General features: G+C 38.8%; 1 protein-coding gene across 1 annotated transcript; it reads left to right on the top strand.

Moving 5' to 3' along the window:
• Positions 1–49,927: 49,927 nt before the first annotated feature.
• On the top strand, positions 49,928–118,170 carry DARS1 (aspartyl-tRNA synthetase 1; the record flags this gene model as incomplete). Its single annotated transcript, XM_079710397.1, has 16 exons — positions 49,928–49,993; positions 51,973–52,030; positions 55,781–55,873; positions 67,591–67,693; positions 87,618–87,720; positions 91,270–91,350; positions 92,364–92,423; positions 93,895–94,006; positions 94,848–94,982; positions 97,102–97,249; positions 110,398–110,544; positions 111,865–111,907; positions 113,293–113,373; positions 115,000–115,111; positions 115,300–115,371; positions 117,499–118,170. The coding sequence occupies 16 exons, from the start codon at positions 49,928–49,930 to the stop codon at positions 117,588–117,590; spliced, it is 1,506 nt and encodes a 501-aa protein (XP_079566523.1). The 3' UTR covers positions 117,591–118,170.
• Positions 118,171–144,179: the final 26,009 nt, after the last annotated feature.

Raw genomic sequence — 144,179 nt, 5'->3', positions numbered from 1 at the left:
TTGAATAATTTGAAACAGCTAGGAAACTGGATCCATTAAACCCACTTACAATAAAGCTTTTAAAATATACAATAATATATGATAATTGTAATTTTTGAAAATGTAGCTTTTATTATTTATTTAAAAATCTAACAAATCACCTATAATCCTGTCACCTATGAATTAGTACTTGGAAAATATCCTGCTAGGTCTGTTTTAAGAAGTCTTTAGCTTATCAGTTATCTATGAGAAATCTTTGAATTTACTAGCCTTAAGGATGGGACTTTGTCACCCAGCCTTAGACACAGTAGTAGAATCGAATAGAAGAAAACAATGTGGAACAGGGAGTCTTTCCAAAGAAAATTCATCATATATCTTTCTCAATGAACCTATTAAAATGGGGGACAGAAACTGTTAACAAAAGGTAACTTTATCACCGAGGCAAGATATGCTATTATTGCCTTAATAACCAAATTACTCTCTGATATTACTTTCACTCGAGAATGTTATATGCTTAATAAGAAGTGCCAGGATGGGATGTGCTCAGCATTTTCACACTCATTTACTACAGTACCTCAGAGCATTATAGAATGTTCACTTGAAATGTAATTTTCCAGCTAAGTTACAGCTTTGCAAAGAGTTAGGGAAACTCAAACTCTAGATTTTGTCCTAGAGATTTTGAAGTTTTATGTTTTTATGACTATCTCACATGCCAAGGTAAAGCCAACAGTGTTAACTTACACCCAAGAGAATAGAGTGAAACTACAATCACTGACTGGCAACTGACTTACAATAAAAAATCTCCACAGACTAAAACGGCTGCTTTAAAGGAGACATAACTAATGTCAGTACTGGAGAGATGAAAGCAACTCGATCTCTGCGTATTCATGTCAGTATGTCAATGCATATCTATCTATGATGACAGTATAAAAATGGAAGAAAGTCAGGATATCTAAGCATGGCATTAAAGTCTAGACCAAATTTGATCGAAGATCAAAGATATTGTAACTACCAGTCTTAACCGCATTCTGTTAAGTTTAATTACAGTTGAACTCATAATTTATTTCCAAGATCTCCAAGACATCCTGGCTAGTATTCTGGAATTTTTTACGTAACCATACAGGGATTGAGATATTTTAAGATTCTAAGCCTATAACAGTGTATTTGTAGATAATTATATGCTGTGGGATGTATAATATGATTCCCTGTTCTTTTGATAACACAGGCACCCGTTGAATGAGAGCCTGAGTGAAAGCAGTAATTCAAAGTTTCCTTCCTTTGTGATTTTTTGGTCTAAATCTCACCATTACTTTTTCATTGTTTGGACCTTATTGTATTAAAAGGCAGGGCAAGCCTGATAAGAGCAAAGGAAAGGCTTAACACAGTTTGGAGAAGGCAGCATGGATTTCCTCCAGAACAGGGACCCACCCTAGGGGCCTGGAACCATGGGAATTTCCTACTGAAGGATGTAGCAGTCTATAGCTTAATTTTCACCCTAAGATTAATGGGACCTGGGATATGGAACATTCTCCAGTTCTGGGTAAAATCAAATACCACAAGTTAGAAGTTCAGGTGCATTTCTCTTTTTTATGAATACCAGTATATTGTCAAAGAGACTCACAGACTACATGAAGGGAGAAAAAAAATGTTTTTCCTGCAATTCCTATGAACTGTGAAGAATTGAAATTATATGCTTGAGGACAGCAGCAGCACAGAGCCTCAGAAGAAAAAAAACAACAACTTTTAAGCTACTTCTGAAAACTGATGAATGTCACATATTATGCTCACAGGATATCCTATCCAAAAGGATTTGCTTCTTTCAACTGTCCTGCAACTCACAGCTGTGACTGTCACATTCTTGAGGTAAAGCTATGCTCCATGTCCGCTTAAGCTTGATCTGCCTATGAAAGCTGCCAACCACAAATATGCAGGCACTAGAGCATTCTGTCCTCCCATCACTACCACAAACACTTGGGATAGTGCTTGATCTATTAAAGTGATAAGTGATTCTACTACAGCAGTGGTTCTCAACCGGGGCTGGTTTTACATCCTCCGGGACGTTAGGCGATGTCTGGAAACATTTTTAAGGGTCACAACCTGGCGGGTTGGGGTGGGTGTTGCTATTGGCAACCAGTGAGTAGAGACCAGAGATGCTGCTAAACAACCTACAAGGCACAGAACAGCCCTTCCACAGCAAAGAATTATCGTGCCCAAAACGTCAATGGTACCTAAGTCAAGATACTCTGAACTAGAGTTTTCTTTTTCTCACAACTGCTCCATGGAGATGGGCATGGATGTGGGTACGTAAGGATGGTAGAGGAATGTATTTGCTCCCTTATTTCTCCATCCCTCAAAACCCTCTTCTCTACCTTTGTGTAACTGGTCACCATTCAGCTTTCACCAGAATCTATGGCTTCTAACTGAAAGACACCAAGGGTCACTTTTAGCACAAAACAAATGTTTCTCTCTTCCAGGAGCCAAATGGTCTGTGCTAACTTTTCAAGTGTCTTCAACTCTTTTGATGAATTGAGGTTCTTCTCTATCTGGTGAAGAAAAACAACATGGATAATGGTCTCTGCAGCTGTTGGGAGGTTTGTGTGTTGTGTTTTTTGTTTGTTTGGTTTTTTTTGTCTAGATTAGCTGCCCCAGCTACATTAATTCATGCACTTGACCAAGCAAAATGCCTCATTCCTAAAATAGGGTAGTCAAAGAAACCAGATCAACCTGGAAGGAAACATGAAACTGTGGGAAAGAAGATAAGGCTGACCACCCGATCACCTCATTTTCAGAAGAATCAAAGTCTTGCACTGCCAAGGACACCTGCTAAAGTCCAGAAAAAGAAACACTGGAAGAAGAAAGAAATGCTGATGAGGATGCAATGATATAGGCCAAACTAGAAATAGAGGTTGGGGGGGCCAAGGGAGAGCTCATTCTTTTCCCATAACTATTGATACTTTGTAATCATGCTCCCAAATAGAGGCATTTGCATGCTTTCTGTTAAAAGCATTAAAGAATAACCCATGTCCTCCCTTGGTTACAGAGCTCATAGCCCTGTTCTAATCAAAAGGAAGATAACTCTACTTCCAGGAATGTTTGAGTCTGGAAGCAGAGTGGTCTAAATGACCAGTAAGTCCCTAACTGTTATCACCCTTGACGTAGAACACATTTTCATTCTATGTGCCTGTGTTGCAGAGAATATAGCGTGAGGGGGAAAAAGCCAAGCCTTTACCAAAAACCATATACTCTTTTGGGGGGAATGGACTTGAACTTATATTTAGGCTGAGTGACATAAAGGTGGGTCCTGTGCTCCAATAGGTTTTCCAGTGTCTATCTCAAAGCCCACCATTAGCCATCCATCCTCCTTGCTAATTACACTCCAGCTACAGAAGGAAGTGTGGTTTTTCACACTTCGGGATTCTGTTTCCTGGCCTCTTTCCCTTTACCACGCTCTTCCTCACCATCATCCCCACTTTTGTCTTCCTTTCTTTAAGATTAGGCTCAGGTCCCATTTTTAGGGAACTTCCCTATGACCCTACTCTCACCCTTTTTCTGTGCTTCTATGATAACCAGTTAATATCAGCATCATTCTATATAGGCCATTTTCCCGTCTATTCACATTTCCAGTGGATATCAAATGTTTAGTGCGCAAAATATTCACTTGAGGAATTTGCTAAAAATAGATTCCCTTGCTCTATGCAGAGATTTTTTTTTTTTTTTTTTTTTTTTTGTGGTATGCGGGCCTCTCACTGTTGTGGCCTCTCCCGTTGCGGAGCACAGGCTCCGGATGCGCAGGCTCAGCAGCCATGGCTCACGGGCCCAGCCGCTCCGCGGCATATGGGATCCTCCCAGACCGGGGCACGAACCCGTATCCCCTGCATCGGCAGGCGGACTCTCAACCACTGCGCCACCAGGGAGGCCCTATGCAGAGATTTTTGAATCAGTAAGTGTAGGGGAGGCCCAGGAGACTGTATCTATAAATAAAAACCTTCCTTAGTGATCCTGATGCTGGTGTCTACCAACAACACTGGAGAACTCAGCCATGTCTGCACTCCAAGCCCCTTAACAATGAGGCTAGAAGCCATCTTTAATTTTTCTTCATATCCCCAGCACCAATCCAGGGCCAATCCATGGCACAGGGAAAATCCATGTTTCAAAAAGTTGTTGAGAGACTTCCCTGGTGGTCCAGTGGTAAAGAATCGCCTTACAATGCAGGGGACGTGGGTTCAATCCCTGGTCAGGGAACTAAGATCCCACATGCCGCGGGGCAACTAAGCCCACGCGCCACAACTACTGAGCTCACGCGCCTCAACTAGAGAGACTGTGTGCCACAAACTACAGAGCCCACGCACCCTGCAGCCTGCAAGCCACAACTAGAGAGAAGCCTGTGCACCTCAAGGAAGAGCCCGCACACCACAAGGAAAGATCCCGCGTGCTTCAACTAAGACCCAACACAGCCAAAAATAAATTAAATAAATAAATAAATCTTTAAAAAAAAACAACAAGTTGTTGAATAGATAAGTCCTGAAACATCTCTGGTTGAGAAAAACAAACATCAAATAAATTCTTTATATGGAGTAGTGAGTGTGAGGCCAGGAAAAGAAATTAGATGAAAGGAGTGATGGAAAATCCCTGAAGTCAAATTTCCAGTTGCTCCATATTTTGCCAAGAAACATTACTGCAAGTCTTTTCTTCACTTTTAGCTTCAATTCCCATTACTGAGCTTCCCTCTGCCCACCATGCCTGGTGTTACACCAATCAGCTACCTGTGGACTTTTATATCATCTTTATACTGCATCCCACACCCTTCTAGTACTGCAGTCAGGAAGAATGTGTGCTTTATGTTAAATGCCTTCCTGTACTTTCTGATCATCCATTCTTAATTGGTAGTGCCCAACCTGAGATAGAAAGTATTAAATCTCAATTCGAAAGAAGACAAGGAAAGGGTCTCATAATATCATACCACTTTTAGACAAAGACAAAGAATAGTCTGTAGTCGAATAACTAGTAAAATCAGGACAGAAATACAGATCTGGTTTGTAAAGCAAAGTTTTGTGTGTGCTCTATTTGGTATAGATGTTAGTTGTACTAGGAAAGAAAAAAAAAGAAGTGTGTGTGTACATACGTGGGTGTGCAGTTAAAAATGAGCTTGCCAAAAACAAAAAAAAATGAGCTTGCCAAGAATTTTCTGGTTTCGTATTAGAGCAAAATGGATTTGATTCTTTGTGCTGGTGTCTCCCATCTTGGTTCAATGGGAGTCGAAAATATTCTTCACCCAACCCTCAGGGTCAGAGTTCTCTGTTACTGGAATGCTATTTTGTTTTCAGGCTGTTTTATGTTAACGGCTTGATTGCCAATATGGTGGTGTAGCAAGGATTTTCATTTTGGAAATCTTAGTACCATATGTTAATAAATACTAAGAAAAATATTCCTTTATGTCTCCTATACACACATGCACACACACACACACACACACACACACACACACACACTACCAACTCTGGTTTATTCCCCCACCATAACAAATCCCTTTCCAAACATTCCATCTAAAAGCTTGCCATTTGGGGCTTCCCTGGTGGCGCAGTGGTTGAGAATCTGCCTGCCAATGCAGCGGACACGGGTTCGAGCCCTGGTCTGGGAAGATCCCACATGCCGCGGAGCAACTAGGCCCGTGAGCCACAACTACTGAGCCTGCGCGTCTGGAGCCTGTGCTCCGCGACAAGAGAGGCTGCGACAGTGAGAGCCCTGCGCACCGCGATGAAGAGTGGCCCCCGCTTGCCGCAACTAGAGAAAGCCCTCGCACAGAAATGAAGACCCAATACAGCCAAAAATTTAAAAAATAAATAAATTTAATTAAAAATAAATAAATAAATAATAAATAATAAAATCTTGCCATTTAAATATGTCTAAATAAACTTTTAGGGCTTCCCTGGTGGCGCAGTGGTTGAGAGGCCGCCTGCCGATGCAGGGGACACGGGTTCGTGCCCCAGTCCGGGAAGATCCCACATGCCGCGGAGCAGCTGGGCCCGTGAGCCATGGCCGCTGAGCCTGCACGTCCGGAGCCTGTGCTCCGCAACGGGAGAGGCCACAACAGTGAGAGGCCCGCATACCGCAGAAAAAAAAATAAATAAATAAACTTTTTATTTTGGAATAATCTTAGATTTATAGAAAAGTTTCAAAGAAACTCCAGAGAATTCTCATATACCCTTCATCAATTTTTCCTAATGTTAACATCTTTCATAACCTTGGTCCATTTGTCTAAACCAGGGGATGACAAACTGTAGCAGCCTGCTGGCCAAATCCAGCCTGCTGCCTGTTTTTGTAGGGCCTGCAAGCAAAGAAGAGTTTTTATATTTTTAGATGGTTGAAAAAATCAAAAGAAGAATAACATTCCATGACACATGAAAAGTATATGAAATTCAAAATTTAGTGTCCATAAATAAAATTTTATTGGAACACAGCCATGCCCATCCTTGTACGTGTTGTTTATAGATCTTTACCGCTATTAGGGCAGAGTTGAGTGGTTGCAACAGGAGACCAGAGAACCCTCAAAGCTCAAAGTTTTACTTTCTGATCTTTTACAGAAAAGTTTGCTGACTCCTGGTCAAATCTAAGAAATTAACATTGTTACATTACTATTAAATAAACCACAGACTTTTAATCACTAGTTCTTCCACTAATGTTTCACAATGCAATCCAGGATACCACACTGCATTTAGCAAACACTTTTTAATAGTGAGCGTCTATTTACCCACCAGGTGCATGATCCTACTTTGGAAAATATTCCGGCCTAACAAATGGATTTCAGCTGGCCACAGTTTGTTTTTGTTGTTTGTTTGGGATTGTCTACATGCTTTACACAATAGGCAGACAATTTAATGCAACATCTGGGCTAGGAAAGCTGTGAACTCCAAGGTGCAGGAAGAGCTATATTTGTTCACGCAGCCCATGTGCTGGGGCAAGGCAGGGTACCAACTCCGGCCCCTCAAAAAGCAGGCTCCCAGGGCTTCCCTGGTGGCGCAGTGGTTGAGAGGCCGCCTGCCGATGCAGGGGACACGTATTCGTGCCCCGGTCCGGGAAGATCCCACATGCCGCGGAGCGGCTGGGCCCGTGAGCCATGGCCGCTGAGCCTGCGCGTCCGGAGCCTGTGCTCCGCAACGGGAGAGGCCACAGCAGTGAGAGGCCCGCGTACCGCAAAAAAAAAAAAAAAGCAGGCTCCCTGTTCCCCCTCGTATGGTGTGAGGCCTTCTCCCACGCAATCCCTGCCCCAGCTCCCTATCCTTTGTTTCCTCTTCCACAAGCCTGGCCTGTGAACAGCGCGCCTCTCCCTTTCACCCGGCTGCCGGGTCTTTCAATGGGCTCCGCAGGCACAGTCGGGCGGCGTCCGGTTGCCGGGCAACGGCCAGAATGGCAGCACACGTTGCCGCCAGGCCCGAGACACATCCGCACTACCCCGTCTGCGCCGCGAGCCTGTGGCCTGATTTCTCCTTCTCCATTGTTGTAGCGAACACAAAAGACTACAACTCCAGTATAGTCACGGGGCCTGCATTAAATTACGCGCCAGGCCATTCTTTGGACCACAGCCTTTGTGGGCTGGGATGCGTCCCCTCCCGATGCCAGAACTCCACGCCTGTCACTCGCAGGCTGAAGCGCTTCGCGAGCGTGGGCGAGTTGTCTCCCTCCCTCCCTTCGCCACATCCGCCCACCGACCGCCTTTGTTCCTTTCAGCTGGCGGCCAGGCTCTCCTTTGCCTTTTGGCTGGCATGACATCACTCCAGCGGCGTTCTTGGGCATTCCTCACCACTCACTTCCTTCTCTCTCAAGTTAAGCGTCGCATATAAAAATCCCAGGCCTATTTGGTCCTCTTTTCTTATCTCTTTCTCAACCATCTCCCCCCGCCCCCACTCCTCTCTCTCAAGTTTTTGAGGCTGCTGTTGCCATGGCACTCAATTTAAGAGATGAAGGGAGCTTTTCTCTGCTGTCTGCCAAACTCTCCAAACTTCAGAGGCTGAAGTCAGTGCTGAGTCCTTGGGATTTGCCAACGCTCCCCTGTGCTACAGTCTGAAGAGAGTTACGTTTAATTCACTGCCTCTATTCCCCGATCCAAAATTCGGTGGTGAATGGGGAAGAGAAATTTTAAGTCACACTTAGAAGCAATTGCATGTAAAAGCTGGAAGGGGTCTCCTCCAAAGAAAGAACATTCCAAGATACGAATTTATTTTTCTTCAACAGTGTAAGATGGACAAAGTGCATCCCATTAGCTATTTAATACCAACTCTTAGTTGCTGAGGGAGAAGTGCGTGAAGGTAATGCTAACCTTTCCGGCTTTTTTTTATACTACTGTGTGAAACGCCTGTCGTTCAGCTAGGGCTCTCAAGTGCGGGTCCCTCCCACAGCACCTTCCCAGGCCAGGAGTGGAGGCAGGCACTTGTCCTAAATCTCAGCACACTGGTTAATGACAGTGTGGGGATCCAGATGTAGCTTGCACCTGCACCCTCCTGACATCTTCGTGTTTCTCTCATTATTCCCACTCCCTTCCCCATAATATTTTGCTAAGACCCAGGCACAACGAAATAAGGTAAGTCATGAGAGGGATTCAACCTATACAGTTACAACTTACTTTTTTTTTTTGCAGTACGCGGGCCTCTCACTGTTGTGGCCTCTCCCGTTGCGGAGCACAGGCTCTGGATGCACAGGCTCAGTGGCCATGGCTCACGGGCCCAGCCGCTCCGTGGCATGTGGGATCTTCCTGGACCAGGGCACGAACCCATGTCCCCTGCATCGGCAGGCGGACTCTCAACCACTGCGCCACCAGGGAAGCCCTACAACTTACTTTTAATACAGAATTCATATTATGGGGGTGGAAGGGAGAGAGCAAAAGCCTGTATGTCTTTAATATATTTTAACTTTTTCAGTTGGATCATGTCAAACTTCAGCTACCATTAGTTAATCAAGCAGGGATGATGTGCAACTATTTGTCAACTGATGTGGCACAAGCACTGACCCATCAGAACAGACGCCCTAGCAATGAGCATGGACCCTGGCCAGTAGCCTGCATGGGTACGAAGCCACTGAACACTACTGCTGACACCCACGAGGATCACAAATCCATGCCAACTGAGTGGGGGGTGAGGGGAGTTCCAAAAGGCAAAGCATTGTCTTTCCCTCCAGTTATTTATTATTTGGTTTGAAAAAAATGAAACTAGCATACATGAAATGATACCAATTGATAGAAGACAATAAAATTAACTATTCATAGCTTGGAATTTTTCTTAGTAATAATAATAGCTAAATTTTTACAACAGCCCTATGAAGTTATTGGTACTATTATTCTCCCCATTTTACATACATGGAAATATAAAGAATTATGAGGTACTTCTTTCTCCAGAGAAAAAAGAGGGCGACACTTATTAATTGCCTGCAGTGTTTCAGGTATGGTTCCAGGCAATACAGTCACTCATACAGATGACCACACTTTAGAAACCTGGATTTAGTAGCTATGTGCAGGACAAATAGGAGGGAGAAAATGAGGCAATCAAGGTCACTGGGTAGGAGAAGTTTGGAAGAATCTAAGTCAAAGACTGTAAGAAGGAAACCAAGGTGATGGAGTAAACTAGCTTCAGTTACCTAGCAAATTCAGGAGAACAAATATAGGATAAGCATGTTTTGAAGAAAAAAAGAATAGGGATGTCAGGGGTATGAAGGAGCTCTGGGAGGAGGGGCCTCAGGCCCAAGCCTCAACCACAGGCTAGAGGTGGCAGTTGTGTAACAGGGCCTTCAAGACAAGTAGATGAAGAAAGGAAAGAAGTGATGTAAGAGGCACTTGGGAAAGAATCTTAGCCACTGATTTATGTGGGGAATATGAGACGAAGGAGTAAAAAGTGATGGAGCTTTCAAATTTGCTGAAGTTTGTTATAATCAAGAGCTCTCGAGTGGGTTGCAAGAGTTAACTCAGCAACTCACAGTGCTGAACTCACCTCAGAGTAGTTTACTGACAGAAAATCTGAGCGAATAAATAAATATTAAATTGCTTTACATTGTGCAAAGCAGTCCTGGGCACAGAGTAGAAGCTAATTGAATATTTATTGGTTGACTGCTTAAATAAACTGAGGAACTGGGGTATGTGCAAATCCTAAACTTTTCTTCAAATCAGTGTGTCCTTGGGACTATTTTCTTCAGATCAGTGTGCCTAGGGCCTTGGGCCCTACAGTTTCTGCCCTTGGGACTATCTGAAGACACCAAGGCAGGGAGGCGCAAATGAAAGGACCAGGAGACTTGGGCTCTGCCTCTAGCTTGGATGTAACACCTTAGAAAGGTCATTTAGTTCCTCTGTACTTGGTGTCCTTGCCTGTTCAACACTGAGGCTGGATTAAGTAATCTAAGGTATAAACATTCAAATTTTACAAATGTATATCCACCCAAAGCATCTGAAAAAAACAAATGAAGCATTTGGCACTGAGCAGATCTTGACCGTTTTCTCCAAGGTTAACAGAAATGCATCTCACCAAATGGTAAAGGAGATAATCATGGTATTTCTAGGCTCTTTTCCTATAAGAATCCTGGCAATTTTCACAAGTTTGGAGGGACTTTCCCATTAATTTTGATTCCCATGATTTCACACCCATGGAAATTTCCTCAGAGAAGCAGTTTCTTTGGCAGTCCCATGCTCACAATCATCTTAGTATCAATGGGAATTCTGAGATGTCAGCAGGGGAATAGACCTCTTCTGGGCAGTGGGAAAAAAGAGCTGTCTCCTTTTATTACCAAAAATAAATACAGAAGACACAAAAGATTTTCACTACACTTGTCACATATGGTGGAGTAAGTTGAAGATGGAACTGAAGTCTCCTCCATAAAATAAAAGGCTTTGTGTGTGTTTCAAAGGCATTTTATGTTGCATAACATGGAATTAGCCCCAGCTCCAGCCCTTTGAGGTCTGCATATTTATATAAATATATTGTCTAAAACGAAGAATTTTGAATTCTTTCTTATATTTAACCCCACCCCCCGCCCCAGGAAATTAGAACACACTGGGAAAAAAAAAAAAAAAGCTGAAAGGAAACATTGTTTGGGGAGAACTTATCTGTAAACAATGAAGTGCCTTCAACAGTAAACAGTTCCAACAAATTGTACCAGTGGTCAAGCTCACTGTGTTTAGTATTTGCTGTACTTTTAAAATCTAGACTTAGCTTTGATTCCTGCCTGTTTAGCCCCATGCTCTTCACAGTGTGATCCATGGATCAGCAGCAACAGCATCACCTAAGAGCTTGATAGAAATGCAGAATCTCAAGTGCCACCCAGACCGACTGCACCAGAATCTGCATTTTATCAATAACCCAGGTGATTCTTATGACCAGTGGAGAAGCACTGCTCTAGTCTACAGCACCCATCCAGTAGAAGTGATGTTTAAAAGTGGTTTGCTTATTTTGAAAGGGCAGTTTTCTGGGAAAAAAGTTGTAGAAATTATTGGCTACATCTGTCAATAATGGGACTAGACCCTCGCTAGTGTCAGAGAACAATAAAATACAGCATGCTATCCGTAGTATAAGAAAATGCCAAGAGATCTACTATTGGTGAGGCTTGCATTTGAGGCAGTTTTAGGACTCCTCTACCCACATTCTCTTGACACAGCCTTCCTGTGACCAAATACACACTTTTGAAAGATGACTAAGGTTAAGAGTGCAATCTGGCCACAGAACGGAGAAAAGCTCACTGACCCACGCTGGCCTCTGACCTTGACCTCATTAGCTAACCAAATGAGCTAACCAGGCATGGACATCAGAGAGCATTATGTGTTGATTAAGACAAAGCATAAGAAGAACCAGCAAAAGATCAGTTACACAGATGTCTCTACCTTGATCACCCATATTTATTAACACTATATACACATATTTTTCCATCTTCTGGTATTTTTCCCACTGTATTGCAGATCAGGGACTTGAAGACAACAAAAGGTTCTTCTCTTTCATAGCTCTCTAGTTTTTTCCTTCAAAGCACTTAAGATAAATTTACAAATTTATTTTTGTGTTTATTCTTTTATGATAGTTTCTACCACTGAACTCCCCAAGGGCAGAGACCTTCCCCCCTCTGGTTCACCCAACACTTAGCAAGATCCCTGGCACCTAGTAGAAGTTCAAGAAACATTTGTTGAGTGACTAAGTGAATGAATAGTAAATATGGATCATATCTCTAAAACCAAATCTACCTAAGCTACCCTGTAACATTCAATAAACACTGAATATTCTATTATGCTAGGGGTTGGATATACAAATTTGCCCTGCCTTTTAGGACCTTATATTCTAGTAGAAAAAACAGATTTATAATAACATTAATGGCTAACATTTTAGTCAGTGTTCTAAAAAATGTTATACTACTAATTTATTGATTCCAACAATTCTAGGAGGTAGATATTATGACTGTCTCCATTCTGTATATGTGGAAACTGAGGCTCAGAGAGGTTAAGTAACTTGCACAAGGTCACACATCTAGTACAGGGTGGACCTGTATGTGAACACAGGTGGTCTATCTCCATACTCTTAATTAAGTACTTGGGTAACCACCTTCTAATAAGCCATGAGACGTGATCAGAGAGGTATGCACAGAATCTAAGGAAGAAGAGGAGGGACAACTAGTTCTAAACCCAGCCTGTGCTCTTCAAAGTAATAACCAAAAGCAAGCACTTGCTGCTGATGAAGAATTTCCTGGGAAGGTCTATGTGGCAGATGCAGCCCAGTGCTCTCCAGGGGTTAGAGTCAGCCTGAAGTCAGTCTCACCTTCCCTCAGCTTGCTCTTTTCGGCCTTGGTAGCCACACAGATCCCAATCCAATAAAAACACATATTAACCTATGCTGTGAGCTTGGTGCAGGAACTGAGCAGAGGCTTCAATGGTTTAATGGATTCAGAGGAAGCCTGAACAGGTTATCAATGACATCCAGATTCAGAATTTAGGACACAACAGGATAATCACTTCCCCAGGCACAATGCATGTAACTGTTTTCTCTCTTGGTCATCTCTCCATCTTTATTCTCCCTTTCTCCCTCCTCTGGAGAGGGACCTATCTCCTCCAGTCTTGACATGCATTAGGGTCTTTCAAGTGGAATCACTTCCTCTAATGTTATGAGTGTGACCTCAGGTTCTGCTTCGTGTGTTTCAAGCTGAGATACCATCAGAACTCACATTTCCCTTCCAGGGCTCCACAAATTACGCTGGTGTGTGGATTACATAAAAATATAACTCTCAGTTCCTCGAAGTAGTTTAACAGAATTTGGAATTTAGGGGAGTTTATGCACTCTGGAGCAATCTTTCAATAACGTGATTAGACCAGTTAAGTTCTAAAAGGGAAGATGCCCTTTACTTCAAGTCTTCTCTGAGGTAGCTATCTATAATTAGCTCCTTGGTCACTGAACTGATAAAGCAGGTATCTTTTTCAGGGGATAAGTTATAAGAAATAAAATAAAACTTCTACTACATTAAAAGTTACTCGCTACAGTTTTTACACACTTTGCCTCTTTCTACCTTCCGCCTCTGTTTTTGGATAACTGCACCTCTCAATATGTTTTTGTTTGTTTGTTTCTTTTTTCTTATTTCTTTTATACTTCAAAGGTACCTCAGTGTTTTATTCAAAGGAGAATCTCTTCTGACAGCAATTCCACTTACTCTTTGGTGTTTGGTTGTGCTTCCCTCTTCTGCTCTTTTTTACTGGCACCTCCCAAATTCTTTTCTTTCTCTACTTCTTCCTGTCTGCATGTTTTCCCACCACCACAGTTTATCTTCTTTCTCCCCCTTACATGCCTGGATCGTACAAAATCTACAGGACAAGCTGAGGGTGTTTTTCTATGTTGTTACATCTATCCATATTCTTTCATCTCTGTGGATATGTTATCACAGAACTTGGTCATTCCTTGCAAAACACTGCCAACGGCTTGCAACTCAGCATGAACCATCTCCATAATCTCCATTGTTTTCAAAAATATAGCCATATCAATTTACAGCCATATCAAATGGAACTGATGGCCAGTGTGAAGGCCAGAGAGTGGTGAGTGTGCTCTCCTCACTGTTCGGCACCCCTCCCTGCAGTGGCCTGGGTGAAGGGGGCCTATCAAATGAGGGCACACTGAGTGGGAATGGCTGGGGGGTGGCGCAGCAGTGGTAAATGTTCGTATTAGAAACTGTTCTCTTTCTCTCATTTGCTCTGCATGGCCTGTCAGCAGAACCTGACAGCCCGGCGTGAATAACTAACCACTTATCTGTGATTTTCCAGCCTTGTCTACTTTCTGTGTACCTGAAACATTTTTCTCTCCCTGATTTCAAACAAGCAGTATTTTCAAGGCACAAAAATTGAATATGTAAACCCAATGAAATTTGGTAGAAATAGTAGTGTAGTCATACAATGTTTCACTATTAACCTTCTGTGGCATGGCATGGTTCGAATATTTTTAATACTTGGATAAGTATTCAATTTAACTTCCTAATTTTAACATTCTTAAAATAATTTCTTCCTAAATCTAGCTTTTAGCTAATGCTTGCTAATAAGAGTGATCCTAAACTGCCTGGAGTTTTCATCACCTTCCTAACCAACAGTGCTATCACCGTGGTTTAACTCTTCAGCCCACCAAAGGCATAAACAAGAATATCCAGCAATTCTACTTTCATTGTGAAACACCAATTTCATTTACATCCAAAGAAAGTACGGATGAAATAAATCCAGTTGAGTGGTTGGCCGGAGGTGGTGCAGTTCTGACTAATACATCAAGTTTTCTGCTAGTAATATTTCTAAATCTATTACCTTATTAATATAAAATATAATTGATAATCTCCTATGTGTGCTGTAACAATAGAATTCAAGTTGGAAGCATGTTTCTATCGTAGGTCTTCTGCACTGTCACTGTCTCTTTCAACAAAATGCCCACATCCGACATGTGATGTTGAAATGCTAAGTGATTCGTAATTCCTAATAATAACTTTCATTTTGTTAATTCCTTTCTGCCCTTTAGCATCCTGCAAAGCTTTAATGATCCATATAATTAAATTATAACTCAGAATGAGAACTTTCTAGAAATATAATATATAATACTAGAAACACAGGTTTTGTTTAAAATCAGAGCAATGTAATTGAAAGACAAAAGGTTAGATTTGATTGAAATTAGGGGAGCCTGGGCCTGAAACAAGAAGTGCTTCTGATAAAGAAGTGAGTTGAAGATGTGTGAGAGGACAGAGAACCACACCCCAGGGGCCAAGGTCAAGATTAATTCACTTTTTAACCAAGACAGATGAGAATCACTGCACAGGAGCCCACGGAGATGAGGGCCATGCATCAAACCCTGATACCTATGGATCTCAAATGCTACAAATGGCCACTGAAAACTCATCAATTCCGTTTCAGAGGGGGCAGTCTTAATGAACAGGGAGCAGGGCTCACACAATCTCATAGTTCAGACTTGGGGGACTTTCTGTCCAAAGAGTAAATGGTGTCAGACAGACCTACAAGGGACCTACAAGGGAAAAGACCTACAAGGGAAAAGAAAAAATAAAACTGGGTTTCATCATCATAATATGTGTGGCTATTCTGTCACCTGGAAAGAAATAACAGCACAACTGCACAACTAGCACATTTGGATGAGGTTCTGCTGTCCTGGGAGGAAAGGGAATGTCTGACTAAAGAGCATGGCGAGTTTCAATCTGGATTCACCACTTTCATATTTTAGAAAAGGTGAAAAAGGTGAACGTATAAAGTGAATGTGAGTGGGCGTGTGTGTGTGTGTGTGCACGTGCATGCACCCAACTTCACAGTTGAATATGTTGTGAGGATTCTTATTTGCTAGACAAAGCAAATCAGCCATGCTGTTCCAGGTGGTCAGAGGACAAAGAGCTCATCCCCCACCCCACCCCCCTACAGGCGAGGAGAAAAAGTCTCCTAGCCATTACCGTGCAGGAGGCACTTGAGAGGATGATTAGCCTGGTCAGGTCCATTCTAGCATAGCATTTTAGTAGAGCACAGCTGTTAGAATTTCTGGACTAGTGCCTCAATGTCTTCTCCCCAGACACTTAATTTAAGAACCCTACCAGAGATCAGGATCTCTATATATTTAGTGCTATCCACAGATCAAAGTATTTGGCCATGTAACAGCTCTAGCTCCATCTAGCAGTTTTCACAACAACTCAGCTCTGACCCATTATATGCAATGCCAAGAACTCATCTGATCTTGGAATTGTGAAGAAGTAGTCAAAATTCAGATTAGACAGAGATTGCCCTTTGGGTTTCTCTTTCTACCACTTAGAGACTTTTACTGTATCTTTCTTATATCCCTTTAATCATAATTTTCTGAAATCATAACAGTTCATAGCTCTACGGCACTTTCAAAATATGAGGGAAGAGGTTTTCCTGGACAACTTTGCCAAATGTGGAGAGTCCACATAGAGGGGTAAGTAACAATTTACAAAGTACCAGCTCGCTTTGGGTTGGTTCATGCTCCCTTTGACCAGCTGCATTTAAGCCATGTGAGGCTCCCTCTCTTAGACTTGAAGCCCAGTCTGAATCATTCTGTTCTGTTCTGATAATGGCAGTGCTGCCCACATAATTGGTCTTCCAAGATGACATATATTGGACTATCTAAGAATTACTGAAAGCCAGTTCACTGAAATTCCAGTCCTGTCTGGAACCCAACCAGGGTTGGAACCCTCTGGCATCCCAACCTTGTTAGGGCCTTTTCCATACCTCCTAGATTTTCTCCCCTCCCCTCAGGAGGCAGACATTCAAAAAGAAGTGCTGGGAAACAGCCGAGACAGAGGTATGCATGTGCCTGAAGGAGCTTGAAAAAGAAGAAAAATTTCTCTGTGAAGCAGGATGCCAGTAAAGAGCTTGCACTGTGTTTGGAATGCCAACTGAACAGGGTCCTCAGGAGAGGGATTTTTAAAATAACATGTTTGTATTTATGCAACTACCATGTGATACTTAAAGTTAGTAGGGAAATGCCAAATGAAAGGCAAATATGACATACATTCCATATAGTCCAATTAAATATTCCCACTGTAACTTGTTTGTCCTATATTTTATACACAGGAATTTAGGACAATATAACCCCTTCCTTTAAAAACAAGCAGTTTTCCCTTCTGGCCACCACACCGTAATACAATTGTAACCCTGGCGTGTGGGATGGGCCCTGTGCAGCCTGCAGCCTCCCCTTCCTCATGGCTCTGGGAGCTTCCTCCGCACACCGTGCGTGCTCTAAGAGTTTGCTTCGACTTTGCCTGTTTATAGTACTGCGGGAGGAAGAAACAAAGCAATTGTGAAGCTTGTTAAGAGGCAGTTCATAGGATATTAAAGGTGACCTTGCCACTTCCAGTTCTATTTATTCCACTTCCTTCCAAACCGGGCAAATCCTTCCTTTCAGGGCAAGAGCACTGCTCTGTGGATGCAGTCTGTGGGAACGGAGAAAAGTTCAAGCCCTCAGAGGTTATTCATTACCCAAGTCTGGAAATATAGTATTTCCCATTTGCTCACATGTTAGGTCTGTAAATCACTGCTACTTGGCAGAGGGAGAGGACCTTTGTTTGGTGAAAGGTAGTTTTTGTTGTTGTTTACTGATAAAAATAATTCAGTGAGGCTTAATTTTGCCACACTAGGAAGTTAAAAAAAAAAGAGTAATGATCCCCCCCAAACTATAAATACATACATATACACATGCATGGATTCATACATACCTATACAGTAGAATCCATACTACATGGATTCTCCATATTTACAAGAATTTTTTGGGACTTCCCTGGTGGTGCAGTGGTTAAGACTCCATGCTCCCACTGCAGGGGGCCAGGGTTCGATCCCTGGTCAGGGAGCTAGATCCCACATGCATGCCGCAACTAAGAGTTCACATGCCACAACTAAGGAGCCGGCAAGCCACAACTAAGGAGCCAGTGAGCCACAACTAACGAGCCCACCTGCTGCAACTAAGGAGCCCACCTGCCACAACTAAGACCCGGTGCAACCAAATAAGTAAATAAAATAATTTTTTAAAATAGACTTTTTTTATATAAGAATTTCTTTTGTGAATTTGGCTGTAGCATAACCAGCAAATACTAATCACCCAAGTACCTAACCCTTGACACAAAGGGAACCACAGTTCACAGTTTGGTGTCAGCTGACTGCAGTGGTGTTTTGGGTTGTAGTTTGTTGCATTCTTCAGGAAGTAAAGGTATTTCCTGAAGGCCCACAAAAGCCAGCAGGTGTATTGGTAAGTATTAATACAATATAACATGTAGGTATGGGTTGTACCAGGCGGGGACAGAAAATGCCTTAGCAAGACTTAATTTTGACTATTTTGAACAGTAGTTCAGCTGCTCAGCTTATTAACTTCCTCAATGACAGTGTCAAGGCATTTTCACCATCAACATGAATGGCATTTATGCTATCTATTGAGTCTGGGAATGTATAAATAAATGTGCATCACTAAAACTCAAATTCCTTTTTCTGCCACTGAAAATATTTTATTTTTATTTTTCCCCTCAATTATCTGGATAATCCTCATCACTTCATTTTGTTGCAAATGTATTGTCTTTAAGACCTGCTGATTAAAACAGATGTTATTGGGGATGGTAAAGGAACTGATAACTGATCAGAAGTGCTTACTTTCCTTTGCAAAAGTCTTCATCGATTCCCCTTCTTCCACTAAATGGGGGGCAGGGGGGTATTGTGAGGATGGGTGGGAGATTGCAGTTTGCTTCATCATCCTTGACTCCCCTCTCAGACCTTTCCTTTCAGTCCTGGTCTTTACTATTCTCATCAACGTGGCTCAGATGGAAGACATCAGCCCCCTGCCACACAAAAGGGAGGCACCAAAGAGCATCTTTTGCACTTGCCAAGTTCATTCCATGCCTGTGGAGATCATTAGAATCAGCTCCAAGTGCACTTCTGCATTCACTCACTCACTTAGTCATTCATTCAACAACCATACCCACCATGCTTTATAACTATGGGGGATATAAATCTGAAGAAGACTGGCCCCTGTCCTCAAGCTGTTCGAAATCTAATGGGGAAAATAAAATTTATATTCAGATCATTCTAATACAGGACAGAAGGTAAGAGGGGCCACCTATAACAAGATAACCAAATTGCCATGAGGGTACAGAGAAGGGAATAAATCCTCCATCTGAGTGATGTAGGAGAACATCATTGTAACATCACGTAAGGTGGCTTACAAAACTGAGTCTTCAACATGTGAAACCTCAGAGATTAAGGAAAGGTCCTCAGACAGCATGAAAGGCATGAGCAATGGCAGGGAGGCAAGAAAGTATACAGGGTCAGTTCGGGGCACAAAAAGCAAGTGGCCCTGTTTGGCAGGTGTACAGAATATCGGAAGAGGAGGAAATGAAGGGAAAGGGATTGACCTCAGGGAGACCAACTTACACTCAGGAAGATTTTTTCCAGACCATGGCTTCTAGGTTTCCAGGTGAGTGGACCACCACTATTTCCTTCCTAATATAATGCAATATCTTTTATATATATTACCCTGTTCAGGGGCATTTATTTCTTTACTGGTTCTTTCCAATAGTAAACAAAGCACTGAGGAATATTTTGGTACATGAGTATTTGCACATATCTGTACTGTTTCCTTAGAATATATTCCTAGAAGTATTGATGAGCTGTAGCACATGGACTGTCCTCCAGCTATGATGAACCAAGAAGTACTTCACAGGCAGAAGGAAAAGGCCTGTTCCTGCCATCCTCCCCAACACTTGGGAGCCATTTAAAATCTTTATCAATTTGATAAGCCAAAAACAGTTATTATATTACTGTTCAAATTTTCATCTTTTTAATCACTAATGAGGCTAAATATTTTTACCAAATATCAGTGGCCACATAGCCAACATATAAAATCCTTTAAATTGGATTTTATTAGCAAGAAGTAAACTAAAAAGAATGCATCAGATTCATTTTCATTTTGCTTCTTAAAATGAGATTGTAAAACTTATTGATCTCGAAACTACACTGCCTGGAAAATAAGGGAGGGCGCCCTGATTTTCACATTGATTGCATCTACCCTCATCTTCTGTCTTCATCTGACTGTGAACAGCTGGCCTTTGAAAATTGGCCATGAAATAATGCACTGCACCATGGCCCCAGTTGTACGCCTTATCTTAGGCTCTTTGAACCTTGACCTCCTTTGCTTCCAGCTCTTTGAAGCCTCATTCAAATTTATTCTTCTCTAAAGGCATGTATCATATTTTGCTTCAAATAGGTACTTATCTTTCCCTTCTACTAGGTTATAAGCTTCCTTGAGAGCAAGTTACTTTGTCATATTCAGGTTCTTCCACAATGCCTAAAATCTGCCTCCACTATTTTCAAATGGAAATAAATGTAACAGCTTAAAAAGTATTTCCTTTTCTTGAAAACAATTTTCTTTTGTCATCACTGGGATCTCTTATTCTTGGAAAAACTCCTCCACACACACAAAAAATCTCAAAAAAGATATAACCAAATTAAATAGCACAATGAATTAAACAATGCCGTTAACACATAAGTAACACCTGAGGAGGATATTTTCTCCTTTCTAGAAACTTTCCCCTTTGTGGGTCAGCTGTAACTGAATCACTGAATTATTCTGTATTCCAGTGGATGTAAGTACATACATATTTTTAAGGTACTTATCTTTTGATTCACAAATAAATTCGGATTATTTTACATATTTAAGGAATCTTGAATTAGTTTCTAAACAATGTATGTTTTATTTTTCCACTGAAAAGATTCACCTCTCTTGAGCACAGGGTTTCTGAAAGGGAATCTTAATAGCATACTTAGCAAAGGAATAGTTGCCAGCTGACCAGTTATTGATTTAATGTTCCATCATTTCCATGGTTCAATCACGCCTACCATGGTGAATCAGATGGAGCATCCTCAATGAACCAGTAAATGAGCAATTTCCCCCACCAAAGGGATATGTTTCCTGGGTGGCAAAGGCATACATAACTTATCACAAACAATGTGAGGCTCCACTGCAGCACTGATTTACCTTGAATCATCCAGCCTTCTGTTTTCGGTAATGGTTTATTCTTCTAATTGGCACTCGCCACACACCAGTTTTCTGTTTAAATGTTTGGGTATGTGATCTATCTCTGCTTGATGTCAGGGACCATTTCTCTGACACTTTATCATTTTCTATGGTATATACAGGGTGGTCAATAAATATATGTCAAAAGAGAATCATATGTGAACACAGAATAGAGACAGAGTTTGCTACATGCCTGTGGTTCTCAACCCTGGATTTCCATCACGGTAACCTCGGGATCTTTTTCAAAAATACCCAGGCCCCATGCCAGAGCTGTGGATTCATTTGGTCATCCTACCAAGACCCTATGTTTTAAAGTTTTCACAGGTAATTGTAATGGACAGCTAGGGCTGAGAATCACTGCTATAAGCCATTGTGATACAAGAAGGCAGGCAGGCAGATCGGCAAGAGGTCTAATCCGTAGGACCATTTTGTTTTCTCTCAGAGCAGTGCTTCTCAAAGCTTGGTCTCAGGATGGCAGCATCAGCATCATCCTGCAACTTGTTAGAAATGCAAATTCTCAGTTCCTCCCCAGACCTAGAGAATCAGAAACTCTGTGAGTGAGGTCCAGCCCTCCAGGTGAATCTGATGCCTGTTTGGGAACCACCACAATAGAGAAATATGTTGAACTAAAAATGACAATGTCGTGAATGTCTTAGGGAAATTGACTTCAAGAATATTCAACTCAAAGCTTCAAGTTATGCTTTATGAAACAACTCTCTGGTCGACAGTTTATCTTAGTATTATTTTCGGCACATGTGAAAAACACTCTGTAAGACCTGACAGTGGAAATGACTGCAGATGACATTCCTTACAGAGAAACACTTGGCCTGAAGGAGGGAAGCAACCACATCTCATCCAGCTCCTGTCCCATTGCTCTATGCTTTGTGGTGGCCCTCAATGCTTGGGCAAGAGATCTGTTACTCAACTTCAGTTTCCACTCATTGTAAAATCAAAGGCAGAAGGAAATTCAAGCCACGGGCCCAACTTTCTAACCAGGTCTGCAGAGCTCCTCAAGAAGCCAGGGTCAGAAGTAGGTGTTCATTTGCTCCCAGACTTGGGATGTGAATGTAGAATGAGAACGTCCTCAACCTGTCTTCCAAAATGTGCTTCCCCATGTGCTTCCCCAAGGGCTCCACACTGGATCTGACTCAGCCTCGGAGGGGGAGCGGCCCGAGGGGTAGTGACAGTTGGTGATGGCTAAGGGAAGTGACAAAGGGAAACTTGGGGGTGAGTGGCAACAGCAGAAGTGGTGACTGTCAGCACATGATGTGGTGAGGGGTGATGTCTTGACTGTCACACTCCACAGCGGCAGGCACCTTCTTTGCCACACCTTTATCTGGGATCCATCAAAGGGATAGGCAGATTTGGTTTACTGGTTTTAAAATGATTACAAGCCTGGGCTTCCCTGGTGGCGCAGTGGTTGAGAGTCCACCTGCCGATGCAGGGGATGCGGGTTCGTGCCCCGGTTCGGGAAGATCCCACATGACGCGGAGCGGCTGGGCCCGTGAGCCATGGCCGCTGAGCCTGCGCGTCCGGAGCCTGTGCTCCACAACGGGAGAGGCCACAGCAGTGAGAGGCCCGCGTACCGCAAAAAAAAAAAAAAAAATGATTACAGGCCTGACATAAAATAAGATTGGTTATTTGGATCTGTGAGCAGATTTCTCCAAGTACAATCCTTGTGCTGCCCACACTGAAATCACTGGGAGGCACTTGCTGAAGTTGTAGCTTCCTGGACCCCACCCCGAACCTACTGAATCAGCATTTCTGAGGGTAGGAGGTCCAGAAACACATTAAACAAGTCTCTCAGGTGGCTCTGATACAGGAGGTCCTCAAGAGCTGAGCTTCACAAAGCTGCCCAAACATAATTTTGTTGATTTGAAATTTGAAGTTACTTAACATTCAATGATGACTCTATGCAAGGAACTGCAGAAGATACAGAAATGTCTTAAGGTACAGTCCCTTACAAAGAGGAATTAACCACAAGAGTAGTAGTGGTAACAGTGGTGGCAGTAGCAGTGGCAGTAGTAGTGATAGATAAACAAATACACATTAAATTGTAACAGGGTAGAATGAGGTAGGGAAAGTGCCAAGGCAGGCCTGTGAGCATTCAAATTAGAAAGATTAAAACTCAGAGTTCAGGAAAGGCTTTGGGAAGGAGGTGGCATTTCAGATTTGAATAACTTTTTTTCCTAAAATAGGAATACATGTCTAACGGTAGGTTGTGTTAACTTGTAGACGTCTGAGATCATTCTCAGGAAAATGGGGAAGATTTCAACAGGAAGGGGAAAGATAGGGATTCCAGGTAAAGGGAACAGCATAAGCAGTGCTGTGCATTGACCAATATTTTTGCCTTCTCTGAATTTGCTTCTAATAAGAATCCTCAAGGGCCTTGGAGTTAAGAAGCTGGGTTCCCTTTCAGGCTAGCTGATGCTAATTTACATTTATTGTGTCCAGTGATTTTTTTGGTAATTTTTTCTGGTTCCATAATGTGTATAAAATTGGGGTATCAAATAATGAGACAAATAATGATAAAGCATAATGCTGATTTAAGGGAAGAGTATAGCTGTCTGCAGTTGACTTTAAAATGCATCCAAAAAATAAGGTAGGATGATAGAGGGATGGATAGAGATACATGATAAACAAGCTTAATAAAATGGTAACGGTAGAATCTAGGTAATGGGTATACGGGCATTCCCTGTAAAAATTCTTCCAACTTTGCTGTGTGTTTGAAATTTTTCATAACAAAACTTGGGGCGGAGAGGTTGGCGTAGGGATGTTCTGCTTCCACAGGTCGTGTGACCTTGAGCTAGTTTCTACTTCACTGTCTTGGCTTCACTTTGCTCAGCTATCAAGGGGGTTGAACTACTTAATCTCCAAGTTCCCTTCTGGTTCCCAAATTCTCTCATTCCCTCTGCCTTTCTGGCAGGGAATAGAAGAGTTACTACCACAGAGAGGCAGTCATCTAACCTACTATGACTCAGCTCAACTAATAAAGGTAGTTAATCTTCCTCCTAGCATGGCAGGGCTGACCTAACTCAGACCCAGACAGAGTTACGCCGCCGTCTGTGGTTCTAGAGCAGGTGCCGAGAGAGTCGGACCTTGAAATGTGTTTTGAAACCGACCACCTGTTACTGTGATTGTGTGGCTGTTTTCCTGGCTTATGGGATTTTACTTCAGCTGTTGTTCTCAGGCGAGAGTTTATTTCCTCTAGGAATCACCTCGTTCACTGGCCCTAAACTGAGCATTTGTGCGCAAAGATCTTCCGGAGACTGATTCAACTCTGCAACACTGAGTATTCTGCCAAAGGTCCTGAAGTCACTCGCAGACTTGAGTAACAGATTTCTCAGCTGGGGGGGCGGTGTGCGGAGGTGTTGAAAGAATTCGCTTTCAAGTCTTTTGTCACAGATAATCATATTTTTGAATTTTGCTTCGGGGAGAAGGATTGAAAGGATCAGATTTATAGTAGCTCCTGACTTTTTTTTTTCCCTGCTAACAGACGGCATTGTGCTGAGTCAGTACTTCCCTGGCCTTCATTGCTTCGCTGAAAATTCTTATGCCTATAAAATTTTACTGCAAGTTAAAAACTTGTCAGATGAAGATTCGATTGTTCTCTGACAGATTGAAGGGAATGATACAGTTTTGGAACTAGAATGGACTTTAGTGATTAACTAGTCCAACCCTTCATTTTAGAACTGAGGCATGTGAAGCTCCGTGACATTACTATAAAGAGGCTTGCTCAAGGTCATAAACCTTGTTAAGAACTGAGCTAGAAATCTACTTATATTACAGAGTGTAGTCTATAAAGGAAAACAACAATAAAAAGCCGTGCTTATAAATATTAAGTTATTTTCTTTAAAAAAAAAAAAAAGGTCATGGTGTTCTAGTTTCCTATCACTGCATAACAAACCACCACAAAACTGAGTGGCTTCAAAGAACAATGTACTATTATCTGTCATGGTTCCGTGAGAGAGAACAACGCTTGACTCCTCTAGGCAGTTCCCACTTGGGGTGTTTGGTGTTGTTGTCATCAGATGGTGACCGGGGCCGGACACCTAAGAAGGCTTCTTTACTCACACGTCTGGTACCTGAACTGAGATGGCAGGGAAAGCTGGGGCTGGTCAAACATCTCTTTCTCTCCATGAGGATAGGCTGGGCTTCTCACAACCTGGTGGTTCCAGGGAGTCAGATCTCTTACATGGCAGCTGGCTTCCCCCCCGAACAAATATTTCAGGTGGACATTGTGAGGCTTCTTATGAACCAACTTCTGCTACATGTTATTGGCTACACAGGACCAGCCTAGATACATGGGAGGTGGATTATAAAAGGGCATGAATACCAGGAGGCAGGGCTCATTGGGGACCATCTTTGGAGACTACCTACCACACATGATATCACCACTACTCTTCAGAGATAAATGTTTTAATATTTTGCAAACAAAGAGTGAGAAGTCATTCTAAAACCTATGGCTTATGCTAGGGTAACTCTAGGGACCACATGGGATAGGTAGAAGAACATAGAATTTGGAGTTAGAAAAGCCTGAATTCAACTCCAAGCACTATCATTTACTAACTGAGACCTCAAGCAAGTAATTTAATTGCTTAGAGACTTGAGTTTCAACATGTACATAATTAGAATAACATTTAATTCAAAGTATTATCTTTAAAAACTAGATAGAGGGCTTCCCTGGTGGCGCAGTGGTTGAGAGTCCGCCTGCCGATGCAGGGGACACGGGTTCGTGCCCCGGTCCGGGAAGATCCCACATGCCGCGGAGCGGCTGGACCCGTGAGCCATGGCCACTGAGCCTGCATGTCCAGAGCCTGTGCTCTGCAACAGGAGAGGCCACAACAGTAAGAGGGCTGTATACCACAAAAAAAAAATAAAAATTAAAAAATAAATAAAAAATAAAAACTAGATAAATAATGGGTGTTAAAAGCTCTTTACACATAATAGTTGCTCAATACATTTTAGTTCCTCTTACCCTCAGCCATGTTTGGAATCCAGAAATCTAGCCAGGTATTCATTGAATGTATGTTTGTTTGTCTGACTGACCAGGTTCTGTGCCACAAGGTGGTGATTCAAATGTTAATAAGACATGTTCCCTTCCTTCAAGGAAGATCCAGAGGCAATGCTTAGATTTTTGGCTGGGACATAGACTGTGTCCAGGAGGAAGAATGGGTGACATGGTAATGAATTTGGTTTTGGACACTCCAAGTCTGAGGAGTCTGCAGGAGATTCAGAACAGAATTATTCCACATGCAGTTGAATTTAGGAGTCTGGAGTTTGTGGAGTTGGTTGGTCAGGAGAGAAAGATTTGGGAGTTACCTGGCAGGACATTCAGAACAGAATTATTCCACATGCAGTTGAATTTAGGAGTCTGGAGTTTGTGGAGTTGGTTGGGCAGGAGAGAAAGATTTGGGAGTTACCTGACAATTTGGAGAAGTTCATCTTTTCTAGGCTAGCCAGATAAATAAATGATGTCTGAGGTTGAAAAAGATTGCTTAAACAGCTGTAGCTTTGGGCTTGAAAATTGTTCTTTTTCTAAAATTTTCTTCTTAGTTAGAAGATGTAAGCAAAGGAAAGGAAGCAGAGCAGTTGGTAAAGGACTGCAGGAGTACACCAAATAGGTCATATATCTTACAACACCCTCAGCAGAAAAGAATTACTTTTTAATTCCTGCATCTCAAACTAAAAAAAACCCACCAAACTTTAATTGATGGTCCATTTAGCTAATTCCATAATAATCACAACTAAATCATATACCAAAAACAGCCCATTGTCATTGGATTTGATTCTCCCTAGCTTATAAGGGTAGCAAATAGAGTTAGGGTCTAATAAAAGTGACATAATTATTGAACATTGGTTTAACTATTTTCACTAAAGACTAACCATTTGTAATTACTCTTCTCAAGCCCATATAACAGCAGCACATTAGAAATGAGGGGCTGTGTTTTCTAACTCCCATTCCTCTATTCTCTAGCATAATCGGTTATCAAACTATTAGGAGTTTCAGATTCTCCTAGGAAGTTTTTTTCTTTTTTTAATTCGGGATTTCAGAGCCTCAGCCCCAGTGATTCTCATTCGGTAGGCCTGGGGTACAGCCCAGGTTATCTGCAATTTTAACAAGTTCCCCAGATGATTCTGATAAAACCATAGGCAAATGGAATCATTTCTTAGGGCTCAGTTTCCTCACCTATAAAATCTATAAAATGGCAATGACACCTGCCTTGTCTACTTCTCAGGGCTTTATTGAAGTCCAGAAATATGGTGATATATGTGAAAGGGCTTTGAACATTGCAGGTTCTCTATACAGGTAAGATGTTGGTATTTTCTGGGGCGGTGCATCAGAATCACCTGGAGGCCTTGTTAAGACAGATTGCTGGATTTAACAATTTAATTTTAAGTTGCTGAATCAGGGTTTCTGATTCAGTATGTCTGGGGTGGGGCCTTAGAATCTGTCTTTCTATCAAGTTCCCAGGGGGATGCTGATACTGCTGGTCCGGGGACCAGATTTGAGAACCAGTGATCTGGAACTCAAAAACATAGCTGTTGAGTTGGTTCGGAGGCTTCCTCCTCTTACCTTAGAATTGTCTGGGCATAGGTGCTCACTGTTCATGATCCCCAAAACTTTATTCATTAATAAATATTTAGGGGAATTCCCTGGCAGTCCAGTGGTTAGGACTCGGCACTTCCACTACCAGGGCCCGGGTTCGATCCCTGGTCGGGAAAGTAAGATCCCATAAGCCACGTGGCACAGCCAAAAAATAAGATTTAAAAAAAATAAATTAAAATAAAATAAGTAAATATTTACTGAACACCTTTGATGTGCCAGGCGTTGTTTTAGGCACTGAAAATACAACCCTCAACAAAACAGACCCAAAGATGAATTAATAAAATGATTCCAGATAACAATAAGGGCCAATAAAAATATAAAACAGGGTAATGGGATAGAGAGTGGCTGGGTTGAGGGTGGTACTTCATGTAGAGTAGCTGGGGAAGCCTCCTTTAAGGAAGTAACATTTAAGCTGACACGGCAATGAAATAAAGGAGTTAACCACATACTAAGAGGGGGCAAGAGCACTCCAGGCAGAGGGAACAGCGGGTGCCAAAGCTCGGAGGCCAGAGCTAGTGAATGATCAGTAAAGTGTGAGGAGACTGGAGAAGCAGGCGGACTAGAGAATGCAGGATCCTTCAGGCCTTGGTGGCATGAATTATGAGTCAGGTCTGTAGTGTGATACACACCAGCCCTTCCCAAATTTTAATCTGCATGCAAATCACTGAAGAGCCCCTTAAATGCAGACTCTGACTCAGTAGTCATAGGGTAGGGCCTAAGAGTCTGCATTTCTACCAAGCTAGCTGCTGCTGCTACTGCTGCTGGAATCCAGACCGCACTTTGCATAGCAAGAGCACAGAAGAAAATGTTATGAAGTAAATAGGTTCTGTCATCCTTCATTGAGGGAGAAGTGGTATTTTCCCTGGGAGTATGGATGAAAGTTAAAGGGAATGGTAGAAGATGGGGAACTGAGGAAAAATCATGATGTTGGGGAATTCCAGACACTAAAAATTATTCAGAAGGATCTACTGTGTACAGATAAAAAGTTTAAAAGACTGTCACCAAAATAAAGGATCTAGATAAAATACGGATTCTCTTGGTAGTTTATTTAGAAGCAGCTAGAATAGATTTCCAGAATGAGTTTGCCCAGGTTGAGTGCTGCTGCTCCATCCTAGGCCCCCAACAGCCCTGCTATCCCGCTGCTTGCAAAAGTAGTGATGGTTTCCACTGCCTCTGCAATGTTCTGCAGCTCCCCGTGACTACTGCCCACAGCCAGAGCTCACAGCTGCCTGCCACATTCTCTCCAACCCTGCTAACCAATGCTGCCAGCCCTTCTCCTTCCATCCGCTTGGAAAGGACCCAGGACTTGGCTTGGGTGAGAGGGGAAGCAGAGGACTAAGGACAGCAGGGATAAGAGGGCACTGAAGATGCCTGTTGCCTCTACAGGACTGCCTGCTGTGTAGCCTTGGAAATAACAGTCAGAATGCTTCCCCTCTTCCCCACCGCTCCCGCTCTCCCGCAGGCGCGGGAACTGAGTAGTTTTATGTTATAAACCATATGGCTTTTTCTTTTAAGGAATAATCTTCCTCGAATGCATACAGAAGTACAGCACAGTAAAAAAAAAAAAAAATCTTAAATAAAATCGGATGCCTCTTTGCGTAAACTTCTATACCATACGATAGATCTCTTGTTATCATAAGCACGTGTTTCCCCCAAATTTCCTGTTTTTTAGATGATTTGTGAATTGAAAATTTTGTCCATGGAAGGAAAGCCACATTATTGAAGCTGTAAACAATAGAATGACTATGGCTTTAATCCTTTGAATAAGGCTTTGTTTCCCATTGACCGAAAACTTCCTAAAGGAAGGAAAGCTAGGAACATTCAGGAAGGATTTGTATTTTATTCTACAACAGCTTTGTGAAAGGGGAAAATCATTTGGAAACCTTAGATTCCCTTTCCTGGTTGATGGGCATCAGAACACACAGCCGTACTGGGCGCTGGTTGCAGATGGTAGCTCCCTGCCCACCAAAGACTTCCTGACCCCAGTGCCAGCTTTGTTTTGTTATTGTCACACTGACACCAACAGACATTTATCCTGTGCCAGAGTTTCATATATTCCCCGGACACACTAGGAACAGGTGCACCCACTATTTATTTCAACTTATTTACACAGATCAAAAAATGTTTCCCTAACATAGTCTGTTGCATACTCCATAATTCATGGATTATCTGTTAATTAAAGAGATTTAATAATAACAATTGCAAAATTAGTCATCATCCATTGAACTCTTAAATTACTTTAAATCCCCTCCCCCAGGACTGTATTTTCATTTACTTTATACACCAACAATCATTTTCTTTAAAAACTAAAGTAGAATCAGGGAACTATACTCAATATCTTGTAATAACCTATAATAGAAAAGAATCTGAAAAAGAATATATATATATTCAGCCATATATATATACATATACATATATATATATATATATACATATATATAACTGAATCACTTTGCTGTACACCTGAAACTAACACAACATTGTAAGTCAACTCCAATAAAATTTTTTTGAAAATTAGGACATATTACAAGAAACGAGCAAACATTAAACTTAATAGTAAAATGTTGGCACTTTCTGTATTAAAAAAAAAAGTGTTATCAATTAGCAGAATCATCCTTACAGTTTAGGGGAGAGGGTCTGCACATAAGAGGAGCTGGCCTTAAATCCCAAAATGCTGATGTGGCCATCTCTGCTTTGTGTGGATTCTGTGCCGGAGGCATAAATTACAGAGCCCAGTGCACGGGCTGTCAGGCCTCATTGCAGAAGGCAAAAGTGCCTCTTGGACACCTGCCCCTTCTGAGATTCTGAGTGATATCGGGGATTTATTAATCCCCACTAAATGAAGAATACCACACACACCCCTTGTGGGCCTCAGCCCTTAGGGCTTTGCGTCAGGTATGTCTGGGGACATAATTTAGATATTCGTCATCTTGAGAATTACATTTCAGGTAGCAAATCCTCATTATAGGTCTACTCCATAAGTGACTTCCCAGAGACAGAAGGTACAGCTGAGGTTAGCCTTTGGTCTTTGTCAGCTCTAATTACAGAAGGCAACACCTCTTCATCCACATGGTCCTGTCTTTACGGCATTACCTGTGGCAGCGGGAACAGCCAGCCTCCCACTCTGTTAGGGACACACTGGGGAAAAGAGACTGGCTGAAAGACGGGATCCATTTCCAGTGCTTTCCAGAGCTGTGCCTGCTTTGTCTTAAGTCAGGGAAGGCCTCCAAGTTACTTTCAGTAAAGGAAAAGATTTAAAAGGCTGTTTCTATATTAGAGTTTTTTAGTCTTTTGTCTAAGCACGGACCCTTCTGAGAGTCTGTTGATAATTATGAATCATTTCCCCCCCAGAAGTGCACATACGTGTAGACACACAAAATGTTGCATACCATTTCAAGGGGTTCATGGACTCTTGGAGACCGGGAAACCTTAGATTAAGAACATGTGATCGAGACTGAGATACTTTTTAAACTTATAGAAGTTAGTTTCATAACCATACATTTCATAACCAATTTTCTAAAATAAATTGTGGCAGTTGTCTTTTTCCTGAGTGAACACTGTATAGCACAGCGTGAAACACCAGCTCCAATCTTTGCAGCTTATACTCCATTCTAAGGCCGCATGGTAGTTCATGGTTATTTAGATGTCCGTATATACGGTGTATGGAAATAATAGGTACCCTGATGGTTGCTTGGTATACATGAAACCAAGAACTTTGCCTATAGGACTTATTTATTCCTCACAACAACCACACAAGGTAAATATCACTAATCCATTCTACAGCTAAGGACATTGATGCTCAGAGAAGAAAGCAACTTTCCCAAAGCCACACAGCAATTAAGCAGCAGAGATGAGGCTCTGGCTCCAGAAACTGTCTCCAAAGGCCTTCCTCTGAACATGGCATGAGATCACAGACCTACCCAATTTTATAATTAGCTTTTTTATTTCCTTCAGAGTTCTTGAGGCAGTTATCAGGCAGACAGGGAGGAGAAGGACTTTAAGGCTACTTGAAGCAAAACCACACCCCTTCCTCACAGTGCCATCTCTAGAATGGCTGCCTAGGAGGAACCTGAAGGTGGTCGTCCAGTTGGAAAGTGGCACTGGGAGCTCATCCTAAGGCTGCAGTCACATAAGAAACTCAGAAGCTTCTTCCCACTTTAAGTCTGGCTGGCACAGCTTTGGCTGCCCCTGGCCTCTGTTATAAGAAGAAGTAGCTGTTCCCTCCTTCACTCTGAAGGGTGCCGAAGGACTCTGTGCTGCACTCCCATGTGGCTCTCCCCATCCGACTGTAAAGAGCTCAGCCCCACACCGGCACCACCTAGGTCCTCCCTGCCAGCTCTGCTTCTCTGCCATCTCCTCAGGGTCGCTGCCTGCCTGTCACTCTGCTGCCCTCTCTAGTGGCCACATGGGGATGAGGAACCTGTGAAAACTGAGCAAATAGGCTATCCTACCCTGAACTGCGAATGTAGAAATAGTCAAGCATTTAGACTTTTCTAACATTACGCTTTTCCAAGTGTAAGTGGCAGCATGGGGCACAGCCCAGAGTCTAGTATAAGTGAGTGAGATAATCAAAGCCTGAAAGGACTTTCTTAATTAAAGTACAAGGATCAAGTAACATCAGTGAAAGAAACTCCACTCACCTAAGTCACTTTAGGGATAACCTGATGAGCTTGAGGCATCATTTGTGGGAGGCAGTATATCACAGTGGCTAAGTACGTGGCTCTGGAATCTGATGCTTGGGTTCTGCTGGTGATTCCATCACTTGCTGTTGGACTTTGTACAACTTACTTCACCTCTCTGTGTCTTGCTTTTCCCATCTGTAAAATGGAGATAATAATAGCACCCAGATGAAAAAGTTTTCTGGAGGTTAAATATATTAATAAACATATTATACTTAAGACAGTTCCTGGCACAAGATAAGTATTCAAAAAGTGCTATGACTGGGCTTCCCTGGTGGCGCAGTGGTTGGGAGTCCGCCTGCCGATGCGGGGGACACGGGTTCGTGCCCCGGTCTGGGGGGATCCCGCATGCCGCGGAGCGGTTGGGCCCGTGAGCCATGGCCGTTGGGCCTGCGCGTCCGGAGCCTGTGCTCCGCAATGGGAGAGGCCACAACAGTGAGAGGCCCACGTACCGCAAAAAAAAAAAAAAAAAAAAAAAAAAAGTGCTATGACTATTATGATTATCATTTGGTCATTTTCATAATCAATGAAGGGTGAACTATTTTGTCCATAGAGCCAAAAGGAGATAGTGAAGACCCAGAAAGTAAGTTATACTTCTTGCAGAGGTCTGAAGGTGGTGAGGTAAGCAAATGAACTTGGTGCAAGGCCTCAAAACAAGGTGGTTAGAGCCCCAGTGGTCCAGTTAGGTACTGCTGTATTACAAACCACCCAAAAATACAGTGGTTTAAAAAAGCAACAATTTATTATTTCTCATGTTTCTAAGGGTTGATCAGGCAGTTCTAGTTCAGAGTGTTGGCTAGGGTCCTGAGATGTCTGGAATGTCCAAAATGACCTCATTCACATCCCAACTGGGAACTCAGCAAGGGTTGTTGGTCAATGTCTTTGGTTTTCCACCAGGAAGCCTCTTCTCATGGCTTCTTGGGCCTCCTCACAGCATGGCAGCTGGTTCCAAGAAAGAACATTCCAAGACATGAAGGCAGAACCTGCAGATTTCTTAAGGCCCAGCCTTGGAGGTTGCACAGCATCATTTCTGCTGTATCCTATTGGTCAGAATAAATCACTGGCCAGTCTAGATTCACAGGGAGTGAAAATAACCTCTACTTCTTCATAAGGGAGTAAGTAGCACAGTCACACTGCAAAAGAACATACGGGATAAGAGATATTGTCGCTGCCATCTTCAGAAACAGGACCTACCACAGCTCAGGGAATAGGAACTAGATTTTCTTAACAACATTTGGATTGAGTGACTCAATTAGGAAGATCAGTCTGAGTTTGGATCAGAGTTACCCATTGAAAGGAGAAGTAAATGGAATTAAGTGTTTTAATTTAGTGTAACTTGTTTATAAGCTACTTAAAGTTCCTTTGGGTCTAAAGTCATATTCAGAAACATTAATGAGAATAGATAAAGGACATTAGCCTAGAAAACATAATTATCAGTGAAGAACATTTTTAAAAGAAAAAATATTTTACTTAAAGAAGAGGTAGATGATAAAACCACATGCTCCCCAAATAGTGACAACAGTGAACTTACAGTGAAAAACTGTATTATGTTAAAGTGAACAAAGGAGAAAACAAGGGCACCTGAATAATGAACAGGAACAAAGAGCAAGAGGCCCACGAGAATTCTATAATTGCTATTACTGAGAATTTGATTGTTTCCCCATCTCCTACCTCATGTACAGTTCTTTTAAAACTGCAATATATTTTATATTTGCTTTGTATTTTACATTTCACTTTATTGCAGGGAGGGAGTTTAAGGTCTTTACAGAATTTCTGGATATTGCTACAGTCAAACATGGAATTACAAAATAGATTGGAGATAATCTAGCCAAATGAATTATTATTTACCCTGAACTCTCCAGTTCCCCACAATTGTACAAAGTCTGGTCTTTGAGATAATTTGATAATGGATAATGTGGAAAAGGCAACAGCAGAAAGATTTTGGTAGATTTTTCAATGTTGGGGAGAAGAGAAAGCAATAAGGAATGGCACCAAGATTTGGGGCCCAGACGATAAATGAATGGCTATGTTTCCTAGAGTGATTAAGAAGGAAAATAGAAGGGAAAGTGAATTGTGTATTGCAGGGGAAGATTATAAAAATAAGTTTGTGGCTGAAAGAATATTTTAAGGCAAAGTAGCAGCTAGCCAGCATTTTCAGAACGTACTGATATCCCTGGCTTACTTCTATCTGGGAAAGGGCTCCCACTCATTCTCTTTATATGGGACTATAACTTTTTATTATTCATTTTACTGTTTGTCATTTATTGAGTTGTTTCTACCCAGTGTATTTACAACTCACATAAAATACAGAAGACAATCAAATATACAGAAACAAGGTGGGGAAATGCAACTCGCCCAGTGAAAATATCATTAGTATCTAGTGACAGCTGCACACTGTAAAACAATTGGACTCATCTCAGAAGACAAATGAAAAACAAGGGAAACGTGTACCTAGATGCCTCAATGGAAAAAAAAAAATTTTTTAATAGAAGGTAGTTTTAAATGGGCCATCAGGGAAAGAGGATAAGTTGTCTAAGTGAGAGACTAGACAATCCATCAAGAACAGAATGCAAAGAAGAGAAAAAGGTAAAGTTCTCATGGGAACAGGATATAAAATTGATGACAATGGACCTTCATAGAGGATGAAGAGCAACATAACAATGTGTGCTATGTATTATTTGCATAAACTCCAAAGAACTTGGCACCATCTATGTTTTTCACATCATAATCATAAACCAGTGAGTAAGGAAAAAAAGGGTTTCAAGCAGCCAAACTAGGGGTGGGAGTATTCAACTTTACTCAAGGGGGTCTTCAGGTCCTCACTCTACAAATAATTCCAATAAGCTTGGCTAGTATCTTTTTCCAAACCCAACCATTTAAAATGAGATTCAGGGCTTCCCTGGTGGTGCAGTGGTTGAGAATCTGCCTGCTAATGAAGGGGACAGGGGTTCGAGCCCTGGTCTGGGAGGATCCCACATGCCGCAGAGCAACTAGGCCCGTGAGCCACAACTACTGAGCCTGCGCGTCTGGAGCCTGTGCTCCGCAACAAGAGAGGCCGCGAGACTGAGAGGCCCGCGCACCACGATGAAGAGTGGCCCCCGCTTGCCACAACTAGAGAAAGCCCTCGCACAGTAACGAAGACCCAACACAGCAAAAATAAATTAATTAATTAATAAACTCCTAACCCCAACATCTAAAAAAAAAAAAAACACAGAGTGCTGACCTCCATCCTCAGAGTTTCTGATATTAGAAGGTCTGAGATAGGGCCACAGACTTTATGTATCTAACAAGTTCCCAAGTATATTAGTTAGCTTGGGCTGACAAAACAAAGGACCACAAACTGGGTGGCTTAAAAAACAAAACTTTAGAAGACAGCGGACTAGGAGGACATGGAATTCGTGTCTCCGCACAACTAGGGCACCTACCAGGCACTGGTGGGGGACCACAGACACCTCAGAGGATGGGAGGAACCCCCCAGCAACTGGCTTGCGGGATCTTGGTTCCCAGGCCAGAGGTCGGGTCTGAGCTCCTGTGGTGGGAGCTCTGAGTCCCAATCACTGGACTAGCAGAGAACCTCAGACCCCAGGGAATATTAATTGGACTGAGGCCTCCCAGAGGTCCTAATCTCAGCACCAAGACCTGGCTCTATCCAACTGCCTGCAAACTCCAGTGCTTGACGCCTCAGGCCAAACAACCAGTAAGACAGGAATACAGCCTCACCCATTAAAAAAAAATAAATAAAAATGAAACGACAAAAAAATATGTTACAGAGGAAGGAGCAAGGTAAAAACCTTCAAGACCAAATAAATGAAGATGAAATAGGCAAACTACCTGAAAAAGAATTTAGAGTAATCATAATAAAGGTGATCCAAAATCTCAGAAACAGAATGGAGAAAATACAAGAAACATTTAATAAGGATCTAAAAGAACTAAAGAGCAAACAAAGTGATGAACAACACAATAACTGAAATTAAAATACTCTAGAAGGAATCAATAGCAGAATAACTGAGGCAGAAGAAAGGATAAGTGAGCTGGAAGATAAAATGTTGGAAATAACTGCCAGGGAGCAGAATGAAGAAAAAAGAATGAAAAGAATTGAGGACAGTCTCAGAGACCTCTGGGACAACATTTAACGCACCAACATTCAAATTATAGGGGTCCCAGAAGAAAAAGAGAACAAGAAAGGGCCTGAGAAAATATATGAAGAGATTATAGTTGAAAATTTCCCTAACATGGGAATGGAAATAGTCAATCAAGTCCAGGAAGCACAGAGAGTCCCATACAGGATAAACGCAAAGAGAAACATGCCAAGACACATATTAATCAAACTATCAAAAATTAAATACAGAGAAAATATATTAAAAGCAGCAAGGGAAAAGCAACAAATAACATAAAGGGAATCCCCATAAGGTTAACAGCTGATCTCTCAGCAGAAACTATGCAAGCCAGAAGGGAGTGGCAGGACATATTTAAAGTGATAAAAGGGAAAAATCTACAACCAAGATTACTCTACCCAGCAAGGATCTCATTCAGATTTGACAGAGAAATTAAAACCTTCACAGACAAGCAAAAGCTAAGAGAATTCAGCACCACCAAACCAGCTTTACAACAAATGCTAAAGGAACTTCTCTAGGCAAGAAACACAAGAGAAGGAAAAGACCTACAATAACAAACCCAAAACAATTAAGAAAATGGTAACAGGAATACACATTACCAATAACTACCTTAATGTAAATGGATTAAATGCTCCAACCAAAAGACATAGACTGGCTGAATGGATACAAAAACAAGACCCGTATATATGCTGTCTACAAGAGACCCACTTCAGACATAGGGACACATACAGACTGAAAGTGAAGGGATGGAAAAAGATATTCCATGCAAATGGAAGTCAAAAGAAAGCTGGAGTAGCAATTCTCATATCAGACAAAATAGACTTCAAAATAAAGTTATTACAAGAGACAAAGAAGAACACTACATAATGATCAAGGGATCAATCCAAGAAGAAGATATAACAACTGTAAATATTTATGCACCCAACATAGGAGCACCTCAATGCATAAGGCAAATGTTAACAGCCATAAAAGGGGAAATTGACAGTAACACATTCATAGTAGGGGACTTTAAAACCCCACTTTCACCAATGGACAGATCATCCAAAATGAAAATAAATAAGGAAATACAAGCTTTAAATGACATATTAAACAAGATGGACTTAATTGACATTTATAGGACATTCCATCCAAAAACAACAGAATACACTTTCTTCTCAAGTGCTCATGGAACATTCTCCAGGATAGACCATATCTTGGGTCACAAATCAAGCCTTGGTAAATTTAAGAAAATTGAAAACATATTAAGTATCTTTTCTAACTATAATGCTATGAGACTAGATATCAATTACAGGAAAAAAACTGTAAAAAATACAAACACATGGGGGCTAAATAATACATTACTAAATAACCAAGAGATCACTGAAAAAAATCAAAGGGGAAATCAAAAAAATGACATGACAATGAAAAAAAAAACAAATGACAATGAAAACATGATGACACAAAACCAATGGGATGCAGCAAAAGCAGTTTTAAGAGGGAAGCTTATAGCAATACAATCCTACCTCAAGAAACAAGAAACATCTCAAATAAATGACCTAACCTTACACCTAAAGCAATTAAAGAAAGAAGAACAAAAATACCCAAAGTCAGTAAAAGGAAAGAAATCATAAAAAGCAGATCAGGATTAAATGAAAAAGATATGAAGGTAACAATAGCAAAGATGAATAAAACTAAAAGCTGGTTCTTTGAGAAGATAAACAAAATTGATAAACCATTAGCCAGACTCATCAAGAAAAAAAGGGAGAAGACTCAAATCAACAGAATTAGAAATGAAAAAGGAGAAGTAACAACTGACACTGCAGAAATACAAAGGATCATGAGAGATTATTACAAGCAACTATATGCCAATAAAATGGACAACCTGGAGGAAATGGACAAATTCTTAGAAAAGCACAGCCTTCCAAGACTGAACCAGGAAGAAATAGAAAATATGAACAGACCAATCACAAGCACTGAAATTGAAACTGTGATTAAAAATATTCCAACAAACGAAAGCCCAGGACCAGATGGCTTCACAGGCGAATTCTATCAAACATTTAGAGAAGAACTAACACCTATCCTTCTCAAACTCTTCCAAAATATAGCAGAGGGAGGAACACTCCCAAACTCATTCTATAAGGCCACCATCACCCTGATACCAAAACCAGACAAAGACATCACAAAGAAAGAAAACTACAGGCCAATATCACTGATGAACATAGAGGCAAAAATCCTCAACAAAATACTAGCAAACAGAATCCAACAGCACATTAAAAGGATCATACACCATGATCAAGTGGGGTTTACCCCAGGAATGCAAGGATTCTTCAATATATGCAAATCAATCAATGTGATACACCATATTAACAAACTGAAGGGTAAAAACCATATGATAATCTCAATATATGCAGAAAAAGCTTTTGACAAAATTCAACACCCATTTATGATAAAAGCTCTCCAGAAAGTAGGCATAGAGGGAATCTACCTCAACATAATAAAGGCCATATATGACAAACCCACAGCCAACATCGTTCTCAATGGTGAAAAACTGAAACCATTTCCTCTCAGATCAGGAACAAGACAAGAATGTCCACTCTCACCACTATTATTCAACATAGTTTTGGAAGTCCTAGCCACGGCAATCAGAGAAGAAAAAGAAATAAAAGGAATACAAATTGGAAAAGAAGTAGTAAAACCTCATGTGAGAGAAATACCATTATCCTCATTTTCTGGAGAAAACTGAGAACTAGAGATGTTAAATGACTTTCCTCAAATCACACAGCTGGTGTAGTGGACACTATTGGCTGTACTATTACTACTATCATCTGTTCCTATTCACAACACTTCTGACACCAAATGTATGGGTTTGTCATACCAAGCAACTTCCTGAAGACACCAGTTGGGTGTCCTGTAATTCAATTCAATTCTGACACTATCTGGAGTTAGCACAAATTAAGGGCTCAGTTCCACAAGGCTGCCTCCTACTTCAGATACCAGTTGTAAGTAGTGGGTTCCCAGGTTACCCACACTTCTGTCTCATGGCTACAAATCAGTGGTTTCTATGACCCCCTCCTCAGTTTTTGTTTTTGTTTTTTAAATTACCCTTCATATTTTATATATTTTTAATTTTATTATTATTATTATTTTGGCTGCATTGGTCTTCATTGCTGCATGCAGGCTTTTTTTTTTACCTCTAGTTGCGGTGAGCAGGGGCTACTCTTCGTTGCGGTGCGTGGGCTTCTCACTGCGGTGGCTTCTCTTGTTATGGAGCACGGGCTCTAGGCATGTGGGCTTCAGCAGTTGTGGCACACGGGCTCAGTAGTTGTGCCTCTCGGGCTCTAGAGCACAGGTTCAGTAGTTGTGGTGCACAGGCTTAGCTGCTCTGCAGCATGTGGGATCTTCCCAGACCAGGGCTTGAACCCATGTCCCCTGCATTGGCAGGTGGATTCCTAAACACTGCGCCACCAGGGAAGCCCCCCCACTCCTCCTCAGTTCTGATAATTTGCTGTAATGGCTCACAGAACTCAGGGAAGCATTTTACTTACTATTACTGTTTTATTACAAAGGATATTATAAAGGATCCAATTGAACAGAACCAGATGAAGCGGTACATAGGGCAAAGTCCAGAAGGATCCTGAGCACAGGCGCTTCTGTCCCCATGGAGTTGGGTTGCACCACCCTCCTGGCACATGGATGTGTTTACCAACCCTGAAGCTATCCAGACCCCTTCAATTTAGGATTTTTATGGAGGTTCCATTAGTAGGCATGATTGATTAAATCACTGGCGGTTGGTGATTAACTCAATCCCCAGACCCTCTCCCCTCCCCAGAGGTCGGGGATGGGGGGTGAAAGTGAGGCTGGAAGTTCCAACCCTCTAATCACCATGTTGGTTCCCCTGGCAACCAGCCCCCATCCTGGAACTACCTAGGGGCTTTCAGCCACCAATCACCTCATTAACATACACTCAGGTGTGGTTGAAAGGGGCTTGCTATGAATAACAAAAGACATTCAGATCACCTCTATCACGCAGGAAATTCCAAGGATATTAGTAGTTCTGTGCCAGGAACCAAAGATGAAGATCAAATATATATTTCTTACTCTGTCACAATATGACAGCTGTCTACTCAGCATGCATTTTCCCCTTCCTCCTTTCTAACAGAATCTGATTTTGTTTAGTGTCCATCTCTCTCCCATCTATCCATGTGCTTCCACGGAGGCAACACTCCCAATCCATTCCAGTAACTGGTTCAGGCATGTACTCTAATTTTGGCCAATTAGATGTGAAGAAAAGTTTCATGCAGGGATTTTGAGGAAAGGTTTCTGTGTTTAAGAGAGAACAAAATCCGATGCTGTCGTGACTGGATGTGATGCCTGAATTAGCTGCAGCCATCCTGCCACCAGGCTAAGGATGAGACCTGCAGAACTGAGAAAAAGAAAGAACTGCTCAGTCCTTGATGACATTGCTGAATGGCTGGATCAACCAAACCCGAGCTCTCCCTTCCTCTAAACTCTGTACTATATGATCAATATGTTCCTTACCGTTGGAAACAAGCCTGAGTCGGGTTTCTCTTCCTTGCAGCTAAAGGCATCCTATCTGATTCAGGTGGGAAAGAAGGGTGCTAAGATCTGAATTACATGTAGTCATGAGAGAAGTAATAGCAGAAAGAAGGACAGCAAGGCTGGAGCCAGAATAAATTTGCAATACAAGAACTCAAAAAGCTTGGCAATTCACAAAAGGACAAATATTGCATGATTCCACTTATATGAAACACCTAAAATATTAATAGTTAAAATCATGAAAACAGAGACTAGCAGGATGGTTTCCAGGGAATTGGGGAGGGGGAAATGGTGAGTTGTTTTTTGATGAGCGTAGAGTTTCAGTTTTACAAGATGAAAAAGTTCTACAGATCCATTATGCAACAATGTGAATACAGTTAACACTACTGAACAGTACACTTTCAAAAGGTTTAGAGGGTAAATTTTACATTCTGTGGTTTTTTAATCACAATTTTTAAAAACAGCTTAGCAAACTGGAGTCATTTAGGCCACACTTCAGAGGCCCTGAAGACATTACTCTGTTGTATACAACACTGGCATTGTTCCTCTTACCTTAAATCCCACTGACTGTTTCCGTGCTTAGAATGCTCTTTCCCCAGATATGTTCATGGCCACATCTCTCATTGCCTTCAAATCTTCAAATGTCACTTTCTCAATGAAGCCTACCCTGACCACCATATTTAATATTGCAACCCACCGCATCCTCCCACCCCTCGGCACTCCCATATCCCTTACCTTCTCTACTTTTTCTTTCTTTTAATTTATTTTTAATTTATTTATTTTTGGCTGTGTTAGGTCTTCGTTGCCGTGCACAGGCTTTCTCTAGTTGCGGCGAGCGGGGGCTACTCTCTGTTGCGGTGCGCGGGCTTCTCATTGCAGTGGCTTCTCATTGTGGAGCACGGGCTCTAGGTGCGCAGGCTTCAGTAGTTGTGGCACGCAGGCTCAGTAATTGTGGCTCATGGGCTCTAGGCTCAGTAGTTGTGGCACACGGGCTTAGTTGCTCCGCAGCATGTGGTATCTTCCCGGGTCAGGGCTCAAACCCATGTCCACTGAGTTGGCAGGGAGATTCTTAACCACTGTGCCACCAGGGAAGTTCCTCTTTCTTTCCTATTATCACTTTCTAACATGTTATAGAACTTACTTTTTATAATTATTTTTTATTGTCTGCCTCTCCCCTCTAAAAGGTAAGACCTACAAAACCTGGGATCTTTATATTACTTTGTTCCCTGATGTATCCCAAATGCCTAGACTAATGCCTAGCACATAGTTGGCACTCAATAACTATTTGTTGAGAGAACGAATGAACATTAGTCATCGGCTAAAAGTCTTATATGCATTGAGTTTATAAAATGAAATGTGAAAAATGACTTCTGTGCTAAGATGGCAGATCCAGTTTTGCTCCTGCCCCTAGTCCTACAGAAACTAGAATCAAAAGGATGAGAAAACAAAAGGGGAAACCATGCCCCCAAAATTCAGGAAGCTGGAGAGCAGACAGGGCAGTGGTAACCAACTTTGCAGATGTGAAAAGCTGAATCCTAAGGTAGTAGTCAGGATAGCTGAGAATCAACCTAATTTATATCAAAGAAACCTCAGAAGACTCAGGACAAGCAGCACCAACTACCTCTGCAAATGGAGGTGGGGAGGAGAAGTTACAATAAGGAAAACTACATGAGAAGTATGATTCCTATATCCCTGCTTACTCCACTCTTTTGGCAACAGTTCTCTTCCACTCTGACATGATGTATTCTCTAGAGAGGGTGAAAGAGTAGATCCTTGGACTTTAGGAACTGGGTGCTGCACCAAAACTAGGGGGATTCAGTGACCACATGCATGTTGAATGCTGAATATTCCCAGAACATTGGCAGACCTTTACTCTTCAGGCAGGAGATTAGAAGAGTTTTACCCTGAATAATCTGACCAGCGAGGGGGGAAAGATCTAAAGATACTGACACCTAGGGTCCCCGATCAAATGGCCCAACCAGATCATTAAACAGTAAAACCTGAAATTGGCAAACCCCAGTCAAATGCTCCGAGCTTCTAATTAGCTTTTTAGTCCCCACTTTTTTTTTTTTTTTTTGCGGTACGCGGGCCTCTCACTGTTGTGGCCTCTCCCGTTGCGGAGCACAGGCTCCGGACGCACAGGCTCAACAGCCATGGTTCACGGGCCCAGCTGCTCCGTGTCATGTGGGGTCTTCCCGGACCGGGGCATGAACCCATGTCCCCTGCATCGGCAGGCGGCCTCTCAACCACTGCGCCACCAGGGAAGCCCCTAGTCCCCACTTTTAACATGAGCTGACAATCAAAGAGTCACCCATAAACAAATGAGTGAATGAATGGATGGATGTTAAAATATCACAATATACAGGACATACAAATTAAAATAAATAAGGATTCACCAGACAGCTAACGTGGGTCTCTAACATGGAAGATAGAGACCAAAAACAAACAAAAAGCAATTTATAAGAAATGGGCTATGCAGAGAGAATACTTTAAAACTTACCCCCCAAAATCACCTTATTAATATGCTCAGAAAGATGAGATATTGCATTCATGTAAAAAGATCAGGATTCTATTCTTTTAAAACAATTTCAGAGAACAAAATGGTACTTGGGGAAATTATATACATGATGGCAGAAATAAGAAAATCTCAACTGAAAGATTAGAAGATAAAGCTGAAGAAAGCTCCCCAAAAGCAGTTCAAAAAGGCAAGGAGATGGAAAAAGGGAGAGAAATGATAAGAAGATAAGATGACCAGCTCAAAAAGGTCAATATTTGAATAATAAGAAGTCAAGAAAGAGAGCAGAGAGAAAATGAAAGGGAGAGAATCATCAAAGAAAATTTTCAAGAAAATGCCCCAGAACTAAGTGACTTTTCAGATTGAAAAGCCCGCTGAGTGTCCAGCACAATGTTGAATTTAGACCCACAGGATGGTATACATTGTGAAATTCCAGAGAATTAGGAACAAAGCAAAGGACCAGTGGTAATTTACATAGCAGATATCCTGCAAACTTCTTTTTCCCAGGGGAAAAAGCATCACATACAAAGGATTAGGAATCACAATGGTGCTTGAAACCTTTTAACAGCAACACCTAGAATGGGTCCATGGGTCCCATAGTCATTTTCCTGGTCCCTAAGTGCATAGTTCGGAATGGACACATTTGGTAGCTGGCAGAAGCCCACGCTGGTTCCTGACAACACAGGAACACACAAGACAAGCAAGGCCAAGTTCAAACCCTGACTGATTTGCTCAGTAAAGGTATGACAACCACTTTTAGATTTAAACAGTTTGCTACTTACTTACAGTAAAAAGAATAGCCAAAGGTGCCACCCCAGCTTGATCCTTGTCCTACACACCAAAAAAGGATAACACTGAAACAAAAGGGACCAGATGACTGCAACGTGACTCATGGGACACCCTGTTGCTGAGGAGGCTGGACTTCAGCTATGCAGTTTTAAATTGTGTAGCTCCACTGGTGAGAGGCGGGTGGCTGAAAGTCCCATACTTGATCAGACAGCCTCCCAGAGGAGACAGGGAAGCCAGTGGGAGATGGCTTCTCATCCCCTTCTGTTATAGGAGGATCACAAGGTGTTTTTCCAAGACAGATTAGCTGCACTTCAAGTCAGCCCTTGCCTACGTGGCTTATTTGGATACCTGCAAGGAGGTCAGGTGACAAGGCAGAACTGTTCCCTTACACCTCCTTGGCCTGTGGGTTAAGGGTATCATATTGCAGAAAGCTAATAGGAAAACTCTTCAGTCTGCTTCCTCTGTCCCCAGCTAGGACAGTCAATCATAAAGAGTATCACATCCCCAGGGGGAATGGCAATCTCTGAGTGCAACCCTTGAAGACCTGATAGCTGACAGTCCCCATCATATTCCTGTTTTCACCAGTCTGGCTCTGGCAAAAAGCAGACCAATCCAGGAGGTTGACAGTTGACTACTGCAAATTCAACCAAGTCGTAGCTTTAGTTGCAGTTGTATCTTCACTAGAGCAGATTCACAAGACCTCATGGTATGTGGCCACTGATCTGGCAAATTTTTCGCTCCCATCACCGTCTGGAAGGAGAGTCAGAAGCAAGAGTATTGCCCCAGGGCTAGGTTCTAAATAAGAACAATCTATCAAGGTAAGGGGATCAAAGTAAGGAAGAAGTTCACGTAGAGGCTTCACGGGCAATGGAAAGATGGAAAGTTACGATTCCTACCCTAGCTAAGGGACACTATATGGGATTTTTACTCAAATTTCTGACCATCAGTTCATATATTAGGACTATACCTAATTGAGGGAATAAAAGCTTTAAAAAAAATCCCAAGATGGAACAGCTTCATAGACCTCCTTCTATGTTGGAATCTCATGAGTATGATAGAATGTTTCCTTGATCACAAAGATTCAGCGCTGCTCCCTGAGGAATGAGTAAATTATCCTGCCCTGTTGAACTCAAGAATGGCCATGGGACTTGTGTGGCCAATGAAATAGGAGTAGAATGTGAAATATGTCACCTTCAGGCAGACACTTTAAGAGCTAGGTTCTCTTTTACCTGCCTCTGTGATCACGGAAGCATGTGTCAAGACGGAGCATCTATCAACCTAGATCCCTAAGTGACTACAGGAGCACAGCCCCTTTGCTAACCTACTACAGACATAACATGAGCAATAAATAGGTTTTGTTTTAAGTTGCTGAGATTTGGGCATCAGTCTGTTAGTAACTAACACAGCATGTCCAAGCAATCCTGACCAGATAAGAGGAGGCTTGCCCTTAGAATCTGCTTATCTGCCCAAAGCCCAGATCTTCTCGGCCTTTGCAGTGGACATTTGTAGTTGCCTTTCCAGGATCCATTTCCCTGTCCCATAGCTTCTGACAGTGGTTTCCACATGATTCCAGTAAAGCTAACTCTGTCCCAAGCTCCACGGGAAATTCTACCTAGGCTAAACCAATCAGAACATTCCATTTCCCTGACCATAAGGATTAGGTCAGTAGTGGACATGTGCCCTTAACTGGCCCACTCAAAGTGAGTCTTAGGGCTCTTTCTGGGAATGCACATACTTACCAATATTACAACGATTTTCACATTTCTTTATCATTAGTTACACACTGTCTTACTAAGTGGAATATGTATTATTGAGAACCAGGATCCTAATTTATCTTTTTATTGCCAGAACCTGGCACAATGGTTGGCACAAAGTACATGCTTATAAATAATCGTTGACCAATTAAAAGGGGAATAAAATTTACTCCTCTTCTTTAAACTTCACTCCTCAAATTTCAGGGCCACCTATCTATCTGCATAGCCACATTCAACTATTTGCATCTCTGTCCTTTCCTCCATCCTGATTTAAGAATAAATGATATGCCCAATGTTGGTCTTTCAAAAACCTACAGGTAAAAATTTCCTTCTCATTTGCCTGGGATATGAATGGCATTTGTATGGCTACTCGGGGCAGATCTCTTCTGGGCTCCCTTCTGCTGAGCAGTGCCAGCACCAAAATCCCCACACTGACTGAAGTAACTGTCTGCCTCTTTGTGACTGTACCATGCCAGCCATGTGCTGATGCAGAAGTCTCAGTTCCATTACCAGTTCATGGATTTTTCCTAAATGGGTCCTTACAAGGCCCAGAAATAATACCAAATACCAAACAACCTCCAGGACGATTCTAACCTTTCCCATTCTCCTCAAATCACCGATCTCCCTTTTCTCCCTCCCCTCGAACCCCTAACCCCAACATTCATAACTTAGCCTCCTCCAGGGAAAACAAAAGTCATCACATGGGCGTTCTCTCATTTTCCTAAAAACAAGTATCTACAATATCCTATCCTCACCTCCAGTTGTGATAGAGGAAACGTCCCTCCTCCCCTTGTCCCACCTCCTACGTTTTGAATCCTATCTCTCCCTTATAAAAAAAAAAAAAAACGTACACCATCTCTCAATCCTTCTCTCTCGCATATTCATCTACTTTTTCATGAATCCTTCCCATTAGTTTTTTTTTTTAAGATTTTTTTTGATGTGGACCATTTTTAAAGTCTTTATTGAATTTGTTATGATATTGCTTCGGTTTTACGTTTTGCTTTTTGTTTTTGTTTTTGTTTTGGCCCCGAGGCATGTGGGATCCTAGCTCCCTGACCAGGGATTGAACCCGCACCCCCTGCATTGGAAGGAGAGGTCTTAACCACTGGACCTCCAGGGAAGTCCCCCCATTAGTTTTTTTTGTTTGTTTGTTTGTTTTTTGCGGTACGCGGGCCTCTCACCGTTGTGGCCTGCCTCTCCCCTTGCGGAGCATAGGCTCCGGACGCGCAGGCTCAGTGGCCATGGCTCACGGGCCCAGCCGCTCTGCGGCATGTGGGATCTTCCCGGACCGGGGCACGAACCTGTGTCCCCTGCATCGGCAAGCGGACTCTCAACCACTGCGCCACCAGGGAAGCCCCCCCACACCATTAGTTTTTTTTTTTTTTTTTTTTGCGGTACATGGGCCTCTCACTGCTGTGGCCTCTCCCGTTGCGGAGCACAGGCTCCGGACGCGCAGGCTCAGCAGCCATGGCTCACGGGCCCAGCCGCTCCGCGGCATGTGGGATCTTCCCAGACCGGGGCACGAACCCGTGTCCCCTGCATCGGCAGGCGGACTCTTAACCACTGCGCCACCAGGGAAGGCCCCACCATTAGTTTTTTTTTTTTTTTTTTTTTTTTTTTTGGCTGTGCTGCCACACAGCTTTTGGGATCTCAGTTCCCTGACTAGGGATTGAACTGGGCCACAGCAGTGAATGCCCAGAATCCTAAGCACTAGGCCACCAGGGAACCCCCAGATTGGTGTTAGTTTTTTTTTTTGGTGGTACACGGGCCTCTCACTGTTGTGGCCTCTCCCATTGCGGAGTGCAGGCTCAGCGGCCGTGGCTCACGGGCCCAGCCACTCCGCGGCATGTGGGATCTTCCCGGACCAGGGCACGAACCCGTGACCCCTGCATCGGCAGGCGGACTCTCAACCACTGCGCCACCAGGGAAGCCCACCCACCATTAGTTTTTAAATGCACTCAAGTCTTCTCTTTCAAAAAGCTTCACTTGACTTATTCCCCATTAGCTACAACCTATATTTTTCCTTCCCCTCTCATCCAATCTTCTCATTATCTCCTGAAGAGAGGAAAAGCAGTGAGGTATAGTGGTTAAGAACATGGATCCTGGCACCACGCTACTTGATTTGAAACACATCCTTTAATGGCTCTGCGACCATGGGCAAGTTACTTCACCTCCCTCTGCCTCAATTTCCCCATATGCAAAAAGATTATAATATCATCTCTCTGGTGTAAGCATTAAATGAGTTAGTATTGATATATGTGAAACACCGACAACAGTGCTCGGCACACAGTAAGCACTATATAAAGGTTTGCTATAATCCTTTTACTTTTATTTCTTCGCTTTCACTCACTTTTCATCACATTCTGACCCCATCACTTCACCATGAAGCGTTTACTAAGAATACCAATGACCTCTGTGTTGCTAAATCCAACAACTATTTTTCAGTCATCATCCTACTTGAGGTCTAGGCAGCAGTTGACAATGTTAACACTTTCTTCTTAGAACATTCTCTTTCCTAGTCCAGGGCTTCAACTACCACCTACCCGCCAGTGTCTTGCCCATCTTTATCTGGAACCCAGACCTCTCTTCTATGCTCCAGATCCCACAAAGCCAGAGGTCACCTGGATATTCTCCCCTTGAAGGTCTCAAGGGCATCTCATATGCACTACATCCAAAACTGAGCCATGGCCTTTCTCTCCCTAACTCCCTCTGGCTTAAATATTCTTTAGGCCCCTCTTCATTTGGCTGACCCCTACTCCTACTTTAGAGTTTAGATGAAGTATCACTTCCTCAGAGAAGCCTGAGGTGAATGCCCTAAAAGAAACTTTCATAGCACTTGGTACCTCTACTTCATACCTGCAATTAGATGATAAGCTACACGAGTGCAGGGACCATGCCTGTCTTCTCACTATTGTATCCCAGGACCTGAATGCAGTAGCCTCCAGAGCCCTTTCATTTGCACTAGGGTCTATCTGCACTCCTGAACAAGTATAAACTGTGCCACTTTGTGCCAGGCTAAGACTACTAGTATAGTTAAAACTTGACGAAGTGCAAAGAAGTATAGCAGAGGAAATAGTATTTAACCAAGCCCCCAAATTACTTTCAGTTGCAATAAGAGGCTCATGGATGGCTATTTTTTTTTAAAGCCTAACTTGGGGAGATTCATCCATTGGACAACCAACATTTTGCATTGCCTCTAACAGTGCAACAGGTCCAGGCAATCAGAGCAATTACGTGTGGGTTTCCGCCATTGTGTTTACACCTCACTATCACTTGGGTACCAGTACCCAAACCTACCTTAGCAAGCCAACTGCCTATAACTCAGCACTCCTGTGTCCCGGTACATAGCAGCTTTTTGCGAAGAGGTCTGCCATGAGTCCAGGCAGCTACACTGTCACTGGGGAGTCTTGAAGGCGGAGAAGTTCAAGGGAGGAAAAGTCGAGTTCTGAGCATGGGTGGATGTTTGAGTGAACAAGCCGCTCTTAAAGCGGGGAGGAGTAAATAACAGGGCTGAGAGACAACACAGTAGACTTCACAGGTGTGACAGGGCTGAAGAGTGAAGGCGTACAAGGGCGCGCCTACCGGTACGCTGGGACCCGTTCCCTCAGAGTCAATCCCGCGAGACTATAATTCCCGGGGATTCCCTCTAACTCCAAGCAAACACCCGTAGGGGCGGGGAAAGAAAAGAGACGTTGGCGCGCAGCCGTCCGCTTTACAGCACTCCGGGATCTCGAGAGAACTGCGGTTCTCGCGATCTTTCCGGAGCCGACCCTCCACGCGGAGTCCGAGTACGTGTGCTGTAACAGGAGGGCAGGGAGGGTTCTGACTCTACGGGAGGGAGAATCCCCTTTGGCCTGCCCTACGGAAGCCTGCGAGGGAGGGCGGCGTTCGCTGCGTAGTCCAGTTGCCCAGATGCCCAGCGCCAGCGCCTGCCGCAAGAGTCAGGAGAAGCCGCGGGAGATCATGGACGCGGCGGAAGTGGGTTTCCTCCTTCCTTGGGCCTGGGAGGACAGACCCCTGGGCCAGACCGCGCTGAGGGAGGGAGTATGGTGAGCGGGGCCCTAGCCTCTGGATCCCTGTCGGCACTTTGCGTGCAGGCCGCGAGCCTGGGATCCGGGCGCCCAGAGCCCTCACCGGGCCTCCAGGGCCCTTGTCCGAGCAGCGTGGCCAGACCCACTCCGGATCGCATTTCTCACTGGGGTGCCTGGGAGACCTGGCCTACAGGAAGCGTGTCCCGGGACTGGGGGGTCGGGGGGCGCCGTGAAGTACCAACTGCCCCGGAAGTAGGAGCGGTGGGGTGACATTTAACCTCCCTGGGTTAGGCACGTCCTTCTCGTAATCCATCTCTTCCCCGGAAATTTTTAATGTCCACTAGTAATCGATTTTTGCTCTGCCCTCGTGTTCCTAATGTTTTTCAAGTAATGACAGTACTTCGTAAAACGATCTGCCATCATGTTTAATGACCATTTTCCATGTGACAGCTTTAAAGAACACTTGTCATTTTTATTTTCTTTCTTTCCCTAAGTAACCCAAGTGACGTAGGTAGGGAAGTTTGCAGAGAATGCGTTTGAAGTCTTTGAGATGATGTGACCCCCCTGTGGTCCTTCAGTGCTTTTCGGAAATTAAAGTTTGAAACCATTCTACAAGTTATGTGTGCTCTTAGTGAAATTGGGATCCCTACCTGGCTCCTTATTTTTCTTTTGAGGAAATATGAATTTGTGATAAACTGCGTAAGGTCATTTTAAGAACATTAGATGGAATAAGGGGTGCTGAAATATGAACAGTACTAATAAGCGGCCCCCTTTTTTCTGTTCACGTGCTGTAACCTATTTATGCTGCCCTCCTGCTACATTGTGTGACTGTATATTTCTGTTAGGGCTGGAGTTATCTTCGTCTTTAAGGTGTATTTTTTTTATTTCTCAAAAAAAAATGAAAAAACTGTTCATTAAACACCTTAACATGTTGCCTGGTTTGTTTTGGTATAAACACAAAATCTAATATCCTCCAAATCTAAAGGAGAGGATTCCAACAAATAGCTGTAGTGACAGAAACTAATTGTTTCATCCACATCCTAAGTTAACTTGTAAATTTTAAGGAAACCATTTTTGTGTATTCTTGATCTGATTAGTTATATAAACCACCTTTGCAGATAGTGTAGGTCTATGTATAAGGTAGACATTGTGGCAGAGTTATGTCAGTTCATAGCTAGAAGGATCTTAAGAGATCATTTTCTAGATAAAGTGAGATTAAAATAAAGGCCACTTACCAATTTAATAAGTATAGTTTGTTAATAATAGTCTGGACTCTAGGTCTCCTTTTTCCTGTTCCTGAGTTAAAATCTGTAACAAGAATTTTGGTGTCATACTGTCAGTGTTGAACCACTTACAACCTGATATCATGAAGATGGTTTTTAGAAACAGGAAGCTTGTGAATTTTTTTTATGATGTTTTACAAAAGGAAAGTTGTAGTTAGCTTATATCCAGCATCTCTGATTCCTAAAAACTGGACATCTGGTACTCAGAAAGCTTACCCCTAAATGTTGGTTCTCTTTGAACATCTCTTCCTGTAATAGGAAGTTAATAAAACTGTGGTACCTCATCCTTCTACCTTCACAGAGGAAATTTATAACTCTGCTTTGAAGTAGTTTAATCTCCTTTTTGAAGAAAGTAGTTAAGATGTGTTGTACATGTGTGTAAATTTTATTTGAGAGTGCTATTTTGTACGGTATATCGATCCAGGAGTGGTGATCTCCAAAACAAATTAACCAGAAGCTGGGTCTGTGGAGTGCATATGTAAATGATATGACAGATTTCCACACTTTAAAACTACTACTCTGAATTGATAAAATGGTCCTGAAAGTTTAAATGAATTCATCTTTTTCTGTTATTTGTATTTCTGTGTTTACTATGCTATTAGTGTTTAAATAAAAAGTCATAATGTAAAAATGTTTTTTGTAGGATTATGCAAAAGAAAGATATGGAGTATCTTCAATGATACAATCACAAGAAAAACCAGGTTAGTAGTTATGTGATTAAAAAAGCGTTTTTTCTTTTTAATTCCAGGAAAGTTCTTTATGAAGTTTTAAGTAAGGTTGACATAACTGAAGGCATAGTTCTGAAAAGCTTAAATGGCAAGCATATGCCATAACACTGCACAGACATTGTCAATTTAGGGTCCCTAATCTTGTTAAGGAAGAAAATACGTTAAATTAGTATATTTTAAATAGTAAATTATATTACAAAGGTATTCCTAGGTGGTCATGTGAAAGATTTGACGCTGGCCTAGGAGATAAAAGATAGTTAATAGTAGCTGCCTTCATCATATGCAACCTTTTTTGCATGCTTTGTGAAGCTACCTCCTTTACTTTCCTCCTTGACTTTATTATATTTCTTTGAAATTGACTTGTTAATTGTTTCTCTCAGACCTGTAGGTTTTCTATTTGTAAACATTTGTCTTTTGTTTCTATTTTATATATGCAATTTCAACAAAGTTATGCTACTCAACTATTTAGCAATCATTTTTCTTTTGTTAGACACCCCAAATTATCTCTTTCAAACTTTGGTACAACTGCAGACCTTTAAGCTCTGGCCCATTGGAAGCACTAAGTACTTCTAATTTAGATGTCTGCCTGTGAATTTTATGCTTTGAAAATAATATACCCCAAGTCAAATTTAATTGTTATTTTTGGATTTAATTTATTGCGTGATCACAAAATCACTTTTCCTTCCCAACTTTGTTGGAAAAGTGTGCAGTGAAAGGGCAAAATAGGTTGCTAAGAATAAACCATTTCAAAAGATAAAGATAGTGAAGTAAAGTCATTGAGTATAAAATGGGATACAAGCAATGTAGGAGAGGACTACCACTGCCAGAACAAGCAAGAAGGGTCATATGAGACTCTTTTTCGGCTTAACTGTCTTCCTGAACTGGACTTCCTTGATCTCTAACGCAAAAAAATCTTATTGGCATTTGTCTCTTACGTAAGCCCCAGTCACCCTTTGCCATGATTACTATTCCTATTTAGCTAGCAAATCCAGACTACTTAGTGTCTTCCAGTTACAAGCTCTCCCCACCAAAAGGAGGATAAACTACCTACATAATCTGATTACATTAAATAACAGTAAAATTCTATCCTTGGTTTTACCTCTGTTAAAATCATAATACATTGTTCAGCAAAGTTTTCTTTCCTGTCTGCTTCCATTTCTCCACATTCTTTCATTCTAATACCAGTGACTTAACCGTGGAGGAGGTAGTAGTTTTTTAAACTGAAACCCTACTGCCACTGATCTTTGCCTCGGCCAGTCATACTGGTGGGAGTGTGACATGCGCCTCAGGTATGTGTGGATATGTTAAAGGTTGAGAACCCCTATGCTAATTAATTGGAATGACACATGAAAGAAGGGCCATTACTCTTTCTTTTCCAAAGTACTATTAAAATTACCATAATCGTGACGCTTATTTATAAGTCTATTCTTTTAGACTTATGTTATTCTGTTTTGTTTGGTTTTGAGTTTTGATTGCCTAGTAAGTCGTTTGCTTTTTCAATCTTGGCATTTTCAGATGTCTTTTAAAATTGCTTTGTCTGTCTTTTCTCTTTCACACTTTCTTTTGTCTGAATTTACACAGCAGACTTGGAAGTTGGCTTAACTCATAAGGTCAATGGACAGAGTTTTGCAGAAATCCTCTTGTGATGCCTAATGCTTCAAAATTTCTCATTCATTCTCTTTGCTTTTGGCGACGAGATCTATGGTCTTCTCCTGTAAATCAGGGTCTCTCTAAGCTACATCTTTACTTCAAGAGACAAGTTATAAATACATTTAGACAAAGTAGGTAAAATATATTTATAATTTGATTTCGTTATAATATCCCCCATAACGGTATTTTTAATATTATAGTAACTAGGATTTACTACATGTCATACTGACAAATTTGGTTACAATTAGGCAACATAACCCTTGAGAATAGAGATCTTTTATCATTCATGATGTTGTAGTATCATTTCTATTAAAATATTTTAAATTAATACTTAGATCTTTTTCTTTAATATTCAAATTGCATATTTAGAACAATAATAGAATCATTTCTGGATCATTTCTGGATCATGATTGCCTTGTATCACTATCTTCACATCATAGTTTTTTCACAGTTTTCCTGTTTGGGGAATGCTAGATAGATGTAGTACTTTGTTATTAGCATTGGGGGCATAATTGTTGGGGTTCACCGATAGCCAGAAGGGGAATTTATTGGTTCACATACCTGTAGGAAACAAAGTGTGAGATGGCATGAGGCATGATAGGATTTAGAGGTTTGAGCATTATCTATGGGGCTTTCTGTTTCTGCTTCTTGGCTTTGCATCCATTAGGCTGTTGACCTCATTCTCTCATCCTGCAAATTCATGTAGTAGGAAAGATGGTGGCTGCAGCCCTGGGCCTACACTATCTCAGCTCAGCGACCCCAGGGAAGACAGATTCATTCCCATTATCTGTATATTAAGTACCAGAGAAGGACTTTGATTAGCTCAGTTTGAGTAACATGCCCTTCTCTGGATGAGTCAGTATGTCCTGGGGACGGGGTACTGTGACTGTCCAGGCCTGGCAGAGAATTCCCCCATGTGACTAGCTGACTTACACACTATGGCAGGCAACCAAAATACCACGTCCACTTAGGCAAAGGCAGTTCAACATAGGCTGTATTTGGCTTTATAAGTCATTGAAGTGTTCAGGAGATTTGCATTTTGAAATTATCTCTAACTCCAATGTAGACTGAATTAGGGGGTCAGGGGATTGCTAGTTAGAAGGATTTTGCTATAGTTTAGGCAAGATATAATAGTACTCTGCTTTGGAATGGTGGCAGTGAAGATGAAAGAATTGGATAGATTTTAGAGATATATTTAAGATGTACAATTCATAAAACTTGAGGCAGACTACATATGGAAGGTGAGAGAAGGTGTTAACCCTCATAAAATGTGAGTAGGAATGTAAATTGGTGCAGCCACTATGGAAAGTAGTATGGAGGTTCCTCAGAAAATTAAGAATTGAACTACCATATGATCCAGCAGTTCCACTTCTGGATATTTATCTGAACAATATGAAAACACTAATTTGAAAATATACATGCACCCTTTTGTTCACTGCAGCATTATTTACAATAGCCAAAATATGAAAACAACCTAGGTGCCTATCAACAGATTAATAGATATAAAAGATGTGGTCTATATATTTAATGGAGTACTACTCAGCCATTAAAAAAAGATGAAATCTTGCCATTTGCAACAACATGGATGGACCTTAAGGGTATAATGCTAAGTGGAATAAGTCAGACAGAGAAAGACAAATACTGTATGATTTCACTCATATTTGGAATGTAAAAGTAAGTAAGTAAATAAATAAATGAACAAACCAAACAACAAACACATAGATAAAGAGAGCAGAGTAGTGGTTACCAGAGGGGAAGGAGCATGGGGGGAGGGTGAAATGGGTAACAGGGTCAACTGTATTGTAATGGATGGAAAGTAAACTTTTGGTGGTGAGCATGCTGTAGTGTGTATAGATGTTGAAATACAATGTTATAAACATGAAACTTATGTAATGTTATAAACCAATGTTATAAACCAATTAAAAAGAAAAGCAAAAGAAAAAAGTGTTGCTAGATATTGAGAATCATTTAAGATAATACCAAGTACTGTGCTAGCTATCAAATCAAAATAATTTTGATCTTGATCTCTTTGCAAATTCTGAATTACAAGATTGTTTCATTTATTTGCTGCAGATCGAGTTTTGGTTCGAATTAGTGACTTGACAGTACAAAAAGCTGATGAAGTTGTTTGGGTGCGTGCAAGGGTTCATACAAGCAGAGCTAAAGGTAAGACTGATTAAATGATTACAGCTTTTTTGGTAATCATTGAATTTTTTGTTTTGCAAATTTCTCACAGATCAAAGTAAATCTTTAAAAACAAAACAAAAACACCTGTTTTCCTTCTTAAATCACTGTAAAGTATTAGTCCATGGTTAGTTAATTTTAGGTTCTTATAAGACATCCTTAAAAACAGTTTAGCCTTAAAACTCAGATGAAATCTAAGACTCTAAGGTACTTTTCTAGCACCTCTCAAAAGTTTAATTTTTTGAAGTAAAGAGTGTTTTTGAGAAGTTTTTCATTTGTTAATATTCTTACATTTGTAATATTTAGATAGGGAGAGAGGTAGAAGAAAGATAAGGCTAAGACTGGGTTGTCTAATACTCACTGGCTACATTTAGCTATTTAAATTAAAATTAAAATTCTATAGCTCAGTCACCAGCTGTATTTTGAGTGCTAGTGGCTCCCGTATTGGACAGACAGGACAAATACAAAATTTTTTTTTTTTTGCCGTATGTGGGCCTCTCACTGCTGTGGCCTCTCCCATTGCGAAGCACAGGCTCCGGACGAGCAGGCTCAGCGGCCATGGCTCACAGGCCCAGCCACTCCATGGCATGTGGGATCCTCCTGGACCGGGGCACGAACCCGTGTCCCCTGCATCAGCAGGCGGACCCTCAACCACTGCGCCACCAGGGAAGCCCACAAAATATTTTTATCATTGTAGAAACTTCTCCTGGACAGTACTAAGAATTTAGCATTAACAACAAAGAAGAAATATTAGGGGAGTTTAGACAAACCTCAGTTCCTTATGGAAAATTGTCCTAGCCTAGTGTTCCAAATTGTCTGAAAGTATTAGTGACACTTATATTGGTTTATAACTTTATACTTTTCACGCAGTTTTTCACACTTGATCATCCCTACAAATTTGTGAAGTAGGCAGAATAGGCACTGTTATTCCACTTTATAAATGAGGAGACTAAGGCTCAGAATGATAAAGCTCCTTGCCCAAATTCTCATAGTAACTGTGGAATATGAAAAGAATTCAGAAGCTTTTTAGGACACCTTCTGTCCCCCTAGCAGAGTTAATTACTTCTGTAGTATTTAATACATTCTGTGGTACAGCATTTCTTACTTTGTGTTTTAAAATATTTATTATAGAATTAATACAGGCCCATTATTTTTTAAATTCCAACATTTTATACATATATATCTTACTCTCAGGATCACTACTATTAAGAGTTTATCGGGGGCTTCCCTGGTGGCGCAGTGGTTGAGAGTCCGCCTGCCGATGCAGGGGACACGGGTTCGTGCCCCAGTCCGGGAAGATCCCACATGCCGCGGAGCAGCTGGGCCCGTGAGCCATGGCCGCTGAGCCTGCGCATCCGGAGCCTGTGCTCCGCAAGGGGAGAGGCCACAACAGTGAGAGGCCCACGTACCGCAAAAAAAAAAAAAAAAGTTTATCGGGACTTCCCTGGCAGTCCAGTGGTTAGGACTCTGCACTTTCCTTTTTCTTTTTTCTTTTCTTTCTTTCTTTCTTCTTTTCTTTCTGTTTCTTTGTTTCTTTCTTTCTTTCCTTCCTTCATTTCTTTTCTTCCTTTTCTTTCTTTTCTTTCTTTATTTCTTTCTTTTTTCATGCATGCACACATGCTGTGCCAGTTCTTAGTTGCAGCACATGGGATCTTTGTTGCCGTGCGGGATCTTTTAGTTGCAGCATGTGGGATCTAGTTCCCTGACCAGGGATTGAACCTGGGCCCTCTGCATTGGGAGCGCAGAGTCTTAACCACTGGACCACTGGGGAAGTCCCAGGACTCTGCACTTTCACTGCCAAGGGCCCAGGTTCAATCCCTGGTCAGGGAACTAAGATCCCACAAGCCACATGGCATGGCAAAAAAAAAAAAAAGAAAAAAAAGAGTTTATCTATTCTTCCAGTATCCTCCCCCAAATAGATGAATACTGTTGGACTTTGAGAAGAATGCTAGTAGAATTTTAACTTTTTTAAAACTGTTGATTTGCCTTCCTGAAAGGTTGGGCCGTTTATTTGACCAATAGATAATCACATTGTACTGTAATCCTTCATTTACTAGTCTTTCTCCCATTGGATTAGGAACCTTTGTTCTCTCCAAACTGGCACCTTGTTTCCTAAACATAATTATTTAGCAAATTAAAAGATAGAATGCACGCTACATGTAAGCCTGAACCAAAAATACTTCCCTTCACACTCATCCAAAAAATGGAACAGTTTGAACATGAGTAAGGACAACTGCAGTGAGTTGAAACACATCAGTTATGTTTAAATCCATAAGTTTATAATAATGCTAAGGCAAACAAACAGAAAACCTAGTTGGTCATCAATGGAACAAGCTCATTATTTTCAAATCTGGTAAATACTAAAGTGGAAGTATCATTTCTGTATGAATTGTATATCACTGGCTAACCAAATGGTAGATACGGGGAAGTGTCTCTTTAGAGAAGTGTCCAGCTAATAAAATGAAGAATATTGGAACATCATCATTTTGCCCCCCGTGAATTATCTAGACATTGATCATCAGTGATTGCTAACGACATAATAGAGAGACAACTAGAAATATTTTATGTCTATTTATGAAAGAACACAACACCACCCGATGAAGTAGTCTTGCTCAAAAAATTGTTCCTGAATCTCATTAAGCCTTTAGCAATAACAGGACAAAGGAACATGTTAAATGACAATGGAGGTGCAATCAGCACAGTCTAGTAGTAAACTACTGGGCAAAAACGACCTGGTCTCTTCAAGAAATAAATTGAAAGGGAAGGGGGTACCTATGGATTAAAACAGATTTAAGATGTCTCTCAACCAATCACTTATTTGGATCCTAATTTAAATCTACAGTAAAAAAAAAAAAAAAAAAGACACTGAGACTTGGATATTTGAACATTGACTGGATATTTGGTGTTAAAAAATTGGTTTTTTTTTCAGTTGAAATAATAGTACTGTTGTAACATTATTTTTAAAAAGATCTTCTCAGGGATCCTTACTGAATTATGTATGGATGAAATAATAGAGGGTTTGCAGGGGTTTGCTTCAAAATAGTTCAGGAATTGAGGGATAAATGGATTGGGGCAGAAGTTTAGGAATGAGTGGATTGGAGCAAAGCTGAAACAAGAATGGCCATGAATTGATAACTGTTGAGGTATGTGAGGATTGTAGGTAGGTGTTGATATCATTTTCAAATAACGATCATTTTGTCCTTTTCTTTCAAATGTTTATCTTATTTCTTGTTTCTCTGTAATAATCAGTAGTTTCTCCAGTATTGCAGGGATTCTCACAATGAAGAATTTTTTAAACAGTGGAGATATCAATTCCTGCTGAGTTATTTCATGACTTTAGGTGTTCTGCATAAAATGTCATTACAAAACAATGCCAAAGTTTAAAAAGTAGGTCAAAAGAAGTTTTCTTCTAGTCCTAGTTTTCTGTTATCAGAAGTAGGTATTAAATTTTATCAGACCTTTTCCAGAAATTATTTCCCTCAAAATATCGTGCTGAATATATTTATACAGAGATTCATTATACTATTCTCTTTACTTTTGTGTTTGTTTGAAATTTTCCACATAATAAAAAATTTTAAATACAGTTGATCTTCATTATTCACGGATTGTATATTTGCAAATTCACCTACTTGCTAACATGTATTTGTAACCCTAAAATCGGTACTTGCAGTGATTTCACTGTCATTCACAGACATGCCAGACATTCGCATGAGCAGAGTGGTAAGAAATTTGAGTCTCCCAGTGCACACATTTTCAGCTGAGGTTAAAAACAGTGAAGCTCTGCCTTGTATCAACTCTCATAAACAAGTGTCCTTTTCACAGTCTATTTAATGCCACGTTCTTCACAGCCTTGTGCTTTTTGTTGGTGATTTGACTGTTTAAAATGGCCCCCAAGCATAGTGCTGAAGTGTTTTCTAGTGTTCCTAAACGCAAGAGAGTCATAATATGCATTATGGAGAAAATAGTAGTTGTTAGCTAAGTTTTGTCCAAGCATGAGTTATAGTGCTGTTGGCTCTGAATTCTATGTTAATGAATCAACTATATATATTTTAAGTAACGTGTCTTTAAACAGAAATACATACAGAACAAATTTGTGTATTGATGGCCTGATGAAAATATTGTAACCAGACATTCACAGAAACCTCACCCTATATTTCCGCTAGGAGCAATGGCTCAATATTTGCTAATTTATTGTTCTGGTGACTTTATAAAACATAACTACCACAAATAGCAAGAATCAACTGTATGTAATTCTAGTGATTTACAATAATGGATTTCTTAACGTTGAACCATTTTTGGATTCTTGGAATAAACTGAATTTTGTAAAGGTATGGGTAGTATTCTTTTAGCTAAGTTTCAATAATATGTTTTTTTTGGAATTTTGCATTAGTCTGGTTTTCATAATTTTTACTTGGAAAATCCTACTTTGTTTTTAAGTTTGTATGTATGTGTATGTGTGTTTAAGTTGTAAGTTACCCAAGTAATACAAAGTATTTTCACATGAATTTTTCAGAGTACAGAAATTATATTCCTTTTTCTTCTCTACTGCCTATCTTTTGCCCCAGCGTTTTCTATTAATTCTTAATAATTTGTTCATTGTCTTTCCAAAAATCTTTCTTTTTAATGCACATACGTGCACACACACACACACACACAAATACATACAGGTTTTTTGTTTTGTGTGTGTTTCGTCTTATTTTATGTAGATGATACTGTATTTTTACATGTTGTTCTGCAACTTTCTTTATTTTCAATTAACAGTGTTTCTTGGAGATAACTTCCATGATATTAGTTATAGATCTACATAAGGCAGTATTTCTCTAGGATAGATATCTAGAAGTGAAATTGCTGGGTTGAAGGGTGGGCATACGCATATTAAAATTTTCCAATACCAGATTACCCTCCAAAAAAGCTATACTCAGTGATACTCCCACAAGTATGTGACAGTACCACTTTCTCCACATTCTTGCCAGTAATGATTGTCAATGTTTTTTATTTCTGCCAAAGAAGATTATCTGAAAAAATGAATAAAATCTTTGAATTTGCAGAACCCTGATTGCTGCTACTCCCTTCTTCCTTACATGGAAAAAATTATACCAATAAATATGGTTTATTTGGAATCATTCATGTGTTCTAACTCCAGAAGTAGTATCACATTAAAATTGGACTTGGACAGACAACCTATGCTGGCAATTTCAAGTAAAGCAAAGTTCTGAAAAAACCATGAATAAGGAAATGAAAGTGTCAAAATCATAGTGTCAGAAGTATGACAACTAGAATCCTGTTAAGCAAAAAAACCAAAACCTAGTAGTCTGTTTATATAACAAATATCTGTATATTTCTCCTCAAATTAAGGGCAGTGTTTTACACATTTTTAAAGATTAAAAATCTGATTTCTTACAATAGGTTTATGCTTCACACCCCTAAAATCAAGAGTTTTATATAGGAACAAGGAGAAATTTTTAACTCTTAATGATACACTTAACATTAGTTTCTTTCAATTGTGAAAGCTTATGAGCATATTGAAAAAGTAATTGAAATATCTACGGTTCCTTTCAAATTTTATACATACTACATGGAAGTCATTGGCACAAGATAATTCTATTTCAATATTATTCTTCCTAAAAACTTAACATATACTTCCAAAATAGCTACTTTATTTAGGTAGTCAGATAGTTTAGGATTTTTAATACCAAAGGTCAGAACATCAACTTATAGCCATACAAGAATATTTCAGGGAAAATAACAAATGGAAACTACTTTAAAACATTTAGGTCTGTGCTGTTTATTCCATAACGGATTAACATAAGCGATGAAGGAAAATGTTAATCTTGGTTATTAGGAAGTGAAGGTACATTATCTAAATAATAAATTCAGGAGCTTGGCAAGCTAAAAGACAGTAGGAAGAGAGGAAAACATAAGATTGCCTCACATCTTTGATAACTAGTTCTCCCACCAAGGCTTACTTCCTTACTGAGCCATCACCAAAATGGAGATGAGATTAAACTTTTCTGTCCTGGCAACCTACCATGTTTGTTCTTCAGCTTAGAAATAAAGATTGTACCTGGTGCTGTAAAGGAAGGTTTCCAACTTTACATTTTTATAAAAGAGACCTCCTGCATAAATTTAAGAAGTAAACTGCCTCTTTAAAAACCTGACTCAAAATGCAACACAAATTTTTAACTGCTAAGGATTTAAATTTAAAATACCTAAAAGCAGTGAATTCATTCAGCTGTTTTGAACACTGAGTTTCATTTCTTTTCTATAAACTCTCTCCTGATTGGGGAGTTCCATGAAGAAAGATGAATAATATGTAGCAGTTGATTAATGTGTCTTATAAAGTTCCTTTACTAACTTAAGCAGTGAGAACTCTTTGCTAAACTGAGAAATTACGTAATTGCTTCTTAGAATAAAAAACAATATATGGCTATAGTAAAAATTAACTTCCTATAGTATAGAAAGATATAAAATGAAAAATAGAGCTACAATATGATCCAGCAATCCCACTCCTGGGCATATATCCAGAAAAGACGAAAATTAATTCGTAAAGATACATGCACCCCAATGTTCATAGCAGCACTGTTTACAGTAACCAAGACATGGAAGCAACGTAAGTGTCCATCAACAGATGAATGGATAAAGAAGATGTGCCATACATACATATATATATATATATATCAATACATACACACACACACACACACACACGCACACAATGAAATAGTACTCGGCTATAAAAAAGAATAAAGTATTGCCATTTGCAGCAACATGGATGGGCCTAGAGGTTATCATACTAAGTGAAGTTAGACAGAGAAAGACAAATATTATATCACTTATATGTGGAATCTAAAAAATAATACAAATGAATTTATTTACAAAACAGAAACAGACTCACAGACATAGAAAACAAACTTAACAGTTACCAAAGGGGAAATGAGAGGAAGGATAAATTAGGAGCATGGGATTAACAGATACACACTACTATATATAAAACAGATAAACAACAAGAATTTACTGTATAGCACAGGAAACAATAGTCAATATCTTGTATATAACCTATAATGGAAAATAATCTGAAAATATATACATATAACTGAATCAGTTTGCTGTACACCTGAAATTAATACAGTGTTGTAAATCAACTATGCTTTAATTTAAAAAAAAAGAGGACAAATAGAAGTCTCACAAATCTAGCTCCTCTGTCAGATCACAATCTGTTTCCCCCCAAAATAGCCACTGTTGTTTCTTGTGTATTCTTTCAGGAAAAAAGTGCATTTACAAATATGAGCATATCGTTTGTTTTTTAAATTTACATAAAAGGGATCTCACACACACACACACACATACATACATATTGCCCCTTGTTATCTCTCACCAATGTCTGTAAGAAAATGCCTTGCAAGACATTGAACCAAGCAGATCATGTATTGCAGTGTATCACCGACCAGAGACAAAGAAAGAACAATTTTGTTTACTAACACCTTTCAAGAACTTGGTGTCAAAAATACTTGATAGAGGTAGTCTGAGTGGACAGCTCTGTTTACCAGGAAACCAGTACTGATTTTTTAAGTCTTTTAAAAATCTTACTGAGTGTACCATCGAGGTTCTAGTATTTATTTATTTATTCTTAATAAATTTATTTATTTTTGGCTGCATTGGATCTTCATTGCTGCGCACAGGCTTTCTCTAGTTGTGGTGAGCGGGGGCTACTCACTGCGGTGGCTTCTCTTGTTGCGGAGCACTGGCTCTATCTAGAGCACAGGCTTAGTAGTTGTGGCATACGGGCTTAGTTGCTCCACGGCGTCTTGCCGGACCAGGGCTCGAACCCATGTCCCCTGCATTAGCAGACAGATTCTTAATCACTGTGCCACCAGGGAAATCTCAAGGTTCTAGTGTTTAGAAGTGCTTTGAACACGGAAAACTTGGGACCATAGCGTTAGAGTCACATGTAGATCTGTTGCAGTAGTGAAGACTACATAAATAAGGAGTGATAATAGAACCTCAGTTCTTTTATTTAAATAGTGCCTTTATGAACATCTTTGTCACTAAGACTTTCCATACTTAATTTCCTTAACATATATTCTAAGAAATGTATTTCTTGAATCAGAGAACATTTTAAGCCCATTTTTAATGCCCACTGCCAAATTGATCTCTGAAAGCATTGTACAAGTTTACCTTGTTATCAACAAGTTATGAAGGAACGGTTTTCACTTAATTCTCCCAAGCATTGTATGATATTGTATATTTTTAAATCTTTACTAGTATGAGCGGTATAATGTGTCATCATCATTGTTTGATTCAACTTGCATTACTTTCGTTTCCAGTAATATTTTTCTCCTTATGTTTACTTACTAGGTTTTTTTCTTTTTCTTTCAGAGTATTTGTTCTAGTCCATTACCCATTTATCTATTGGGATCTCAGTGTTCTTTACTCATACATCTTTAAGATCTTTATGTATTAAAGATATTAACTCATATAGGTTATGTGTCATTCAGCAATTATTTTTCCCAGAGTGTTTTTTTTGCTCTACAGCTGTTCTATAATTTTGAAACTTAGAAAGTCCTCCCCTTTTCTATTGTACAGTTTGATATTCAGTTCTAGTTTTTACTCAGTTTTTTAGTTTATCTCCTGAATTCCATCTAGAATTAGAACCTCTTTGCTTTAATAGGGTCTGTTCTCACTTCTTTCTTATGCTGCATTAATCTGGCTGTTTCTGTACATTTTTACTTACTGTAGGTTTATAATATAATATGCTGATGGTATTGGTCTCACCTCTCCACCCTTTTCCTCCCATCTATTGGCTTTTTAAAAAAATAAGGTTTAATTTTTAGAATTACATATAATAAACACATTAAACATTAAAAGAGAACAGTGAACATTCTTAATTTTACCCATAACCATTGATTTCATAATTTCTTTTCCCTAGCAGGCGTGTCAGATCTTAGGAGTGCATTTGCTTCTATGTTTAGCCTCTTGAACTTCCCAGGTTCTACTTACTGCTTGTGTTGAATCTGGAACATGGCTGCGATTTTCTTTCAACCCTTACGTTTCTTTTGTACCTACCTCTTTGATTGTATTGTTCTCTTAAAAAATAGTTTTTCTGATTCGGAAAGTAGTACACGGTTATTGTAGAATTTTCAGAAAATACGAAGAACAGAATAATTCCCTGTGATTTCCCCATCCATTAGTAGCCACATTTTGATGTTTTTCTTCCTATACCATCAACTTCACATTTTGATGGGTTTTTTTACACAATTTTAATATCCTTCTTACACAAAGTTATGATTGTACTCTTTGTATGGCTTTATCACTATTTTCACATTATAGTCTATCATGAGTGTCACAAATATTTACTTTGTGTTCCCAGCACCCACCATAGTTTTTGGACATAGTAATCCAGCTGTGAAACAGAAATGGTCATCAGTCTTCAGATAAGTAGGTGGCAGTGGCAGTGGTGCTATTAGTAATAGTAATAATGATTAATATTAATTAATAACATTAATTCACAGTTAACATTAATTGGGTATCTGTCACAACTCTAAACTTATTACTTATATAATCTTGAAGATTATAAATGAAAACTCAAGAAAACTCCATGAGTAATATACTGTTATTTTCTCCCATTTTGCAGATGAAGAACTGAGACATAATTAGTTTAATATTTTCCAATAGGCCCCTTCATAGGAAATGATAGGATATGATCCTCTGTCTTTTGATTTAAAAGATTTTACTCTTTACCAAACCCTTACACTAAATGTCACCCCTTAGTGCTGACCTAAAGATATTTTCCTGTGCTCACCCTTTATAAGTACTATAGAGCCCTCCATTCTTTCTCAAGGTCTTTGCGTAGACTGGAGTTCATCACAAGATTGCTTTGTAGTGCAGCCAGGTCAGTGCTTCCTCTGTCTGCACTATTAGAGCACCTAAAGTACTTACTAAATCATGCACGTTACCTTCCATTTCATGCTAACATTCTGTTCTAAGTGGGCTAATATCTGGCTGTGGTTTCAGTAGTTCTTGGGATAATGTCATTTGATTCATTTGCAGATTTCTCTATCCATTCAGCATCTTAAAATCCCTTTGAACTTGTTCAGTTCATGTAACTTTTTTTTTTAAGATTTTACTTAGCGACTGGATCATACTCCAAAGGAAAGGGAAAATAAAATCTATTTAGTGGTAAAAATATGTCAGTCATATATGACTCGGAAATCCATAGGTTGTGTCTATCTTGGCAGTCTGTTTGCAACCTCTTTTTAACCTCACAATTGCTGTCAGATTTGCATTTCAAAACTGTATGTTGAAAGTATTAACTATAAGTTTACTTATGTTTTTGCTTTTTTTTTGGTGGGACCAGGGGAGGCAAAGCTAATTCTCAGTGTAAAAATAATTCTCAGTTTAAACAACAAAAGCTTTGGCGTTTTGAAAGACAATCTGATGAAAAAAGTGGTCTGGAAAAGATTTAACTTGTTTTATGAGGAAGTAGTTTCCTAAAACTTGATCAGAGACTTTTAAAAAGGATCTACTTTGGAGAAAAGACCTATCACAAAGATGGTGAGTGACTGGATCTGTTATGAATATTATTTTTCAAAAGGTTAAGAATAAGGAATGACACTTGCTTATGAAAGGAGGGGGAGTCAAGAGGCCCAGTATTATGTAGAAATAAAACTGGTTATAAGGCATAAAGAAAATGATCTTTTATAGACAAAGTAAACTACTTGGAGTAGGGCTTCCCTGGTGGTGCAGTGGTTAAGAATCCGCCTGCCAGTGCAGGGGACACGGGTTCGAGCCCTGGTATGGGAAGATCCCACATGCTGTGGAGCAACTAAGCCTGTGTGCCACAACTACTGAGCCTGCGCTCTAGGGCCCGCAAGCCACAACTACTGAGCCCATGTGCCACAACTACTGAAGCCCGCGTGCCTAGAGACCGTGCTGCACAAGAGAAGCCACCATAATGAGAAGCCCGCGCACCGCAACGAAGAGTAGCCCCCGCTTGCTGCAACTAGAGAAAGCCCCTGCACAGCAACGAAGACCCAATGCAGCCAAAAACATAAAAATTTTTTTAAAATTAAAAAAAAAAAAAAAACTGCTTGGAGTAGGAAAAAAAAAAAGTGGAACTATTATAAAGGATGAAGAATTAGGAAGACGATAAAGGAAAAATGAGAAAAATAGAACAGGAAATAAGCTAGCCTGTTATTCTAAATGCTCTTTGAAATGTACTTTGGTAGGAAATAAAATGAACCACCCTCATAGAATGTTTATGTTCTTGTGACTAAGCACTTTATTAGTACTTTTATGGTTGCATCATTAAGGCTCTTATGATGGTTAGCATAGTACCTCTGCCTGTAGAATATACTAGCTATTGAATGAATGTTGAAAGTGATCTGAAGTTACTTGAAATTTGTTTAATAAGTCCATACAATGACAAAATAATTTTCTTGGTTGATAATATTTTTTGAAATTGATGCTTTGCCTACGTCCTCATAACAAGCATTTTAAAAGCGTAGGAGAAACTTGGGTTTCTTTAAACCTTGTCAGCTGAGTATGGGAATTTTGGCTGTCAAAGCCAGATACCTATGTGTGTGTCCCTGTTGGGGATAGTAAATTTGGGCCCATTTATAAAGTAGAGAACCATTTTTCTTCTTTGTAAAACCTGAACTAGCATGTCCTTAATACACTTACGTACTTTCTGTCTTCTTCAGGGAAGCAGTGCTTCTTAGTCCTACGTCAGCAGCAGTTTAATGTCCAGGCTCTTGCAGCCGTGGGAGACCACGCAAGCAAGCAGATGGTTAAATTTGCTGCCAAGTAAGTAAGCAATTATATCCTGTTGTCAGAATAAACAGTGGTGGGAACTGGGGCTCCCAGGGCTTTGGACCATTTTCATGCATTAACATCAACGCTTCCTTTGTTTAAAAATGTAGTTATTTAAATTGTCAGTTCAGTGTTGCTGAATACATTAAACTTATAAAAGAGAAAATATGGAGCACAGACTTGAAATTCATTTGGAACTGCTGAAGCAGCACTCTCTACAGACAAGTCACATTTACTTTCAAGTAGAGTTACAAAAAGCCTGGCAGCGTCAACACTGCAAAGCAACTTTATTTTGTTGTGTTTGTTGAGCTTCATTTCCTCCCTCCCTCCCCTAGTTTGAGATTTGCATATTAAGCAACAAGTTTTCTAACTAAATAATTGAAGTGTTTAAAATAAAAGAATGTGATTTTGCAAATGATTCGATCCTGAAGAAGTAAAACAAATGCGCTAACATGTTACAGCTTTTAACTTTGACACCAAAAAGGTTTAAAAAAAAAAAAGTAAAGTTTGCTTTTTTTCCCCCATAAAAGTATTATTGTCTGGCTCAGGGTTCCTATAGAAGCTCATTGTTTTGTTCAATTTACAAGGGGCAGGATACAGAGATAGTGTAGTGGTTGTGCCTGCTGGAGCTCTAAGGTAGTAAGAGTTGGTGATGTGGCTAGTTTTGTTTGCATGTTTTTCTCAATTTAATTGAAATTTTATTTCCATGATAATGATGAAAGAAGACTCAGAAAAATGGACAGTTTTAAGTAGTAGAGTACTTCATAGGCACAAATATTTTTTAAAAGAAATTCAGTTGAGTAAATGTTACATTTTTTCTATTGATTTTTTTTGACATCTTTATTGGAGTATAATTGCTTTACAATGGTGTGTTAGTTTCTGCTGTATCACAAAGTGAATCAGCTATACGTATACATATATCCCTGTATCTCCTCCCTCTTTCATCTCCCTCCCACCCTCCCTATTTTCTATTGATTTTTATCTCTGTTCTTTATATATATATATATATATAAATGCTTTCAGAGATTAGTTAATATAGATAGAATTGTCAATTTTAGAACTAGAAGGAGACTAAAAACTGATCTAATTTAATATCTTAATTTATGGTTGAGCCTTCCCTGACTCCCTCAGCACAGTGGTTTACATATAATGGATGCTTAGCAACTGGTTTTGGTTAACAGATTTATTTATCCAATTTAGTTTTATTGTATCATAGCAATACCTGCCCTCTGGTTTAAAGACTCCAGTGCCATTAATTACATCAATTTACTGATGTGCTCAGAGGTCTCAGTACCACTAGCCCTACCTCTCCCTATCTCCCAGTCCTTCTGCCCAGAGACTGTCACTTTCATCTCTTCTACCTGTATCATTTGGTGATTAGGTTTGCTGTTTTAATACCTAGTCCTTAAGGGTATATGCTTGTGGGGTGCATTTGTCACCTAGCCTTTTCAGGTCAATCTGTATCCTATGAAGTGGGACATAGTAAATGTGGTCCCTAGAAATAAACTTTGTCTACACAGATAGCCCCTGAAAACCACAGACATATATGCTAAATTATATTTAATATACTGGAAAATACTGGGGAAAAGTCAACTTCGAGTCAACAAACTTTATGGCTTCTGTCTTTTATATATTAAATTGGTTCTGAAAACTAATATATGAAGCTGATAGTTTCATATAGAGTATATTTTTTTGTTAAACTGCATTATAACCTCAGTATTACATTCTTAAAGGATTATAGTGTGAAAGTCTTTTGGAAATCCCATTTACCCTTAATCACTAAGAGGCATTCTACTATCAAGAGAACAGTCAATTCGTTTGATATCTCTAGAGGCAGACACGGTAGAGTAGTCCACAAATAGTTATTTCTTATTTTGGATCTTCTCAGAAACTCCTGGGACTTGACTGACAGCAGCTGACCATATCAGATGTCAACCAAAGCTTACCAGCTGGAAAAGATACTTGCACACAGAACTTAGTTCACTAATGCCCCTATAATATATGTTAAAGAAAGGCTTTCATCTAAAAGGGATAGTGTATGCGTGATCTTTTTTTTAGAATAAGGGAAGAATTTAGATAATTTAACCTGGATTTCATAATCTTGAAGTGGATGGAACTCAATCAAGATCTAGATCTGATTTTAATCTTTTTGTTTTGTTTTTGTTTTTGGCTGCGTCACTTGGCTTGCAGGATCTTAGCTCCCCAACGAGGGATTGAACCCAGCCCCCGGCAGTGAAAGAGCCGAGTCCTAACCACTGGACTGCCGGGGGATTCCTGAGATCTGATTTTAATCTTAATTCAGGTTTAACAATTAAGTTGTGACTTTGATTTCTTTTTTAAAGCAAAGAACATATAGCTATTTTTAGTCCATTTAAAAAACTGGACTTTATATAATTAGTAATGTGTGGGAAAAGATGGTTTCATAATAGAGCTGTTGCATATTATAAAGCCTTTGACTGGTTATATACAGGCAAATGGACCCAATTTTATACAATAGGTTTAACATGTGGAACTTAAGTTACAATTATTTAACTTTTGGCACTACTCATTTGTTAAGGTATCTATCCTGAGTTATTAACAATAAATGTGTTAATAGTTTTTGCTACCTTGTGAAAAAGGAAAATTCTCATGACTCTCTATGGTGAAAAATAATGAGTTTTTAATTTTTTTTTTTTTTTTTTTTTTTGCGGTACGGGGGCCTCTCACTGTTGTGGCCTCTCCCGTTGAGGAGCACAGGCTCCGGATGCGCAGGCTCAGCGGCCATGGCTCACGGGCCCAGCCGCTCCGCAGCATGTGGGATCTTCGCGGACCGGGGCACGAACCCGTGTCCCCTGCATCGGCAGGCGGACTCCCAACCACTGCGCCACCAGGGAAGCCCAAGTTTTTAATTTTTGTGGCTGGTTGATAAGATAATTTTCTTAGGAACATGATTTATTGCTCCTGGTATGTCAGTCAGCTTGTCTTTATGTGATTTTGCTGTACTTCTAGGGTAGTTCAGAAATCCTGATCTTCCTTGGTAACAAGTCTAAAGCACACGTCCTTTCTGATAGAAAGGCAGTAGTATGATCTTATATTCAAAGTACCAATTTTTAAAGAAGAAGATCAAGAACAGAAAAATTTTACTTTGAAAATTACCTGCTCTATTTATAAATAATAATAAATCAAGTGAAATTGTAATATAAATTCTAAAGAACTTTCAGAACTTTTAGGAAAAACGTGTTGGTTTTTTTCTTCATCCTTCAAAATCCTTTTCCTAAAAAGTCCATACTTGGACAGTCTCTCCCTGTCTACAATGACCTCTTTTCTAATTTTACTTCTTACTTTAAAGGCTTTAGTTTTATTCATTAAATCCTCATTCTTTGTCACTTAGCTTATTAAGCCCATGTTCTTCATGATCCTCACTGATTGGTTTCTCTTTTCATTTCTCTGGGGTCCACAAATGTGTTCTTGGGAGATTGGAAGTTTCCTATATTTTTTTAAATTTTAGTGTACATTTTGGTGATTATCTTAAAGTTACATAAGGATACTATGCCATGTCATTTTATAGGCTAACTTACAGCAGAGAACTGCTGTGTAAGTTGTGTTCATGCCAACTGAAGCCGATGATATCCATGTTCTGTACAAATGAAGATTTCACTGTAGTTTGAATAGTGACATGCTGACAAGTTGGGTTACTAGGTGGTACTTGGTAGTTAAGAAGTATTATGAACTTTAAAAGCCTGTGCCACTCAAGCATATTTATTGAATCCTATTTTCATCTGTATAGGGGCAGCATATAACTAATAGTACAATAGTTTCCATACAAGGAAAAATGTTTCTATTTCCAGTTCTAGTATTTATCAGATTAGATACCCATTTGATTCAAATTTCAATTAACAATACTACATTATTAACTTTCACTGGAATAAGATAGTTTTATAAAATTATCAACTGATATTTTATTTAAATTGTCATTCTTGGTTGCTCTTTGCAGAACTTTGGTTAATTATGAGGCCTAATTATCCTGAGTCAACTTCAAAGTTAATGTTTTATGGAATTATGAACAAGCATTCTTCATATTACTAGTATTAAAATAAAAATACAGAAAATTAAATCTAGAACTGGATATGAGGCTACAGCTTTATATAGTAAACCAGATGTCAGCAATTTAGTTTTAACAAACCTTAAATTAATATTGTTAATTTGAATTTTGTTGTTTTTAATATTTGTTTCAATTTTCTTTAAAAATTCGCTTTGAGAGGGTCTTCCCTGGTGGCGCAGTGGTTGAGAGTCTGCCTGCCGATGCAGGGGACATGGGTTCGTGCCCCGGTCCGGGAAGATCCCACATGCCGCTGAGCGGCTGGGCCCGTGAGCCATGGCCGCTGAGCCTGCACGTCCAGAGCCTGTGCTCCGCAACGGGAGAGGCCACAGCAGTGAGAGGCCCGCGTACCGCAAAAAAAAAAAAAAAAAAATTCGGTTTGAGGAGAGTTCCCTGGCTGTCCATTGGTTAGGACTCCACACTTTCACTGCCATGGGCCCGGGTTCAACCCCTGGTCTGGGGACTAAGATCCCACAAGCTGAGCAGCATGGCCCAGAAAAAAAAAAAAGACTGTAAAAATTCGCTTTGATTTCAAGTTAAGGGCTATAACCATAAGGCATTTATTTCTACTAGTTTTATACTTGTAGGTATTTAAGTAACATGATAAAACTAATTTAAGTGTTTACTGAGGGTCCCTGATATTGCCAAGAGAGGCCACTGATCTATGCCATATTTAGTTGTGCTTAATTCTTACCAAGCTTATTTTGACCTTAAAATTCTTGGGGTTTTTGTGAAGAAAACTGAGTTCACAAAATAAGTCATCATAGAACTACTAGGATGATTTAAACCTTTAATTTCTACAACGTGCCAATGGGCAATGGAGTGTAAGAGTGGCCCAGAGACTCGGCTCCTCACTGACTAGGCACATGACTTCATAATTTGTTTACTGTACGTTAGTCTTACTTCATTCTTTACAGCTAAGACCCTTCTTTGACCATTTTTATTTCTACTTGCCTGGGAAATATTAAAGTCTGAGATTGGGTGTGGCACTAATTCACTGTAATTGAAAGAAGTTACTTGACATATAAACCAAGTCTGTGCCTGTCTTGGAATTGGAATACAGATTTTTATTGTGAAAAGGTGGTTTATTATTTCAAAAAATATTTACACAATTGATGTTTTTTGGGTGCTGTTTTGATTTAACTGGCAAATATATGGTTTCTCATGTTTGGGCATTTTGAGTTCTTTGCCTCAATGAATTGTTAGTTTATATCATCAAAGCACTTTATGTTGGTACGTTACTTGAAAAACTAGTATGTAGCAACTTTATAGCCTGTCCTCTTTTCAACTAATCTTTTATTATACCTTGCCTAGGATTTTAAAATTATTAATTTGAATATGGGTAGCTATGTAGATCTAGGGAGCACATTTCTCATTGAGTACAGTAAGATTCAACAAATTATTGCTGATAACCAGAAAGCTAATAAATTTGTTGCCAGTTTTGCTGAAAACCTTTAATACTCAAGTTTCTGTAAGTGTTTAAATTTTAATAGTTTTTGTTGCTATTAGAATATGTAAATATGAGAAAGAAAAGCTTAGAATATGTCTTTTTCACCATTATTCATTTTTGAGGGGGAGAGGAGAAGGGGGTAAATAAGAATCAAGTGGAAATCATTTTGAAATATATGAGCTATTGACCACCTAAAATTATAATTTTGGTCATCACCTAGCTTTCACCAGCTCTCAAGTTTATCTGTACTATTAATAATAACAGTCAGCATATATCAATATAGAATAGGATTTCTTACATATTTTAGGCATTTATTGTGACAATCTAGTATAAGAAAGCACTTTGAAGGGCTTAAAACTGTGGTGCCTAAAACAATGTAAAATAAAAGGTAAAAACCACTATTCATACAAAGCGTATGCTGCTAACCTTCCATCATTATCTTGTGTATATTGAGTAGATTATATAAATTATGATGGAGTACTCTTCAGTGACCCCTGTAGCAGGTGCCTTATATTTTTTAAATGAAAGGCCATGGAAAAAAGCTCCCCCATACACACCTACACTTGGACTTTTATTGCATGTGAAATATTATTTTTAATATTTAAGAAACTTAATCTACAATTAAAATTTAGTATGATGATTGCCCTTACTTTATCTTGCCAAGCTTTCCAGTATCTACCATGAATTTTTATATTTAGGGGGTGCACCCCAGTAAAGGTTCAGTGCAGTGGTCACCAGTAGCTTCCCTATGTCATGTACAGGGGAAATAACAGATTTGATTATAACAGTAGCAGCAATAATAGCTAACTATTACTGTATACTAAGTATGGAGCTGCAGAGTGCCACACTTGCATTTTCCCCCTTGGTCCTCATAGCAGTACTGTGAGGTGTGGATACCATTTTGTCTTTTTTTTTTTTTCTTGTCTATTCATTTTTTACAGATAAGAACGTTGATACTTAAAATACTAAGGTCTCTTTGACTCTAGGCTCATGCTTCTGTGTCATCTTGTCTCTCTAAGATTATATAAGGATATTAGTTCAAAGCCCTCCACATTATATGTAGCTCACTTAGAATACAACCTTAATGTCATTGAAATACGTTGGTGACTGGGAAAGGGAAACCCTGTTGCTTTTTGCCTCAAAAGTATCTTTTCTAGAGTGTGCAGTTTATTCTGGTATATATCCTCAAGGAGTAGATAGCTATTTTTTTTCTTGAGGGTGATAATGACTTTTAAATACTGTCCCCAAGTTATTGAGAACGAAAACTGGTGAAAGATAATAATTTTGGTTTTAAAAAGTATAGCTGATTATAAAGTAATAAAAAAAGATTTTTGTTTTGTCATAAATTGATGCTAAAAACAGTTCCAAAGAAAGAATGAAATGTTTTTCTAACCATCAGTAATGCTAATGAGCTTGTCTCCTCTAGCATAAAGCAGTAGTTGCCTTCCTAAGGAATCACCCCATTGTTAAAAAGCATGCAATAAAAACAGTGGGGTGGAGGGAAGGTAGTTAGAAAGTAGAGAGTTTCATGTTTGCAAAGACAGTTATTTTTCTTGAATAATTTTAATATAAAAATATTTGATAGCTATAATTATAAATATGAAACCTAAAACTCACTAGGCAAATTTACATCTTCTTTTGCTTAATCTGTTGCCTTTTCCTTATCATCATCAGCACTGCCACACAACGCATCTTATACATATTCTTATCACTCTTGCTGTGAGAAGTAAAACACAAAGTCAGTCAACAAAGCAGCTGTGTGGTGTATGCAAGTGATGTGGAAATAAGACCACACTCAGAATTTAAAATAGGAATTTATCCTTTACCAAGATTCTGGACTCAGGAAGGACATGAAAGAGCTTGGCTGTATGGATAACTGATGCTGTTCCTTAACATATCACGCTCTTTGTAACACACTTGTACAAACTAAACTTCTGTCTGCTAGAATTGCTCTGTTGTCAGCAAAGGAGGAGATCTTAGACATTGAGGTATGGGTGTCCTTTTGGGTTAACTTTTTGTAGAGTGGTGCTAATATTCAGTCAGTTCTGTTATTGTAATAAATGCATTCCTAAAAAAATACTGTGCTATGCAAAAGTATGAAATAAAAACCTTAAGGTTTATGCAGAAAATAGGTAAATAGCACAACAGTCAAAAACTTCAGGGACTTACCTGGCGGTCCAGTGGTTAAGACTCTGCGCTCCCAATTCAGGTGACATGGGTTTGATCCCTGGTCGGGGAACTAAGATCCCGGTGCAGCCAAAAACAAAAACAACCTTCATCAGCGACATAGTTTTATAAAAAGAACCTAATTTTATTAAAAACATAGAATAGTTTTATACATATTGAATGGTGGAGAAATACATGAATACAATAAATCTCTCACTTTATCTTTACAAAGACATACTGTTTCTGAGTGGAAGTGGGTATCAGAAGAGTTGCAGCTTGGAAATTATTATCAAGTGGTACAAGGAAGGCTGTCTGAAATTGGAAGGAAAGTGGGACCCCAGATGAGGATGGGTGTGGCTTGTAACCCAGGTAGATGTTTGAGGTGTGTGTGTTTTATGTATTCCTGTGTGGCTAAGTTCACCTGAGTACAGTTGTCTGCATTGACCTAGTGTTTCTCACAGGTGAAATCTGGTATAGGCAAACACAAAATTCTCATTATGCTCAGATTGATACCTAATATATCAATTGTGTTGGAATTAATTCACATTTTCAAAACAAGTGTTAAAGCAAAACTTATACTCTTAAAAGAGATAATGATGCTTGCGCAGTGAGTGGGTCCAAATATAAGAGTCTTATCTGTTTGCTGACTGCTTATGTGTGGAGGTGAGGAAAAGAAAGAGGTGGAAAATGACTTCAGAGTTTCTAGTTTTAGAAATTCTGTGGAAAAGACACCATCAATCTGGAGAAAATTCCCAGGATGGGCTGGGACTAAACACAACTCACTCTCTGGAGCTGGATGGGCTCACCTTCCCTTAGAGCACTTGGCCAGGGAAAGTGTGGATACTGAACAGGGGTGGGGTTCTGTTAGCAATGAAGAAGGGGAGAGGGATTTGGATAGACAGTTGTAGTATCTCCTAAACTTGCTTACTATGTTGAGTAAATTGGAGAGAAGTTCCAACCTTTTGAGTTCATGAAAAGCCCAAAGATTGAAATAGGTTGTTTTACTGAAACCATTTTATTTTTCTGGCTGATAGGATTCTGCTCCTCCTATTCCGAGTAATCCTCTCATTCTAAATGTTCTCAAGTGACTATATGGAACAAGTTGGCCTTAAAATTCCTTACTTTTTCCTCCCCTGTCTTCACCATTGCTTCACTTTGACAGCTCACTCCTGTGGCCACAGCTTGGATTTTGCCCCTTAGAATTTCATTTTAAACTCCAGTAGCCATTCTCTCTAACCATAATTTCCACCTTTCTACCTCTAATGCCTCCTAATCTTCTGTTGGACCTCATCAAGACTTGTAGTTTTTTTTATCAATCTCCCCATTTTCTCCTAATTTTTTCTGTCCCTTTTGACTTCACACAACGCCAGTTCCATTCCTACAACTACTCTCACTGCATCCTCATCCACTGTTCTCTGTCTCTTTGTTTCTTTTGCCCTGCAGATGCCCTACTAACTCCCTGCCCCATATACTCTTGATCCCATAATCTGACACCAAGCTTAAAGAGTGTATTGTGTATTTGTGGCAGAACAGTTGATTTTTATTCCTCAGCTGGGCCCAGTAGAATATATTCCACTTTTGTAATGAAAATAGAGGTTTATAGGCCACCTCTTTTCATTGTTTCACTGAACTTTTCAGGATCTCATTCCTCTTTATCCCTTAGTTTCTGAGTATAATTATAATAAGAAAATAAAAATTTGGAAAATTCTGTGAGTTTCATTGCTTAATATATTATCAGCCTTCTATTATGATTAAAAACAGCATATGAACAGCAACATATAAATGCCTAGTGGCTTCTATTACTTATTAAGTAAAGCAAAAATTCTTACTTATAGATGTTTTTATCTTACTTTAGAAATTTGAGGATCAGTGAAACATGAGATAATTCAAATGAATATTTAGTAACACATTCACTTTGGGAGGCTAGCAGTTTACTTAGTAAGCCAACTAACCATTATGCTAGAATCTTTGGTTTAGAAAACAGCATAGCTAGAAATACGTTCATGAGGAAAAGGCCATTTCTAATCCTCATTTAATTTTCACACTGTCTTAGATCTTTTTTTATATTAAATGCTTGTAATTATCTTTAGTGCTAGGGGAGTGCCTAAGGACTGTTTATTTATTCTCAAGGTATTTCCGTCTTGAAGGGCAACCCAAAGAGACTGGACATTTAAAACATGTGAACTCCTACACAAAAAAGTGGGAGAAATGATGGTATTTATATGTTAATTCCATGAGGCCCTACATTTAACTCTATTCCCTCTGGCCATATACCAGGTGGAAAAAAGCAAGGACTCCACTATTAAAAATATCAAATCAGATAGTTCCAGCTGGGGTTTCCTAATCATTTAAGAGGCAAACTGTGAGGTCACTTTTAATATCTTAAATAGATAACTATCTTAGCATTTACTTTAGATATTAAATCTGAGGTGTTTATCTTTCCCTTACTGACTAGATTGTACCACTAGCAGTTTCTAGCTTTTTAGTATTTTACTTAAGAGCTACATTAAAGCTTAATATGGGGTCAATTTTCCCCAAATTATCTTTCCTAGGAATATCCAATTCATCAAAATACTAATCCGAAAAGTTGACTCACTAATTGGATTTAAGTGCCACAGGACTCTTCAACACATTATTGTAATCAGTTTGTTGGAAAGATCAATTTTCTCATGGTTAAATGCATACAGAAATGAAACAACTAAATGAGTTACATGGGAAGGTTGGCACATCTCATTCCCTAGAGATCTTTAAGAACGGATTCTTAATTGTGTATCTGAAATGGTTTGAGGTCTTTAAATGAAATTTGTCTGGAAGCAGGAAGATGGGATACCTATCCAGGCCAGTGTTTCTGGATCCCCATCTTACGTTGACATTAGTGTTCTAATGTTTAGTAGCTGGTGTTTGAGCTGAGGCAAGAAGTCATCCCTTTTTTCCTTTTAAAATTATTGTTTATTTAGTGCCATTTAAAAATAATGAGCAGAGTAGTTTGTGTTAGTTATGGTTGAGCCTTGAAAAGACAAGTGTTGGTTTTTTTTTGCGGTACACAGGCCTCTCACTGTTGTGGCCTCTCCCGTTGCGGAGCACAGGCTCCGGATGCGCAGGCTCAGCAGCCATGGCTCACGGGCCTACTCACTCTGCGGCATGTGGGATCTTCCCGGACCGGGGCACGAACCTGTGTCCCCTGCATTGGCAGGCGGACTCTCAACCACTGTGCCACCAGGGAAGCCCAAGACAAGTTTTTTTAAAGGTGGCCCTGTAGGCCTTTTTGTATTGACTGCTATTAAGGACTATAGTGAATGTAAACTGTATTCACTATAGTGAATGTAAACGCAGGTTTTTAAGTTTAAAATTAAAGTGTTGTAAAAGGCTACAGTTCATTTGAAGAGCAGGTGTTAAAAACTGAATTTTGCTCTTCATGCTTATGTAACACCTCCCACCCCTAGCATAGCGATGTTCGGATTCTGAATAAAAGGCTTACTCAGGCTATAATTTGTATATGTATGTATTTTATTTTCTTTTTCTTCATATTAGTCATTGTGGTTAGGTTATTTATTGGTAGCTTGTGAGTCACAAGTATATTTCTCATTCTCTAATGAGTCACCTAGCTACATACAAGTTTATTTTCTTTCCTTTCTAGATCTTTCACCTGAAAATAACTATTTTACTTACTTGGTAGGTTAAATTTTCAGTTTGTATGTTAATTTTTAGAACTGTAAATATCAAAATAATTCTCAGAAGAAGGTTCATTGATTTAGAAAACTTTTATTAGCACCTGTTCCAGTCTAGACACTCTGCTAGGCTCGGGTATTCAGTGACTCTCTATATCACATAAGGAACTTAATTTGGGGACAGGACAAAAATAAACAAACAACTGCATGCTGAGGCATGTTACAGGTCCTATGATGGAAGTATATGTATATATCATCCACAGTTGAGGCCCAGAGGGTGGTGAGCATTTGGGTACCCCTTGAGCATCATGTGGATAAGTTGGTGAACATAGGCGAGGTTATTATAGTGTTCTGGATTGCAGCTCTTTGAACAACTGTACCTAGATAGTTTATACCTCTTTGTTGGAATGAGGTACTTATCTATTGGATCAGAAACAGAACTCCTATATTGGCCCTGTCCAGTTCAACATTTGTATTGAAAACTTTGATAAATATGTGCTTTAAAAGTAGGTCTAGGGCTTCCCTGGTGGCGCAGTGGTTGAGAGTCCGCCTGCCGATGCAGGGGACACGGGTTCGTGCCCCGGTCCGGGAAGATCCCACATGCCACGGAGTGGCTAGGCCCGTGAACCATGGCAGCTGAACCTGCGCGTCCGGAGCCTGTGCTCCTCAACGGGAGAGGACACAACAGTGAGAGGCCTGTGTACCTCAAAAAAAAAAAAAAAAAAAAAAAAAAGTAGGTCTAAAATCTGGTGTCAAAAGTTCCTAGTTTAAAAAAAAAAAAAATTCCTAGTTTATGGGATTAATTCTTCTAAGCTAAATATAACTTTAAGTATTAACTTTGTTCTCTTTTATACAAAGATTCTGATGTATATATGTTGAGGCTGGCAACAACAGAACATCAAGATACATCAGCGTTACCGGAGAAGGCAGTATGATTCTTGGGCATTTTGAAAACTATTTGTGAAGGGCCTGTTATTTTCAGTTTCTTTCACATAAGCTATAAAGGAATCTGGCAGCTCATGAGCTTCTAAAAATGAGAATGCATTATTTCAAAGTGAGCTGATGTTGCATTCTGGAGTATTTAAAATTTGGTGCTAATTTGTAAGTCTGTAACAGAACTGTCGAGTGCAGTATTCAGTACATGATCTTACTAGCTGTGTGATCTCGGGCTAATTACTTGACCTTTCAGAGTCTCTGTTTTTTCAACTATAAATTGTTAGTGGCACCTACCTTCACACAGGAACTGGAACATAAAAGGAAACTGCCAGAGTGACATGGGAATAATAATACTTTAAGTATTTGTATATATTAAGATCAGTTTCATTTGAGCTGTAAAAATAAAACTGCTTCTTCAACCTTAAATATGGAGAACATGAACAAAACTAATGTAGAAGAATGACACAAAATTTATGATGCATTCCATATTTTTTGCAAATGAAAAAAAATGTGGAGGAGTATAGTAAACAGTAATTATAGGAAGAAGGGGTTGGGTATATGACGGGGAACTTAAAATTTAAAATTTACATGTTATTTAACATTGGAATTGTTAACAATAGAAAAGTATATTCTTTTACAATAAAAAAATAAGTTTTTGAAATAATGTTTAGAAAACACTGTTTAAAAAATAACTTAAAGATATAAGAGCAGGGGCTTCCCTGGTGGCGCAGTGGCTGAGAATCTGCCTGCTAATGCAGAGGACACGGGTTCGAGCCCTGGTCTGGGAGGATCCCACATGCCGCAGAGCAACTAGGCCCGTGAGCCACAACTACTGAGCCTGCACGTCTGGAGCCTGTGCTCCACAACAAGAGAGACCCGCACACCGCGATGAAGAGTGGCGCCTGCTTGCCACAACTAGAGAAAGCCCTCGCACAGAAATGAAGACCCAACACAGCAAAAATTAATTAATTAATTAATAAACTCCTACCCCCAACATCTTCTTAAAAAAAAAATATATATATATATATATATATATATATAAAAGAGCAAACCTTGCCATTTTCCATCCCTCACTGGTGAGGGGTAGTGTGAATTGGGGGTGATTATTCTTTGTTCTCCAAGAGGACTTGTCAGAGTCAGAACCTCCCACTGGGACCCAGTGACAAAAAAATAGATGAAGTACTTCTTTCCCAGATCTATTTCTCCACCATTTGTATGCAAGATGGTGACCTCTTTGACTAGAGCCCATACTGTTAAATTCCTTTTCACCTATAAATCAGCAGCTACCCTCACCAACAGCCTTTTCTCAGTCATTGTGATTCTTATGCCCTATCCCAGTGTTCTCCAAAGTGTGATTTGCTCAAGATTACCCACTGAAGGAAAGAAAATAATTAAACTTGTTTCTTTCCTTTCCTTCCTTCCTTTTTGATCTGAAAGTGTAAGAAAAATTTTGAGTTTTTCTAATAGTTAATTTATAGATAAACACTGGGCCTATCACTTGGATTGCATTTCAGAAGGTCACATGTCACTTATAGCATGTAAGGTCTCTGAAGGAAGACTGCAGGATTCCAGTAACACAAAGGTGCTAACACTGGTACCCCAACCCTCTGGTTCACTTTCTGCATATTGTAGCCAATTGAAGTTTACTGTGCCTGGCTAACTGGTTTGGGGGGATTATATTTATTTATATTTATTAAAATAACAGACTGACCCTCAGAAAATGGACAAAGGATTTCTATCAAGAGACTATAGAATGAAGGTAAAACTTAAAACATACACACAACAAGAAAATGCTAACACTGACACTTACCGTGTGGGATCTTTGTATCAGCCATATTATGAAGTGGTGGTGGTGGTGGTGGTGGTGGTGGTGGTGTTTTAATGATAATCCAGTCAGATCTGACAAGATTTCATTACTCCCCTAGCTAGATAGAAATTATCAGGAAAACTGTGAAGTATGGATTTGCTATTGCTAATTATGGATCATTATTGCTAATTATGAATCTCCAAGTTTATATTTGCCTAAAGCTAATATTTACATTTAGTATTACATGTATATAATTTTAAAATAAATAAAATATATACATATTGAGGTGCATACTCCCCATTTTTTTTACTGGTAAAGTAAATCAGATTATCAAAAATGTAGATAGCTGCTCAACCCTATAGTTGATATATTAACTATCTATAGCTATTATTATTAAGCCTATATGTGAGGTTAACGTCTGTCTATTAACCCTATAGTTTATATATTTAAGTATTCTCTCCCTTTTGAAACATGTTACTTTCTTGGACCTCTGATGCCATTCATTTCGTTTTTTGGGGTTTTTTTTTAAGTCTCTTCTTCTCTCCCACCTAGAGTTCTGTCATGATCTTCAGCATTTCTGAAGGATAGTAAACAATAGGTATAAGTGAGATTTGCCCCCCAAAAACTGATTTGTGTGACAAAACCAAGAAGTAATTCCAGATAAGTTGTTTTAAGATTGTTTTAGGCAGTGCTGATTTTGAAATGTGTTTATAACCCCTACGTCCTTACCTTGAGTAGTCAATTTGAAGAGGCCAGTTTTGGATAAATTCTGCTGTATTTGATAAGAAATGGATAAATTCTGCTGTATTTGATAAGAAATCAACCCTAATGTTTCATAGTCAAATTTTGTGTATCTGTTTTTTTTAAATCTCTTTACAATGCATAATACCCACTGTAGGTTTGCAGTGTGTATGTAATGATATACAACATTAAAGAATAAGGCAGTACGCAGTAGTGCATTATTTTAGACTGTGAAGCTTACTTCCTTCAAGTACTGAAACTATTTTGACAACTTTAACAGACTCTTTGAGGCCTGTTTTTTTACATTCTTCCTTTTCCTTAATGGCACAAGGCCACTATTGTGAATGTCTATTACTGTGCTAGATTATAATGTGTTGTTTGCCACTTTCATGTTTTTGTTTGTTTTGCTTTGTTTTTTTTGTTTGTTTTTGTTTTTGTTTTTTGCGGTACGCGGGCCTCTCACTGTTGTGGCCTCTCCCGTTGCGGAGCACAGGCTCCGGACGCGCAGGCTCTGCGGCCATGGCTCACGGGCCCAGCCGCTCCGCGGCATGTGGGATCTTCCTGGACCGGGGCACGAACCCGTGTCCCCTGCATCGGCAGGCGGACTCTCAACCAGTGCGCCACCAGGGAAGCCCTTGCTTTGTTTTTTAATATATATTCTTCAGCAGTCAGCTGTTACTTAATATAACAGTTGTGCCTACTTCTAATAGTTCCAACACATTTTTTTTAGTTTGTTGCTTCTTACGTAATATAGACATGAAAACTTACAATCAAGATTGATAGAACTACAGATAACGGAAGTATCCCTGTGGTTATTAGGGAGGCCCTAAATAGTAAACCGTATGGCACTCATGTTGGAAAGATGGTATTTTATTCCTTCAGATAACCGAGTACTGTTTGTTTTTTTCCCCAAGTTGCATGGGGTTTTTATGTTGTTTATTTTAATTTATTTTATTTATTTTGGGCTGTGTTGGGTCTTCGTTTCTGTGCGAGGGCTTTCTCTAGATGCGACGAGCGGGGGCCACTGTTCGTCGCCGTGCGCAGGCCTCTCACTGTCGCGGCCTCTCTTGTTGCGGAGCACAGGTTCCAGACGCGCAGGCTCAGTAGTTGTGGCTCACGGGCCTAGTTGCTCCGCGACATGTGGGATCTTCCCAGACTAGGGCTCGAACCCGTGTCCCCTGCATTGGCAGGCAGATTCTTAACCACTGTGCCACCAGGGAAACCCCAAGTTGTGTGTTTTATAATTGCTTCAGTAATTCATACATTATATCATTTGTTTAAAAATTGAAAAAGCCCACAAACTTGATAGCCCACTCAAAATATTTTTATAATTTACTTTATATAAAGAATGGAGATTTTTACAATTTTTTTTCCTAAAGGCAGTTTATGTTCAAAGTAAACAAATGAAATTGAACGGTTGACAGTTCCTAATAGATGACATAAAATCTTTTGTGCTTATTAAGGCATTTTTAATGTCAAGGCTCTACTAATTTTATTTGTAGAGTGGTTCCTTATATGCAGGGGGTAAAAGGGTGGTTGGAAAATGAAAGAGGTATAAAAAAAACGCTGTGACAGTGTGTTTTGGGAGGTGTTGGTAATAATAAAAATAGCTGACTCAGCTCTTGAAAAGATATTTTTAATTTACTTCATCCATTTCTCCTACTATAAAGTAGTTCCCAGGAAGCTCCCAGGAGCTTCCACCATGGATTTGTTTTTTATTTCCTGCCATATCATCTATAAAAACTGAAGGCTTTTAGTTGCCTGTTAGACATAACAAGACGTAGTGACATATTAGTTTCAAAATGTAAAGCAGACTTTAATAGGATCTTTTTATGGCAGCAGTCAACCTGTAGTCTATATACAATATAGTATTAAGCCATCTTAACACACAGTGTCAGTTAAAATCATGTTAGACTTTTTCTACAAAGTGGAATTTTATCCTTCTATTGGCAGTTAGCTTATTCAAGTATTCCAATACCTCTTGAATTGAGTCTAATTATACACACACATATACACATAAAGCCTGCATAATCTTTTACTAGTTTGAACTAACAAGTTCTAGTCTGACCCTTTTTCATAAATTTGACTCTTTTTAATTTTGTTTTAATGTTTTTTGCTTCTGAATTCATTCACATCAACAATAGGGATAGATAGAAATAGATGAGGATATAGAGATAGAGATATTAGAACTAAATTATTTTACCAAGATCTAAGTCTGCTATTCTATTAATAGTATATAGGTGCTAGAAATAATACGGAAAAATACTGAGATCGGAAGGGCAAAAAATTAATTATAGGAATCTTCTGTATCTAGTTAATCCCTCCTTCTTTATCCAGTAGAGCAATTTGTGATAGCAGAAGTTTAGCTTTGGCCCTAGCTTAGAAATATGTCAGGTTTTCAGAAGTTCTTTTGTGAGTTGTTTAGTACTGGAAACAATGTTTAAACTAGTGGTAGTTTTCTAGTCTAGCTGATCAAGTATTTTAGCACATAATATTGAATAAATGAACTAAAGGTAGTCTTAGTTTCAAGTTTCAGGTTCTGGATAAAAGGCGTCATCTGGTTACTTTTGAGAGAGGAAGAAAATAAAATTTTGTTTTCTTCGATTGGACTGTCAGCTAGCCTTGGGCAGTATATTTGACCACATTCCAGCTTCTTTTTGGAAGGACACTCGCTTAGTGCTCAATCCTTAAGAGTAGATATGTTTAACGTGAAGTTGGCTTGAAAAAAACTTCCTAGTAACTTCCTCTTACTAGGGAGTCCAAGGGGGTGAGGTAAGAGAACCAGGTGAGTCAGGGACATAGTCGGACTGTCTCAGGGTGGGCCTCTAGTAGGGGCAGGTCAGGTTACTCCATGAAGCAATACACTGATTAGTAAGGAAGAGAAAACCTTCCTCATAGAAACATGTGAGATAAGCAGCAGAATTCTCACAAGGTCTGAATTATATACTCAGGTATCAAGCTTACACATGCAAACAGATGAAGCAATGGTAGGTGGCAGTCATATTGAAGAAAGATTCAATGACCCCGGATTCCCAGTATTAGAAGGCCCTTTTATCAATAAACTGAAGCCCTTGATCCCCTCATGTCTCAGAGGAGTCTTATTTTAGTTCACCAACCACCTCTTTTACCATAATAAATTTTGAGTTTCTTCAGTACACAAGATTTTTAGCTAGATATTAGGTGATAGATCTAGTGCAGAAGAATTATGAGAGTGCAAGAAGTATGTGTACTGTTGATTTTTTTTTTTAAGGTAGTTGGTAACAGACGTTATAGAACTCCAGGCAGTGTAGCAAAGTGAAAATTTTTCTGTCTTAGTTCACCATTTTTCACCTATTATCTTCATTATGATCCTTTTCCAACCCAAATGTTTGTTGAAGTGGATTGTAGTGTTCTCCTGTGTAAAATAAGTATTGTTAGATTTCTGGAATCTTGTCAAATCACACCACAACTACTAAGGACCCAGTTCCTTATCAGAATGAATAGACTTTTTCTTAGGAAAGTTATATCTTGTTGCTTTGCTTTGTTTAGATTCTGGTCATCCATCTTGCAGGATTTTAAGTAGGGACTTGAGCCATGAGACCATAACACAAAAGTTAACTGGGCTTATGATAGCAGGTAAACAGGGAGTCCAGGACAGATTTTCCTAATCCATTTTTGCCCTTTCTGTTATGCCAGCTGCCGCAGGAAATCCACTCTTTCCCAGTTGTCACTTTGGCATTTTTCTTCCTTCCTTCTCTTTTCAACTCACTTCTACAGCTCCAGTTACCACCTGAGAGTTTTTTTTTTTAATAAATTTATTTATTTGTTTGTTTGTTTATTTATGGCTGCATTGGGTCTTCATTGCGGTGCGCTGGCTTCTCTTGTTGAAGAGTCCAGGTTCTAGGTGCATGAGCTTCATTAGTCGTGGCACGCAGACTCAGTATTTGTGGCACACGGGCTTAGTTGCTCCGTGGCATGTGGGACTTCCCAGACCAGGGCTCCAACCCGTGTCCTCTGCGTTGGCAGGTGGATTCTTAACCACTGTGCCACCAGGGAAGTCCCTGCAAGTTTTAATTAATAGTTTTACACGGGGAATTGCCTTTGGCCAATTGAGCTGCCATCATACTGACATCACTCTCCAAGATCTGAAAGTTAAATCTTATCCTTTTCCACAAATGTACTATGACACAAATAATTATCTCAGAATTTGAGTGTCTGGTGTTCAAAATTCAAGTTTGTTACAAAATTAAACTGGTCAGGAGATGCATTTATTTTATTCTTAGTATATATTAAGCTTCATATAGATATTCTTAAATAGAATTACACATTCCAATAGGCTATCTGTCACAAATCCAATGACAGTGTGTACTCAGAAACTATAGGCAATGAGGATTTAATCGCAGCACCCTAATGTCCTCTTATTACCTTGAAATCTTTTCAGTTGACCTTCTATTATTTAATTCCATTACATACCAGTAATTGCATTTACTGAAGCCAGTGCTTCTCCTTATAGGAAATGCTGATCTTAGTAAATTTCAACTATAAGCAGGGAAATGTTCTTTAATAAATAATTGAGGACTTCCCTGGTGGTCCAGCAGTTAAGACTCGAAGCTCCCAATGCAGGGGGCCTGGGTTCGTTCCCCGGTCAGGGAACTAGATCCCGCATGCATGCCGCGACTAAGAGTCTACATGCCACAACTTAGATCCCACACATGGCAATGAAGGTCCTGCGTGCTGCAACTAAGACCCGGCGCAGCCAAATAAAATAAATAAATATTAAAATAAAAATAAAATAAAATAATAATTGAAAGACTTTTTCACAGTTCAGTCCTGGTCTTGTTACCCCTGATGTCTAGAGTATTTTATATATAGTAACTAAATTATGGAATCTGGAAAATCATCTCCTCAAGAAATCTCACAAGGTGTGCTACATAGTAGCTTATTGTAAATAGGTTAAAGAGACTGGCTTTATCTCAAGTGGCTTACTATGTTAAAGAAGAATTTAATATATTCAGCTTTACTGTTGCAACATCAAATGAATTCTGACACCTCTGATGAGATGATTAAAGTTGGACATTTTTTTCTTTCGACAGCATTAACAAAGAGAGCATCATAGATGTGGAAGGTGTTGTGAGAAAAGTGAATCAGAAAATTGGAAGCTGTACGCAGCAAGATGTAGAGTTACATGTTCAAAAGGTAATTTTTTTCAAAATATAAAATTGTATACAGAAATAGATGAACTAGTTCTTATCACTAGATACATCAAGTCTATATGTTCTTTTTTAATTTTTGGCTGCATTGGGTCTTCGTTGCTGTGCACAGGCTTTCTCTAGTTGCAGTGAGCGGGGGCTATTCTTCATTACAGTACACGGGCTTCTCATTGCGGGGGCTTCTCTTGTTGTGGAGCACGGGCTCTAGTCTAGGCGTGCAGGCTTCAGTAGTTGTGGCACGTGGGCTCAGTAGTTGTGGCTTGCGGGCTCTAGAGCGCAGGCTCAGTAGTTGTGGCACACGGGCTTAGTTGCTCCGCAGCATGTGGGATCTTCCTGGACCAGGGCTCGAACCCGTGTCCCCTGCATTGGCAGGAGGATTCTTAATCACTGTACCACCAGGGAAATCCCTATATGTTCTTAATAATTAGAGTGGATGTAAAATATTGAGATTTATAAATTGATTACTGACTCAGTTAGCTTTTGTTATATAACAAACCACCTCAATACTTAGCGACTTAAAACAACAAAAACATTTATTTGCTCATGATTCTGTGCAATTTGGGAATGAGGGTCAGCCTATCTGGGATGGCTCATCTGCACCACATGACATTGCCTGGGGTCACTGATATTTCTGGGACATCTCCCTGTGGCCTCTCCTCATCCAGCAGGCTTGCCCAGCCTTGTTGACATGGTACATCTACCATAGTCACATATGGAAAAGTATAAAACACATCTAAAAAGCTTTATTCACTATTATAAACCTATTTTGCTGTGAACTTTCTTTTAATGATGTACTTCTGAAGGTTGATTAGTTATACTAACTCTTAATCATTATATTTCCTTATAATCATTGTATTTCTACTATTTTACAGTATGAAGAAGTCAAGAGACAATACTATATTGGACTTACATTCCAGCAATAACTTTTTCATACAAGATTTATCCCACATCATTTTCTTAGACATAAAAACTAAAAATGCTTACCATCATTGACTTTTAAAATCTTATAAGTGAACTCGCATGTATTTAATACTATTGAAATAATCCTGCAATTTTGAACCTGCAGTCTCAGATCCAGGTCCAGTTTATGTCTACAATATTCATCATTGAATTTCTTTTACAGAGTAGTCCTTTCCCATCCTTACCCCTGTGTGTGTGTGTGTGTGTGTATAGGCGCGCGCATGAGTGCGCACACATATATGGGATAGAACAGACAGACAGATGCAGAAAGACAGATTCACCCATACACAGTAATTTGGGAGTAAGGTTGTATTTAATTGAAATTGACTGTCACGGAACTCTTCAAGACTTAGAAAATCTTGCATTTTTTACCGACCTAACTTGCCAAATTACCTTGTTCTCTTTGTGTAAGTCTTATTTCAAACTAACCCCTCCATGAAGTCTGCAACCTAGTAAAGGCAAACTGACCTAAAGGTGTGCTGACCAAAAAAAAAAACCCAAAAAACCCTATCTTCGAATAACATGTTTTTCAACACTTGAATAAATAAGATTTTAGTGAGTAGAGCAAGTAAATGTAATTTTTAAATATTCTAATTAGGGGCTTCCCTGGTGGCGCAGTGGTTGAGAGTCTGCCTGCCGATGCAGGGGACACGGGTTCGTGCCCCAGTCCAGGAAGATCCCACATGCCGCGGAGTGGCTAGGCCCATGAGCCATGGCCCCTGGGCCTGCACGTCCGGAGCCTGTGCTCCGCAACAGGAGAGGCCCGCGTACCACGAAAAAAAAAAAATTCTAATTATCTAGTGTTTGGTTCAACCTTAATAAACATTAAATATAAAGCCTAAAGAGCTTACCCACATATTTTGCCTGAATAAAAATAATTATAAAGTATCTCACAAAGCATAAAATATTGTATACGAAATAGAATTTTGTAATAAGCAGTGACTCTCTTTTATCATTTATTTATTCAGCCAGCAGTTACTGAGTATATACTTTGTGCCAAGCACTATGTGAAGTTCTGGGGATGAAAGTGCTCACGACCTAATGAAGGAGATGATGAATTTCTAGTAGTTAGAAAAATGAAAGAGGTAGCTGTCCAGTTCTCCAACTTTGCATTGGAGATCAAGTTTCTGTTAACTCATCAAAGGGAAGCATGACAACTTGGGTATAGGGGGTGGTGACAGATAATTCTATTTTAATGCTATGAAGAGGACTGGAGTATCCTTCTGATACTTTTTATTCAAGTGTCTGAGCTGAATGCTAAATGTGATTTACCAACTGGAAGAATATAATTTCCTTTCTGGAATTAACTAAATAAGGTCTATTTCCCTCTTGCGCTTTAGCAGGTTTTCCAGGCATAGTTGGGAATAACTAATAGGGTAACATGTTTTTTTAAGAGTGGCTAAAAAATCCCAAGCTCATTCTTTATAACCTAACTGCTTTTTTTTTTTTTTTTTTTTTTGCCTTACGCGGGCCTCTCACTGTTGTGGCCTCTCCCGTTGCGGAGCACAGGCTCCGGACGCGCAGGCCCAGCGGCCATGGCTCACGGGCCCAGCCGCTCCGCGGCATGTGGGATCTTCCCGGACCGGAGCACGAACCCGTGTCCCCTGCATCGGCAGGCGGACCCTCAACCACTGCGCCACCAGGGAAGCCCCTTTTTTTTTCTTTTTTTGCGGTACGCGGGCCTCTCACTGTTGTGGCCTCTCCCGTTGCGGAGCACAGGCTCTGGACGCGCAGGCTCAGCGGCCATGGCTCACGGGCCCAGCCGCTCCGCGGCATGTGGGATCTTCCCGGACTGGGGCACGAACCCATGTCCCCTGCATCGGCAGGCGGTCTCTCAACTGCTGCACCACCAGGGAATCCCCCTAACTGCTTTTTAGCACTAAAATGTGCAGTTAGTGTGAGTTAGGGATTTTAACACCATAAAGGAACACCTTCTACAGCAGCTCCCAACCAGGAGAGCAGCAGGAAATGAGCTATAACATACTTGATAAAAGAAAGCAGTGAGGGATATTTAGAAAACGAATGAGGAAAGGAAAGAGAGGTACAGCAGAATTGAGCTGACTTTGGTCCTAGTGGTAGAAATGGCCAGATGCTATTAACAATTATAATAACTTATTTGTTAATGGCTCTTTCAAACGAGCAAAGTGTTTTCTTATTCATTATTCCATTTGATTCTTACCGCAGACCTTATTTTACAGAAGACTGTTGAAGCGCTAGGTAAAGTGATTTGCCTAACAACAGCTTTTATGTGACAAAGAGAGGCCTTAAGCCAGACCCCTCGACTCCAGTTATTACTTATTTAAGACATTGGTATGCACCTTAGAGTTTACAAAGTATTTGTACCTATGTTATCTCATTTGACTATTCCAGCAACCCAGGGATGTACACAAGAAATATTATTATCTCCATTTTATAGGTGAAAAAACATGTACCATCTTTGATTTTAGCAAGTAGTTTCAGTTAAAGATGTATGCAAACATTGTTTCTCATGTTAAGTCAACTGTAGATTTTTTTTAAACAAAAGATAACAGGTTTTGTGTGTTTCTTGATATTTTTGGTAATCTCTCACTTTCAGATTTATGTGATCAGTTCAGCTGAACCCCGCCTGCCTCTGCAGCTGGACGATGCCGTTCGTCCTGAGGTGGAAGGAGAAGAGGTGAAAATTACACTTTTGAAATAATGTGTTTCCTCTGTATGTTTAGTTTGCAAAACATTGAAAACTTGATGTGCTACTTTTGTAGGAAGGGTACCTATGAATTGATTTGAGCTTCATTTTTATTTAAACGTACTCTTACATTAACAATTCTCAAACATTTTGGTCTCAGGATTCCTTTACATTCTTAAAAATAATTGACCCCACAAGCTTTTGTTTTTGTAGGTATACCTATCAATATTTACAGTATTAGAAGTTAAAACAAAATTTTTAATATTTATGACATTATTAAAAATAATATAATTAGATTATGTGTCTGTATTCCTATATAAATAATAAAAACAGCAGTAACATTTTATGAAAAGTATTTTCAAAAACAAAATATAATTTAGTGTCAAGAGTGACATTGTGTCACATGTCTACATTGTTGGTAATATCTGGCTCAATACACAACAATTAGATTTTCATATCTGCCTCTACATTCATTCTGTTGTGATAGCACACATCATGAAGCCTTTGGAAACTTTCTCAGTATAGTCAGGAAAAAATGAGAGTGAAAAGGTATTATTATGAAAAATAAGTTTGACTTACCAGACTCCCTGAAAGTGTATCGGGTACCTTCACTGGTGCCCTGAACATACTTTGAGAACCACTATTCTATGTCAGCTTTTATCTGTTCCTTCACTCTTCAACTAGCAGGTAAAATCCGGGGATCAATGAAGGTGCCGGTTGTTAATTATTCTGATATCCCAATAATGAATCAAGGGGTTTGGGGGCAGCAGGTGGAAAAAAAGCATTAACCTCAGTTCATTCTCATTTCTCTTCTTTCTAGCTCTTGCTTTTAACAATAACTTCTCTCTGGCTCCACTTCTTGTATCTTGAATCTTTGATTTGGGGGTATAACATGAACACACGTGAACACACCTATTCTTACTTAAAAATTAACATGGCTCCTGCGAGTGTTGTTTGTGTCCTTAAAAAAATTAGTAAAATCTGTTTTTTCATCTTTTTTTTAGGAAGGAAGAGCTACTGTTAACCAAGATACAAGATTAGACAACAGAGTCATTGATCTTAGGGTATGCCTCATTTGTTTATTTAGTGACATGATTGTGCTGACATCAAGGTGGGCAAGGATACCATACCTGACTCAGGTTTATAGAAAAAATCAGCATTTGCCTGTATGTAATATGATAATACAAGAAGTAATTTACCTTTCTGACTGACCCTTCCCCTAAAAAGAATTGTAGGCAACAAGGACAGTTGAGTAATAGTTCACAAGATACTGACTTGCTTCATGTTAAAATGACAAAGGAACATGAAGCTAATAAATGGTCTTGCTTCCAGGTAGTACCTGTTTCAAACAAGGTAGTCAACAAGTGAAAACATAACCATTAATATCACTACAAAATTGTGAAAGAAGTTATGTGTACATTTTAGAACGACCAGGTGGAGATTAGTAGTTAATGCCTTAACTCTTTGAATTTGATCTGAGCACAGAGTTAATAATAATAACAAAGAAGTAGTTGGCCCTGGTGGTTTATATAGTAATCTCATAGGTCTTCTGTTTCCCTTTCTGGTTTGGTAGCAAGTGAAAGAGTTCAGTGGTTTCATCATTGTAGTAAAACCAATGTCATCTCTCTTTCTTAATGTTTGACCATATCATCCTCCTTTACTTAAATAAAACCTTTCTGCCCTTATTGTACGCTCATGTTTCCCCTGATTATTTGCTTTTTGTCTGCTTTTACCTTTTCCATTTTAATTTATAGTATATAGAAAAGGCTAGCAATAATCAAGTCCTTTTGGTACTGCCTAGAAACCTCAGGTTTTTCATAATTTTTGCCACAGTACTTAGACATCCTACTGTATTTGCTATTTGCTCACACAAGTTATTGGTTGTGCCTCTAGAATTTGGCCTGAAGAGTATTTTTCTTTGACCTCAATTTTTTTTTTAATTTAAATTCATTGCCATCATTGAAAAATGGAGGGTTTTCGCATTAAATCTAGATTGCTTTTCTTAAAAAGTTGGAGGTGAACCCATCAATACTGGGCCCATGTAGCAAAATTAGCTAGTACTCTATATTGAGCATTCTGTTCTCTACCGTGCCCTGCACCACCCAGGAAGTACCATTCATTCATTCCATTTGTTATTTGTCTGGCCCTTGTAAGCATTCATCTTTTTAACCCCTACTTTGACTTTACATTTTGGGAAACATTCTATACATAAGTAACTTGAAATCTTTTACACACCTTAGATTATGTCTAAACTATATCTAATTTAACCCCAAACCAGTTTTTTAATAGACTCTCAGTTTAGCAAAGTCAAGAGTTGGAGAGGTTGGAAATAAAGGGAAAAATTTGCATTCTCCTTCTATAATATGAAAAATTCCAAGATATATCCTTATATTGATTGTCATGTAACCTAACTTTTCTCTCATATAATGAATTGTTTTCTCTATGAACTTTCCAGGCAGGTGGCCTGATTAGAAAATACTCCATCTCAGTTAATGTGTCAAATTGATTTAATTAGGTTTTATTATTGTCTTATAGACGTCAACTAGTCAGGCAGTCTTCCGTTTCCAGTCTGGCATCTGCCATCTTTTCCGAGAAACTTTAATTAACAAGGGTTTTGTGGAGATCCAAACTCCTAAAATCATCTCAGGTATGCTTTAAGATATTTCTCTTAGTTTTTTAAAATAAATTGCTTTCCCCCAAGTTGATTCATATTAGGTTTTCATTTTGGTTTTGGTTTTTTAATTTGAGACTCCCAAGTGTCCCTTGAGGTTTATTGCCATGAGACTATTTTGAAGACTATGCTATATAGCAGCAATCACACATCACTAACACCAGTAATACTAAATCCCCTTATTTCAGGAGTCATTATGTGATAATGATTATAAAATGAGGCAATAACACATGAAGCAGTATTTTTATTAATGTAAGGTACACCAGAAACTACTTTCCTTATGTAGGTTTCTTTCTAATTGGTATTGCAGTTGTTTTTTGTATAAACTCCATTGTAAAATTACTAAATACTACAGATGGGAAAATCTCATTAATTCTCATTCTTACATGAGAAACTTACATTAATTATTCTTAACCATTTAACCTTTTTAGATTTACTTAAATAACAAGAAAAAGTATGTTATAATTTAATTATAAATTAAAAATTGAATATTACATTATTGATAATTAGAAAATTATTAAGAATATCACATCTTTTTTCCTTTAAAAAAATTTTTTTACAACTCCAGAGTAGCTTTAATAGATTTGAAATTGATGCAGAAAGAGAGCATATATATCCAAAGAAGTAAGTCTGTCCTAAATATAAACTGTTTAGAATCAGGTATAAGACATATATAGATTATGGTTTCTCTGCAATTCTTGATTTTCCAGGTTTTTTTGTTTTGTTTTAGTGAAGTACTTGAATCAGTAGTATAAACTTTTTACTGGAAGTTTGCGTTGATAAGCTTACAGTTAATTATAACGTGTTTTCATTTCAGCTGCCAGTGAAGGAGGAGCCAATGTATTTACTGTGTCATATTTTAAAAATAATGCATACCTGGCTCAGTCTCCACAGCTGTACAAGCAAATGTGTATTTGTGCTGATTTTGAGAAGGTTTTCTGTATTGGACCAGGTAAGGTTTTTGGCAGTTACGGTTTTCTCAAAATTCATTAATTGTACCATAGTAATGGTTTTAGAAACACATTTTACATAAAAACATTTTGAAAGCTTAAATCCTTTTATATGCTGACTACATAAACACTAGACCTGGAGGTAAAAATGACAAGGTACTTAGGTAGACATTCTAAATAATGTATTTTGTTGTCCTTGATAGCTCCTTTACTACTGTTGTAAGTTTACAAATGTGCCACTGTTTACTTCACTACCGATTTTATTGCAAAGCTGTTCTGTTTTACTATTACTGTTTATACTGTTCTTAGTATTGATAATATGCTAAAGTCCATTAGAAATTACTACAAATGTCTGATATTTAATAGATTATATTAACATGTTTTTTAAGATATAGTTGTTACAAGTCAAACATGGACACATAATCATGTGGCAAATTCTTTTATTTATTTATTTATTTATTTATTGGCTGCAGTGGGTCTTTGTTGCTACGCGTGGGCTTTCTCTGGTTGCGGCAAAGGGGGGCTACTCTTCATTGCAGTGCATGTGGGCTTCTCATTGCGGTGGCTTCTTTTGTTGTAGAGCACAGGCTGTAGGTGCATGGGCTTCAGTAGTTGTGGCTCGCGGGCTCTAGAGCGCAGGCTCAGTAGTTGTGGCTCACGGGCCCAGCCGCTCCGCGGCATGTGGGGCTTTCCCAGACTAGGGCTTGAACCCACGTCCCCTGTATTGGCAGGCGGATTCTTAACCACTGCGCCACCAGGGAAGTCCAGCAAACTCTTTTATGAAGCTAATTATAAGCAAAAACTAGCTTTACTTCATTCTTTAAAACTTAGCAAATTACTTTATATATGTAAGTTTTTTGATAGCTTAATAAAAATTAAATACCTGCTAATAGAGAAACTGAAAATATCATTAAGTTTCTTAATTTTCTGAATTCATTAAACAATTATATGTTGAACACCTGCTGCATATACAGCCTTGCTCTAGGTTCCATGTACATAAAAGAAGAATCAGCCAGTACTTTTCAAATGTTAATGTGCACATGAATCACCTGGGGACCTTGTTAAAATGCAGATTCTGACCAGTAGGTCTGTGGTGAGGCTTGAGATTCTGCAATTCTCACAAGCTTCCAGGTACTGCTGATGCTGCTGATTTGCAGACAGACCATGCTTTGAGTGACAAGGGAATAAACATTGTCCCTGCTTCCAAGACAGAATGAGACATGCATTCATAGAGCAGTCACAGGGAGTAATCAAGTGATTTTCACAGCAAAAAATCAGATTGTGCTGTACCATCAGCAGATTGGCGTTAATTATATAGTGTAGATAGTGTAAAAAAAGAGAGAAGATGGAATTTGCTAGAGTCACCATAAAAGAGAATTCATACTGAAGTAGGTTCTAAGGACAGAGTGGGAGATATAGACAATGGAGATGACATTCTAGTCAGAGGAAGCAGGATGAGTAAAGTGCATGGGAGAAAATAAAAATAAGACTAGTTAATATTAAGAAATGGGAAATACAGGGTAGGACTAAATTATGAAAGCATAAAGGTTTTAGACATTTTGTCATTTTATGTCTTATTGCAGTAGTCATTTGGGAACCATTGTAAGTTACTGAGCAAGGATGTTTTATAGGAATATCAGTCTTGCAGTGGTATGAAAAATGGAGCAGAGCTAGAGTCAGGAAGGCTGGAAAGGAGGAAAGTGCAGTGAGGATAATAAGAACTGGACTGAGGTAATGGCTGGAGTGTGTATAATGTTACTTCATTTGCACAGATTGCATTTAGCTTGAGTCCAGTTTTAATAAAATTGAGAACTCACTATATTGAATCTATTTTAATTATTGAGAAGGCACTTCAGGATCTTGCATTCCCTTGGGATTTTCACGAGCCTCATTTATTAATTTACATTTGTTACAGCTTTTACATGACTGTAGGAATTTGTAATGATCTTGCCGTCCATGAGAATGCTGAAACAGATATCTTATCAAAGATTTTTCTGACCCTATAATGATAATGAAAATAGTGACATTGGAGTACTAGTAAATAGGATTTGATATTTGAATCCCAGTTTCTCCAAAATTTAAAACAACATGTACTATGCATTTCTTTTATTAATGTTACAGTATTCAGAGCTGAAGACTCTAATACCCACAGACATCTAACTGAGTTTGTTGGTTTGGATATTGAAATGGCTTTTAATTACCATTACCATGAAGTTGTGGAAGAAATTGCTGACACTTTAGTACAAATATTCAAAGGACTTCAAGAAAGGTAAAAATATATATATTTTATAGCCTTAGATGGATATAATTTTCAAATCAGCTTAAGTTCTTCAAAATAAAGCAATTCTGAAATATGTAAACTAAGTTTTTATTGGGAAGAGGAAAAAAAAGACTTGCCAGTTAGTTGATCAGTTAATTAGTGGAAAAATCCACACTCGAAATATTAACTTCTGAATCCTAGTCAGTTGGGACTACAGCTAGTTAACCTAATCTTCGTGGAGAAGTTTACCAGATTGTGAATTGCCTAACTATATTTGTTTTTTCCTCTATATTGACATCCTGAATTTCTCAGAAATAGAGCATGTGTTACTTTTATAGCAGTTTATTATTTGGTAAGTACTGTGGGGTTCAGAGCTTGGATTCAGCTAGATCCAGGTTGTGGGATCAAATCCCAACTCTGCTATTATCTGTGTGGGCGTTGTGCAAGTTAACTCTGTGCCTCAGTTTCCTCTGCTGTTTTAAGTGACGATAATATTACTACTTAACTCAGAGGTCAAGAGTCCCTTTAGTCTTTCAGTTTCTAATCTTTACTGAATCTGTGTAAATTAAGCCTGTGTCAGGAATGTTAATTCTTAGATCAATTAATATTTACAATGAGTTCTCAGTAGAGATTAGAAACTAGTATACTGAAGGGACTTTCAGCTTATTTGGGCCTGGTGAATTGACACATTTATAGAAAATTATTAGGCATGTTCTGAGTGTTCAGAAAATTGAATTATGTAAAATGTTCACTTCAGGTACACCCTCTAAGCTGGCAGATAGTTTCTCACTCAAAAGGACGTTGAAAGTTGTTTACTTGTGATAATGTTTACAATAGAGAAAATAAGAAAAGAAGATGGAAAGCAGGTTAACTAGGATCAAGAGAGTCTTTTTTTTTTCTTTTTGCCATACTTGTGACAGTACTGCAAGTATTAAGTTGGATATAACAGATTTATCTAGCACTTTGATAGCTGACAAAGGACTGTATTTGAAATTTCTATTTGAAGACCACTGATTTAACTATTAGTTGATGTATTTGGATATGTTTCATTAATACTTAAAGAGTTCAAAAATATTTTGAAACTTTTTTACGCCATTGCAAGTCTAATGAATAATTTCAAGAACATAGAAATTAATCATTGATCTTATAAAAATACTGTAGCATAGCACCAGTATTTTCCAGGCATTCTATTCATTGCGTTGTACCTTTGATGAATAGTTAATTGTATACAGCCTTTTTTTCCCCTAATTACATTTATTGTTTTCTTTCTGATTTTATTAATACAAGCAATACATATTTATTGCAGACAGCTAGAAGTAAAAGCATAAACATTAACAATTACCCATAATCCCACCCCCCAGAGATAACCATCATTAACATTTTGATGCATTTTTAAAAATTGAGGTGTAATTGACCTACATCACTACGTTAGTTCCAGTGCACAACACAGTGATTCCATATTTCTGTACATTACAAAATGATCGCCATGATATGTCTAGTTACCATCTGTCACCATACAAAGCTTTTACAATACAATTGACTATATTCCTCATGCTGTGGATTTTATCCCCATGACTTTTTTTTTGGAACTGGAAATTTATTCTTCTTAGTCCCCCTTACCTATTCCAGTCATCCCCCAAACCCCCTTCTTCCACTGTGGTCTGCTAGTTCTCTGTGGCGTCTGTTTCTGTTTTGTTATGTTTCTTAATTTCTTTTGTTTTTTAGATTCCCCATATAAATGAAATCATATGGTATTTGTCTTTCTCTGTCTGACTTACTTCGTTTAGCATAATACCCTCTAGATTCATCCATGTTGTTGCAGATGACAAGATTTCATTCCTTTTATGGCTAAGTAATATTCCACTGTGTATATATACACTACATCTTCTTTATTCATCTGTCAGTGGACACTTAGGTTGCTTCCATATCTTGGCTATTGTAATCATAATGCTGGAGTAAACATAGGGGTGTATATATATTTTTGAATTGGTGTTTTTATTTCTTCAGAAAAATATCCAGAATTGGAACTGCTGGATTGTACCTATTTTTAATTTTTTGAGGAACCTCTATACTGTTCTCTATAATGGCTGTATCACTTTACATTCCTACCAACAGTACACAAGGGTTTCCTTTCCTCCACATTCTCACCAGAACTTATTATTTGTTGTCTTTTTGATAATAGTCATTCTGACAGGTGTGAGGTGATATCTCATTGCAGTTTCGATTTGTATTTCCCTGATGATTAGCAACACTGAGCATCTTTCCATGTGTCTGTTGCCCATCTGTGTGTCTTCTTTGTAAAAATGTCTACTCAGATGCTCTGCCCGTGTTTAAATAGGGTTTTTTGGTTTTTTGATGTTGAGTTGTATGAGTAATTTGTATATTTTGGATATCAACCCCTTATCAGATATATCATTTGCAAATATCTTCTCCCATTCAGTAGGCAGCATTGCCATTTTGTTAATAGTTTCCTTCACTGTGCAAAAGCGCTTTAGTTTAATGTAGTCCCATTTGTTTATTATTGCTTTTGTTTCCCTTGCCTGAGGAGACAGATCCAAAAAAATATTGCTAAGGCCAATGTCATTGAACGTAATGCCTATGTTTTCTTCTAGGACTTTTATGGCTTCAGGTCTTATATTTAGGTCTTCAGTGCATTTCGAGTTTATTTTTGTATATGGTGTGAGAAAGTCCAGTTTGATTCTTTGACAAGTAGCTATCCAGTTTTCCCACCACCATTTATTGAAGAGGCTGTTTTTTCCCCATTGTATATACTTGTCTCCTTTGTTGTAGATTAATTGACCATATAAGTGTGGGTTAATTTCTGAGCTCTCTGGGGTTAATTTCTGAGCTCTCTGTTGTCTTCCATTGATCTGTGTGTCTGTTTTTGTACCAGTACCCTACTGCTTGGATGATGGTAGCTTTGTAGTATAGTTTGAGTCAGGAAGCATGATACCTCCAGCTTTGTTCTTCGTTCAAGATTGTTTTGGCTGTTCAGGTCTTTTCTGTTTCCATGCAACTTTTAGAATTATTTGTTCTAGTTCTGTGGAAAAATGCCACTTTTATTTTGCTAGGGATTGCATTGAATCTGTAGATTGCCTAGAGTAGTATGGTCATTTTAACAATATTAATTCCTCCAATCCATGAACATGGTATATCTTTCCATTTGTTTGTATCATCTTCACTTTCTCTCATCAGTGTCTTATAGTATTCTGAGTACAGGTCTTTTACCTCCTTGGTTAGATTTATTCCTAGATATTTTAATCTTTGTAATGCAATTGTAAATGGGATTGTTTTCTTAATTCCTCTTTCTGATAGTTAAATATTATTGTATAGAAACACAACAGATTTCTGTATATTAATTTTGTACCCTGCAACTTTACTGAATTCATTGGTGAGTGCTAATAGTTTTCTGGAGTCATCTTTAGGATTTTCAATGTATAGTATCATGTCATCTGAACCAGTGACAGTTTTACTTCTTTCCATTTGGATTCCTTTTATATCTTTTTCTTGTCTGATTGCTGTGGCTAGGACTTCCAATTCTGTGTTGAATTAAAGTGGCAAGAGTGGGCACCTTTATCTTGTTCCTGATCTTGGAGAAAATACTTTTAGCTTTTCACCATTGAATATGATATTAGCTTTGGGCTTGTCATTATGGCCTTATGTTGAGGTATGTTCCCTCTGTACGCACTTTGTTGAGAGTTTTTATCATAAATGGATATTGAATTTTGTCAGAAGGTTTTCTGTATCTGTTGAGATGATAATATGATTTTTATTCCTCAGTTTTTGGTGTGGTGTATCACATTGATTGATTTGTGGATGTTGAACCATCTTTGCATTCCTGGGATAAATCCCACTTGATCGTGATGTATGATCCTTTTCATGTATTGTTGGCTTCAGTTTGCTAGTTTTTAAGGATTTTTGCATCTATGTTTATCAGGGATATGGGCGTATGGTTTTCTTTTTTTGTCTGGTTTTGGTGTCAGTGTGATGCTGGCCTTATGTAATGAGTTTGGAAGTGCTTCTTCCTCTGGAATTTTTTTTGAATAGGTTGAGAAATATATGTGTTAATTCTTCTTTAAAAGTTTGATAGAATTCACCTGTGTAGCCATCTGGTCTTGGACTTTTGTTTGTTGGGAGTTTTTTTTATTACTGATTCAATATCATCATAGTTGGTCCATTCATGTTTTCTGTTTCTTCCTGATTCAGTCTTGGGAGATTTTATAGGAGATTGTATAGGATCTCTAGGAGTTTGTCCATTTCTTCTAGGTTGTTCATTTTATTGGCATATAGCTATTCATAGTAATCTCTTATGATCCTTTGTATTTCTGTGGTGTCGATTGTAACTTCTTTTTCATTTCTGATGATATTGATTTGGGTTCTCTTTTTTTCTTGATGAGTCTGGCTAAAGTTTTATCAATTTTATCTTTTCAAAGAACCATTTCTTGATTTCATTGATCTTTCCTTTTTTTTTAAGTCTCTTAATTCATTTATTTTTCACTCTGATCATTATTACTTTTTTCCATATAGTAACCTTGGGTTTTGCTTGTTTCTAATTTCTTCATGTGTAAGTTTAGCTTGTTTGAGATTTTTCTTATTTCCTGAGGTAGGCTTGTATCACTATAAACTTCCCTCTTAGAACTACTTTGGCTGCATTCTGTAGATTTTGGATTGATGTGTTTTCATTTTCATTTGTCTCCAGGTATTTTTTTATTTCCTCTTTCATATCTTCTGTAACCCATTGGTTGTTGAGAACCATATTGTTTAGCCTTTATGTATTAGTGGTTTTTGCAGGTTTTTTTCTTGTAGTTGATTTCTAGTCTCATTGCATGTGGTCGGAAAAAATGCTTGATAGGAATTTAATCTTCTTAAATTTATTGAGACTTATTTTGTGGCCTACCATGTGATCTATCCTGGAGAATGTTCCATGTGTACTTGAAAATAATGTGCATTCTGCTACTTTTGGATGGAATGTTCTCTCTATATATACATCTATTATTAAGTCCATTTGGTCTGATGTGTCATTTAAGGTCAGTGTTTCCTTACTGATTTTCTGTCTGGGTGATGTGTCTAGTGATGTAAGTGGGGTGTTAAAGTCCCCTACTGTTTTGTGTTATTGTCAGTTTCTCCCTTATGTTTGTTAATACTTGCTTTATGTATTTAGGTGCTCCTATGTTGGATGCATATATATTTATAATTGTTAGATCTTCTTGTTGGATTGATCCCTTTATCATTATGTAATGTCCTTCTCATTTCCATTTGCATGGAATACTTTTTTCCATCCCCTCACTTTCAGTCTGAGTATATCTTTAGATGTGAAGTGAGTCTTGGAAGCAGCATATTTGTGGGTCTTGTTTATCCATTCAGCCACTCTGTGTCTTTTGTTTGGAGCATTTAGTCCATTTACATTCAAAGTAATTATTGATAGGTATGTTTTTACTGCCATTTTGTGACTTGCTTTCGGGTTGTTTTTGTAATTCTATTTTGTTCTTTCTTCTTTTTGCTTTCTTCTTCCCTGTGATTTGATGACTATCTTTAGTGTTAATATGAATTCCTTTCTCTTTTGTGTGTCTGTATCTGTTATAGATTTTTGGCTTATGGTTACCATGAGGTTTATATATAGCAACCTATGTACATACATTATTATTTTAAGTTGATCTCTCAAGTTCAAATGCATTTCAATAACCCTGTGTTTTTACTCTCCTCCCCCACATTTAATGTTTTTGACATCATATTTTATGTCTTTTTATTTTATTTTATTTTATTTTTTTATTTTTTTATTTTTTTTTAGTGGTACGCGGGCCTCTCACCGCTGTGGCCTCTCCCGCTGTGGAGCACAGGCTCCGGATGTGCAGGCTCAGCAGCCATGGCTCATGGGCCCAGCCGCTCCACGGCATGTGGGATCCTCCCAGCCCGGGGCACGAACCTGTGTCCCCTGCATCGGCAGGCGGACTCCCAACCACAGCACCACCAGAGAAGCCCTATTTTGTGTATTTCTTAACTTATTGTGGATATAGATGATTTTACTACTTTTGTCTTTTAACCTTCCTGCTAGCCTTATATGTGGTTGATCTACTACCTTTACCATATATTTGCCTTTACCAATGAGAATTTTTCTTTGTAATTTTCCTATTTCTAGTTGTGGCCTTCTGATTGTTTGTTTTTGGCTGCTCTGCGCAGCTTGCGGTACCTTACTTCCCTGACCAGGGATTGAACCCGGCCTCCACAGTGGAAGTGTGGAGTCTTAACCACTGGACCGCCAGAGAATTCCCTAGTTGTGGCCTTTCTTTCCCCATTTGAGAAGTCCCTTTAACATTTCTTACAAAGCCAGTTTTGTGGTACTGAACTCTTAGCTTTTGCTTGTCTGTAAAACACTTTATCTTTCCTTTAAATTTGAATGATAGCCTCCCTTGCCAGATAGAGTATTCTTGATTGTAGGTTTATTAACTTCAATTACTTTAAATATATGGTTCCATTCCCTTCTGGCCTACAAAGTTTCTGCTAAAAAGTCAGCCGACAGTTTTATAGGAGTTCCTTTGTATGTATCTAGTTACTTTTCCCTTGCTGCTTTTAATATTCTCTGTATTTAATTTTTGCCTAATTACACTGTGACTTGGTGTGGACCTCTTTGGGTTGATCTTATTTGGGACTCTCTGTACTTCGTGGACCTGGATATCTGTTTCCTTTCCAAGGTTAGGGAAGTTTTCTGCTATTGTGTCTTCAAATGCGTTCTCTGCCACTTTTTTCTCCTTCTGGCACCCCTATAATGTGAATGTTAGTCTGCTTGATGTTGTCCCAGAGGTCACTTAAACTGTCCTCATTTTTTTTAATTCTTTTTTTCTGTTCAACTTGAGTGGTTTAGACTATTTTGTCTTCCAGTTCACTAAATTGTTCCTCTGTATCATCTAATCTACTGTTGATTCCTTCTAGTGTATTTATTTGTTACTATATTCTTCATCTCTGTTTGGTTCTTATATTTAATAACTGTTAAACTTCTCATTGTGTTTATCTATTCTTCTCTCAAGTGAATTGAGCATCTTTATGACCATTACCTTGATTTTTTTTTTTTTTTGTCATGCTGCATGGCTTATGAGATCTTAGCTCCCCAACCAGGAATTGAACCCAGGTCCCCGCAGTCAAAGCACCAAGTCCTAACCATTGGACCACCACCAGGGAATTCCCTACCTTGAACTCTTTATCGGGTAAATTGCTTATCTCCACTTCACTTAGCTCTTCTTCTGGGGTTTTATCTTGTTCCTTTGTTTTGAAAATATTCCAGTATCACCTTATTTTGCCTGATTCTCTGTTTTTATTTCTATGTATTAGGTAGGTTGATTATGTTTCTTGATCTTGGAGAAGTGGCCCTATGTAGGAGACATCGTATAGGGCCCAGCAGCACACTCACCTCTGTTCACCAGAGCAATATGCTCTAGGGGGTGCCTGCGGTATGAGTTGTGTAGGCCCTTCTGTTATGGCAGGGCTGACTTCTGTGGGCATGCTGATAGGCTTGGCTGGCCCCCAGCCCAGTTGGTTGCCAAGCGCTGCCTAGTGCAGAGCCTGCTGGTTACTGGTGGGCAGCACAGGTCCCAGGACTGGTGCTGGCCCACTATTTGGTAGGGCCCAATCCTGGGCCCTCTTGTGGGCAGGACCAGATCCTAGGGTGGCTGGGGGCTTTGGAGGAAAGGGGTCTACAGCTACTACTGGCCTGCTGGTTGATGGGGCTTTATCCTTGTGTGGTTGGCTGCTTGGCCTGGGGCTTCCCAGGACTAGTGCTGACTGGCTGGTGGCCGGGCCTGGTCCCTGCGCTAATAGGCTAGAGGGAGGATTCTAAAATGGCGCTTGCCAGCACCAGTGTCCTCACGATAGAATGAGCTTCCAAAAAAGGCTGCTGCTAACATCTGTGTCCCCAGGGTGAGTCCCAGTTGCCTTCTGCTTGTTTAGGAGGCTCTCCAAGATCAGCAAGTGGGTCTGACCCTGTCTCCTTTCAGATTACAACTTCTGCCCCAGGTCTCAGAGCATGTGAGATTTTACATGCACCCTTAAATGGATTTTCTGTTTCCTGTGGGGCTTCAGTTCTCCCAAATGCAAGCCCCACTGGCCTTCAAAGCCAGACATTCTAGTGGGCTTGTCTTCTTGGTGCAGGATCCTCAGCCTGGGGAACCCGATATAGGACTCAGACCTCTCACTCCTTGGGAGGAATTTCTGCAGTTGTGATTATCCTCCCATTTGTTGGTTGCCTACGTTGGGGGTATGGTTGTTGACTATGCCACACCTCTGCCCTTCCTACCCGTCTCTTTGTGGTTCCTCTTTATATCTTTGGTTGTAGAAGATCTCTTCTGCTAGTCTTCTGGTTGTTCTCATCGATAGTTGCTCTGTAAATAGTTGTGGTGTGCCCATGGGAGGAGGTGAATTCAGGTCTTCCTACTCTGCAATCTTGGCCAGTCCTCCCAGTCTTTTCTTTTAACCTTTGTTCTCTGAAACATTTCAACAGAGTTTATTTTAAGCAACTTTCATTCAGATAGTCAACAGAACAACAGATGTTTCCCTATAAAACAAAATATCTTTTGAAACTATAATGAAGGAATAGAGCTTTTCTCATTTTCTTTTTACATTTATAATTCAAGGAGGTTTGTGAAACTCGTTTATTTTAGGTATTGACATCTTCACTACTTAATACTGGAATATGAAATTTCCACTTTGGTTTTTGTAACAACAGACCAAGCATGAATTGGGCCCTTGGGATTAAAATCAAATCTCTACTTACAAATTAGAGATTCAGACACCATTATCACTGGGCTTTCTCAGTAGACTTAACATGGCAACTTGGAAATAAAAGCCTTCTTTCTGTCTTCTATATAGCATTTAGGAATTTTAAGTTTCTATGTCAGTTGTAAACTGGGTTATCTGGCTTTTGTCCTATCCCTCTCCTGTTTATCATTAGTACTTATCTCTCACAGAAGAATATACAAATGTATTTTAACACATCATTGACTCGGGGATTTTTGCAGAAACGAACGCCTGTGGCCAGCGATTTATTATGTAAGTGAATATTGAAACACCCACGTTTGAGTAAATATCAACTTTTTTTGCACTTAATGTATTTTTAAAATAAATTTATTTATTTATTTGTTTATTTTTGGCTGAGTTGGGTCTTTGTTGCTGTGCGCGGGCTTCCTCTAGTTGCAGCAAGTGGGGGCTACTCTTCGTTGCGGTGCACAGGCTTTTCACTGCGGTGGCTTCTCTTGCTGCGGAGCATGAGCTCTAGGCGTGCGGGCTTCAGTAGCTGTGGCTTTCAGGCTCAGAGCGCAGACTCAGTAGTTGTGGCACACAGGCTTAGTTGCTCCACAGCATGTGGGATCTTCCCGGACCAGGGCTCAAACTCGTGTCCCCTGCATTGGCAGGCAGATTCTTAACCACTGTGCCACCAGGGAAACCCTGCACTTAATGTATTTATTTAAAACTTTGTACATGTCTTACTAAAGCATTCTAATATTTCATTAGTGTGATAGGCAGTATAGCAGTCAACTCTGTGCAGGGAGGGGAACAGAACATCTATTACAAATATACTGTGTTTCACTGCACTTTCCTCTGGAGAGCAGACTCTACACTTTCTGGCGGCATTTTTTTTTTTAGTCCTGTGGGTATTATTTCCTCTAGAATATGTGCTTTTACCTGATAGTCAACAAGGTGGATCTTTGTGGGGGGCTCTTTTAGAAATGCCACAAGAAAGACCAGGTGCAGGACTACCACTACATTCACCAGAATGGTCACTTATCCATTCTCTAGCTACAGCTAACAAAAATTGCTTGTAAGTCATTTTATTCTGTGCATTAATGCTACAATTAATTTTAAATGCATTGAGTAAACCACAATTACTCAAATAGAAACCCACTTTCCTATACCATTTTTGAGTTTTCCAGAGGATATTGAAGTTTACCAGATACTGACCGGATTGATAACTCCTTTAATATATTTATTATACTCTAATATTCAGGTGGGCTTAGTTATCTGATGGCCAGTGCTCCTGTCTTCCTTTCCTGTAGATGCTGTGGAGGCATCATGAATAGTTGTTCACCATGTGGACTAGCCTCTTGTCGTTCCATAAGAAGAATCACTTCTCCCGTCCATAAGAATGTTATTTCTCCCCCTGTAGATTTTTAGATTTCTCCTTTAATTGGTTTGGTAGACCACAATTCTCTCTTATAATCCCACAAACTCTGGTTTTATTTTTCAACAATATTTCAGATGTGGACACACTGTTTTAATAATTGTCTTGGTAAATATGGTGCCATGAACCAAGGTGATTGTAGGACCGATAATAGTTTCTTGCAGTTTCTTTCCTTCACCCATGTAAATCGCAAGGTTGCATATATATCCAGTTTCACTTTTGCTAACCATCCTGACGAGAGTTCCATATTTTGTAAGTTTTCCGTGATTATAGGTTTTGAATCTGAGTCGTCCTATCCACTTTATCATTGCCTCCTCAAGTGATAGCTCTTGTTTGGGTATATAGATCAATTGAAATTTTGGTAGAAAATAATCCAAAAAAGTTTTAACTTTTGAAATTCTGTCTGCAGGAAGTAGAGTTTCCGAGTTATTGTTAAAGTGAAGAAATGTCACTATTTGTTCGAACCTTCTTCTTGTCATAATCTTTGGAAAGATAGGTGTTTCAAGTAAGGGATCAGTCGACCAATATTCTTTCCAGTGTGACTTTCTTATTTGTCCCATCAAAATTATTAATCCAAGAAACTTCATCATGTCACTATTGGTTACATCTGTCCATTTTAAAGCCTTATCATACTTTTTATATGATTTTTCATTCTGTGTACGATACAAGTTTGTTTGAGAAGCGACCAGCTTGAAAAAGTTGTTACCAAAAATTAATTCTGTTATTTCACCAACACTTTGTGGGTTGTTACATTAATAGTTACATCTAACACATCTGTAAAATGTTATAATTTTCGTGAAATGTTGTCTTCAATCCACTCTTCTGTAGCAGCAAAGGAGCATTCTCTAGCACCTTGAGTTTCATTTTCACTTTCCTTATCAGAATCAATCACTAAGGTTTTTTGTCTTTTTGTTGGTCTGATATTCACATCGTCTAAATCAGAACTACATTCTGAAGAACTGTCGTCTTCTGAGACACTAGTATATATGTCGCTCGGACAGTCAGAAAAAGTATCTGCATAAAATTCACTGAAAAATTCTTCTTCACTCAAAATTTCATGATGTATCATTTTTGAAAATTTTACGGTAATAAACTTGCATTTATAATATACACAAGGTTGGAACAAAAACCTAATGGAGCAAAATGTGAATGATAATGACAATCATAAGCTGTCCTTGATCAGTTTTAAGCTCTAACAACTTCGCATGGTGATGTTAATTGTATCACTCTCTAAAACGTATTGATACGTCTCTGGTCAATGACATTCAGGTAACAAAAGACGTATTAATACATCTCCGGTCAAAAATGTGTTAAAATATTGATATTCATATTTTTGTATTAGCATTGATTAACATGAATAGGTGTTAATATCCAAAGCAAAGCAATTTAAAAATTAATTATTGGGGTCATCTTAACCCTACTTATATCAAGATTTGAATAAATCAATGGCTAAAGTTTATTACTTCCATTAAAATTCTAAGACTAATCAGGAAGTAGTAGTGTTTTTATTTCTACTGTTTTCATAGAATGTAAACATACTTTTTTCAGTTCTGTTAATCATGGAAAATTCTAAATCTCTTACAAAAGTAGTTAGACTAGCCTAATGAAACCCCATATACTCATCACCCAGTTTCAACCATTGTCAATCCATGGCCAATTTTGTTTTACCCATTTCCCCCCTGCCCTCTTATTTTGAAGCAAACCTCAGCTATCATTTCATCTATAAATACTTTAGTAAAAATATACCTTTTTAATCTTACCATCTTCCACAGCAGCAGTTTAGTGCAGTAAACATTTGTCTTGTGCCTCCTGTTTAGAAGGTAGACAATAAACATACTATAGTGATTATTAAAATGAGAAAGAAATAGGCACTCTCCTAAACAAACTTACGGTATAATGGGAATGGGGGAAGATAAGTGTTCATTAATTTGGTCTTCCTTGATGATAACAAGTGTTATTAAAGTATTAAAAAGTCAGATTTTTTTAATGCCTCATAAAATGGGTATTTTATGTTTCTAACAATGTGAGCTGATATGAATTATAAAGTTTTTTATCCTTTAATGCAACTGTGATGACAAATGAGATTAAGAAATGGTGTTAAATATTTTTTAAGTATTTAAATTTCCTTATTTAACTTAATTTCTTTTTTTTTTTTTTTTTTTTTTTTTTTTTTTTTTTGTGGTACGTGGGCCTCTCACTGTTGTGGTCTCTCCCGTTGCGGAGCACAGGCCCCGGACGTGCAGGCTCAGCGGCCATGGCTCACGGGCTCAGCCGCTCCGCGGCATGTGGGATCTTCCCGGACCGGGGCACGAACCCGTGTCCCCTGCATCGGCAGGCGGACTCTCAACCACTGCGCCACCAGGGAAGCCCAACTTAATTTCTTGATAACAGTTTTTTTCTGGTGCATACACTGTTTCAAAGAATGATTTTATGTGACATAAACAGGTATTCAATACCTACCAGATATTTTTTCTTAGCTGCTGTTTCTACTACTGAAGAGCCTAAAAGTCCCTGAGGCAATTTCTATACTGAGGCTGATTTTACATGAAAGAGCTTTGCTCTAAAAGCATTTCCTTTTGAGTTGTCTCTGAATTCAAAATTGTTATCAGTGGAACCATGGAACTAATAGTATATAGGCTCTTGGGTCCATGTCAACTGGCCGCTTGAGTACAGGCTCCCGGGACAGCTAGGAGATCTGTGGCAATGAGCAGGTTCAGCTGGAAAGGGCATGTTTCTACCCCAGAACCTGTTCAAGTTGTCCTTTCCTTATCAGTGCACATATAATAACTCCAATGAAATGTTAAAAATGTTGCTTCTTTGTTTACGAAAAAAATGTGTATCGAGTGTGTGGAAGAAAAAAAGCTGTATGTTCCTTATTTCACCAGTATTGGTTAAAAAATTTTTTTATATTTATGTATTGCCACAGTGACCTCATGTGGGGAAAACATTTATTTCACACATTTTTATTAACTCTTAATCATTGTACAAATAGGTTTCAAACTGAAATTCAGACGGTGAATAAACAGTTCCCGTGTGAGCCATTCAAATTTTTGGAGCCAACTTTAAGACTAGAGTATTGTGAAGCATTAGCTATGCTTAGGGAAGCCGGAATTGAAATGGGAGATGAAGAAGATCTAAGGTTTGTTTGTCTTTGTGATTTTTAAAACTTTAGTAATTAGATTTAAGATACAAAAGAATAAATATATTGATGAATGATGTATTTTTCACCCAGTTGATAAACTTCAATTTTATTAATTTTGATATATAGTATGATGCTTGTTTTGTTCAATGTGTGATCTGAAATAAAATGTTATGTTTAATGTGGTTTGCCTAAGGTTCAATATTTTTGTTTATAAACACCATTTTTGTGCATTTTCCCCCCTGCTTCATATTTGTAATGCTTTAAAGAAAATATAGGGCCTTTTGCCTGTGATTTTATCATCTAATATGTGAACTCTCTTTCTAAATCAGTGGTGTTAGACGGTATAGACAACAGCCTAAATCTGTCCCCATACAGGATTAGGGTATGAAACTTTTAAAGATCTCTAAAAGTTACACAAGTCACTGATCTTTGATATAACTGTATTATATTATCTAAATTCAGATCAAACAATTTATAATTTTGAAATTAATTATATAGTTCAATAAAGATTGGAGATTTCTGTCTCCTTACGTTTTATTCAAGGGTTCTTTAGTTAAAATATTTAAGCCAACACAATAATTCATATCAATATAGGAAGGAAGAGAGGGTTATTATTATTTTTAGGATTTTTTAAAAACATATTTCAGCCAAAACCCTTCATTTACCTTTATTTGTTTAACAAATATATATGTGTGTGTGTGTACACATATGTATATATATTGTTTTAATCATCCTGTACATTGCTAGGTGACATTTTAAGGAAAACCATAAATTCTATAATTAGTTTAAGTTGGATAATATTTTTGTAAGTATTTTGGAAATTTTTCTTTAATAGGATAGAACTTAAAGTAGCAAAGTCCTGGCTATAGAAATGTAATTGGTTTATATATACACTGTTACATTTTACTTGGAAATACTGATTTTTGTTTTATAAATCTTTGATAAAGAGTAAAAAAGGAGAGACCATTTTGAAGTAGAACCATTTAATGGCAAGAGAAGCCTATGTTGGTATAGTAAACTTTCATTATCTGTAATTGCAGGAAACTACTTCATCCATGTTATTTCTGAATCAGTGAATTGCTCAATTCTATTTATTTAAATATTATTGAGCAGCACCTACTAACTGTACCAGGTGCACTCATAAGTGGTTTCCAGTAGTAGTTGCCTTTTTAAAAAGGAGCAGAATAGACAACTATGTATTTTGGCTAAATTTTTTATCCTTTGAGAACTTCAAATAGAAGAGGTTCCTTATTAACTTAAAACTCTTTTAAGTTGCTGTTTGATCTTCAAACATCTGATTTCCTGTTTCTTTTTCAGTACACCAAATGAAAAACTGTTGGGTCGTTTGGTAAAGGAAAAGGTAAGGACTCTTGTACATCCTGGATTTCTTTTTATAAATTTGAAACATACCCTGGAACTAGAGAACAGTTGCAAGGGGGGCTAACCTTCCTAGAATGGTAATATTCCAGAATAAATAAAAACCAAGGGGGATAATATATTTTTTTTAATTCTTAGAAAAATAAAAAGTACTCAGACAGGCTTTGCCCAAATGGTATGATTAGCTCAGTATTTGATTTTTGCATAAGTTGTACTGAGGTACCTCTAAAAGTGATGTCTAAGTCTGTCAGATTAGTTAGAGAGGACCTCAAGATGATTTTAAATTATTTAGAAATGGTCTTCCCTGACTGCCCTTGCTAATTCATGGGACTAGAGGGTGAATGAATTTCCTTTATGCCTCTTACATGAAAGCTACTTTCCTATCTCATTTTCTAAAATTCCAAAGAAGAGAAAAGCTAAACTTAGTGTGATCTTTAAAGAAATTAAGAAAATTGTGTAATTGAATAAAAACAGTCCTTGAGCTCCTCCTGCTGGTTGCATTCAAAACTGTTCAACTGACTGGGGAACTAGCCTGTTTGTGAAACTGCATAGTACTGAGTTTATACCTTTAAAATGATGTTTCAGTAGGGCCATTTCTAATTTGTCAGCTCTGTTGACATTCTCTCTGTGCTCCAGTTTTAGGAAAAATGTTTAACATCAAAACATTTGAAACGTGACTGGTTTTTTTTTTTAACTAAATGTAGGTCACATATTCTTTCTAACAAAAGTGTCATAATTTCATGTTAATGTTATTTATTTCAATTGTAGTTTTCATCTAAGAAAAACTACCAAATTAGTATCTAAAATATTAGATATCTAAGTGAAAATTTAAATTATTGGGGGGAATAATCAAGGTTTTTTTAAGATGAATATAGTAAAATATGTCAGTTTTTCCCAAAATAATTTATAGATTTAATGTAGTTTTTGTAAAACCCAATGAGATTTGGGATAATTTAACAAAAATAGTTATAAAATACATCTGAAAAACTAAATGAGCTAGAATTGCAATGCAAAAAAATGAAAATCAAAGAAGTTTATCACAGCATAATTTTCAATGGAGGAGAAATTGTAAAGATATTACATGTCCAAAAAAAGAAAATGAAAAATGCATATTTGAACTATGATCGAATAGTCAACAACTCCTAAAAATTAAGTATATTGGAAGAATTTATAACATCATGGCAAAATACTGTAGGATACAGGTGTTACTTGAAAGAAGCAGAATAGTTATTGTATGTAGAGTGTACAGTAATTTTGAAGAACAAAACTTATGTATAAAAAAAGACAGTTAATTGAAATGTTAGCCTTCTTTTTACTTTCATTAAACTTCTTAAAAATCTGTTTTAATCATATTTATTCTTTTTCTAGTATGATACAGATTTTTATATTCTTGATAAATATCCATTGGCTGTAAGACCTTTCTATACCATGCCTGACCCAAGAAATCCTGTAAGTAATTTGATTTTAAATAACCTGTTTGGGGGAAGATGGAAAACTTTATTGTCACCGTGTCAAGTTGTACAATGGGAATAATGGTTTTCATTAGTAACTTGCAATTTTGATGGACACGTTTTTATACGTATTGCTACTAGTTTCTGTCAGGTCAAAATGATACTGTGAAATTTGAATATTCTAGCAAATTAGTCCCCAGAACGTGTATTAAAAATAATTTTCATGTGTTTCTTTTTTTAATTTATTATTATTATTTTTGTGGGAGGCTGTGTTGGGTCTTCTTTGCTGTGCGCGGGCTTTTCTCTAGTTGCAGCGAGCGGGGGCTACTCTTTGTGGCACTGCGTGGGCTTCTCATTGTGGTAGCTTCTCTTTTTGCAGAACACAGGCCCTAGGCACGCGGGCTTCAGTAGCTGTGGCGCAGGTGCTCAGTAGTTGTGGCACACAGGCTTAGTTGCTCCGCGGCATGTGGGATATTCCCAGACCAGGGCTCGAACCCGTGTCCCCTGCATTGGCAGGCGGATTCTTAACCACTGCGCCACCAGGGAAGTTCCTCATGTCATTTTTAAAGATATATGAGGAAGTAACACTATATAAACAACAAATAGTATTAATAGATTTGAAGACTTTACCAAATCATTTTATTATTGATCTTGAACTAAGAATTCACATTCTGTCCTGGTAGTTAATCTAAATAATGTCTTGTGGCTTTTCATTGTTTTTCCTCTGCACTGGTTCCCCAACTTTAGTGGGCATCAGAATCACTTGGAGGGCTTTTAAACCACAGATTGGTGGGCCCCATCACCAGACTTTCTGATTAGTTGGTCTGGGGTGGAGCTTGATAACTGGTATTTCTGATAAGGTAATACTGAAGCTACCAGTCCAGGAATCACACTTTGAGAACCATTGGTTTATTGAAAGACAAGGAAAGAAGTTAAAACCTGATAAGGAATTGTTTGAGCTATGGTAAATTGATGTTCAATTTACTTTCCTTAAAATAATGGCGTTTTAAAAGTTAAAAAGACTAACACCTGTTGATAATTTGAAGTTCCAAAAGTGATCTCAAAATCATATCACACTTAAAAAATTTCAGATGATAAAGTGAAATAAGAATCAGCACTACTTCTTAAAAGAAGATATAGGGCTTCCCTGGTGGCGCAGTGGTTGCGAGTCCGCCTGCCGATGCAGGGGACGCGGGTTCGTGCCGCGGTCTGGGAAGATCCCACATGCCGCGGAGCGGCTGGGCCTGTGAGCCATGGCCGCTGAGCCTGCGCGTCCGGAGCCTGTGCTCCGCAACGGGAGAGGCCACAGCAGTGAGAAGCCCGCGTACCGCAAAAAAAACAAAAACAAAACAAAACAAAAAAAGAAGATATAATGTTCTGATTTGTTGTTGGAAGGTGTGGGAGAAGGGGAACATAAAATCTGATAGAGGCGAGGAAGAACTTATTATTCAACCCTCACTAGTTTAATCCTGTTTTAGAGAAACAAATCATGTTTATTGGAGCAGGTTCCATCATTAATTGTAGGAAAAAATGGACTTGCTCTTCATGCAACAAAGGGTGTTTTTCCATGTATGTGTGATAGGGTGATAGCCACTTGAGTGGTATTTTTTTGTTTTTCCTGCAGAAACAGTCCAACTCTTACGATATGTTCATGAGAGGAGAAGAAATACTGTCAGGAGCTCAAAGAATACATGATCCTCAGCTGCTAACAGAGAGAGCCTTACATCATGGAATTGGTAAACAACTTAAATATATTGAGGAGGGCCATGTATATTCTGAAAACAGTAAATTTTAAAACCCTTTAAAGACTTTTCAGAAACAGTCATTTGTTTTAATCTTCATTGTACAGTAATTGCTTTTGTAATTTTTTTAAGCTAAATAAGATGATAAATTATGTGGGGTTTTTTTTATGTTTGTTTTGTAGATTTGGAGAAAATTAAGGCATACATTGATTCCTTCCGCTTTGGAGCCCCTCCTCATGCTGGTGGAGGCATTGGTAATATTTCTTTGTATTATGACAATATTTCCAACCCAGATTTCATTTGTCAAAGTGTTCATTCATTTCTAACAAAATTTCTTCAGCATTAGACTCCAAAAAGTAAATTCTGTATATTGTTATTGCTTACAAATAAGTTCATAAGTGCTAAGTATAATACAAATTTGAATTATAAGAATTTTTTAAGTGAGTTACGACTAAATGAAAATTTGATTTTGAGTATCCTCTTTTCTTTCTGTACCCATGAGTTCATTCAGGTTAGGCCAGATTAAAGCTCTCCCTCAGGTTAGTTCATATTGCTGCTAAGTGTTTTTGTTGAAATGTAACATTTCATTGGCTTTTAGAACCACTTCTAGAGTGGATGCTGCTCTGTGATTGAAAATGAGTAAATATTTAACTTACTCAACTTTTGGATGTCCGTATCAAAAACTCTTAAGTTTTCTGTTGTTTGTTTTGGGGTTTTTGGTAAACAGGTAATATACTTACAAAAATTTCAAATTCAAAGCATATAGAAGAGTGTACATTCACCTCCCTACAGAAAACTATTATTTCTAGTTTCCTCTTTGCCTTTGCAAAGATAATCTTTACATATGCAAAGCTACATGCACTTTTTTTTTTTTTTTTTGCGGTACGCGGGCCTCTCACTGCTGTGGCCTCTCCCATTGCGGAGCACAGGCTCCGGACGCGCAGGCTCAGCGGCCATGGCTCACAGGCCCAGCTGCTCCACGGCATGTGGGATCCTCCCGGACCGGGGCACGAACCCATGTCCCCTGCATCGGCAGGCGGACTCTCAACCACTGCGCCACCAGGGAAGCCCCTACATGCACTTTTTAAAATACATTTTTTATACAAATTGTAGTATACTAAACCATTCAATACCTTGCATTTTTCACTTACTATATTTTGTAAGTTGTTCCTTATCAATACTTGAGCTTTTTCATTCATTTTTAATCACTACATAGAATCCATTGAAAGGGTGCATGGTAATCTTGTTAACCAGCTTCCTATTGATAGGCATGTAGGGTATTACCAGCCTTTTGTTATTACAAACAATGCTACATTGAATATATACATAGTTTAAATTTCAATGGGAAATTTATGGCTATTTTCTCTTAGAATATTGAATGATGTGCATTTTGCATGATATTTTTCAAACTTTTGTAACTGACAATAAATTTTCATCATGCTTGTGAAGAAAGACACTTGAATGGTTATCAAAATACTACCTATTTTTGTTAATTAATATTTGAGTGGAAGATGGGATATGGTGATTTTTTTTTTTTGATTAGTGTTAGGTTACTATAATACAAGGTTCAAATTTACGTCTGCAGATGTTTTTGAGTAAGGAATAGAAATAAAAATATTAATTCTTTTATTTATATTACTTTTAGATGTTAAACATATTAAACTTAAAAGTTGTTGATATATAAAAGTATTCTTTGACCTTGCCTTCTTTGTGGGATGTATTAGCCTGCTAAAATTCAGTGAACTAGATATATCATATTGCACACAAAAAGTTTCATTTGCTAGTTTTGCTGTGTTTCTTAGGTGATACTTGTTCTTAATTTTTGTCAGTAATATAGTATTTAAGTCACATGTCAAAATCAGACTCTTCTACATTCAAAACATTTAGTACAATAATGTATTATAGAGTCTTTTATGCTAGGAACCTCCATGTTTCATGTGTATTGAATTATAATAAATTTCTGGTAACTTCCATTGAATCAAATTTCCGTGAACAAGTTTATGACTTTCATCTTACACTGATGGCCTGGATTACATAATTAAAGTCTGGCCTCATTTGAAAACATAATAATAGGCTTATAAAATATTTTTTGTTTGTTTAGATCATAAATTTTGGATATTTACATAGATTTTTGTAGTTCACACTTCACAGAATCCATACAGCTTAAGAATATCTCATTTAGTCCTTCCCACATACAGCATCATCTGTTTCTGAATCAGACCCAAAATATTCCATTTTAAACTCAAAATAGTAGAAGTCATTTTTCTTCCTAACAAGGAAAAGCATTTTGTTGATCAGTGATATTGTTTTGGTAGTTTTCAATAGGTAAGACCCTGGGAGATTTTCAGAAAATGAATTAATGATTATTTTGTTTTCTCCAGGGTTGGAACGAGTGACTATGCTGTTTTTGGGCTTGCACAATGTTCGTCAGACCTCAATGTTTCCCCGTGATCCCAAACGACTTACTCCTTAAGGAAACAGTTGCTTTTTATTCTTTCCAGTACCTGCTATTAATCAGGCTGTACCTTAGGTACTTAAAATATGCAATAAAATAAATGTCTTATCCAAAGTGCCACAATTACTTTTGGACTAATTCAGTATAGGTTACTTTAAAAGGGAAGATTTTTATAACTTTGGACATGCTTCAGTAGGAAATGGTTGAACATTTTAATGAAAAATTCATATTGTTATGTTAAACGTTCATATATTACATTACTACAATAAATGTTAACAGCAATTTTAAACAGTTAATATTGTGTAAATTTTCTTTTCTATATTGCAGTGGCTACTATTAATGTCTTACATTTTCAATATTTGGTCTTATTTTTTTAAATTCTGACATTGAGGTAAGAACAATTTTATGGGAGTATCTGAGATTTTAATGAATGTATAATTGGCATATCATGGAAAATTAGGCAGAAAATGTCAACTCTTAAAAATTGTGCTCAGAAATCATGTAAAGCAGGTGAGAATACTGGTTAGAAAATATACAATGTAATATATTAAATTGTTAAATAATCTAAACCTGAATTTCAATAAAATTTTAAAGCTAATTATAGTTGTTTCTGTGTAACTTCATGGCAGTGTGATTTTATAACTGGTTCTTGGCATTTATAATTTGGGAGAAGAAAAAAATAGACATCCCGTTTATGTAAATGCTTAAAAGCAAATGAAAACTGATATATGCATAACATGTATTAATCAAGAGGTAAATTCAGATGGGTGTAAGGATACAGTTCTTAAAGCTGAAAGCTTGGGTTGCTTTTATAGTTTATTTCACATAGAGTAAAAAATATTGCAGAGGGGCTTCCCTGGTGGCTCAGTGGTTGAGAGTCCACCTGCCGATGCAGGGGACATGGGTTCGTGCCCCGGTCCGGGAAGATCCCACATGCCACGGAGCGGCTAGGCCCGTGAGCCATGGCCGCTGAGCCTGCGCGTCCGGAGCCTGTGCTCCACAACGGGAGAGGCCACAACGGTGAGAGGCCCGCGTACCGCAAAAAAAAAATTTTTTTTAATTTTAAAAATATTGCAGAATTTTCTGTTTTTGTTTTTAACTGATACTGGCATTTAGTGAATGTCACTAAAATGCACTCCCACTTCCCTCCCAAAATGAAATTTCTGTTTAAGAATTACAGTTAGAAACACTTTTCCTCTAGATTTTTAAATATGTTGATGCTAATGTTAATTTTATGGTGAACCACACATAATGGTGAGGAACAAAATAATGTAATGCAGATATTTCCTACAGGAAAAGGAAAAATAATACAGAAAAAGTAAGAGGGTCAGAAGGGTAGAACATTACCCTTGGATCATAAATATCTGCCCATTATTTTATTTATTTATTCATTCATTCATTCATTCATGGCTGTGTTGGGTCTTTGTTTCTGTGCCAGGGATTTCTCTAGTTGCAGCAAGCGGGGGCCACTCTTCATCGCGGTGCATGGGACTCTCACTATTGGGGCCTCTCTTGTTGCGGAGCACAGGCTCCAGATGCGCAGGCTCAGTAATTGTGGCTCATGGGCCTAATTGCTCCGCTGCATGTGGGATTTTCCCAGACCATGGCTCGAACCCGTGTCCCCTGCATTGGCAGGCAGACTCTCAACCACTGCGCCACCAGGGCAGCCCTCCCCATTATTTTTTAAAGTTAATTTATTTCACCATCTAGATTATGAGCTCTTTGAGAGTAGAGACTCAATTTTTATATCTTTCTTTCATAACCTACCAAAGTATCTTGAGTTTGGTAGGCACCCCAGAAGTGTTAAATACATTTAAGCTACACCGAGAATAAAATGAACTATACCTATTCTTTTCTGTATTGCATAATCCCCAAGCCGCAAAATAGTACAATAATAACAGCCCTAGAGCTATTCTTCTCAATTCATAGAATTATAGCTTCTTTCAAAATAAATGGTTTATAATGTCTTAGAATGATGTAATCTTTGTATGTAATTGTTTTTTTATAAAGTATTTCAAACAATTCAACCAGATTAGAGCATGATAAAAAGGACACCCCTATACTTGCCACCAGGCTTTATCAAATCTTAACATTGTCATATTTGCTTCAGATATTTTATTTTCTTTTTTAGAGAAAAAGTAGTGGATACAGTTAAGGTTTCCCATTTACCCACCCTGATCCTATTCCTTCCTACCTAGTGGTAACTACTATATCAATTCAGTGGGTTTTTTAAAACTCTTTTCCATGTTTTTATATTTTAACTAAATATTTGTTTCTATAAACATTGTCTAGTATTATTTTGCAGATTTATTTGATACGTGTATTCTGGGATTTTGATGGAGTTACCTTGAATTTATAAATAAATTGAAAAGACTTGGAATTTTCATCTATTCAGTCTACTAATGAGTGAACATGGTGTATTCCTTCCTTTTTTGGTATTTTTTCTTTAATTGTGATGTTCTTTAGTATCTTTCAAAATTACTTTTTAATTGGGAATTCCCTGGCAGTCCAGCGGTTAGGACCCCATGTTCTCACTGCCCAGGGCCCGGATTCGATCCCTGGTCAGGGAACTAAAATCCCACAAGCTGCGCGGCACAGCCAAAAATAAATCACTTAATAAAATTAAATTACTTTTTAATTTTTCATTTATGCTAGAAAACCTTACCATTTGTTTTCTATTGGAAATGGGACCTTTTTTTTCTCTTTCATTTTTAAATTGTTAGGCATAAGAACACTATCGGTTATCAGTTTTTATTTGTTACTTTTTTTATGCAGCAACATCCCTGAACTCTTATTAGTTCTATAGTTTCTATTGAGTGTCTTGTATTTTCAAAGTGGACAACCAGATGCGAGGAAGGATAGCATAGTAGTAAAAAGTATGGATTCTGTGGCTATACTGCTTGGATTAGGGTTAGGGTTAAGATCCTGATTTTGCTGTTTACTAGCTATGCAACCTTGGGTAACTTGCTTATCCTCAACTTTCCTTACTTTCATAATCATATCTCATGGGACTACTGTGGGAATTAAAAAGCATGAAACTCTTAGAACAACACCTGGTGCATAGAATAGTGTCTGGCAAATAAAGAGAGTTTTAGCTCTTCCTGTCTAATTCTTGTGTCGTATTTACTTATTGTATTAGTTAAGCCCTTCAGTAGAATGTTGAATAAAAGCAGTGATGTGGGTGTGCTTTTCTTGTTTCTGAATTAATTTTTTTTTTAAGTTGAAGCTGGGATCCATGTTCTTTTATTAATTTATTTTTTTTCTTTGGCTGTGTTGGGTCTTCGTTGCTGCACATGGGCTTTCTCTAGTTGCAGTGAGCAGGGGCTACTCTTCGTTGCAGTGTATGGTACCCTTTATCAGGTTAATGAGTTTCTGTTAAGAATGAGTCTTGAGGGCTTTCCTGGTGGCGCAGTGGTTGAGAGTCTGCCTGCCGATTCAGGGGACGCGGGTTCGTGCCCCGGTCCAGGAGGATCCCGCATGCCGCAGAGCAGCTGGGCCCATGAGCCATGGCCGCTGGGCCTGCGCGACCGGGGCCTGTGCTCCGCAACAGGAGAGGCCACAGCAGTGAGAGGCCCGCATACTGCAAAAAAAAAAAAAAAAAAAAAAAAAGAATGAGTCTTGAATTTGTCAAATACTTTTTCTGTACTTGCTGCAATTTTTTTTCCTTTAGTTTTGAATATGACATGATAGTAATACAAATTCCTGATATTTTTCTCGAATAAATAGTACTTGATTATGATGTCTTATTTTGTGTATGTACTACTGAATTCGACTTGCTAATATATACAACAAAATTCACTCATCTTAAGTGTGTAGTTTGATGTATTTTGGTAATTTTATATAGTCAGGTAACCTCCACCTTAATCAAACTACAGAACATTTCCATTGCCCGAGAAAGTTCCACAGTGCATCTTTATAGTTGCCACCTCTGGCAACAAAGATCTTTTCTAGAGTTTCATATAAATGGAACAATATATAGTCTTACGTGTTTGACTTCTTTCTTTAAGCATGATGTTTTTGAGATTCATCCATGTTGTTGCATATATTAATAGTGTACTTCTTTTTATTGATCAGTAGTATCCCATAGGATGGATATGCCTTAATTTGCTTATCTGTTTACCAGTTGATATACATATAAGTAGCATCCAGTTTTTCATCTGTAGTGAATAATGATGGTATGAACATTTGCTTGCAAGTCTTTTTATAGGCCTGTTTTCATTTCTATTAAGTAGATACCTAGGAGTGAAATTTCTGCAAACTGTAAGAAGGTATATTTAGCTTTATAAGATACTGCCATACATTTTCCAAAGTAGCTGTAGCATCTTAAATTTCTGCCAGCAGTGAATGAGAGTTTAAGCTGCTCCACATCACCACCAACACTTAGGAATGACAGTCTTTTTTTTTTTTTTTTTTTTGGCTGCATTGGGTCTTCACTGCTGTGAGTGGGCTCTCTCTAGTTGTGGCAAGCAGGGGCTACTCTTCGTTGTGGTGTACAGGCTTCTCATTGTGGTGGCTTTTCTTGTTGTGCAGCATGGGCTCTAGGTACACAGGCTTCAGTAGTTGCAGCACGCAGGCACTAGATTGCGCAAGCTTCAGTAGCAGTGTGCAGGCTCAGTAGTTGTGGCTCACAGGCTCAGTAGTTGTGGCACATGGGCTTAGTTGCTCCATGGCATGTGAGATCTTCCTGGACCAGGGATCAAACCCATGTTCCTGCATTGGCAGGCGGATTCTTAACCACTGCGCCACCAGGGAAGTCCCAGAAATGTCAGTCTTTTTAACTTAAGCTATTCTAGTGGTTGTATAGTAGTATCTCATTGTGGCTTTAATTTTCATTTCCCTCGTGATTAATGATGTTGAGCATCTTTTCATGTCCTTATTGGCCGTTTGTATATCTTCTTTGGTGAAGTGTCTTCATATCTTTTGCTTGTTTCTTTTATTGGGTTGTCTTCTACTTGATAAGGGCTCTTTATATATTCTGAATATAAGCGCTTTGTCAGATATGTTTGGCAACTAGCTTCTCCCAGTCTGAAGCTTGCCTTTTCTTTTTTTCCTTAGTTTCCTTTCAAAGAGCAGAAGTTTTTGATTTTATAGTTGTGCTCCTGTGGTCTGTTTAAGAAATCTCTAACTAACCCAACGTCATGTGTATTTTTTGTCACGTTTTCTTCTATAATTTTAGTAATTTGAGCTCTAACGTTTACATCTGTTTTCCATTTCAAGTTAATTTTTGTCTACAGTATTTGTAAGGGTTAAGGTTCTTCCCCCCCACCCCTTCATGTAGATATTTAGTTGATCCAGACCATTTGTTGAAAAGACTATCCTTTCCCTGTTGAATTAACTTGGCACCTTTGTGGAAGAGTTAACCATATAAATATGGGTCTATTTCTAAACTCTGTTCTATTCCATTGATCTATGTGTCTGTTCTTGCACCAAAACCACAGTGTCATGATTTTTGCAGTTTATTTATTTATTTATTTATTTATTTATTTATTTTGCTGTATGCGGGCCTCTCACTGTTGTGGCCTCTCCTGTTGCAGAGCACAAGCTCCGACGTGCAGGCTCAGCGGCCATGGCTCATGGGCCCAGCCGCTCCGCAGCATGTGGGATCTTCCCGGACTGGGGCACAAACCCGTGTCCCCTGCATCGGCAGGCGGACTCTCAACCACTGCGCCACCAGGTAAGCCCGATTTTTGCAGTTTTAAGTAAATCTTGAAATCAGAGAGTTTAAGTCCACCAGCCTTGTTTCTTTTTCAGGATTATTTTAACTATTCTAGGTCCTGTGCCTTTCCATTTAAATTTTTATATCATCAATTTCTTCAGAAAAGCCTGCTGAGGTTTTGATTTGTATGGCACTGACTCTATAGATCAGTTTGGGGAAAATTGCCATCTTAACAGTATTGAGTCTTCCAATCCATGAATATAAAACATTCCATTTTTTTTTTAGGTCTTCTTTAATTTCCTTTTGTAATATTTTTTTTTAGTTTTCAGTGTACTAGTTCTGTGTACTAGTTCATCTTACCTCTTTGTAAATCTAACCATGTGCTTTTGGAAAGAATATATTCTGTCCTTGTTGAGTGTAGTGATAGAGTGTTTATAAAAAGTATTACTGGGTTTTTTGTCTAGTTCTTTCAGTTGCTGAAATCAGACATGATTTTGGAATTGTCTTATTTCTCCCTGTAACTCTGTAAATGTTTGATTCATGTATTTTGAAGCTTTGTTATTAGGAATATACACTTATATGATTGTTGTGTCTTCCTGATTAATTGGCCCTTTTATCTAATGAAATGCCACTTTATAACTCCAGTAATGCTCCCTCCTGAAATCTGTGTTATCTGATATTAATATAGCCATTCCCATCTTCCTGTGGTTATTGTTTACATGGTACATCTTTTTCCATAATTTACCTTCAGTCCACCTCTGTCTTTATATTTAATGAGTTTCTTATAGACAGCATATAGTTGGATCTTGTTTATCCATTCTAACAATCTACATTTTAATTGGAGAGTTTATCCCAAAAGGTTTAATGTAGTTATTTATATGGTTAGATTTGTATCTACCATTTTTTGTTTCCTCCTTGCCTCTTGTTTTTTTTTTATCATCTATGTTTCCTTTCCTGTCTTTTTTTTTTTTTTTTTTCCTCGGTACGCGGGCCTCTCACTGTTGTGGCCTCTCCCGTTGCGGAGCACAAGCCCCGGATGCGCTGGCTCAGCGGCCATGGCTCACGGGCCTAGCCGCTCCACGGCATGTGGGATCTTCCCAGGCCGGGGCACGAACCCGTGTCCCCTGCATCGGCAGGCGGACTCTCAACCACTGCGCCACCAGGGAAGCCCCTCCTGTCTTTTTTTTAATGACTATTTCAATAGTTTTAGAATTTCATTTTAGTTTTCCTGGCATTTTAAGTAAACTTATTTGTATTTTTTTTTAGTGACTGCTCTAATAATTATAATATACATTCTTAACATTTACAGTCCACTTAATAGTTGCTAATTTTATATTTAAAGATTTTATATCTATGTTTATATCTGTGTTCTTTTTCATGTTGTTCTCTTTCAGTTTGGATATCTATGGCATATCAGTCTCTGATTTTTGAAATAGTTTGTTTAAGAGAGAGTTGTTTTTGTTTTGTTTTGATTTTGGCCAGGCCACACGGCTTGCGGGATCTTAGTTCCCCCAATCAGGAATCAAACCCAGGCCCCCTGCAGTGGAAGCACGGAGCCCTAACCACTTGACCGCCAGGGAATTCCCAAGAGAGAGTTTTGTATTTAATGGAATAATGTTCATAGTATTCTCATGGTTTTTTTTTTTTTTTTTTTTTGCGGTGTGCGGGCCTCTCACCATTGTGGCCTCTCCCGCCGTGGAGCACAGGCTCCGGACACACAGGCTCAACGGCCATGGCTCACGGGCCCAACCGCTCCGCGGCATGCGGGATCCTCCCCGACCGGGGCACAAACCCACGTCCCCTGCATCGGCAGGCGGACTCCCAACCACTGCGCCACCAGGGAAGCCCCTCATGGTTTTTAAAAAAATTAATCTCATCTTTTTGTGCCTTTTCTCTCTAACTTTTTAAAATTATTGTCTTATTAGACAATTACCTATTTTTAAAATTTCTTCAGCTGACATTTTTAACGTTTGATTTTATTGATCCTCTCTATTTTTTGTATTTTAACTCATTAATTTCTGCTCATCATTTTTCTTCTTTCTGCTTTCTTTAAGTTTTTTTTTTTTTTTACACCATTAAATCCTCTTGTTGCCTACAAACAGTTTGCTGTCAGTACCATATAATTGTTTTTCCTTTGTAGATAATCTGGCCTCTTTCCTTGGTAGCATCTAAGTTGCCTCTTTATCTTTGATATTTTACTAATTCCTTATGATCTGTTTGACAGTTATTCATCTTGTTCAGTGTTCAGTGTGCCTTTTGTCTAGGACCCATATCTGTTTTCAATTACGGAAAATTCTTAGCAAGTCTCTCTTCAAATACTGCTTCTTTACCATTTTCTCCATTTTTTTTTTGAAACTCTAAACAGCTAAATTTGGGCCTCTAACCATTCTATTGTCTCATATTTTTCATCTTTGTCTCTATTCTGTGTATGGATGAATTCCTTGGTCCTGTCTTCTGATGTATTTAATTATTCTTCAAATATGCCTTGTCTAAAATTAACCTCATTTGTTGTATTTTTTTATTTCAATGACTATATTTTTCACATCTAAAGTTTCTAATTAGTTTTTATCTCATTTATGTCTGTTTTTGTTCATACATTCTTTGGTGACAGTTATGCCATCATTTGTGTCTTTCAGTTTTTTTTTACATTGTACTACAAAATATTTTTGCCTATGTCTAATTTTGTTTTTGTCTCTTCTTGACATGTGTTCACATAGAAGGGGTTATCACATGTAAACTCATTGGACCATCTTGAGCAAGATGACTATAATATGAAAGAAGAAAATAATGCTTAAACAATGAGTAGATGCTGTCTCCTAGCACAGTAGTTTTTGTACTAAGTTGTTACCAGTTGACATTTGCAGTGGCTGAGTGTAGCAGGCTCCACAGGAAGTTCTGTCTAGCTGTTGCATGGAGCACAAAGGGTTCTGCTAGAGTAGAGTCAAATTTGTAATGAGGCTTTTGTCATAGACCCATCTCTTGTATTGCATGACTTCCTGCATTTCAGATATTTTTCTTTTTCTCTTTAACTTATTTATAGTAACAGTACTTTCTGAAGTCAATCTTTGTTAACTCAAGCTGAAACATGTTTAAGACTTTTAAAAAATATTTTTCCTTTAAGTGACTGTTATATACAGTATGTTACTGTATAGATGGATCAGATAGGAATATATTTTTCAGCACAGAAGCTCCTGTAAGCTCTGGAAGGTTTGGGGGGTTTTGTTTGTTTTCATTTTTTACCAGCTTTATTGAGATATAATTGACATATCTGGAAGTATTTAGACCATTACAGTTGTCTTGCCCATGGTCAGCCTTCTTTTTTAATTAAAATTTTAATTTTAATTTTTAACTTTTTGATTAATAATTGACTTATAATACTAGATTCAGATGTACAATGTACTGACTTGATATTTTTATACATTACAAAATGATCACCAACATAAGTCTAGTTACCGTCTGTCACCATAAAAAGTTATTATAATATTATTGACTATATCCTGATGCTGTACATTTCATCCCCATGACTGACTTTACAACTGGAAGTTTGTACCTCTTAATCTCCCTCACCTGTTTCACTCATCTCCCCCCCTCTTACCTCTGGCAACCACCAGTTTGTTCTATCTATGAGTTTGTTTCTGTTTTGTTTGTTCATTTGTTTTGCTTTTTAGATTCCACATATAAGTGAAATCATATGGTATTTGTCTTTCTCTCTTTCACTTATTTCACTTAGCATAATATCTTCTAGGTACTCATCATGAAGGGCAAGATTTTATTCCTTTTTCTGGCTGAGTAGTATTCCATTTTATATATATACCACATCCTATTTATCCATTCATCTATTGATGGATGCAGGTTGCTTCCATATCTTCCTTATTATAAATAATGCTGCAGTAAACAAAGAGGTGCATATATCTCTTCAAATTGGTGTTTTTATTTTCTTTGGAAAAATAGGAGTAGAATTGCTGGATCATGGTAGTTCTGTTTTTAATTTTTTGAGGAACCTCCATACTTTCCATAGTGGCTATATTAGTTTACATTCCTACCAACAGTACACAAGGGTTCCCTTTCCTCCACATCCTCGCCAACACTTGTTATTTGTTGGCTTTTTAATAGTAGTCATCTGACAGGTATGAGGCATCTCATTGTGGTTTTCATTTGTATTTCCCTGATGATTAGCAATGTTGAGCATCTTTCCATGTGTCTGTTGGCCATCTGTATATCTTTCTTAGAAAAATGTCTATTCAGATCCTCTGCCCATTTTTTAATTGGGTTTGTTTTTTTGATATTGAGTTATATGAGTTCGTTGTATATTTTAGATATTAACCCCTTATCAGATAAATTGTTTGCAAATATCTTTTCCCATTCAGTAGATGGCATTTCCATTTTGTTAATAGTTTCCTATTCTGTGCAGCACTTTTTAGTTTGATGTAGTCCCATCTGTTTATTTTTCTTTCCCTTGCCTGAGGAGACATTATCAAAAAAATATTGCTAAGGTCAATGTAAAAGAGCAGACTGCCTATGTTTTCTTCTAGGAGTTATGGATTCAGGTCTTGCATTTAAGTCTTTAATCCATTTTGAGTTTATTTTTGCATATGGTGTGAGAAAATAGTTCAGTTTGATTCTTTTGGATGTAGCTGTCTAGTTTTCCAACCACCATTTATTGAAGAGGCTGTCTTTTCCCCATTGTATGTTCTGGCCTCCTTTGTTATAAATTAATTGACCATGTAAGTGTGGATTTATCTCTGAATTCTCTGTTCATTCCATTGATCTGCGTATCTGTTTTTGTGCCAATGCCATACTGTTTTGATGATGTAGCTTTGTAGTATAGTTTGAAATCAGGACGCATGATAACTCCACCTCTTAAGATTCTTTTGGCTATTCAGGTCTTTTGTGTTTACATACAAATTTTAGAATTATTTGTTCTAGTTCTGTGAAAAATGCCATTGGTCTTTTGCTATTGATTGCACTGATTCTGTGGATTTCCTTGAGAAGTATGGTCATTTTAACAATATTAATTCTTCCAATCCATGAGCACAGTATATTTCTCTGTTTGTTTGTGTAATCTTCCGTTTCTTTCATCAGTTTCTTATAGTGTTCTAAGTACAGGTCTTTTACCTCCTTGGTTAGATTTATTCCTGGGTATTCTATTCTTTTTTTATGCAATTATAAGTAGAATTGTTTTCTTAATTTCTCTTTCTGATAGTTAATTGTTAGTGTGTAAAAATACAACAGATATCGGTGTATTAATTTTGCAGCTTTACTGAATTCAATTCTAATAGTTTTTTTGGTGGTGTCTTTAGGATTTTCTGTATATAATATCGTGTCATCTGCACACAGTGACAATTTTACTTCTGTCCTTCTAATTTGAATTCCTTTTATTTCTTTTTCTTATCTGATCGCTATGGCTAGGGCTTCCAGTACTATGTTGAATAAAATTGGTGAAAGTGGGCAACCTTGGCTTGTTCCTGATCTTAGAGGAAATGCTTTTTTCACCACTGAATATGATGTTGGCTGTAAGTTTGTCATATATAGCACTATGTTGAGGTATATTCCCTCTACCCACTTCATTCAGCGTTTTTATCATAAATGGATGTTGGATTTTGTCAAAAGCTTTTTTTTTTTTTTTTTTTTGCTGTTGTAGTCCTGTTTTACCTTATTGTTGTTTCATTCATATTTTTATTTTTTCTAATCTTTAAAATTTCTCTAATTTTATTTTATTTTTTATTCTTAGTTATTGTTCTGCACGCTCCCCACCCCCACCCCCGCCTTTTCTTTCCACGCCACATGGCTTGCAGGATATTCACTCCCAGGCCAGGAGTCGGGCCTGGGCTGCTATGGTGGGAGCGCCGAGTCCAAGCCACTGGACTCACAGAGAACTTCAGGCCCAGGGAATATTAATAGGAGTGAGTTCTCCCAGGGGTCCTCCTCTCAGCACCAAGGCCTGGCTCCACCCAACTGCCTGCTAATTCTAGTGCTGGACGTCTCAGGCCAAACAACCAGCAAGACAGGAGCCCAGCCCCACCCATCAAAAAAAAAAAAAAGACAACAAAAAAATATGTTACAGACGACAGAGCAAGGTAAAAACCTACAAGACCAAATAAATGAAAAGGAAACAGGCAACCTACCTGAAAAAGAATTCAGAGTAATGAGAGTAAAGATGATCCAACATCTCGGAAATAGAATGGAGGCACGGATCAAGAAAATACAAGAAATGTTTAACAAGGACCTAGAAGAACTAAAGAACAAACAAATAGTGATAACCAACACAATATATGAAATGAAAAATACACTAGAAGGAATCAATAGCAGAATAACTGAGACAAGAAAGAATAAGTGAGCTGGAAGATAGAATGGTGGAAATAACTGCCAAGGAGCAGAATAAAGAAAAAAAAAAAAGAGGACAGTCTGAGACTTCTGGGACAACACTAAACACACCAACACTCGAATGATAGGGATCCCAGAAGAAGAAGAGAAAAAGAAAGGGTCTGAGAAAATATTTGAAGAGATTATAGTCGAAACTTCCTTAACGTGGGAAAGGAAATAGCCACCCAAGTCCAGGAAGCACAGAGAGTCCCATACAGGATAAACCCAAGGAGGAACATGCCAAGACATATTAATCAAAGTAACACAAATTAAATTCAAAGAAAAAATATTAAAAGCAGCAAGGGAAAAGCAAAAAAACAACATACAAGGGAATCCAAATGAGATTATCAGCTGATTTTTCAGCAGAAACTCTGCAGGCCAGAAGGGAGTGGAAGGATATATTTAAAGTGTTGAAAGGGAAAAACCTATAACCAAGATTAATCTACCCAGCAAGGATCTCATTCACATTCGACGGAGAAATCAAAAGCTTTACTGACAAGCAAAAGTTAAGAGAATTCAGCACCACCAAACCAGCTTTACAATAAATGCTAAGGAACTTCTCTAGGCGGGCAACACAAGAGAAGAAAAAGACCTACAACAACAAACCCAAAACAATTAAGCAAATGGTAATAGGAACATGCATATCAATAATTACCTTAAATGTGAATGCATTAAATGCTCCAGTCAAAAAGACACAGACAGGCTAAATGGATACAAAAACAAGACCCGTATATATGCTGTCTATAAGAGACCCACTTCAGACCTAGGGACACATACAGACTGAAACTGAGGGGATGGAAAAAGATACTCCATGCAAATGGAAATCAAAAGAAAGCTTGAGTAGCAATACTCATTATCAAATGAAATAGACTTTAAAATAAAGACCTTTACAAGAGACAAGGAAGGGCACTACATAATGATCAAGGGATCAATCCAAGAAGATATAACAATTATAAATATGTATGCACCCAACATAGGAGCACCTCAATATATAAGGCAAATGCTAACAGCCATAAAAGGGGAAACCAACAGTAACACAATAATAGTGGGGGACTTTTAACACCCCACTTACACCAAAGGACAGATCATCCAGACAGAAAATTAATAGGGAAACACAAGCTTTAAATGACAAAATAGACCAGATAGATATAATTGATACTTATAGGACATTCCATCTGAAAGCAGAATACACTTTGTTCTCAAGTGCACATGGAACATTCTCCAAGATAGATCATATCTTGTGTCACAAATCAAGCCTCAGTAAATTTAAGAAAATTGAAATCTCATCAAGCATCTTTTCCGACCACAATGCTATGAGATTAGAAATCAGTTACAGGAAAAAAAAACTGTAAAAAGCACAAATACATGGAGGCTAAACAGTGCACTGCTAAATAACCAAGAGATCACTGAAGAAATCAAAGAGGAAATAAAAAAATACATAGAAACAAGTGACAATGATATCATGACGACCCAAAACCTATGGGACACAGCAAAAGCAGTTCTAAGAGGGAAGTTTATAGCAATTCAGTCTCACCTCAAGAAACAAGAAAAATCTCAAACAATCTAAGCTTACAGCTAAAGCAACTAGAGAAAGAAGAACAAAGAAAACCCAAAGTTAGTAGAAGGAAAGAAATCATAAATATCAGAGCAGAAATAAGTGAAAAAGAAATGAAAGAAACAATAGCAAAGATCAATAAAACTAAAAGTTGGTTCTTTGAGAAGATAAACAAAATTGATAAACCATTAGCCAGACACATCAAGAAAAAAAAGGAAAGAACTCAAATCAATACAATTAGAAATGAAAAAGGAGAAATTACAACTGACACCACAGAATTACAGAGGATGATAAGAGACTACTACAAGCAACTATATGCCAATAAAATGGACAACCTGGAAGAAATGAACAAATTCTTGGAAAGGTACAAGCTTCCAAGACTGAACCAGGAAGGAAATACAAAATGTAAACAAATCAATCACAAGTAATGAAACTGAAACTGTAATTTAAAACCTTCCAACAAAAGTCCAGGACCAGATGGCTTCACAGGTGAATTCTATCAAACATTTAGCGAAGAGCTAACACCTATCCTTCTCAAACTCTTCCAAAAAATTGCAGATGGAGGAACACTCCCAAACTCGCTCTACCAGACCACCATCACCCTGATACCAAAACCTGGCAAAGATATCACACAAAAAAGAAAATTACAGCCCAATATCACTGATGAACATAGATGCAAAAATCCTCAATACTAGCAAACAGTACCCAACAGCACATTAAAAGGATCACATACCATGATCAAGTGGGATTTACCTCAGGGATGCAAGGATTCTTCAATATATGCAAATCAATCAATGTGATACACCATATTAACAAGATGAAGAATAAGCCACATGATCACCTCAATAGAGGCAGAAAAAGCTTTTGACAAAATTCAACACCCATTTATGATTTAAAAACTCTCCAGAAAGTGGGTATAGTGGGAAACTACCTCAACATAATAAAGGCCATATACAACAGACCCACAGCAAACATCATTCTCAGTAGTGAAAAACTGAAAGCATTTCCTCTAAGATCAGGAACAAGACAAGGATGTCCACTCTCACCACTATTATTTAACATAGTTTTGGAAGTCCTAGCCACGGCAATCAGAGAAGAAAAAGAAATAAAAGGGATACAAATTGGAAAAGAAGAAGTAAAACTGTCACTGTTTGCAGATGACATGATACTATACATAGAAAATCCTAAAGATGCCACCAGAAAATTACTGGAGCTAATCAATGAATTTGGTAAACTTGCAGGATACAAAATTAATGCACAGAAATCTCTTGCATTTCTATATACTAACAACGAAAGATCAGAAAGACAAATTAAGGAAACAATCCCAATTACCATTCCAACAAAATGAATAAAATACCTAGGAATAAACCTACCTAAGGAGACAAAAGGCCTGTACTCAGAAAACTATAAGTTACTGATGAAAGAAGTCAAAGATGACACAAACAGATGGAGAGATACACCATGTTTTTGGATTGGAAGAATCAATATTGTGAAAATGACTATACTACCCAAAGCAATCTACAGATTCAATGCAATCCCTATCAAATTACCAATGGCATTTTTCACAGAATTAGAACAAAAAATTTCACAATTTGTATGGAAACACAAAAGACCCCGAATAGCCAAAGCAATCTCGAGAAAGAAAAATGGAGCTGGAGGAATCAGGCTCCCTGACTTCAGATTATACTACAAAGCTACAGTAATCAAGACAATATGGTACTGGCACAAAGACAGAAATATAGATCAATGGTACAGGACAGAAAGCCCAGAGATAAACCCATGCACCTATGGTCACCTAATCTATGACAAAGGAGGCAAGAATATACAATGGAGAAAATACAGCCTCTTCGATAAATGGTACTGGAAAAACTGGACAACAACATGTAAAAGAATGAAATTAGAACACTCCCTAACCTCATAAACAGAAATAAACTCAAAATGGATGAAAGACCTAAATGTAAGACCAGACACTATAAAACTCTTAGAGGAAAACATAGGAAGAACACTCTTTGACATAAATAACAGCAAGTTCTTTTTTGATCCACCTCCTAGAGTAATGAAAATAAAAACAAAAATAAACAAATGGGACCTAATTAAACTTAAAAGCTTCTGCACAGCAAAGGAAACCATAAACAAGACGAAAAGACAACCCTCAGAATGGGAGAAAATATTTGCAAATGAAGCAACAGACAAAGGATTAATCTCCAAAATATACAAATATCTCATGTAGCTCAATATCAAAAAGCTAACCACCCAATCAAAAAATGGACAGAAGACCTAAGTGGACATTTTTCCAAAGAAGACATACAGATGGCCAAGAGGCACATGAAAAGATGCTCAACATCACTAATTATTAGCAAATGCAAATCAAAACTACAATGAGGTATCACCTCACACTGGTCAGAGTGACCATCACCAAAAAATCTACAAACAAATGCTGGAGATGGTGTGGAGAAAAGGGAAACCTCTTGCACTGTTGGTGGGAATGTAAATTGATACAGCCACTATGGAGAACAGTATGGAGGTTCCTTAAAAAACTAAAAATAGAACTACCATATGACCCAGCAATCCCACTACTGGGCATATACCCTGAGAAAACCATAATTCAAAAAGACATGTACCCCAATTTTCATTGCAGCAGTATTTGCCATAGCCAGGAAATAACAACAACCTAAATGTCCATCAATAGATGAATGGATAAAGAAGGTGTGGTACATATATACAATGGAATATTACTCAGCCGTAAAAAGGAACGAAATTGGGTCATTTGTAGAGACGTGGATGGACCTAGAGACTGTCATACAGAGTGAAGTAAGTCAGAAAGAGAAAAACAAATATATTAACACACATATGTGGAATGTAGAAAAATGGTACAGATGAACCTATTTGCAAAGCAGAAATAGAGACAGACATAGAGAACAAACATATGGACACCAAGGGGGGAAAGGGGGGTGGGATGAATTGGGAGATTGGGATTGACATATATACACTACTATGTATAAAATAGATAACTAATGAGAATCTGCTGTATAGCACAGGGAACTCTACTCAATGCTCTATGGTGACCTAAATAGGAAGGAAATCCAAAAAAAGAAGGGATATATGTATACATGTAGCTGATTCACTACATTGTACAGCAGAAACTAATACAACATTGTAAAGCAACTATACCCCAATAAAAAAAATAATAATAATAAACATTGATCTATCAGGAATTCCCTGGTGGTCCAGTGGTTAGGACTCTACTCTTCCACTGCAGGGGTCATGGGTTTAATCCCTGGTCAGGGAACTAAGATGCAGCATGCTGTGTGGTTCGGCCAATAGATAGATAGATAGATAGATAGATAGATAGATAGATAGATAGATAGATAGATAGATAGATAGATGTTTCGGCCAATAAATAAATTAATAGGTAGATACATACATACATACATACATACATACATACATAAATATTGATCTAGCCAATTGACTATACTGCAGGGTATTCAACCCAAAGAAAACTATATTTTTTTACTATCAAGACCACATGGATTTGCACTTAATTTTTCTCTAAAATTCCTGTTACTCTTCATTCCTGCTGTTTCTTCAACTGGATTTTTTAAACAATTTGGTGTAGCGATGTGGAGTCAAAAAATGGCTGGACAATAATTCTGAGTCTCAGATCTCCTCATCTGAACTGTGGAGTTAATGCCTACCTTGCAGAATTGTGAGGATTAAATGAGACACATTGGTAAAAGGTCTTTTACTGATCCAAGATATAAATTGTATTCACTAAACAGGTATTGTTGTTAATGCTAAGGGCAGGCACCTGGTCTTAACCTTTCTGTAGCCCCATATTCAGAGCTTGGTTCTTTGGGACACTAGTCCACCATCTTCTCTGTCTGCTGGCTTTCCAAATAAAATCGCTATTCCTTGCTAGAACAACTTGTCTCTCGATTTATTGGCCTGTCATGCAATGAGCAGTGCAAGCTTGGACTCAGCTCCCAGGTCAGCCAGGAGGCTTGCTGCTCGTAGCCAGCCAGCTCTGGCTGGGGAACTTTGGGGGTAAGGTGCTAGCAGCTTCCAGGACAGCTTGTCCTGAGGATCTTTCCTTCAAAATTCCCCAAAGTGACACCAGTTGCCCCAGTGTTTAGCAGTTGGAGCAAGGAATAGACCAACAGGCTCATTACAGTATGGTCTGCCTATCCAATTGAAGTAGCCTTACATCCTTCCCAACCCAGAGACCAAGTCCTCCTTAAAACCAGGAGAGAACAAGGGCCTGAACTTCAGCTGACTGCAAGGGGGACACATAATGTTACTTACCAGGCACTCATCCGTCACGTTAGCTGGGCTCACAGGAAACATCCTGACCAGGCTCGCCTGTGAATGGCTGCAGGAAGGAAGAAATTAGCATATCCCCTCCAGGACTTTACCACCTCCCCTTTTAGTATAAAAGAAGCCTGAATTCTAACTCAGGGAAGATCGTTCTTTGGGACACTAGTCCACCATCTTCTCAGTCTGCTGAGAAGACTTTCCAAATAAAATCACTATTCCTTGCCCTACCCCTGCCCCCCAAAATGACATGTGCCTGATATTAGTTATAAATTGGCTGGTTAATTTTGACAATTCAGGAAAGAAGATGTTAATAATTAACCCAGGATAAAGAGGAGTTTTACACAGGAGTTTTACTTTTATATTCACCTCTAACAGTGTATTGTATTCATTTAAATGTGAAAATGTATATATATATTTAGTTAAAACACCAAAGTATGACCCAAAGGCCTTCTTTAAAAATAAGCCATCTAAGGGCTTCCCTGGTGGCGCAATGGTTGAGAGTCCGCCTGCCGATGCAGGGGACACGGGTTTGTGTCCCGGTCCGGGAGGATCCCACATGCCGCGGAGCGGCTAGGCCCGTGAGCCATGACCGCTGAGCCTGCGCGTCTGGAGCCTGTGCTCTGCAACGGGAGAGGCCACAAGAGTGAGAGGCCCACGTACAGCAAAAAATTAAAAAAAAAAAAAAAAAAAAAGCCATCTATGACAGGGAGCAAGAAAATGGGGACCTTACTCTTATAACCACAAGGAAGTGATTTCTTCCAAAAACCTGGGGAAGCTTCAAGGTAGATGCCTCTCCAAGGGTTTTCAGAGAAGAGGCCAGCTTGGTTGGTATCTTGATTTCAGCCTTATGAGACACTAAGCAGAGCATCCATCCAAGCCCCCCAGATTTATGATCTACAGAATGGTGAGCTAACAAGTGGATGTTGTTTTAAGTCCCTAAATTTGTCATAATCTGTTATGTAATAGAAAAAAACTAATACACTAGCTGACTTGGATTCAAATCTTAGCTTTGTCCTTTCTTCAATTTGTGATTGTGGACAAGTTACTTTATCTCTTTGTTTTCCTATCTGTAAATGGAGATAATAATGCACAGCCCAGAAAGTTGGTGGGAGGACTGGATTAGCTGCACTCGTGCTGGCACCTAGAAGCTGACATCTGCTACTTGTGAGGAAGAATCAGAATAGCCGAAAGAGTCCCCCAAACTGGCCACCAGGTGGTGCCACTAAACAGGAGCAGCTGAGTTTTCATTCTGAACCCCAAGCTAGACTAGGAAAGGGAAGCAGTGGAGGGGACAATGGGAGTGAGGCTGGCTCTTTATACCTATGACTGTTTACAACTCAGGTGCACAGAATCAAGAGAATTACAAAGGTAAACTGCAGAGGGATGCTATGCAATATGTGCAGAAGTTGTAAAATGTAATGATTTACTTAAAACCTATGTCATTCCAAATGTATTTGAGGTAGTTTACAAAATAAAATCATATATCAAAATAATAATAAGTGAGAAAATTGGTGAAAAGAAAAGAAAGGAAAACCAGGGGTATACAAACTGTGTGGTATTAAGATCTTTTACCCATGCTAAGGATGGTTTTTGACCTTCCCAGTAATCACTGAAAACAAGGACACAAGGACAGTATACAATTCACAGAGAAATTTGCTCAGAAAAAGCAGAGACCTGGGAGAGAGTCTTCACGTGGGTCCTTACAAACCAGACACCATATCATATTGGGAAAGATTTCTTGGAAAATACACCACAGACATTTATAGTTCCTTCTTGATGTTTGTGTGTGTGTGTGTCTTTTGCGTATTTTAAATTCAAATTTTAGTATTTTTCTTCATGATTTTTATGGGTTTGTTATATGATAAGAACAGTGTTTTGTCATATTTGTTGTCTCTCATATTGCAACAAAAACACCAAAGAGTTAATATCACAAACTTACTTATTTAATTTTGTTTATATTTTGACATGAGTTTTAAATTTTTATGTAGTCTAATATATAGATACATATTTTCTTATATATATATATGTGTGTAAGGAATATGTATACATATGTACATATATATTATACAATCTCCTATTACTTTATAGCTAGAATGCATTTTTCCATCTAGAGACCAGTTAAATTGCCTTTATTTTCTTCCAGTTTGTAATGGCTTAATTTTAAAAATTTCTGTTGCCTAAAGACTACTGAATTTCAAAACGCATCTGAGGTTCAGGCCAGCGTTCATAAGAACTGGAATGGGCTTCCCTGGTGGCGCAGTGGTTGAGAGTCCGCCTGCCGATGCAGGGGACACGGGTTCGTGCCCCGGTCCGGGAAGATCCCACATGCCGTGGAGCGGCTGGGCCCGTGAGCCATGGCCGCTGAGCCTGCGCGTCCGGAGCCTGTGCTCCGCAACGGGAGAGGCCACAGCAGTGAGAGGCCCGCGTACCGCAAAAAAAAAAAAAAAAAAAAAAAAAAAAAAAGAACTGGAATGGGTAGTATTACTTAAGCAAATAAAAGGAAACCTTTTCTAAGAAAAAAAATTTTAATAAAAAATAAATTAAAAAAAATTAAAACAAGCCATCTAGGTAAGAGTGGTAGCCACCAGTTTGCGAAGTCTTGCCATTTTTTTAATATACTCTCTCTTCAAATCATTGTTTGTTTGTACCTTGCTTAATTAAAATGAGCCAGACTCTTAATTGCTGCCCAGAAAGTTGGACTAGTGGCTGCTGCTGTTTTTCATAGATTAAGATGTCATTATGTCCCTAGAGCAAGTAAATGCTCTGTCTACTTTCAATGTAGTCTTTAGGGAACTCTTTTTCCAGATAACTTTTTAAAACCTTATCTCTTAAAGATGTTCAACTTCCCTGGCAATCAAATTGAAACACCAGTGAGATATCAAACTGGTAGTGATGATAAGACATGCTTACTGTTTGCAACAGGATGGAGAATTGGGAACTTTGAGGCATTGTTGGTGGAGTGTAAACTGGCCCTCAGCCTGCCTTTCCGGAAGGCAGTTCAGCCGTATGTATCAAAATGTGAATGTGCACTGCCTTTGACCCTGTAAACCTTCACTCTTAGAATTTATCCTAAGAGTACAGGTACTCAAAAAAGATGTTATAAGAATATTTACTGCAGCATTGTTTATACCAGTGGGAAAAAATTGTTATCAACCTAAATTTCCATTCATAGGTCATTAAATAATGTTTTATCCATATTATAGAATGTTAATCGGTCATTGAAAAGCACAATACAGGCAGTCCTTCCTTTGCATAGTTGTGCAGGACCCTAAAAATGACCATACAAACCCAAACTGTGCAAAGCAATGTCAAAAATCAAAGGGGGAAAATATGATTGTTCTGTGACCTTAAAAATTTGTCAAGCATTAAAAATTCTCTTAGTGTTAGTTACAAGTGTATAGGGAAATTAAAAAATAGTAAAATTAATATTTACTTAATTGTACACTATAATTTAAAATATTAGAAACATTAAGAATTAAAATTTTAGTCCTTTGTAAAAAAAATCTATTAAGAGTAATTTGGACAGTGTTTCCCGTCTTCTTGTTTAGTATGGAGTGGCCATCTCTCCTATGTTTTGGTGAATTGTCATACTACTTCTTAAATTCAGATAAGCTTCTGACACCTTACCCTTTGTACTTTCAATGTCATGAAATATCTCCAAGAGTTGTTTTACTGTGAAGTTTTTTGCTGTTGTCACTTCATCTGAAATATCTTCATCCTCTCCATCATAGCCACTTTCTTTGTTTATGTCAAGAAGTTCATCTAGCTGCATATCCGGAGTTTCTCAAATGGTGGCAGTGTCAACACTCCCATGTTCTTATTTCCTCTATAAAGCCATTTATGTTTGATTCAAATTTTACTCTGTTTCTTTGCTACACTTTTATTTTTGTTAGACAATTCCCACTTTCAATTATCTATTTTTGTGAAATATCACATGGGTTCATCAGTAGGAGACAACATAACCACCGTGCTTTGCTCTCTGTATGAACTGAATAACATGAGCAGTGATCAGTCACTGACAAACTTTGAAAGAAGTGACATGATTGGTCACAGATCACGACAAACATCTGTTATTTACGAAGTGATATGTGGACTAAAGAGCTAGTAATCATGTTTGTATTTTAAGGTAACTGAAATTTGAACCATGTTGTTAGGGGACTGGTGTGATTTAACAAGATGGTTGAAACTGAAAATCGTACGTATCAGAACCATGCAAAGCTAGGACTACATATATGTGTATTCATTGTCATTGAAAACTCTTCTTGTGAGCTGGACATTATTTGCCCCTTCTCCTCTCTGCTGTGTGCCCAGGGAAGCCAACTTCTATGGACTACATCAACCAGGTAACCTGTCCAATGTCTTCTAATTGGGTTTGGTCATTGGAAGCCACCAACAGGAGATCAGGTGGAGGGAGAAGAGAAAGATCAGGATATTTATTTTCCTTCTCTGCTGGGCCACATTTTGGCCTTGGCTGTTCTCCTCTCCTGAAGGCTACAGCTTCCATGGAGCAGAAGGTCACAGCTTCCTCCCTACAACCACAGCTTCTTCTCAGGTCCCACTGCTGCTCCCTCTCTTTGCCCCTTCAGGCCTAAAGGGGGTAATAGCTTCCTATGGTTGCTGGCTCTTGGGTGCTTCACTATCCCTTCCTGGTTTCCTTTAAAGCCTCCCAAACCTTTGTTTATGGCCTCTTCACAAAACTCTCTTCAAGCATACTCCTCCTGAGTGTGCCATGTTTCCCACCAGGACCCTAACCTAGATACCATGTCACACTGTTTGTGGAAAACTATATGTACATATCCAAATATGTATATGCACTCCGAGAGAGGTCTGAAAGGATATAAACATAACATTGTTTTTAGCCCTTTGCCTTTTTCCTGTCTGCTTTTAAAAATAAGTGGATTACATGTATTAATGGATTATATGAGCTTCAAAATAGTTATTCACTTCTCTAATTTAGTCAAATCTTTATACAAGTTTCCAAATTAACCACTCTACTTTTTTTTAACATACTCAACCAGACATATCTTTGTATGAGTGTTCTTTAAAGCTGTTCTAACAAGAGCTGATCATGCAGCAATTCATATTAAGAAATTGCTGAACAGAGACAAGTTTTAGGAATTAAATGAGATTAGTTGTCCGTTTTCTTAAATAGGGTAACTCAGAATATGCTTTATGCCCTTACAGACTCCTGCACCTGGGCTGTGACAGGATCTAATTTGGGATAGCTAACATGTTCCAATTTGCAGGAAAACCGTAGACATGCACACATAGCTTTATTGCTGCTCTGACTGGTTATTAGCCACAGCCTCCATATATCCAACTTAATATTTCCTTCAGAACCAGACGTAATTGAATTTTCCACCTGTGAGAAGCATTAAAATGCTAATTCCAAAGTTCTTTTGTTTTCTAATTACTGTCACTAGAATATTTAAAAAGGCAAAGCATACATGCTGGGGCTAAACATATACACAAAATGGATTTTGAAAATGCCTTTGTGACTTTTTATTCGAAATGCTGAAGGTTCTGTGTGTTTGGGTCTTTTTTTAATTTTTATTTTAGGTGATGAGAAAGTAAAACATTTCTTGAATGTTTTTAAAGAAACCTATCATAGGGACTTCCCTGGTGGTCCAGTGGTTAAGAATCCACCTGCCAGTGCAGGGGACACAGGTTCGATACCTGATCCGGGAAGATCCCACATGCCATGGAGCAACTAAGCCCGTGAGCCACAACTACTTAGCCCACGTGCCACAACTACTGAAGCCCACGTGCCTAGAGCCCACGCTCCGCAACAAGAGAAGCCACCACAATGAGAAGCCCGTGCACTGCAACGGAGAGTAGCCCCCACTCACCACAACTAGAGAAAGCACGTGCAGAAACGAAGACCCAGTGCAGCCAAAAAAAAAAAAAAAAAGAAAGAAAGAAACCTATCATAGAAGAGCATCCTAAAAGAAGATCTGTTCCCTGGAATTCCTTCCCTTTGCCCTGACAGTTTACACAGCAGTACTTGCAGAATGCACCGTGCTGGTTTTATGATTGTGGATTAAAGAGATATTTCCTCCATAACATTTTTTTTTTTCTTTTTTTTGCGGTACGCGGGCCTCTCACTGTTGTGGCCTCTCCCGCTGTGGAGCACAGGCTCCGGACGCGCAGGCTCAGCGGCCATGGCTTACGGGCCCAGCCGTTCCACGGCATGTGGGATCTTCCCGGACCGGGGCACGAACCCGTGTCCCCTGCATCAGCAGGCAGACTCTCAACCACTGCGCCACCAGGGAAGCCCCTCCATAACATTTTTATGTTTGCCCCACTTTTTATAAGACATTCAAAAAGTGTAATAATAACAATAATATCCTAATTTATTTTTACTTTCTAAGTCTAGTATACATGGAACTAATAACTGTAGAACAGAATACTTCACACTTTGCTCTGACCCATCTATATGGAATGCTATCAGGTTTGAGTGGTGCCTAGAACAGGAGAGGGCTCTTAAGCAGGTCCAGGCTGCGGTTCAAGTAGTAGAACCTGCGGTTGTAATAGTATCAGTGGTGAGAAAAGGTACCACGTGGAGTTTATAGGAGGCCTGAATAGGAGAATCACAACATAGACCCATAAGCTTTTGAAGCAAGGCTATGCCATCTTCAGCAGAGACCTATACACCATTCAGTAAACAGCCCCTGGCGTGCTGCAGGGCCCTGGTGGAGATAAAGCATGTGACTATAAGACATCAAGTGATCATGCAGCCGGACCTTCCCATTATGTGTTCTATCAGATCCACCAAATTATGAGGGTCAAGGCAATCCATCATAAGACAGTGGTTGGTATGTCTGAGACTGGGCATGAATAGAAAAGAGCCCAAGTAAGCCGGATAGGCAGGACTCCCAGAGTCCCTTGTCATCACCACTGTTGCTTCAGTGCTTCTCCTTGCTGAAACTTATGGCCGTGTATGGGGGACAAGGAGACTTCTTTAAGACCAGCTGGCAGAGGAGGAAAGGGGCCATGTTTGGCTCATGGCTGGGCTGACTCGGCAAGTAGCTGCTGCTGCTGCACTACTGCCACTCAAGGGTGGCCTTGGAAGGCTTGAAACCCGCACAGTACAGTGCCTCTGGCTGTCTATTTTGTATGGAAAGAGAAGTGGTCCAATGTAAGACCATACATAACCTTTGTGGGCATCAGTGAATGGCTAGGCTGATTAGTAAGAGACCAGGAAAAAGACTGGAAATTTGACAATAAGGAGGCTTATAGAAAAAGCATATGGATAGATCTATGGGCATACGCACAAAATGTAAAGATCTTAGTAACACATGTTAATGCCCACTAGAGAATATCCACCACACAAGAGGCACTAGTAGACAGAATGTCTTGGCCAGTTGATGTCAGCCAGCCTCTGTTGTCAGCCATTGCAAGCCTGGCACAATAGCCTCGTGAAAGAGTAACCAGGTGGCAGAGAGAGGCTTTGAGCCCAGCATTAGTTTCCACTCACCAAGGCTGATCTAATTACTCCCACTGCTAAATGTCCTTTAGGCCAGCACAGAATCAATGCTGAGCCACAGTATGGCACCATATCTTGAGGAAACCAACCTTTTACTTTTAGCAAGCTGAATACATTTGGACCTTTCCACCCTGGAAAGAACAGCAATTCACCTTAAGTTGACTCAATGCATACATCAGGTTATGGGTTTTCCTTTCCTGCCCACATGGCATCTAGTAGCAGTCCAGGGGCTTACCAAGTTTGATCCACCAACATGAAATCCCGCACTAAAACTCAGACTGAGTCCCACTTTATAACAAAGCATTAGGCACCATACCATGGGATTTACTGATTGAGGAGTCTGGCTTCTGGTTAAAAATCTATGGGTGATTTTTCAGACCCAGTTACAAAAGCTTTACCTGACAGAGAAAGCTGCCCTCCCCGCACCAGAGTTGGCGCACGGTGAATGCATTGCAGTCTCTGAAGGGAGATGCAGTCAAGGATGCAGACCCCTTTGGCTGGTCATACTCCACATCCCTAGCCCAGGCACCTTCATTCCTAAGTCTCTTTATCTGAGGCCTTGGGCAGAAGTCTTCTTTAGGCAGCTTTGCTGAGACCTCCTAATAGAAGATGGGTTGGGGGGGAAGTGGCAGGCTGAGGGGAAGGAGGGTGGACCTTGAAGATGTCTTTTCCCATTCCAACTCAGTACCCAGGACTTTTTCCCTCCAAGCCCTTCCCTCTGACCCCACCCTCCACCTCAGGATCCTAAAACTATCATAGCCTTTTGTTCAAGGCTCCCTCAACAATGAGATGACCCCCACATCTGCACGGATCCACCACTCATCATTCCATGGGGGAAAAGGAACAAAGGAATCTGCTTTCTCTGGGTTTAGACTCTTGCTTACACCATTGCAATAAGCGCTTAAAAGTTTAGCTCTTTCATTTTTGGCTTATTTCATTAATCAGCTACTCAGACACTTGACAGTTTAGCTCTTTCCCAACTCAGCTGAGCTCCCGACACTGATCTATTACATACTGCACGCCCCCAGAAGCTTCAAGTCTTACAGAAGGATAGAGACCTTTTGAATGCTTGACCAAGGTGCCAGTGTGGAGATACTGTACAAGGAGGGGGTACCACCTCCAGCACATGTTATACACCTTAAGTCAACAACCACTGCAAGATGCACGGTGCCCGTTAGGTAGAATACAGGGGTCCGGGATACAAGAGGTGTAAGGAGTGGCCCTGCTCAC

Source organism: Hyperoodon ampullatus (genome assembly GCF_949752795.1).
Source record: "Hyperoodon ampullatus genome assembly, chromosome: 8".
Classification (NCBI taxonomy): Eukaryota; Metazoa; Chordata; class Mammalia; order Artiodactyla; family Ziphiidae; genus Hyperoodon; species Hyperoodon ampullatus.
Note: the sequence above shows the minus strand (reverse complement) of the source record. Positions and strands in the feature narration are given on the sequence as shown.